The sequence below is a fragment of the Dama dama genome, chromosome 5 (assembly GCF_033118175.1).
Source record: "Dama dama isolate Ldn47 chromosome 5, ASM3311817v1, whole genome shotgun sequence".
NCBI lineage: Eukaryota > Metazoa > Chordata > Mammalia > Artiodactyla > Cervidae > Dama > Dama dama.
This window is the reverse complement of record NC_083685.1, coordinates 106,565,854-106,702,649: the sequence shown is the minus strand read 5'-3', so window position 1 is coordinate 106,702,649 and position 136,796 is coordinate 106,565,854. Positions and strand designations below refer to the sequence as shown.

The window sequence follows — 136,796 nt, the reverse complement described above, 5'->3', positions numbered from 1 at the left end:
GGTCAGGTGGTCTGGTATTCCCAACTCCTTCGGAATTTTCCACAGTTTATTTTGATCCACACAGTCGAAGGCTTTGGCGTAGTCGATAAAGCAGAAATAGATGTTTTTCTGGAACTCTCTTGCTTTTTCGATGATCCAGCGGATACTGGCAATTTGATCTCTGGTTCCTCTGCCTTTTCTAAAACCAGCTTGAACATCTGGAAGTTCTCAGTTCACATATTGCTGAAGCCTGGCTTGGAGAATTTTGAGCATTACTTTACTAGCATGTGAGATGAGTGCAATTGTGCGATAGTTTGAGCATTCTTTGGGATTGCCTTTCTTAGGGATTGGAATGAAAACTGACATTTTCCAGTCCTGTGGCCACTGCTGAGTTTTCTAAATTTGCTGGCATATTGAGTGCAGCACTTTCACAGCATCATCTTTCAGGATTTGAAATAGCTCAACTGGAATTCCATCACATCCACTAGCTTTGTCTGTAACTAACCCAGGCTAGTTACTGAGTAACAAATTATCACAAATTCAGCAACTTACAACAATGCACATTTATTACCTCATGTTTCCCACGAGTCAGAATCTGGGTCCAGCTTAACTGGATGCTTTACTTGGGTCTCCCAGGCTGTAGTCAAGGTGTCCGTCAGGCTGCATTCCTCCCTGAGTTTGGCCTCTTCTGAGTTCACGTGGTTGTTGGCAGAGTTCAGTTCCTGAGGCTACAGGACTGAAGTCCTGGTTTTTTTCCTGGCTGCCAGCCAGAGGCTACTCTCAGCTCCCAGACGCTGCCCACGCTTCCTCACCATGTGGCCCTGTCCCAGCACTCTCACGGCAGGATGGTTTCCTTCTTCAAGGTCAACAAGAGGATCTCTCTGACCTCAGTCTCCCCTTGAGGAGCTTTTATCTGATTAAGCCAGGCCCACCCAGAACCAACTCCTTTTTGATGACTCATCATCCACTGATTTGGAACCTAATAGCTGCAAAACTCCTTTACCTTTTGCAAATTCTACCAACTAGAAGCAAGTCACAGGTTCTGATCATGAGCAAGGGAGGGGATTATATGAAGGTCTGACTCACTGAGTATCCCCTTAGCCCTGCCTCTGCCACACCAGCCCCTGAGGGTCTTTGTAACGTGACTACCCTTCCTCCTTCTGCAGAGCTCTGCCGTCTCTGGACTGTGGCAGCGAAAGAGCCAATAACCTGGGCAGGGACCCATGTGGACTCTTCTTTTTTTGATTTCCAGCCAGCAAAGGGCTGAGATGTGCACAAGGCAAGGAATGGGGAGGGGCGGGGTGGGGGGTGGCAAGGCTGAGACCCATCGCTGGAACTCATATCCTCAAGGATGAGGCCAACCTTATAAAGAAGTCACTTTCAGAAGCTTCTAAGGGGAAGGATGCTCTGAGCTGACTCTGGTGGGATTTTGAAGGCAACCAAGGTTGGGCGTGGAGGGGAAAGGGCTGCTCTGGCTGAGGGACAGGCTGACGGAGGTGAATTTGGGGAACAGTGTGGCTATTGACAAGAAGGGTTTTATTTATTTATTTGGCTGCACTGAGGCAGTGTGGGACCTCAGTTCCCTGACCAGGGATCAAACCCATGCCCCCTGTATTAGAAGCAGAGAATCTTAACCAATGGACCACCAGGGAAGTCTCTACCACAGGGCTTTGGATGGAGAGATCAGGCTAGAAAGCAGATGCAGGAGAGCTGAGGATGGCAGGCTGAGGGGGCAGTGGGGAGCCATGAACCTGAACTTCCATGAGCCGGGGAAAGATATGATATCCTGCCATGACCACATCCTGGGAGGCCCATGTCCCTTTCTAAACTGAGCCCCAGCTCCGAGCCAGACACTCACAGTTTGGTGCTGTGAACACAATATTGAATCAGCAGAGCGGGGATTTCAGGGATCTGAGAGACACAGACACTAACCAAATCATCAAGTCCATCTGGAATATGAACTCAGAGGAGAGAAAAGGGTATTGTATGAGCAAAGATCTGGGCCCCGACCTAGTCTGGTGAGTCTGAGGAGGCCGCGGAGAGGTAAAGGTGGCCGGGTCATCACACGCCAGCAGAGAAAAGAGAAAACAGGAGAGTGGGCCCGGATGCAGTCTGAAAGCAGCTGCCCTGTCCCCAGTTCTCGCCCTCTCTCATGGCGAAGGCCACCAGCCCCTCCGCTGTGCCCAGCGCGGGGTCCTCCCTCTGCCTTCACACGCTGGGAAGGCAAAGCCCGGGTGCCGCGCTACTCACTGGGCACAGAGCCCACGGCGGTGTGTCCCCAGGAGGTGGGGGCCCCTGTGTGTGGCCACGGCAGGCCCAGGGCCCTTCCCCACTGCCTCGATGCTCTGCACCCCCAGCCCCAGCTGTTCTCACGCCCCATTGCCCCAGACACAGCCCCCAGAGCTGCACAGCTGGTGGCCTTTGGGACCGAGGGCCTGCCAATAGCCCTGGGAAGGAGGGTGAAGAAGGGATACCTCGGACAGACAGCGCTGGCTCCCTGAACCAAAGCATACACCGCTCGGAGGCCTGAGTGAGCAGGCTGGCCAGGGAGTGGGCTTAACCCTTTCCCTCCCAGCAGGGCTCCATGGATCCCGGGTACTCTCGTCTCTGCCTTTCCTCTGCCTCCAACCAGATGTCTCTGCCCCTCCACCATCGCAGCAGACTCCTCTGGCTGGACAAAGGGAGTCCTTCCCCTGCTCCCCGGGGGGCAGATTCATTCATTTTCACAGAAACAAGACACGGGGTCTTGTCCTCAAGGGGCCAGGGTCTGGAAGTTGTTTCTGTTGTCTGACCTTGCTCCCTGTCTCTGACTTGGTCACTGCTGTCCATCTGCTCCAGCAGCTGCTGACTGCCCTCCCCCACTGGCCCCGATCTCCAGGCAGAGAAACAGGAGACGTGTCTGGGAAGAGCAGGGGCACAAGGGACGGAGGCAGGGTCTGGAGGTGGCTCCGGAGCCTTGTTGTCCTGAGGGTGTTGCCTTGTTCTGGCCGAGGCGCAGATGAAGCCTGCACTCCCATCTCAATCCCCCACTCCCTGAGAGTGTGTCCCTAGACAAGTTGCCGAGGTCTCTGCTGACCTGTGTGTCATATGGGCCAGAGTGTTGGCGATGCCCCACCAGGGCTCACAGGACAAAAGAGGCAGTTCATGCAAAGTACCCACTTAGCCAGGGCTGCTGGCTGCTGCTCAGACAGCAGGGCCAGCACGCTCCAGGCAGAGATGGAGTCTGAGCCATCTCCAGCTCACACGCCAGGGGCCGAGGCCGACACCGAACCTGTTGGCAGTCTGCAAATGAGATCAACCCCGACTGTGACAGATGATAGGAAGGTACTCAGAGCAGGGTGAGCAAGGGTTTGGATGGATGGGTAGGAAACAGAGTGGGGAAGGCTGGGTGTTAGAGAGCGGCTGTTTGTCCGTCTCTCTGAGTCTGTGCCCTGGCAAGCAGATGCACTTAAAGTAAGCAGGTGCCAGGCCCTGCACCCAAGACAAATAGTCAGAGAGACGCAAGGCTGCAGGACCACGGAGCAGACATCCTTCATCCCCAGGCAGGCAGAGGGAGAAGAGAGGCTTGGGGCTATTGGAGGGAAGGTGTGAGACTGGGACATGAGATAAAGAAGCCCTGTGAGACCAGGCGTGAAAGGCTGTGAATGCCAGACAAGGATCTGGCTGTGGGGAGCCATGGAAGGTTTAGGCCCAGAAGTGATTGTTCAGATGTGGGTCTTGGAAGGACCGCTCTGACTGCCGTGAGAGGAAGAGATTGGAAAGGCTGGCCTGGGAGTGGCAGGGAATCCAGATGGGCCAAGCCTGTGATTTTTGGAGAAAAACCAGTAGCTCCTGGCAACTGACTGGACCTGCAGAGGGGAGAAGACCTGGGTTTCCCTGAGCTGGACTGTGACTATCCCTGCCCTGTTTAGTCCAACACATCTCAACACCTCTGCTGGGGGCGAGAGACAGCCGTGAACAAGCCAGATGTGGGCCTGATGAGGGCCTCGAAGAGATCCTAGCCAGTGGGGGAAACAACTGTTACACAAACTGCACTGGGAATGCTGGCTTCTGAATTATCAAAGGCAAGTGGGATGGGCTTGAGCTGCTTTAAACTTGAGCTCCCTGAGGGCAGGGGCTGTGTCTCTCCTTCATCCTGGAGCTGCCTCAGGTCAGGGCACTGTTTTTGCTGTGAGGCTGGAGGCTCCCTGAGAGAGGCTCTGCTTCTTGTTGGCGCTGGGGCTGTGGTCTGGCAGCCAGGCGCCTGGCCGCTCCCCACACCTCCCGGGAGGCCTGGAGCAGAGGGAGCGGGTCATGTCCTCTCGCAACGTTCTCCAGCCACCCACCGCTTGCCGGTGAGCCCACAGCTCCCAAGGCGGCAGGGCCACCCCTCTATCTGAGAAGGGCCCCTCGGGGTGTGACCAGGCCGGGGGAGGGCCAGCTCCCCACAGGGGGTCTCTGCAGAGGCTCACTCCCCTCCCCAGCTCCACCCTTACCCGCCTGTTCTCCCCCAACTGTAAGCTCACTCAGCAGCCCATGTCAAGGGAGACTGCTAAACAGGGCCAGGCGGGCACTGGGCTGAAGCCAAAGGCCTACACTCATCCTCAGGAGGGGCTTGAGGGCAGGACCAGGGTGGAAGAAGACCCACGAGAGGCTGCCAGAACAGGGAGGGTCTAGAGCCGGGAGACAGAGCCTCTGCCCTCAATTCCCATTGGCCTTGGGCAAGGCCCTTCCGCTCTATCAGCCTGTTTACCCACGAGGTGATGGGCCTTCACTTTTTTTTTTTTGAAACTTTTAAAAATTCCAACAGGAACAATACGTCTTGGAAAACTGTAAGATTAGGAGACCTCCTGTGAGAGCCCCAGGAAGCCCAGTGGGAGGAAATTCTGTAGAGCGTGGGGGAGGTTTGAGGCTGACACTGAGGAAGACTTCCTGGGAGGAAGGGGCTTGAGCCCCTGGACAAGCCCGGGGTCACTGCTGTCCGGGGCTCCAGCTGCCTGGGCAGTGGGAGGGACCTGTGACCAAAGCAGTGTCGGGAGCTACCTCTGCCCTTGTCTCTGGGATAGCAGGACTTTGTCCTGGTCAGGCTGGATGACCGTTCCTGGCCCTCATGAGATCTGACTTTTGACCTTTGGCTTAATCATAGAGCGAGGTTGTTTGTCCAGTCACCCCACACCATTAAGATTGTGCGAAGCCCAGTGCTGGCTCTGAGCAGGGCGGGCAGTCTGTCTGAGGGGGTAGACACAGCCTCTGCCCTCAGGAGCCCAGTGGAGGGGCAGTTAGCTCTCCTCCAGGAAAGAGACCTGTCACAGGGACAAATGACCTGGGAGTCAGGCAAGCCCCTCACCCCTCCTCTAGGGGCAGCTGGAGCCTGAACTGCGTGTGAGTCTGAAACTAGATCAGGGAAGCAGAGCTGGCAGCATGCCCGGCAGTGATAGCAGTGTTTTGGGGAGCTGGTGGGGGTGCAAAAACACCCGTGAGTCCCCCTGCCCCTGGCCGTCTGCAGACAAGCCCTTGGGTGGAAGGCAAGAGGGTTGGGTGGGAGACTATGTGCACATTGCGGGCAGATGTTCAGGCCTGGGAGAGGGGCGTGCTGGCCTCTCAGTCCTCCGTGCTGGTGAGCATGCTGCACACAGAGATTGCACGAAGCATCGGTGAGGGTGTGAGGTGCAGGTGTGTGCACTGCTGGTGCAACATGTGTGGGTGAGCCAGGGTGCAGCCCACAAGGGGAGCAGGGAGGCGGGGCCAGTGTCTGCCCCATGAGGTCGTGCTGGGTAATCTGTCCCCTGCTCCCTGGACCCCAAGGCCCTTGCACACAGGGAGGGGTCAGCAGACGTCTGTGCAGGCCTCCCCAGCTCCATCAGTCTGTGCTCTGGGCACCCGCACCAGGGGAAGCCCCAGGGGCCCTGCCCGCCCACTGCCAAGCCTTCTGTCTCCCCTTGATCCCTCGTCTTGGCGCCCCAACAACTGTGCCTGACCAGCAAATGCAGACTGAACCAGCTGTCACTGTGACATCCATTCTCCTCGGTGGGCCTGGGCACTCCCACCCAGCTCCCCTAGATTCTCTCACCCATCTCCCTCCCTGCTACACCCACATCTGGGAATTAGGCAGGGTGACACCTAAAAGCCTCCAGTGGCCATGGAATCTCATGGGGTTCTGAGCCTTAATCCACGAGCTGGGAGAGACCAAGGTAACAAGAAGTTCTGCTCCCAGCACCCTCAGAGCCCCACTTTCTCTGCCCCAGGGCTCTGGGAGGATTCCTAGGGCACCAGCCCAGAACAGGAAAAAGCCTTCTTATTTGCATATCACTTTCATCTGATTTGCACATGTCTCCTGGTTTGGCCATTTCTAAGCAACCCTAGAATTTGGATCTCACAGGATGCTGAACTGTTTCTAGGAGCTTGCTTCTATCCATCTCCCATGACCCAGGTGCCTCCTAAAGGACAGTCACATGAGCGTCCCTGCAAATAATCCACCTGCCAATGCAGGAGATGCAGGTTTGATCCCTAGTTCGGGAAGATCCCCTGGAGAAGGAAATGGCAGCCCACTTCAGTATTCTTGCCTAGGAAATCCCATGGACAGAAGAGCCTAGTGGGCTATAGTCCATGGGATCGCAAAGAGTCGGACACAACTTAGTGACTAAAACAACATCAAAGGACAGTCACATGCACAGAACTCTCCCTCCACTCAGTTGCACTTGTACACAGGCAGAAGAGCATACCAGCCTCCACCTACATGCAAAAAATGCGGAGTCCTGGGTCCCAGCCCTGTGCCTCCTCACCCTTGGCCCATGGACTATATACTGAATATACACTCTCAAGTGCAACTGCACACTTCTGTCTTCACATGCACTCAAAACTCACACACATTTGTCTACACACATGCTCCCACAGCTTCAGGGCACAAGCAAACACAACTCAGCTTCACATAGGAGTTGGGTGGGTTACACACAGTCTCTGTGCCCACCTGCCAGTGAGGTGCCCTAAGCAACAGATCCCACCCAGCCCCTGAGATGGCAGGACTGGCAAGGGCACTGTTGTGTGACCGGCTGGGAGGAGACAGCACAGCTCAGGTGGCTATTTTTAGTGGTTTTACCACCAGCAGGTCCCTAGGATACACAGTCAATGTAGCACTCCTTTAGTCAGAGTTTTGTCTTCCCTGAAATATGGTTTCATCCTGCATTTTCTATACCACTTCTGGTCCCCCAACCCCAGGCCTCCTGCCCTTATTGGTCCCCAAACAGCTTCCTTGGGTGGCCCTGCCTTCTGACTTTATTCACCCTACTCCCTACCAAGAACACCTCTCTGCCTTCCTCCAACATGAACACTCAACACCTTAACTCGTGCCCTCTTCCTGGGTGGGCTTCCTTCCCTGTCCTCTCAGCACACTTCTATACATCCTTCAGGTCCCACCTTGAACGTCACCTCTTGGGTGAATCCTTCTCCAGTTTTCCCAGGCAGAAGTAATCTCCCTCCTCCCTCTGTAAATCCAGAGGCAGAGCAGTGGGTAGAAAGACACAGTTGGCCCTGAATATCTGTGTAGAGGATGTTTAGGGGTTTGGAGTCTTTATTTGTAAGGAAGGGCAGGGGACTTTTCAGAAAAACATAATTACATGGTGAGTGTTTGGGTTTAAATTATATTTTTTGTTTATTTTCGGTGGAAGAGCATAGGCACCAGAATCAGACAATGCTGCTTCTACCATTTCTGCTGTGTACCTTTGGGTGAGTATTGTAGCCTCTTGGGCCTCAGTTTCCCTATCTGTAAAATAGGCTCATGGGGGGATTATGAGGACCCCATTAGAGCTCAAATATTTATGGCCTAAATTCTCATTTCATTGAACAGTACAGACTGATTTGGCTCAGAGGATTTTTGCTCACTTCTCTGTCTCCCCACTGGACTAGAAATTTCAAGGTTTATGTCTCCATCTACAAAATGGGGATAATAATAGGACAGACCTCATCTGCTTATTGATCTTGTTCAGTCACTAAGTCGTGTCCAACTCTTTGCAACCCCATGAACTGTAGCACTCCAGGCTTCCCTGTCTTTCACTGTCTCCCTGAGTTTGCTCACTCATGTCCATTGAGTCAGTGATGCCATCCAACCATCTCATTCTCTGTCACTCGCTTCTCCTCTTGCCCTCAATCTTTCCAGCATCAGGGTCTTTTCCAAAGAGTTGGCTCTTTGCATCAGGTGGCCAAAGTATTGGAACTTCAGCTTCAACATCAGTCCTTCCAATGAATATTCAGGGTTGATTTCCTTTAGGATTGACCGCTTTGATCTCCTTGCTGTCCAAGGGACTCTCAAGAGTCTTCTCCAGCACCACAGTTTGAAAGCATTAATTCTTCTGCACTCAGCCTTCTTTATGGTCCAACTCTCATATCAGTACATGACTATTGGAAAAACCATAGCTTTGACTAGATAGGCCTTTGTCAGCAAAGTGATGTCTCTGCTTTTTAATACGTTGTCCAGGTTTTTCATAGCTTTTCATCTGCTTATAGTGAGGATTAAACAAATGAATTCAAGCAATACGCTTAGAAGAGTTTCCTGGCACTACTCAATATTTACTATTATGGTTATTACTACATACCTGATTTAACTCTTACAACAATTTTGTGGTGTTGGAGATACTGGCTTTCCACTTTACAAGTGGAAAGTGGACTTAGAACATTTAGGGGCTTCCCAGGTGGCACTATTAGGGGCTTCCTTGCCAAGGTCACACAAGTATCAGAATCTAGATTTTAATCTGGATTTGGCAAAGCGTTAATCATGGGTCAGGATGTGACAGTTCTGGGCAGACAGATCAAATGTCCAGCCTAAGACTTCCTGATATAGCTTATTTGCGTAAGTCCACGCCCCTTACTGTGTGGCCCATAGGCCTGTTTTTAATCTGGACTCAGCAACTGATGATAGCGTGGGGTCCAGGCTCAGAGAACCAGATACTCGAGTTCTGTGGACACTAGTGTGACCAGGGCTGTAGAGAGGAAGATCTAATTGATAGGGAGGCAGTGATCCGCGGGGCACACCCAAAACCTCAGCTTCAGCAAACCGCTCAGGGTTCGGCGATGCCGCAGCGCCCTCTGTTGGCCAGAGGATGTGGCCGTCTAGAGCGCTGCGATGGTGAGGGGGAGAGATCGCTTGCAGGACTCTTGTCCAGTCGCTAAACCTTGTCCGACTCTTTGCGACCCCGTGGAGTGTTGCACACCAGGCTTCCCCATCCTTCACTATCTCCTTGAGTTTGCTCAAACTCATGTCCATTAAGTCAGTGATACCATCCAATCATCTCATCCTCTGTCACTCCCTACTCCTGCCCTCAATCTTTCCCAGCATCAGAGTCTTTTCCAATAGTCAGTTCTTCACATCAGGTGGCCAAAGTATTGGAGCTTCAGCTTCACATCAGTCCTTCCAATGAATATTCAGGACTGATTCCCTTTAGGATGGACTGGTTGGATCTCCTTGCAGTCCAAGGGATTCTCAAGGACTCTGGCCCAAAGCAAGTTTCCTAGGGCCCCAGGAGTCTGTACCCATTGAAGTGGTCATCTGAGCTGGGAAAACTTTAGTGACTCCTGCATCAATCCCTATTTTGTTGCTGGGAAAACTGAAGCCAAGAGAGGGGAGATGATTGACCCCCAAAAGTGGCTGGGGCCAGGGACTGGATTATGAGGCTGGCTACATCCCAGTGGTGGTGTCATGAAATGACCTAGTGACCCCCACCGCTCAGGCTCCCCACCAACCACCCCAGCTCAACCTGCATCCAGACAACTCCAGATCTCCTAGCTCTGCCTCTTCCTTCCACCCCTTCTACCCAGGCCCCTCTTATAAGAATTCTGGAACCTCCTTGTCTTGTCACTCTGCCACCATATTCTCCAGTCCTCTCCAGCAACCCGTCTCAGGAGACTACCTGTGCTCTCTCACAACCAATTTCTCATGTAAAACCTTCTGCTTTTTTCTTATTTCCCCCCCCTCACCCCCCAGGAAATGAGAACTTTAATTTCTTTCTTTTCTTTTTTTGTTAACTTTATTGGATTTTCTTTTTAATGACAAACCACCATACACATGTTCTTTTTAACAGCTAAACAAACCAGAGGTATCTAAAGAAAAACTTGATAAACTCCTCCCTCCCTTTCCAGCCCCACACCCCTGAGATCACTCACGTGGTTGAAGGAGCGTTGTCTTGCCTTATTGTTCTGAGGCTGTTCATCTAAGCAGCTAGGAAGAATTGAAACCCACTATGTGCTGAGCCCTGTGCCAAGCCTGGGCTTCGGGAAAATAAGACAGCAACCACGATGCCCGTTGCCCTCATGGCGCTTACATTCTAGTGAGGGGGGAGACAATAGACAGTGAACATTTCAGATAGTGATGCAATCTCTGGGTGGGGGTTGGGGGGGGAGGGAATGGTGGGGTGATGGGCCGGGAGTGATGGGTTCTGGGGCAGGGACCAGGCTGATTTGGTTGGAACCGCCGGGGGAAGGCTCTTCAAGGAAGGACGTTTGAGTTGATGCCCAATAGAGGGCGCTGTAGACCACTGTTTGAATGTTATTCTAAGGGCACCAGAAAGCCACTGAGCATAAGAAGGGATTGCGCAGAGACCCCTTGGAAGAATGGATTGAGACTGAGCCAGTATGGCTGTCAGGAGACAGAGGGAGAGAGAGATATTTCTTCTTTCAGATATTCCTTCTTTTTATATAAAATGGGCTTAGACTATATACATTTGCTCTTCTCTTTTTCCTTCCAGTGCTTTAGTCAGAAAAAGGAATTCCAGTTCCAAAGGGACAGCAGTTCACACTCTGAGCAGCCAGCACCCCACAGGGGCCACAGCCCTGGTTGTTAATCAGTCTTTTAATTTTTCTAATCCAAAGGGTAAAAAATACATGACAGGGATTTGAACAACAAAATTAATAAAGTAGTATTGGATTACAACCCAAAGCATAAAATAAATTTACGCGAGTCCACAGTGGTTTTAATAAATGATTGAATAAGTTAATAAATGGGGAAAGAAGAATTCCAAGTAAATAATGCTGTCAATTCATCCTAAAAGAGGGGCATATAGTCCCTCCCTCCTTAACTGTGGGCTGTACATAACGATATCCTTTTAAAGAGTAGAACATGAAAAAAAAAATAAACAAAGAGTAGAGCATGGAAGAGGCAGGCTAGGGAGTGAGAGATAACTACAGGGAAAAAGCCTGACAAACACTAGTGCAACCAGGTAATCCAGGTCAGCATCAACTGTCATAAGGTACATTGACATTATTTGTTTCTGAGTCCAAATTGGCTCAGTCTGTTCACTGTACAACAGGCCAGTAAATCAATGGGTTGTGGGGGCAAGTAACAGCAACTTTACCTGGAAAGCCAGGAGACCAAGATGGTGGACTAGTGTCCCAAAGAACTGTCTGGCCCAGGTATGGATGCTAGTTCCTTTTATCGAACAGAGAAGGGAACGTGAGGAGGTAAAAACAGGAATAAGTTGCTCCAAATAATTCCTGGTTCTAGCCAGACCCTGGAGAGGATGTGTTAATTTCTTCTTTCCTTCAGCCATTCACAGATAGACCTGGTCAGGATACTACCTGAGAACTAAACAAGGTATTTTAGCTTCATGCTCAGGCCTGGGAGGCAGGGTTCCCAGAGATGAGCCATTATGTATATTTTAAGTTATAGGCAACATCTTTTTAGGGATTAACTTGTAGAAAAAAACAATAAAATACAGAGGTATAAAGTAAAAGAAAGAGATCCAATATGGAGTCAAATCTGTTCTTCCCTATTATATATGTGGGCTTACCCAGTGGCTCAGTGGTAAAGAATCTACCTGTCAATGCAGGAGACGTGGGTTCAGTCCCTGGATTGGGAAGACTCCCTGGAGAAGGAAATGGCACTCCACTCCAGTATTCTTGCCTGGGAAATCCCATGGACAAGGGAGCCTGGCAGGTAACAGTCCATAGGGTCTCAAAAAAGTTGGACACAACTTAGCGACTAAACAATTACATACGTATCCTTGATATGATGTGATGAGAATGGCACTTCACTTCTGTGGTCAACCTCCCCAAAATGCATAGGCCCAGTCTATGAGAAAAAGATCAGACAAATTCCAGCAGAAGGGTATTCTACAAAAAAAAATCCTGACCGTACTCCTCAATCTGTCAAGTCATCAAAAATAAGAACAGTCTGAGACTAAATGCAATGAGGTATCCCGAATGGGATCCTGGCACAAAACATGGTAAAAACTAGGAAAATCTGAATACAAGTTTGGACTTTAGTTAACAATAATATGTCACTATAGGTGACTCAGACGGTAAATAATCCACCTGCAAAGTAGGAGACCTGGGTTCAATCCTTGGGTTGGGAAGATTCCCTGGAGAAGGGAATGGCTTCCCACTCCAGTATTCTTGTCTGGAGAATTCCATGGACAGAGGAGCCTGGTGGGCTACAGTCCCTGGGGGCACAAAGAGTCGGACAGGACCGAGTGAATAACATTTGTGTGTAACAATAGTATATCACTACTGGTATCTTTAGTTGCAGCATGTGGGATCTAGTTCCCTGACCAGGTATCAAACCTGGGCCTCCTGCATTGGGAGCAGAGAATCTTAGCCACTGGACCACCAGGGAAATCTTACTATTGTTTCTTTAATTGGAACAGATGTACCATGCTAATATAAGTTGTTAATATTAGGGGAAACTGTGTATGGGGTGCAAGGGATATCTATGGGAACTCTCTGTACTATTTAATTTTTTCTGTAAATCTAAAACTGTTCTCATGCAACTGACAAGGGCTTAATTTCCAAATATACAAACAGTTCATGCAACTCGCAACAGCAAAAAACATGAGCAACCCAATCAAAAAATGGGCAGAAGACCTAAAGAGATATTTCTCCAAAGAAGACATATAGATGGCCAACAGTCACATGAAAAGATACTCAGTCTTGCTAATTATTAGAGAAATGCAAATCAAAACTACAATGAGGTGCCACTTCACACTGGTCAGAATGGTCATCATTAAAAAATCTACAGATAACAAATGCTGGGGAGGATTTGGCGTAAAGAGAACCCTCCTACATTGCTGGTGTGAATGTAAACTGATGCAGCCACTATGGAAAACTGTATGGATGTTCCTCAAAAAACTATAAATAGAGCTACCATATGATCCAGCAATCCCATTCCTGGGCATGTATGCTGACTAAACTATGCTCAAGGAGAAACATACATCCCTATGTTCACAGCAGCACTATTCACAATAGGCAAGACATGGAAACAACCCAGAGAAGGAAATGGCAACCCACTCCAGTGTTCTTGCCTGGAGAATCCCGTGGACAGAGGAGCCTGGTGGGCTGCTCTCCATAGGGTAGCACAGAGTCGGACACGACTGAAGTGACTTAGCATGCGTGCATGCATTGGCGAAGGAAATGGCAACCGACTCCAGTGTTCTTGCCTGGAGAATCCAAGGGACAGAGGAGCCAGGTGGGCTGCCGTCTATGGGGCCGCACAGAGTCAGACACGACTGAAGCGACTTAGCAGCAGCAGCAGGAAAGAACCTAAATGTCTATCAACAGATGAATGGATAAAGAAGATGGAATACCACTCAGACAGAAAAAAGAATGAAATAATGCCATTTGTAGCAACATGGATGAACCTAGAGATTATCATACTAAGTCATAAAGTCAAATAACATGTGATATCACTTATATGTAAAATCTATAAAGAAAGCTTGAGTGCGAAAGAATTGATGCTTTTGAACTCTGGTGTTGGAGAAGACTCTTGAGAGTCCCTTGGACTGCAAGGAGATCCAACCAGTCAATCCTAAAGGAGATCAGTCCTGAATGTTCATTGGAAGGACTGATGCTGAAGCTGAAGCTTCAATACTTTGGCCACCTGATGCGAAAGACTGACTCATGGAAAAGACCCTGATGCTGGGAAAGATTGAAGGCAGGAGGAGAAGGGGATGACAGAGGATGAGATGGTTGGATGGCATCACCGACTTGATGGGCATGAGTTTGAGCAAGCTCCGGGAGTTGGTGATGAACAGGGAAACCTGGCGTGCTGCAGTCCGTGGGGCCGCAAAGAGTCGGACACGAACTGAGCGAATGAACTGCACTGGTATGTAAAATCTAAAATATGACACAAACTTATCTACAAAACAGAAACAAACTCACAAACATCGAGAACAGATTTGTGGTTGCCAAGAGGGTGGGGGAGAGATGAATTGGGAATTTGGGATTTGCAGATGCAAACTATTAAATATAGAATGGATAAACAACAAGGTCCTTATTGTATAGCACAGAGAACTATGGTCAATATCCTGTGATGAACCATAATGAAAAAGAATATGAAGAAGACTGTATATATATTATTTATACATGTATAGCTGAATCACTTTGCTCTACAGCAGAAATTAATACAACATTGTAAATCAACTATATTTTAATAAAATAAATTTTAAAAATATATGTCTTGTTGTTTTAAACTGTATTTCCCTGACTCTTTCTGAGGCTAAATCTCTTTTCACATATATTTTCTGTCAACTGCTTATTTCTACTTCTGCCCACTCTTCTATTTCTTGCTTTTTCTTATCAGCTTATAAATTTTTTTTCATAGTAAGGTTATTAACCCTTTGTCTGTTACACATGTGTGGCAACAGTAGTTTTTCTTTTGGCTATGCTAACAGTGTTTTTTTAAGTCTGTTGTTGGCCTTTCTGTTTATGGAAACATATGTCACCCAGAAAAATGTTCTTCTGTTAAAAAAAAAAAAAATCTTTCTCTTTTGTAAGACTTCTGGGTCTTCTGTCCATGCAAAGTTAAAAAAACTATTCTTCTAATTTTTCTCCTAATATTTTTAGCTTTTATTTTTCACTCTAAGACTTTAACCCATCAGGGATCTATTTTGCAGGTGGTGTCAGGTGAGAGGGGAGGATGTGGTTTTATTTTCTTCCAGATGGACCATCGATATGGCAGCATCATTTATTAAATATACAGACTTTCCCAATAACTTGCCATTCCTCTTTAACAGAATATAAGTTGCCATATAGAGCCTTAGATCTGTGTCTGGGAGACTGTTCTCCAAGCTGTCATCAACATCCAGCTCAAGAACCCACACCCAGCTTCTCCTTAAAAACTATAACCCCCTGCCCCACTCCTCCCAGCTGGACTCACCCTTATCCCCACTTGACCTCCCTTAGTCCCCACCTGACCTCCTATGGAAATCATTCATTCAAACCATACACTTGTATATCGCGCTCCTCCTGAGTGTTAGGCACTGGACCAAAGAAGACTGCCCCTGTCATCTAGAAATTCACAGTCTGGGAAAAGAAGGGAGAATAAAGTGAGGCCAAGTAACTCTGGGGGAATATTGATGGGAGAGGTGTCAATTCCATTTCAGAAATCTACAAGAAGGGAATAATACTGAGGTGGGTAAAGGGTCCAATGGTGAGCAGATGTTCACCAGGCAGTCATGGAGGAAGGAGCTGCCAGGTGGCATGAATAGAGTGTACAGAGGCACCGAGGCAAGGCAAAGCTTGGTATGTTTGGGGAGATGCAAATGGTTCAGAGGCCCCAGAAAGGGGGTGCTGGTAGAGAAGAGAAAGCAAGGGGCAGGCTGGCATGGTAAGTGTGAGACAGACTGGGACCTAGGACCTGGGACCCTTTGCTGCAATGCTTGCTCCTGGACAAAATACAGAGACAACAAGGGACAAAAAATAACTGTGTGCATTCATAGTTGGGACAAATTTTGGACAAGATATGAAAAGACCAAAAAACCCAATTGCCACTTTTGAAGAGCCCAGAGCAAGGACAAAAGCAGGGTACTATGCATGCCCCTTGCACACACCACCAAAGGGGTAAGCAAGCCACCTCAGCCACCCCTCAGGTCTGATCCCTGGACACACTCCTACCCTCACCGCATGTAAGGAACCAGCTTACCCTTCCTAGATGAGCAAGCAAGCAGGGGGACCCCATACTTGTTCTCATTCCCCCTTGCTGCAGCAGGGCCCCAGTAAAGCCTAGCCTGAATTTCTTGTCTGGCCTCTGGTCAATTTCTATTGATTAAGGAGGTCAAGAACCCTCATTGGTAACAAGCGGGGCCAGAGTGCTCACAAGTGTGCTGCAGCGTGTCTGCCTTTTCTCCTGAGAAGCACAGTGGGGCAGCAAGTGCGCCGACTCTCACATCCCATCTCCACATTCTACCTGGTCTGTCATATACTTACTACTTTGCTTTCAGTTGGGCTTCCCTTGTAGCTCAGCTGGTAAAGAATCTGCCTGCAAAGCAGGAGACCTCAGTTTGATTCCTGGGTTGGGAAGATCCCTTGGAGAAGGGATAGGCCACCCACTCCAATATTCTTGGGCTTCCCCGGTGGCTCAGAGAGTAAAGAATCTGCCTGCAATGCAGGACACCTGGGTTCGATCCCTGGGTTGGGAATATCTTTTGGAGAAGGGAACGGCTACCCACCCCAGTATTCTGGCCTGGAGAATTCCATGGACTGTATATCCATGGGGTCAAAAAGAGCCTTCTGAGTGACTTTCACTTTTGCTTTCAGTTAGCTAATCTTTTTCCCTAAAATAAATTCATTTTAAAGAGTCACTTTGTATCACCTCCATAAATGGGAAACCAGTATCCCTTGCTATAAATAAAATAAAATAGAAGAAAAAGCCTTAAAAGGAAACATATTTCTATGAAAACTAAAATTGTTCATCTGTACTATTAAAAAAAAAAAAAGGAATATCCAAGCCAACACAACAAATACTTCACATTAGGACACACTGCTGGGCTGAGTAAAAGAATGGGCTGCCTGGGACCAAATCGCACCTCTGAAGAGTATTAGCTATGGATATCTGGGGAGGCCACCTTCTCTCCTGCAGTCTCTGTTTTCCCATCTGTAAAATGTGGTGATAATAGAACCTACCCCACTAGGTTGTATGATTAAATGAGAGAATTTGGGTACCATTCATGAGTGTTCTCAATATGCCTTGGCTAGTTTGAGGCTGTAGGAAGTACTCCAAGGATATGAAACAGAAGATCATCCAGTTTGCATCTTTCCTTTGACTGTGGGGTAGGTAAGGAATGACTGGGAGAGACCCTTCCAGGCTGCTGTGGTCCCAGTGAGCAGGGATGGAGTCCTGAAGCCTCCAGTGGGTTGGAGGAGATGCAACTGGACATCAGGAAGAGAGACTGGGGGTAAGGCTGGCACCAAGATTCGAGTGAGGTAGATGGTGGGGCCCTTCAAGGAAGGGGGAACACAGGAGGCAAGACCATGGTCCAGGGTGTAAAGAGGATGATTCTGTATACTTGGAGTTGGCAGTCTGTGAAACCCACATCCAGAGTTGGCTGATTCAGGGCCTGACATTCAAGGGTGAGTAGGTTATGCCTTTGGGCCGAGGTCAGTCCCCACCCTCCAAGTCTGAAAGGTGACAGAGTCTCCCTAGTCAGGTGTGGGCACTCAGGAAACACCTCCACCGCGTCCTTCTGCCTCTTCAAGGCTGCACTGACCTTTCCTGGGAATTGCCCGACTAAGGTCCCTTTCAGGCTGTGGCCAGTCCCAGACTCATCTCTCCATGTACCTCCCTACATTGAAATCTGGGAAGGGCTGGGACCCTGGAAGGAAACAGTGATGACCCCAAATGGGGTGGAAGGAGAATACTACGGACGTCTTCCTCCTGAATTCTCCGGGGTCTCATTTGGCTCCCACTCCAACCCTGCCCCTTCCTGAGGGTCCCTGGACCACCTCTGCCCCACATTTAACCGGATTAGGAATTGGAAGGTTTGGATCCCATCTCCACAACAGAAACCCAGGTCAGCGCTGCTCTGGGAACCCTTCACCTCTCGGATCACCTTGATAGTGTCTGCACCCCATCTCACTGTCCCCCCCCCCTCCACACACACACACACAACACTGCCGGCCACTCTCCCGCGCCCGCACCTAGGGGTGCCCAAGAGTTTAGATAGTTCTTTGACTGGAGGGGAGGTCCCGGTAGTCCTTCCTTCCACCGCCAGGCGTCACCATCGGCCTGGAAATAGAAGGCGCAGAGAGGCCCTCTGGACGCCTGGTGGACAGCGGGCCCCGCCAGCCCTATGCGGGGTGCCAGGGACCCTGCAGGAAGGACGCCGAGACCTCCGGAGGGCTGCCATTGGGTGCTCTGGACCCAGTGTCCGTCGGGGGTCCAGAGGGGCACGCGTCCCGGAATTCTGGCCGCTGTGACCTGGAGTGGAGGCGAACTGGAGGGCCAGGGTGCGTGTGAGCGTTGGAACCTGGGGCGCTCCGCCTCTCCGCCCACCCTGCGTCCCTTCAGTGAAAAGAAAGTGGGAATTGTTCACTTACGGATGTTATGCTGACCCTTTCACAGATGAAGAACTCGAGGCTCCCTTTCTGTGCCCAGTTGGACGACCCCTCTCCCTGACTCAGCCGGGACCATTTCTACCGCAGAGCGGCCTCCCTGCAAAGCCCCTGATCCGACAGCGACGTGAACACCTAAGGTTGAATGAGTAACCTAATGCAAATATAGGACAGGTGGCACTTACTGAGCACTTTCTATGTGCCAGACGCTGCTCCCAACAAGCTTATACGTGCATACTGTTAACGCTCCCCACGAAGAGGCTGGGCACAGAGAGGTGAAGGCATTTACCCAAGACACAGTGGCAAATGCAGGATTGGGACCCAGGCAATCTGGCTCGAGAGCTCCATTGCTCAACAACGCCTCCGAGCCGGACAGGCCCTCCCTTGGCTTCAGGAGTTTCCACCAAGCGCTTGGGTGCCAGGCACCGGCGAGAGAGAGACAGAGACAGAGACAGAGAGAGCAGCGCAGCGGGCGGGCGCGGCGTCATCTTCCTGGCGGGGCAAAGCGCCCCCAGGCGGCGCCCCAAGTGACCACCAGGCGGCGCCCTGACCCCACTCGCGTCCCACTCAACACGCCCGCGCGGTCTCCGCATCCTCCCGGTGGGAGCTGGCGCTGCCCACGGCGACGGGGGTCCAGCCGACAGGTGGAGAGCAGGTGACCTGGTGCCAGGTGTGGGGTCCCTGCCAGGTGCCCTGCAGTCTAGCGGCCCAGGGCCTGTTTTCTTCCCCCTTGCTTCTCACCTCCAAACATACTGGTTTGTACCATAAAAGGAGCACAGACTCCTTATATTCAAGTGCTTCACTGTTTACAAAGCTCTTTCCACCAGCTCAGTGCAGACAAAAGACCAAGGTACTATGTGCCCACTGGGAGCCAGATGTTCTCACCCTCACAGTCCTCACCTGGAGAGAGGGGCAGTGCCAGCTCCGTAGACAGGCAGTGCCAGCCCCCCTAGAAGACAAGATGTTCTCCCAAGATCACCCACACAGCCAATCTCAGGGCCAGGCCCTAATCCAGGGATCCTGGACCCCACGTTCTTACCCTTTCCTCTCAAGAGAGCACACGTGGGAGGTGTACAGCCCTCCTGGGTGGAGAGTCCCATGAGAGGCAGGGGCACAGACAAATGACCCCTCAAAGAGGCAGGCACAGTGTGGGATGTTAGTGGGCAGCTCCCTTCAAGCCGCTGGGGCCAGGGGATTCCCGCCTGCTTCCTGGCTCCCCTGTTCCCACGCTGGGATCACTCCTCCCTACAAGACAGTCCCTGGCAGCCCATTGTGTACCCTCACTGTCTGCCCTTTGAGAGTCCCTCACACTCTCACCTCTGATAACTCTCGAGGTTTGCACACCTCCCAGTCCGAACCTTCCAGTGCGACCTCCACTCTACACCCAGCTCTTCACTGCACCTGAGCATCTGAAGCACTTAATACCACCTGTCCAGGGCAGGGCACTGCACCCTCCCACAAACCTGCCCTTCATCCTGTGTCCCTGGGCTAGAAAGCTGGAGGCATCTCTGACCCCTCAACCACTGTCCTAGAGCCTAACTCCTCTTCATCCCACTACTTAAATGTCTTTCAGGCCCATCCCCTCGTCTCCATCCACAGGGGATCTGCCCTAACTCAGGCCACCAGCACTCCTAGCTCCTGGTGTCATCCTCTCTCTTAAATCTACTGCCAGCAGAGTGATCTTTCTAGTGATCATTCTAAAGTGTAAGTCTGCTCCCTGTTTAAAACTTGTAAATTAAAAATTTGTAATACAAAACATCTTAATCATATGACAAAGCCCAAACTTTCCACCGGACCTATAAAGCCCTGGGCCCATCCAGGCCCTGCCCATCTCTCTGCCCTCTTCTCACTCCCCACTCCTTCACTGCTTCAGCTCCTCCAAAGCACCAAACTCTTCCTAGGCTCTGAGTCTTAGCATGCGCTGTTCCCTCTGCCTGGAAGGCCCCTCCCTAGCCTGATAGCTGGCGCGGTCTCCTCACCCTTCCAATTCCAGCTGAAACGTCACATCTCACAGAGGCCCCCCTGACCAATTCCAGGGAAAGCGGGACCCCTCCTTGGTTTCTCTCTCACTCAGAACTTGCAGGTCTTCTTCCTTCACACCACTTGCCAACATCTCAGAGCTTGTGTTTTCATATGCTTAGCTATTTAATCTGTCTCTCTCAGAGCCCAAATTCTCCACTTGAAGGACTGCCATCTCTCAATCACAGCTGTACCCCCACACCCAGCCCAGGACCCAACATAAAAGTAGACATCCGATAACTATTTGTGGAACAAATGAGTCTTTCATCTTGTCCTCATCAAAACCCCATTCCCAGCCTTTCTTTCATCTCTGGCCTTTGCATGAGTTGCTTCCTCTGCCTGGAAGGTTCTTTCCTTCTCCCACCTCAGCTGATCCACATAAGACTAGTTTCTCTAGGATTTGTCCTTGGCCCCCTCATTAGAATTAGGGTTTCCCTCTGTGCTCCCCTGGTTTCCTCTAATAGCATTCTATCATGACACTCAAAAATTGCAAATTTCCAGGTAAACAGGAGAGACTGTTAGCAACAATGATCTACTCCCGCCTCTCCCGTGACCTCTCCGCTCCAGCTGGCTCAAGGGCATCCATTCTCTGCCTTTCAAACCATCAGGAGCCCCATTTCCTATTCATTCAATAAGCACTGATCAGGCACCCCTGTGTTTTTTTTTTCTTTACTGCAGCACTGGAGTGGCAGAGAGGAGGGGAGGGATACAGACAGGATTCTTCCAAAGGTGAGACTGAAGCAAGTGAAAGCATCCGAAGTGCTGAGCAAATGCCCAGCCAACCCACATCCAGGGTGCAAGAAGGCACCAAGGAGGCTGGGGGCCAAGGGGCAGGACTAGCACATTGAGTTCTGCCCCCTTCATTGAGCCTCTGCTGTGTGCAGGGTGTGGTGGGTGAGAGGGTTAGGGATACAGAGAGGTGACCCTGAATGGCGGACACATCTGGGGTCACCTCCAGCACAGCTGTGCAGAGTTCACTGAATCTGTGGTCTGTCTTTCTATCCTGGGAGCAGCTGGAAGAAACAGTGTTGGGTCCAGTTCTCAGAGGACCCTCTGCCAAACCCCATAGTCTCTTTTATACCAGGATGCTCTGCTCCTATCAGCTACTGCTCATACCCTCTTTCTTGACACTCCCCACACACCAGTTTATCGAAGTCCAGAGGCCATTACCTGGGAAAGGGGCAAAAATGCATGGTCCTGAGCTCCCATCTGTTGACCCTGGGGTGGGACCTGGCCTCTGCGTGTGTTCAGTTACCTCAGCTTGGCACACTCATGTGAGAGCCCCACTGCTTCTGTGGCTTCTGGGATCAGCCCACAAAACCTCCTTGCCCCTGGCTGCCAGCTTCTGCCTGGGGTCTTTTGGGAGCTGTTCCTCCTCTGTCCACCCCTTAAATCCATCCAAGCCCCTTGTTCTACTTGCACATCCACACTCCCAGTACCCCAGGCGAGACTCTGTTCTGCCTTTGGTTGGCTAACAGCATCCAGACTTGACTTGACCAAAGCCAACCCCCATCCCCCTGGAACTGACCTGCCTCCCCACCGCTGGTAGTGCCCACCTCGGAGGGCATCCTGCCTATTGCCCAAGCCAGAGACTTGGGTATCAGACTTGACTCCCTGTCTCCCTTCCTCCCTTATTTCAGCAACAATGCAATCCTGATCTGCCTCCCCAGCATGTTTCCAGTCTCCCCCTCTCTCTCACCCCAGATTGCATTTATCCCCTAACTGGTTCCCTCCAGAGCTCTAGTCTTTCCTCTTTCCTGTGAATTCTCCAAAATGTTCTAAAATGCAAATCTGACTATAATTACCAACCCCCCTTAAAACCCTTCAAAGTGTTTTCAAGGTCCTAACCCCCTTGACCCACAAGAAAGACCTTGGGTCAGCTGGTCCTAGCTTCCTGCTCCAACTTCCTCTCCTCCCCTCTGAGCTCCAGTAACTGCAAACTGCTTCCGGTTCTAGCCTGCAGATCTTAGACCATTCATTTGTCCTTTGGCACCACCTCCTCCAGGAAGCCAACCCTCTCCACCCACACCCACACGGTCCTCAGGGTATCCGTACTGACTGCTGGAAGGATCTTTCTACTCACCACACTGAGTTATAATCATTGATTTTCATGTCTCAGTTCCACACTAGCCAGTGAGATCCTTGAGGGCAGGGATGGAGTTCCATTCATCTGTGTATCCCAACCCCTGGCCTGGTGCCTGGGACCAAGGACAGGCTTGGCCAGTGGTTGATGGATGAATGCGGAGTGGAAACTTGAAGGAAGTGAGAGGCAGGAAGGGCTAAGAGGGCAGTGAGGGCAAGCCCGCAGGAGGCTCAGCCAGAGCAAATGTGTGGGCAGTAGAAAAGAGCTTCCCTTTATTGCACGCCATGACTGCCCGCCAGCCATTGTGCCTGTGCTTTGCTTGCACATTCTGTCTCATTTAGTTCTTGCAACAACAGTTCAGGAAACTGGCTTCAGAGAACCAAAGCAACCTGCCCAAGGTCACACAGCCAGGCCTGGAATGGAATCCAGGACTGTCTGGCCTGAAAATCTGTGCTCTTTCTGCTGGGTCACACTGCTCTCCTGGGGATAGGACCTTCTGGAGATGGACAAGGAGTGGGCCCAGCTACGCCTCTGCCTAGCCGAGTGCCGGAACCAGCTGCCCACGCTCAGGCCGACAGCTTCTTCCTCCCAGCCGGACCAGAGGCTCAGAGGCCAGACAAAGACTTATCTGTTCCTTCCTCCCCTGGCTTTGGTGGGGTGGGGGGTGGTGGTCTTTGATTAGACCTGCACACACACACCCCTCGCCACCACCAGAGAAGGGCTGCTGTCTCCTGTACTGCCCAGGGTGCCTGGGGAATGCAGGGGGCCCTGTGACGCTGTCTGGGTTCTGCAGAATCTGTCTCCCTCATCGCACTTGGCCCAGGCTGATATTAAGATTCATCTGCATTCCCCATGCACCCGCCTGGCAGATGGTGGGGGAGGAGGCTGGGTGCGTGCTGGGGGCTGCAGCCAGAGACCAAGCTGGGCCTCGAGGGCCACAGCAGAGTGCCCACCCACCCTGCCCCATGGGCCAAGCCCAGGCTGGGGCCACTCCAAATGCTGGGGTACCTCCTCAGCCTCACAGCCTCTGAGAAGTGCTGGGTGCTGGGACTTGACCTTTGATTTTTCTAAGGACTAAAGGGGCCCTGCAATTCCAAGAAGACAATGTGGAGATGTGGGGTGATGGGGGATGGGCCCCACTTTGCAATCTCGAATGAGGGTCTTTTTCTTCCTTCTTGCCCTGGAGGTTTACCGAAACCAGAGACAGAGACCCTGCTAGCATAGGAGCCCCACATCCCAGCCTGTGACTCCCTGGATCACAGGAAGGGCAGAGTGAAGAATGGAGGTACAGCCTCCAGGGGCCTTGCTCACCTCACTCCTCAGCTTCTCGGGAGGCTTACCCCAGAAATCCAGCCTGGCCCCTAGCTGCCTTTTCATTCCAGGACTCCAGTCAAATTTCCTGTCACAGCGACTGGACTGAGAGGTACTGGGGGGAGGTGGGGAGGGTTATCCCAGCCCCTCTGAGTAAAGCAGAGGAGGATAGGAATTGATATTATAACCAGGAGTACAGGCTAGACACCCAGAAGAACTTCCCCCGGCACAAAAGCAAGTCTTGCAGAGAGAAGTGGACTTTGGGCCGAGGAGACAGGTTACAATAAGGAAGACCTTCTTTTCTGAATCTCTTGTAATGGGGTTTGGGAAAAATAATCTTTTCAAATTCCAGGTCTCTGGGGGTTCAGGGAGGGCAGCAGATTCTCAGGGCTCTCTACCAGGAACAGAGGCCCAGCTCAGGGTTGGAATTAGTAGGGTCCCTACCCCCGAGGTCACCACCTTCTCCCTGCCTCGCGAGTAAACTCCGCCTCCAAATCCTGCCCCCTGCGTCCTAAATCCCTGGGTTGCGGGCCGGCAGGGGAGGAGTTAACTCCGGAGGTACCGGCTGGGCTCACAGTACCTGCCGCCGCCGCCGCCGCCGCCGCCGCCGCCGCCGGTGGTGGGAGGGACGAGGAAGCCGGAGCCGCCTGGGCGCCAGGAGCGCTCCAGTCTGGCGGGAGGCAGCGCGGGGAGCGGCGGCGGGGCTTGGCGCGGCCAGGGGCGTCCGCCAGGGGGCGCGCCGCGACGGGGCGGGAGGGGCCATCTGGCCTGGGGAATTAGCTCTGGGGCGAGCGCGCGCGCGGGTCCCCAACACATCTGGGCGAGAGCGGCGCCGCTGGAACCGAGGGGGCATATCTGGAGCCGCGGAGCCACCGCGCAGCTGGGGCCCTTCGAGGCGCTCGGGGCGCACATCTGGGGCCGCGAGAGGGGGCCGCGCCGCGCGCAGCTGGACCAGGGGAGGGGGGCGGCGGCTGCACAGCTGGACCGAAGGGGGCGGGGTCGGTCCTGGGCGGCTGGCCGCGCGGAGGGCCGCCGGGGGCCGGGGGACTGGAGCATGGGACGGCGCGCCTGAAAGAGCGAGCGGGGGTGAGGAAGGGCCTGGGACCCTGAAGGGAACAGACGCGAGAAAGGGGCACGAGAGCAAAGGAGGAAGATGCAACTGACTCGCTGCTGCTTCGTGTTCCTAGTGCAGGGCAGCCTCTATCTGGTGAGTGATCCGCGGGGAGCGGCGCGGAGGGGCGGGGGCCGGGAGGACTGGGGGAGAGCGCGGGAAGCTTCCGAGCCCGAAAACTTTCTCCCTTCCCCCCAACATCCCGGGGATGGAGGAGAAGCCTCGAGGCTGGGGGAGAGGGTGGGTCCGAGGCCGGAGACTGTACTGGAAGGGTTAATAGGGGCGGGGAGAGGGTGCTGGGCTGGCCCACCTACTCGGCCGCTGGTGGCGAGAGGTGCGACGGGCACGAGGGGAAATGCCCGCAGACGTCGCCAAGGGTCACTCGACCTCTTCCCGGGCCCCGGGCCGTGCGGAAGGGTAGTGGAGGGTGGCTGTGGAGCTGATGACCTGGCAGGGTAGGGGGTATGGGTTCTTCCCTGACCTCGGGGAGGCGGAGGGGCCCGGAGGGCCCCGCGCTCTGGGGCCCCCAGCGCACTAGCTGGCCCAGGCGGGGGGGTGGCCCCGCGTCCCTCGCTCCCGCCTTCCCTCCTGCTCCCTCCCTCCTCGCCTGTTGTTTTCCTCTCCTCTCCCGGCTGCGCGCAGCCCGAGCCCCACAGGACCTGGGCAGGCGGCTCCCGCCCCGGGCGCTCGCGGCAGCTGAGCGGAGCGCCCGAAGCCCGCTCCCCGTGCGCTCGCTCGCGCCTTCCTAGCGGCCCAGGACTCGGGGAATCCACACCAGACCCCAGCTCAGGGCGCTAATCCCCTCCGACCAACCGCCACCTACCAATCCTGTCGTGGAGAAGCCTCAGACCCACATCTGGGTCTGCCCGTCTCCTCAAAACAATAATCCCCTTTGCCATTGTGTGGAAGAACCCTTCCCTTCTCACATCTCCCCCTAGGGCCCTTCTCTTCATCCTCCAGCCATTCAGCTGTGACTCCCACCCCCAGGGTTCAGTACACGCACGCGTCTTCTGCCTTGACCCCAGCCCCGCGGCGCTCCTCTCCTGCTGTCCCTCTGCCCCACCCTTGGGTCCTGGCAGGCAGGGACACCGCGCACAACCGCAGACATGGCCAGGGTCAGAACAGGGGACATGAAGACCCCGAACCCCTTTGTAGCCGTGCACATGACAGCCTCAGGCGTTCCACATCCTTATCCCAGGTCCCAGCAAGTCCAGATGCTGCCCAGCTGTGAGCTGGTACACCTGGTGCTGGTTATGAGACACAGAGGGTCTTTCTTGAAAAGCTGAGCATACCCACGCCAGGCAGCTGTCCTCAGGGAACCTGCCATTCCCTGGTGCCCTCCTGAGCTGTCCTGTGTTGAGCTTGTTGGGCTGTCCTGCTGGCCCTCCCGACAACTCCTTCAAGAAGCCTCCCCAGATGTTGCCTGTCAGTAGAGCGGATGCAGCAGAGGCCAGTTGAGCCTCCGCAGAGCTTTCCAGAGATCCCAGATGAGGGTAGGGTTTGGATAAAACCCCCATAGTAGGACCCATCTGGTCTGAGAGCCTGGGAGTATGGTGGATTAGGAGGACTGACCCTGAAGGGTTTAGTCTTGTAGTGATGTAAACTGTGAGTCTGGTGTCCCCATCTGTGAAATGGGAATAATAAGAACTCCTCCCTCCTAGTATGTCATGTCCTGGCATGTTACCATCAGTGGAATTTGGTCATCCTGGTTATGGAACTCACCCAGGTCTCCCTCAAAGCCTCCCATTAAAACCTAAACCGCATTTGTACTCGAGAGAGAACTTTACTGGGTTCTGTTTTCTTTTCATCATCTGTTGGTTCTCTTTGCCTCTGAGGGTAGAAACTCTCCCAGTGTAGGAATGGTGTCTCATTCAACAGACTAGAAAGTTCCCAAAGGCAAGGGCTGTACCTCCCCTGTCAAACGAGGGGCTCTCTCAGCAGAGAGATGGAGCACCCCTATCTGACTTGGGGCTCTTTGAAGGCAGACAGTGTACCGCCCCGTTAGCCTGGGAATATCACAGAGGCGGAAACTGTGTCTCTCCTAGACAACAACTGCTCTGTCAACAGAGGGGTGTACTGCTGTGGTCTGATGAAGGTTCTCCCAAGATCAGGAGCTGGGCCTCCCCCATCAGACTTGGAGCTCTCTTAAGAGTAGAAGCTGTGTACCTCTGCTGGTCCCTGGAGAGAATTCTCCACCATCTCTCCAGACTTCGAATAGTGGCCAGAGGCAGCACAGTGGGGAGAGGAGCTAGGGGTGACCTGAGTGTCAGAACATGACAGGGAACCATGACACAGGCCCAGAATGCACACCCAACCCCCAGTGTAAGAGAGCAATGTGCCGGGGCCCCTCGGCCCCAAGTCAGAGTGGAAGGGAGGGGCAGGGAGATGGTCCTGGTGGTAGGGAGTGGGGGACAGGAATTCCTGAGTCTTCTGAGGGCCCAGGTGCTCACTCTCCTCCCAACTGCCTCCGCAGGTCATCTGCGGCCAGGATGATGGTCCGCCAGGCTCAGAGGACCCTGAGCATGATGACTCTGAGAGCCAGGCCCGGCCGCGGATGCCTCGAAAGCGGGGCCACATGTCCCCTAAGTCCCGCCACATGGCCAACTCTACTCTGCTAGGACTGCTGGCTCCACCTGGGGAGGCATGGGGGGTCCTTGGCCAGCCCCCCAGTCGCCCAAACCACAGCACCCCGCCATCAGCCAAAGTGAAGAAAATCTTTGGCTGGGGTGATTTCTACTCCAACATCAAGACGGTAGCCCTGAACCTGCTGGTCACGGGGAAGATCGTGGACCACGGCAACGGGACCTTCAGTGTCCACTTCCGACACAATGCCACGGGCCAGGGCAATATCTCCATCAGCCTTGTGCCCCCCAGTAAAGCTGTAGAGTTTCATCAGGAGCAGCAGATCTTTATTGAAGCCAAGGCTTCCAAAATCTTCAACTGCCGGATGGAGTGGGAGAAGGTGGAACGGGGCCGCCAGATCTCGCTCTGCACCCATGACCCCGCCAAGACCTGCTCCCGAGACCACGCTCAGAGCTCGGCCACCTGGAGCTGCTCCCAGCCCTTCAAAGTCGTCTGCGTCTACATCGCCTTCTACAGCACGGACTATAGGCTAGTCCAGAAGGTGTGTCCGGATTACAACTACCACAGCGATACTCCCTACTACCCCTCTGGGTGACCCCTGGGCAGGCCACAAAGGGCAGGCCAGGGCTGGAAGGACAGGCCTGCCCACACAGGAAGCCATCTGTCTGGATACTGGGCAGGGAAGGGAAGGGGCCTCAGGCAGGGAGCTCCGGGGTGGAGAGGAGGAGAGGCCAAGTGTGGCCAGAACCGGGTCTCAGGTGGTGGGGAAGGGGTCACAGGTGCTGGCCCCAACCTGAGGCTGTGGGGCGAGCAGGACACAGGAGCACTGGCCAAGGAGTGGGTTCTCTGGGTGGCCTCACAGGGCTTTCCCACTGAGCCACAGAAAGATGCCGGGTCCAGGAGGCCCCTGGGGCAGGCAGACCAATACAGTTCCTGAGAGGAGCCTGAAATCTTGGCTCCCTCCTTGCCATCCTGAGAAAGAACAGCAACGAGGAGAGGATTATTTCATCAGTGTGGTCGCCGAGTGAGCACTGCAGGATGGTCGAGCTGGGGCTTCCTGGCAGCCAGCAGCAGGAACTCTCCAGCCCCACCCAGGAGGCAGCCCTGAGCCCTCATCCTGGACTGTGGTCTGAGCTCGGCTTGAGGCGGAAGTGGTGACCCTTGGAGTCTTTGATGTCTTGGAAGAGAGACCAGCTACCCCTAGCCAGGCCTCCCCTTTCCAAAATCGCTTCTCTAGCCATTGCTCCCCACCCCACCCTTGAGCTGAAGTACCCCTCTGTCCGTAAGCCGAGACGAGGACAACTGCGATTCTCCCAGCACCAAGGCCACAGGTGGAAGCCCCCCGTGAGTGGCGTGTTCCTCCCCCATCCTGCCCCTGCTGGCTCCTCTGGGAGTGACCTTATCCAGCAAGTGAGCCTTCCACAGCCAGCCTTGCCCATCAGCCCAGGGCTCGCCTGGATAAAGATGCTGCCTCCCTCGTGGTCTGTGGGGCCGTCAGCAGCTTGGGGTGGGCGAGGTCACACTGTGGTCCGTGTGCTGGACCTGTCTCGTAGTGTCTGTCTGTGGGGGTGGGGGTGGGGGGTGGGGTTTGTGAACTCATCTGATGGTCAACTTGTGTGTGCAGACTCTTATTCACCGAGCAGGGAATAAAGCTTTCCTGGATATTGGACTCCGAGTTGTTGGGGACAGGGGGGTGGGGGGAGGGCCCCAGGTTCCCGGTGTCCGGCCGGCGTCTCTCAGATGACAGCAGGACATTTCCTGAGGCCGGAGCTGCAGGGCTCCAACAGCTGCTGGAGCTGATGCTTCAGGGCTTCCCTCCCCGCCCCTGTCTAGCCCCGGAAGCTGGGCCGATGCTGTGTGGGCCTGGTAGCCGGTGGGCCTGGCAGCTGCCGAGCACCTGGGGAGGAAGAACTAGTAGGCGGGTGGGCCACATAGGGTGGGTGATCCTGGTCACCTTCCTGGGTCGCCGTTTGGGTGGGCCCACTAGGGTAACAATGCTCTGTCAATATTTGCTCTGTGGCCTTGGGCGAGTCCATTGTCCTGTCTGGTTCTCTTTTCATTTTTCTCTATAAAATGAGGAGCTTGCCCAGCCCAGAGTTTCTCAAATGTGAGTGGGCTTCTGAACCAAGAGGGTTGTTAAAGCACAGATTTCTGAGTTCTATCCCAGAGTTTCTAGTTCAGCAGGTCTGAAGCGCCACCCCCAGATTTGCCTAACAAGTAGCGAGTGCCCAGGTAGACACTGATGCTCCTAGCCCAGGGGCTACACTTTGAGGGCCACACACATGTCCTCTGAGTCCCTTTCTGGCTCTGGCTCCCTGAGACGAGGAGACACTGCCGAGGCTCTCTCCTAGCTGTGATTTCCAGCGGCTCCTCCTGCGGAAGTCTGGGAGGGGTCCCATCAGAGAACCAGGGGTATTGGGTTTTCAGTCTAACATTCTTGGGGAGGAACAGGCCGGGGCGTGGGGGGAGGACCATAGGGGCTTGGAAGCGGCCATCCCCGTGCTCCGGCCCACAGGAGGGCACCTCATCTGGGAGTCAGCTGGGCCCTTTGGGGCTCCATGAGGGGACAGCAGGAGCCAAGATCGTGGTGCCCTCTCTGGAGGCCACTCGAGATCTGCTCTCCTGGGAGGGCGGCACGCACGCCCCCTGCATCCCTTGCGGCCAGGTAGCCGGAATGAGGAGAGTCCCAGGTTGCTCTGGCCACTCCCAGCCTATGCACTTGCCCAGCAGCACTCAGCATGGACAAGTGCCCTCACAGCACAGAACAGAGCTTGTGGGGCCATAGAAGCCACCTTGCTGTCGCCCCAGGTTGTAGGAAATAAGTTGTAAGGAAGGGCAAGTGACTGGAGCCCACGCTCCCATCCCAGCCTCTTCCCCACCCACCCACCACACTGTGCTTCCCAGGGCATCTCGCCTCAGCAGAGATTTGAGAGCTCCTCCATGCCTCCCACTCCCTTCCCACCCTGGGGACGGGGGCCCGGCCTTGCCTTTGGGGGTCTGGGCTTGCTGGATCCTGGTGCATGTCCCCCCTGTGGACACATACTGGACACCGGCCCTGACAGCTCCCTCAGCCCTGAGGCTGTGCTGGGCTCCTCCCCCGTCCAGCCTGGCTGAACTGTCAGCAGGGCTGGGGGCACTCTGACCCAACCCCTCCGGCTCCTCTCCTCCTGCGGAGAGCCAGATGCTGCCGACAGCTGGAGGGCTGGCCTGCCTGGCACACATTCCGCCTGCGCAGGGGTAGGTTCATTTTAATAACTTCATTTCACCTGTGCGCACACTCTGCTGCTGCATGCCTCCTTTTCCACCTTCCCAGTAACTGGTGGCTCCTCTCAGTTAAGATCTTGCTAACAAATTTCCTCCTGAATCATAATTCTTTTGAAATAGTCCTTGCGCCCTACTGGTCTTGCTATCACCAGACACTTCTGCGCCCCCACCCCATCCCCACAAAGGGTAGGACATTAAGCATCTGGCTATGAAGGTGCCAACCTTTGCCCCCTTGATGAGCAATGCCTAGGGCATCTGCCAAGGAGAGGAGATGGACCCCCAGTTCACAGCAAGTGCTTGGACCATCGTGCCATTCAAAACTCACAGGAGAGCAAATTCTTCAGGAACAGACCTGTCTCCTGTCCCAGAGAGAAGCTCCAGGTGCCTATCTCTGCCTACACCCTGCCGCCGCTGCCTGCTGTCCTTGCAGCCCTGCTCTCCAATCTGTTCAGCTTGGCTGGGGAGCCGGCCAAAGGCAGAGGCCTTATCTCCTCCATTTGAGTGGAGCCTCTGGGACAAGCCCTCCAGACTGGGGGCTCTTCGGGGACATGACTTGTAAATCCCCACCAGCCTGGGGAGCCCCTGGGGCCAGGGTCTGTACCTCCCAGGTCAGAATGAAGAGCTTCTGACGCCAGGATCTGTGCCTCCCTCATCAGACTGGAGTCTCTCTGAGAGCAAGAAATGCAGTATCGATACAGCAGGAAAGCTTGTTCTTTTCTAAGTATTGGAACAGCTGGAGGTAGCCTCTGCCCTCATCCTGGTGCACATCTGGGCAAGCATCCCCTCCTGGGCCTCAGCATCCCCATCTCTAATGGGGTGAATCTTTCCAGTGGCCTGTGAAGCTAATAAGAGGGAATACATGTCAGCTGGCAGGGATGGTGAGTCTTCCTTTTGGTGACGCTTAAGGCAAAAGCAAATGGGTGCCTGGGTCCCTCCTCCCTCCTCTCTCCACCCTCCCTCCTTACCCTCTTCCCAGGGATGAGCAAGCAGGAACTGAGTCACTCTCTTCCCCATCCTTGGCAGGAATGCTGGTGACCTTGCATATGGCAGACTTCTGTGGTGAGGCCCATTGCTCAGAGATGAATGAGGTGGTAGGTGGGTAGGGAATCTGGGGAAAGGTGTGTTTGGGGGTGGAGTGACCAAGGTTCTGGATTATCAAGTGGGTATGTGTAGGGGGTTGTGGGAGACACAACGGACCAGTTGCTCTGTGCTGGGAAGTGATCCAATGTCAAGGGTGGGAATAGGAGAGAGAAATGTTACTTCCAAAGACTCTGAGTTCTCTGGTACTGCCAGGAAAACCAGGGACTGGGTGACAGGTGAGGAGAGGGACCACCAGCCCCGCTAGCTGGAGCCAAGATCAGCTGCGGGCAGCACTTGCCCATTATACCAAAGTCCTGGAGAGGCAGCTGCCACAGTTTCCAAGGCACAATGCCACAGGAGACTGGCACTCATCTGGGGGCTTGGTTCTGGTTCCACAGGAGCCTGGTTTCCTGTTGGTCTGCCAAACTCAAAGGCTGACCTGATAACAATCCAAGCCAAGGTGTCTCGTTCAGAGCCTCCCAGTTCATCTCAGAGCCACTTGGCTAGATGGTCCTAAGGGAACAAACTAGCCCTTCCTGAACCACAGAGGCTACCAATGAACTGCCAACATGACAGTTGCAGAAAGATGTATCTGGCCCCCCAGTAATTTACTAGCTGGGTGAGCTGGACAAATGATATCATCTCCCAGAGCCTCCTTAGGTGAATATCTAGGGGTCTACCTTCCTTGGAACATTGTTGGGAAGATTAAATGAGTTGCTCAACAAATGTTACTTTCTCCTGTTTGTTTCTGGATATGGGTTTGTGTTCACTTCAGCCTTACTCCTAGTGTGGAGAAGTGAAGAGGTCCCAGGCTGGAGGTAGGAGACTTGGGTACCCATAATGCATGTGGCAGAGACCACTAATATCTATTTCCCCTTTCTACATATTAATAGTAATGGAATTCATTTTTAGCTGGGCAGTTGAAGGCCTGGAAAAAGAAAAAGCAACAACTTCATTTCACTGCCTCTCTTGCACCTAGATGTGGCCATGTGACTTAGATCTAGCAAGTGACATGTAAGACAGTTATTTGGCAACTTCCAGAAATCTTAAGACTTTGCCCCTTCTTCTTTATTTCATCCTCTGTCCTGCTGCCTGGAATATATATTTGATTGTTGGAACTCTAACTGTCATCTTAGACCAAGAGGGATAAGAGCCATACCCTAGAAGTGGCAGACCCATGAGCTGGAAGAAGATGCTGATTCCTGAAAATTTTGTGGAATAGAAATATCATATCAGGGGCTTCTCTAATGGCTCAGAGCTAGAGACTCTGCCCATCAATGCAGGAGACACAGGTTTGATCCCTGGTCCAGGAAGATCCCACATGCCCCAGAGCAGAGCAACTAAGCCCATGTGCCACAAATACTGAGCCTGTGCTCTAGAGACCACATGCTGCAACTCCTGAAGCCTGCATGCCCTAGAGCCTGTGCTCCAGAACAAGCCACTGCAATGAGAATCCCACTCACTGCAACTAGAGAGGAGCCCCAGCTCACCACAACTAGAGAAAAGCCTACCCAGCAATGACAATCCAGAGCAGTCAAATAAATAAATAATTTTTAAAAGGAAATATCATACCAGTCATAGGCTCCTACCTTCAGACTTTTATGTAAGAGAAAAATCAAAATTTTATCTCACTGAGTCTCCATTTCTAGCAGTTAGGTCTAGCTCCACTTGATTCACTGGATGTGGTTGAATGCTTCACTTCTGTGGACCTCCTCTGTAGAAATGAGAAAATGCTCACATATCTTTCCACTCTTCCAAGAGGTTTTATCAACTCACGGGCAAGAAGGAACTTGGGAAAGCTCTGGTATTCTGCCCCCTCTCTGGCATTGAGGGGCACAGCCACCATTTGGCGGGTGTAACAAGTTGCTGCCACGTAGCAGGGGGCCCCAGAGAAGCCCAGAAGGATCCTGTATCCCTGTCTGAAAGGCCCCTCATCCCCAAATTTAGTCCCCACGCGTCTGAGTCCCTGTCCACATCCTGAGGTTGGTGACATACAATCGTTGTTAAGGGGCTGACTGGTCCCAGCCAGATGGGATCCTAATTTAATTAAAACCCTTTAATTACCTGCAACAACACAGCTCTGGAAGTCCAATGCAGAAGGGGGCATGTAATGGGAGAGGGATTGTTGACAGAGTAGGGGCTGCCCTTACATCACTCTGGGGACCTGGGCTTGTAGAGCGTTTCTCCCACAAGGGTGAGCATAAACTTTATGGAGCAGCCTTTGCAGCCCATGCTCCTGGCGTGGTGAGTTGACTGCCAAGCGGGGAGTGAGGCAAGCCAGGCCCTTGGGGACAGAGTACCAGGCTCCTGAACCTGAAGCTGTCAGTGTTGGTTTTCTGTTTATACTGAGACCAGCACAGGCTGGATAAGCTCAGGTTTGAGCTCCCCAAACCAGTCTGAGTAGGAGCAGCCATGGTTCTGATTTCTCCCGAATCGGCCTGGCTTAAGAAACAGGGGCACTTCTACTTCCACCCAGGAAAAGCAATGCCCCTGTGAACTCCAGAGGTGTTATCCACCTGGGGAGGGAGATGAAAGGGGGTGACTTAGGTAGGCTGCAGAGGGACCATGTGGTTTCTTGGGGTCTAGCAAGGAGCCCCCTGCCCCCAACTTGGTGCTGGCCCTCAACTGGCTTCTCCCTGTGAAGGCAGAAGGCACTGGCCCAGGCCAGGCCGAAGCCTGCCAAACCTTGGCGGGGCAGACTCAGAAACCTAGACTCCATGAGTTGGGCTATTTTTAAGCCTTGTGGATATAATACATTAATACCCTTCTGTTCTCCTTAGTATTTATTTATTCATTCAACAAATATTGTTTAATAAAGCCTCTGAAAGTTCCAGCTGGTCTCTATGGGGCCAGATCATCAGGGGAAGAGGTTTCAGTTCCCCTTGAACCAGAGCCTTAAAGGACATATTCTCCTGTGGTCAGCGTGATGTCAATGGCTAGGATTGAAGCAAGAAACCTCAAGAAGAGGAAAAAACTCAAGGAAAAAAGGAGGAGCCATGAGTCCCCACCACTCCGTACCCAAATGTTCTCCTTTCAAAGCTGAAGCCAAGAGCACTGTCATTGAACACGTTCCCCAGTACCCAGGCTCTGGCCTTCCCATCTTCCTCCTCCCGTCCAGCATCCAGCCTCAACTCTCCATTCCACCTTACTTCCTCTGTTATCCCCCGGCATCCACAGTCCTCTCAAAAGAGCCTGCTTCTACGTTTGACTCAGGTTGAGTCTGGAGTGCTAGGTAACTGCCAACTTGGGGACTGTCCCAGGAGGAAAGTAGGTGTTGCCCCAGATTAACTGGAAACTGTCGTTCCCCATCAGACGGGAGACTCGTGAGGGCGGGTGCTGTGTCCCTGTCCACCTGGCCTGGAGGCTCCCCAGAGGCAGGAAGGCCTTCCTTTGGGACATATCTGCTCAAAAGTGTCCTGCACACGTCCTCTCCCTGGGGGGGGTCACCCCTGATGGGCCTCATTGGACGGTGCGCTGAGGCGTGATCACAGCCTTCGCTCTGCCAGCTTGGGAGAGGAAGTGCCAACAGGGGGACAAGCTGCCGCACTGTTCCCACTCCAGCAGCCTAGGTCCTCCTGGCTGGGGGAGAGGGTATGCAGGAAGGGGGAGGGCAGCGTGTCAGTGCTGGCACACCCCGCCTCCCTCCTGTCCCATTAGCGTGTGTTGTCTTCTCTAGGACGGTCTTCAGAGACCTGGGTTAGCTCCGGGGACCCAGTGAGGGGCATTGGGCATCACAGGAAAAGCCAGGGTCTTTCAGCTCTTAACCCAGTACCTGCTCTTTCCTGACACCAGACTTCCTCACCCCTGATCCCCTTCGTGACTTGAGGAGTGGTCCCATCTGGGGAAGGATGGCCTGTCCAGCCCCAGGGAGACTGGGCTCCCCCACCTTGGGGTCAGAGCAAGGCCATTCCCCAGTCAGGATGTGATTGGCTTGGTTGCCATGTGACCTTGTTCCTTGGCGCTCTGGGCCTGGATGGCAGTTCTTTCCCCCACCTGCTCACAAGGTTCAAGGAGCAGCTCTGATGCTGTCGATCTGGTCCATGTAGGACTATTGCCATCTGGCTGGGCTCACAGGCATGGGGGGCTGATTTTTCGTTCTGTCCAGGGGAGGTTGTGGAGGGCAGCACCTGAGCACACCAATGCTGGAACCAAGTTGCCTGGATTCAAGTCCTTGCTCTGCCACGTCCTAATTGTAGAATTTTGGCAAGTTATTGGACTTCGTTGTGCCTCCTTTCCCCATCTGTAAAATGGGGGTGATCTTTACCTGTCAGAGGGCTGCTGTGAGCTGGAAGATGTAAAGCAGTTGAACTGTGTTTGGCATAGCTGCCCTGAGCACAGTCCTAACCTGTAGCCCTCTTTGAGCCTGGCCAAGCCTGGGTACGAGGGAGGGAGAAGAATGGCCATGGGCAGGAATGTGCAGGAAGAAAGACCCACAGGGAAGGTCAGAAGTCTGTCATGTCTACAAAAGATGATACACACAGAGGAATCTACTTTTGATTCTGGTTGAAAAGCTGAGCTCTTGGTTGCATTCCTACTGCTCCTTGGGCCCCAAATTCCACTTCCACACTCCAGAAGCCCCGGGCTATGCCCCCTGGGACTTTGATTGGTAGGCACAAGGCTTGGGGAATGCAGGTGGTCAAAGGGTCTTTATTTAGAAGCAGAGTTAAACTCCCAGAGCAGTCAGCCAAGCGTGCTCCCAGGGCAGAGGCAGCCTCCAGGGGCCTCCCTCTCCCACCTTACTTTGCCCCACCCCCATCTCATCTGTCTTTATCACCTCCACCCAGTGGATCAATTTCTCATCAACTTGGATGGTCTGTGGTCCCTTGCTGGTACTCCCGGGAACTGGGTGTGTGAAAATTGCCCATTTCGGATGGTACCCCTGAGGGTGAGTCCCTAAGGACTGGGTCTGTGTGACCCATTTCTTGCATACTTTGAGAAGGTCCAAGGGCATGGGGTAGACATGGGGCCTGGCAGTAAATCTTGTGACTCACAGCTCTGGACTCTATCATGGGAGTCTTTCACAGGAACAGAGAGAAGGAGAAGGGAAGACACAGGTCAAGAGGCAGCTGAAACCCTGCCGGGTGGCATCTGCAATAAATGAGGAGGATGCTGTTAGGGGAAATCAGGGGTAGATGGAGGATACTAGAGTGTGGAAAGGTATATAAATGCCCCATTTACCAGTCTTGGCAGCTCCCAGGCCAGGGGTAGGAGGGAGCCTGCTCTGCTCAGTCAAGCTCTGCCATCTGCCACATCTCAGCGGAGATCAGCACTGGAGGGCTTGTTGTAGGCAGAGTTTCTTTTTTTTTTAATGCGACAGGATCAGGCTCAAGATGTCACTCTAGTGAGTGGTACTGGAGACAGGGGAGAAAAATGTCTAGGAAAACAGGAGAGAAATAATAGAAGCTTCCATGCTCCAGGAGGAGGGAAGGTCAGGGAGCAGAAAAGGAAGGAAAAAAGAAAAGAAGCCAAAATGGAAAACTGTGTTTAAAAAAAAAAAAAAGCGGGATTGGATTAGCAGGTATGCATCATCCCTCACTCCCTGGGCCCTCACGAGGCAGCAGCCATTCAAGACCAGGCCCCAGGGCCCCCAGGTTACTGACATCCTCTCCCCAAGCCCTGTTTTCACACCTCCAAGCTGAAGTGCTTCTGTCTTGCCTCTTGTCTTCCTCTCTGGAATGCCCAATGTCAAGCACTCCTAGCTTTTGGCAATTATAACAATGACAGTGGTGACTGTAAATGAAGAATGGAAGAGCTGATCCAGGTGACTGAAAGACTGGTGCTGGCAGATTCTTCCTGGGATGCCCCCTGTTACAGCAGGTGAGGGCCTCAGAACTTGCAGGACGTGGGGCTGGCCAGTCCATGCAGGATGCTCTTCCCACAGGTAATTCTCCCTCAGAAGATCCCCACACTCTCAAAAGTGCCCATTTCAGGGTCTCACTGCAGACTGACATTCCATTCCAAGAAATCCTAAAAAGCAATGGACTCAAAAGGCTACATAAGGCTTAAGGTAGGACCAACAAGAGTACTCAGCAATAACAATGACATCAGCAGCAGTTTACCTTTCTGGAGCCCATGAATGGCAGTCACCATGTTAAGGACTTGATATGTATTACTCATTAATTTCCCATGGTAACTCTATGAAATATACCCATTTCACAGATTAAAAAAAAAAACAAAAAACTAAGGCTTATACTTACAGGCGCTTTGGCCAAGATCATGAGTGGTGGCAGATCAGAGCCAGGCTCCTGAACACCAACCTTGGCTGGACCCCCAGTGCTGCCTGGACTCTCACCAACTCCTTCCTAGCAACTAGTTCCAATCACACCCCGAACCCCTTCCCAGGAATTCTCCGCCACTGACCTTATCTCCTACTTAATACCAAATGACGAGGTGTAAGTCACCAGATACAACCTTGCTCAACTTCCCACTATGAGACAAACCCTCTTTCTGCAGGACTCTCCTCCCACCCAGAGAGGGTGCCCCTAGTCTTCCTCCCTGCGCCCACCAGCCTGCTTCTCCTGCCAGCTCTCTCGGGTTTCCCTGCCCAGATGATCCTTTCTCTGCTGGATCACAAAGCTTGAACTGCTTCCTCTCTACTGGATCCCTCCTGGCGACTTGAAACATGCTTCTGTCTCTCTTCCACACAATAGGAAAAATGGAACTCCTCCCTCTACTCATTTTCCTCTTCCAGTTTTGCCCCAACTTCTTCTTTCCATCACAGGCATACCTTGAAGACTTGCCTATACTCTCAACTCCTCATGACCCACTACTCACCTCGCCCAACAGGTCCCTTCACTGAAATGGACCTGGCTAAAGTCACTAATGACTTCCCTGTTGCTAGCTCCAATGGGCAATTTTATTCTTATTCTACAGCATTTGACACTTTTAAGTTTTGTATTTGTCCCCTGACATGTATTTCAATCTCTAGTTAATTCTTCTCCTCCTTTGTGGCATACCTTTTTTTTTTTTTTTTTAATCAGCCCTAAAATATAAGCGCTTCTTAGAGTTTACTCCTGGATCCCCTTCTCTCTTCACTCTATACTCCTTGATGATCCAACACACCAAGGGCTTCACAACTACACCTCTAAACCAGTATACTCCAGAAACTCCTCTCCTCTGAATCCTAGCTTTGTAAATTCAATAGCCGGCAAGATACCTCTATCTGGATTTCTCTCAAGGCATCTCATGTGAAAGTCGGGCTTCCCTGATAGCTCAGTTGGTAAAGAATCCACCTGCAAAGCATGAGACCCCAGTTTGATTCCTGGGTTGGAAAGATCTGCTGGAGAAGGTATAGGCTACATGCTCCAGTATTCTGGAGCTTCCCTTGTGGCTCAGCTGGTAAAGAATTTGCCTGTAATGCGGGAGACCTCGGTTCCCAGAAACTTCTCTCCTAAAAGATGTCCTTTTCATTATAGGGGACTGGAATGCAAAAGTAGGAAGTCAAGAAACACCTGGAGTAACAGGCAAATCTGCCTTGGAATCCTAGGCTCATAAATTCAATAGCCTGCATGACACCTCCATTTGGACTTCTCAAGGAATCTCATAATCAACAAGTAAAATGAACTTAATTATCCAGTTTCCCTGCTTATCTTCCCACTGGTCTCTATTTGGGTAACCTAATCACCTTTGTCCTTTCTCTATCCAGTCATCAAGTTCTGACAGATCTGTCCCCTAACCTCTCTTGAAATTATCTCTTCTCCAGCTCTGCCACCTCCGTGGTTCAAGTTCTATTTCTTGCCTTCCTCCATCCCCAGTCACACTGTTAACTTTTCTACACTCAAGCCAAAGATCTACTAAAATGAAAATCTTGTCATTCCCTCCTCCTTAATAAAGCGCTTCCAAGATTTCCCCACTGTTCTTGGTATAAACACCCAGACTCTGAATGTGACCTATGAAGGTCCTGCCCAGGTCTGGCTTCTAACTTGCTGTCATACTTCTCCATATTCCAGCCACTCAGTCTTCCCTGGGTTCCCAGAATGCAAGCACCATGCTCCCTCCTAACTCTGGGCTTCATGCAGGTGACTTGTTGTGTGTGCAATGTGACTCTCCAACTTTACCAAGTCGACAGCTCTTCATTCTGCAGCTCTCACTTCAAAAGTTGTCGTAGGGAAGCCTTTCTGGATCCTCCAGAAGAGATTAACTGCTTACTCCAGGCTCTCACGGTACCTATACATTTCTTTCAGAGCACTCACCATGGCTTGGTATTATGTATTTGTGAGATTATTAAGGGCATTCTCTCTCCATTAGACTGTCAGGTCCAATGAGGGCAGGGAGCAGTTAGTTTTACTTACTATTTATCCCTAGAAACTAGCATAGTTTCTGGTACATCACGTATCAAATTTTTAGCAAAGGAAACAAAAAGGGCTCTACACATTAATTTTTAAAAGGCCAAACCTGTGCAAGGTTCTTAAATTTTGGTGGGTGTAGAAGACCCTGGGGACTAGCCATTGTATGCTGACCATGCTCAAATGCCTCTTTAACTTTTGTTCAGAGGTAATGGAGACATGAAGGACACCGCGTGTAGACCACATCCCTGGAATGACTTAAGATTACACTGGATAATTTATTGGGAGGGGTATGTGTGCCTCTTTTCCATTAGTGTGTCAATAAACACTTTCAATACCTCTGAGAGATAGAAATAAAAGTATTTATTTACCCAGAGAGATTAAAATGTGTAATATGACTATTGGTTCATGTATCAATGTCAATCTATGTATAAATTTCCAAAAAGGCAGTACTTCATTTTACCATTAAACTAGTAAGTGCATTCTAGAGTGCTGCAAGATAACAGGAAATAACAAAGCACATAGAAGTTGGAGGACAAGCTTGAATCCACACCAGCAGTGTGCTGGGAGCTGGTTCACGCTGGCTCCATAGAGCCAATTGTCGGGGGCTGGTTGTTAAATGGTCAACTAAAAATCATATTGTATTAATGTACAACTAACAGCAAAAGTAGTGAATATTCAAAATTCATCTCTTATTTATCTTACACTTTACCATTGCCTATGTATTGAGGAGGAAGCACAAGTTGGAAACAAGATTGCCTGGAGAAATATCAGTAACCTCAGATATGCAGATGATACCATCCTTATGGCAGAAAGTGAAGAAGAACTAAAGAGCCTCTTGATGAAAGTGAAAGAGGAGAGTGAAAAAGTTGGCTTAAAGCTCAACATTCAGAAAACTAAGATCATGGCATCCGGTCCCATCACTTCATGACAAATAGATGGGGAAACAGTGGCTGATTTTATTTTGGGGGGCTCCAAAATCACTGCAGATGGTGACTGCAGCCATGAAATTAAAAGAAGGAAAGTTATGACCAAACTAGACAGCATATTAAAAAGCAGAGACATTACTTTGCCAACAAAGGTCCGTCTAGTCAAGGCTATGGTTTTTCCAGTGGTCGTGTATGGATGTGAGAGTCGGACTGTAAAGGAAGTGGAGCGCTGAAGAATTGATGCTTTTGAACTGTGGTGTTGGAGAAGACTCTTGAGAATCCCTTGGACTGCGCAGATCCAACCAGTCCATCCTAAAGGAGATCAGTCCTGGATGTTGATTGGAAGGACTGATGTTGAAGCTGAAACTCCAATCCTTTGGCCACCTGATGCGAAGGACTGACTCATTTGAAAAGACCCTGATGCTGGGAAAGATTGAAGGCAGGAGAAGGGGACGACAGAGGATGAGATGGTTGGATGGCATCACTGACTCAATGGACATGGGTTTGGGTAGACTTTGGAACTTGGTGATGGACAGGGAGGCCTGGCATGCTGTGGTTCATGGGGTCACAGAGTTGGACATAATTGAGTGACTGAACTGAACTGATGGATTGAGGTTATATACATCTACTGTTATCTGTATGGTGGCAGTAATTGATAACAGGGAGCTGCACTTCCCCTTCCAAGTCTGCATCCAGCAGTATCACTTTGAAGCTTGAAATGGCCACAGTGGGAGTATTTACACCATGGAAACTGGCAAGTGCTACCAACCAGGGCCTGTATTTTGGGTAAGTAAATGTTATACTTTTAGTAGCACACCACTGAACCAAATCACTACTCACAGAAACATTTTAAGGGTCTATAATAAATGTGAAGCCAACTTTTACTTGGAGGATGGACAGGATGAAGTATAGAAACATGTCTGTCTTCAGGAAATCATTCTCAAAACTGTGGATTTCCCTGATAGCTCAGTCGGTAAAGAAACCGCCTGCAATGCAGGAGACACTGGTTCGATTCCTGGATTGGGAAGATCCACTGAAGAAGGGATAGGCTTCCCACTCCAGTATTCTTGGCCTTCCTCCTGGTGGCTCAGCTGGTAAAGAATCCGCCCGCAATGCAGGAGACCTGGGTTCGATCCGTGCATTGGGAAGATGCCCTGGAGAAGGGAACGGCTACCCACACACCAGTATTCTGGTCTGGAGAATTCCATGGACTATATAGTCCATGGGGTCACAAAGAGTCAGACACTACTGAGCAACTTTCACGTTTCTCAAAACTGTGTAAGGGTTGAAGGTAACTGTTTTCACAATTTGAGGCTGTAATTATTCTACAGACATGACTTTTGTTATAAGCCATCAGCCACTAAAGCGTCTGTAATTTTATGTACACCACTACTTCTAGACAAAAGGACTGACTAAATTGAGGCGTAAGTTCCTAAGAGTGAGTGGGAGAGATTCCCTTCCTCTCTCCCTGCGAAACTTCTAGAAAGAGTAGCTTATTATACTCAAGCCACGTTTGCTTACCTTCTCATCAGTCTTGGTTTCTGCTTCCACCACTTGACAGAAACTGCTCTAAGGGAACCGCTGACCTTATTGCTAAATTCAACAGCTTTTCAGTCCCCGGTGCTTTGCCTTTCCGGCTTTGTTCTGCGGGCCACTCCCCTCTCTCCTCCGTTAGACTGGATTACTGTGAAACTCCTACTCGCCCGAAAGCCTAGCCTAGCAGTGTTTGGCACTTTCTAGATGCTTAGGCATCATTTGTTCAGTCAGTGGCCCCAGTATCTCACTTCTCTGGGTATGTTTTCTCACACATGAAAAGATGATGAATTATGTGGGGGCCCCTTTTATCCCAGCAGTTTGTCAAGAGCTCATCTTTTAGGGTCTTGAGCAGGCTAAAGCTCATCCCATTTCAACTGGGCATTATGAGCTGGTGTGTCCACTTAGGCAAATTCTTAGATTTTTCACTTTTTCTTTTGCAGGCCTATGCCCCAAAGCTATTCCTTTGCCTTCTGTTGCTTCTTGCCAAAAGCCAGGCTGAATGACCTTGAGGATGTTACATTATCACCTTGGGATGAATGGGAGCTGCACAAGACAACTCCCAAGACAAGAAGGCAAGTGCTCAGGACTCAGCTATTCCCATACTTGAGTAATGCCTATTTCATCTTAATGTTTTCCCCCCCGAGTTGATCCCCTTCAACTCCTTAGTCATTTCTGTTGCTTGTACTGAATTCCCTCAAGTCTCAGATTCTCTTTTCCTAGAGCTGCAGGAATCAGAACCAAACAATATTTCAGAGGCCACTTTCCACTCCAGCATTACAGGATTTACAGAGGGGGAGTGATTATCTTGCTAATGGCTTAGCGGCATAAAGATCCCATCAGTCAACATCATTCAAGTTTCTGCACTCATCTGGGGGTGAAAGCTGCTCATTCTCCCAAATACTGATCATCCTACATTTGCTTCCATGCTCACTGTCCCCAGGAGGTGTCCACCTATTGGGTCAAAGGGTCCAATGTGGCACAGTCACTTCTGAAATCAAAAGAGGGGAAACACATCCACTTTGTGCATAAACATTCATAAATAGCAACCTAACAACACTCACCTGAATGTTGGATTAGTCAGCAAGCCATTAGAAATGAATCTAAATGATGTAGGGCAGAGTTCAGGGAAAAGTCATGAGATAAAGGAAACACACAGGCCCAAGCTGATTAAAAAGATAATTAGTTGTTGAAAATAAGGTTGGGTTCCAGCCAAGAATTTGTCTTTGACAACGATAACCCAAAGGATCCAATATAGTTGTGTTGGGGGGATTTAGCTGCTGCTCTTTTATAGGAGTTGAACAGCCAGAACAAAGCAACAGTCAGTTTCAAAGTGCAGCTCAACTCCCCACCACCCCACCCACTGCCAGTTTGTTGTTTTGCTCATAAACATACAAGCTGTTTCCTTTCATCTGCACAGGCTCATACAATATGGAGAACCCACAATAGGTTTAAGCCAGAATTATAAATGACTGTGCAGAGTGCTGGTCAAACCAAAGATCTTTTGGCCTAAGAAAGAATCTTGATGTCCCTGGCTGGAATCTAAAAGAGAAAAGACAGAGAGAGAGGAACCTTTTAAAGACCTAAATAGGCCAGCAGACAAGTAAGTGATAAGGAAAAGCGAAACATCTCTTACCTAAATTATTAAATGCCATAAAGGTACCTGAGATGCTTAATAATCAACACAGTATTTAATCTTCACTTAAGGAATAAGAAAAATGTTTCGTGAACGGCCAGTTAGAGGGGGCTGACAACAAGGAAGGAGGGGAGTTGGGGAATGATGCCAGATAGTATTTGGACCTGAAACTGCAACTCGAAAGGTTCTGTGAAACTATGTGCTTGAAATATTGTTTTGATAAATAAGCCATATCCTAGTGGAATTGAAATCTCCAACTGTTCCACTGGCACGGACATCTCTGCAGTGACAGCACATGCCCCAGATTGTGGAGTTAACTTGAATTAAGTTTCAGATGTGGGGGAGCTAAAGGAGAGGGTGGCGGCAGTGGGAGGTTTACAAACAGTATGCTGGGGCTCTGATGTTGTCAAAACCAGATGGCTTCAACTGTATCATTTAAACAAAAACAAACATGTCCAGAAAGAATGATGATGGCAGAAGCATCGAACCGCTTTGCCTGTACCCAAAATCCTAACCACTCTGTTTCCATAGTAAAGCCCATAGTGGAAATCCCATAAATATTGGGAAATCTCAGAAAAGATCTTTATCTTGCCAGGAGCCTGGTGCCCGAATTGCTAATTGCTACTCTCCTGAAGACACAGTCCCTGAACCCACCAACCCCCAATCCATAGCTTTCTGTGAATGAAGAAAAGCAAATCTGAACCCTGGTTTGTCTTCCTGGATCCTCTGAGTAACAGGCCAGCTGAGGCACCTTTATAGAGCTTTTGCTCTTGCTATTCCCACACGGAGAAGCTTTACCTCAGATTTCAGATATGGAACTTCCTCTAGTTACTTACATAATCTTTTCAGGGTATCATTTTAGAAGAACTCTTATTCAAGTTGTGTGACCTTAGGCATGTCCCCCTCAGGGCTTCAATTTCTCTCATCTATAAAATGGGAAGATGCTATCTCTCACTTGTCCTACCAAACCCATCAAGTTGTTGGGAAGTTCAAATGAGGTTATAGGAAGGTTTGTTGAAACCTGAGCAGTGCTGAGTCAGTGCAGTTACCTGAGAGACAATGTGGGTAGAGGAGATCCTGGGTACACCTCAGCCCCCAGCTCCGTGTGCTCATCTGGAGAATGAGAACTCAGGAGGCACAAGAAGGCAGCCAGGACATGGAGAACTGGGCACTTGCTCACACAGGTGACACTTAGGAGGAAACCAAGAAGTGCAGAGGAGTGGTTTCTAATGAACAAATCCTGCCTTTGATTATACTGATAATGTGATGTGAAGTGAAGTGAAGTCGCTCAGTTGTGTCCGACTCTTTGCAACCCTGTGGACTGTAGCCTACCAGGCTTCTCCGTCCATGGGATTTTCCAAGCAAGAGTACTGGAGTGGGTTGCCATTTCCTTCTCCAGGGGATCTTCCCAACCCAGGGATCGAACCCGGGTCTCCCGCATTGTAGGTAGACGCTTTACCGTCTGAGCCACTGGGGAAATGATACACTGGTAATAGTCGTATCTATTTCATTCCAGAAGGGGCAAGGTAAAATGAAAATTAGAAAGTTTGTGAAGGCTAAAGTCACTGGAGAACAATGGAAGGTGAAATGCTTTGAGTCTCCATCTAAGGTCAAATAATACACACCTCGGCCCAATGGCTAATGATTCTCCAGTGTACCCCACTGTCCTGTCCAACACTGCCATGTGAAAGCAGAGGGGGAACTCCAGAGCATTCCTGTGAGCTCACTGGGAATTCAGATACTAAGTTTTCTGAAAACACATCCATCCAGTCAGTGACAGAACCAGTCAGAGATAAGAATTTCCCTTTATTAAATCTCCACATTCATGTCCCCTTGATGTTTTATAGTTAGTTAAGGGAGATTGGGAGTTAGGTCTTAAAACACGTAGGGTGCAGAAAAGTCCACGTCTATTACTTGCCTTGGCAGTAGGAGCCTGATCCCTCATTAGGATGTGGACTCTGAGATACTCAGGAAGGACAAGGGACTGGCAGATGCTGGAAGCTCACAAAGGAAACTTGAGATTAGGGACACACAATGAATCCCTACTGCTTAGACATCTTGAGCGTAACCTCTGCAAGTTAAAGGATCAAACTAGGCCTTCAAAATCCCTTAAGGAATTCAGACCCACAAGACAAACCAGGTGAGTGAAACAAAAGACCAGAGATACCACACAGTACAAAATAGTAATTATTTATATTTTCAAAAAGAAAAAAAAATTAACATTTGGAAGTTCTCCCCTGCAGGAAGAGGGGTGAATTGGAAGGAACAGGACTGGCTCCTATGCAGGCGGCAAGTCAGGTACAAACAGCTGAGCAATCTTGGGCTGGGAGGTTTTTCACACAGCATTAATAATAACATTTCCTTTTCTTTTCTCTTCTTTTTGCTCTGTTATTGTTGTGTGTGTATTTGTTTGTTTTTTTTAGAAAAAGGAGTGGGGGAGACGAAATAAAATCAGAGAAAAATGCCAAAAAACATTTTCCACAATATCTAAAAACAGAGAACCATAGTTCTTGTCAAGACAGTATGAATTCTGGATAAACTATTTTTTCCAGTTTTCAACACCAATAAAGATTTTTTTCCAAAAGCTACCACATCAGAACACTCATCTTCTAGATCAAATAATCTCCTTCCCCTTTCACCTCTGCTGGTTATTTTTCATCAAAGGGTAACAAGACATATTCTGTTCTTGCAAACAATAAGTGCTAACCACAAGAGAGCTCTTCTGATAACTTGCATGGTAGTGAGGAGTTTTCACAAATATCAGAGTTTTAGCACAGCTGGATGGACTAAAATCTCTCTCAACATAAATACTACTGGAATCCACAAACTGATTTTTTGAGAAATTCTGCAAAAATCCTTTCTTCTTTTCTTTTCCCTTCTCTTAAAACTAAATGTCCTTTTTAAGTTTTCTTTTTGCTCCAGGCACCTGACGATTTGCTCTGCTCAGTCAGATGCAGACAGGTTTCTCCAAAGTACCTCCGCGGGGATGTCCTCAGGGCCCGCGCCTAAGCTGAATCCCCACAGTATCAACCTTGGCCGGGCCAAAGGGGACACAGCGACGCAGCAACAGGGTTTCCATTAGGTCGAACAGCCCCGAGTCCTGGGCCCTTCCCTCCCCCCACCCCCATTTCCCCCAAGTTTGTTTAGTGCTGTATTAAAAGTCTGGGGCCGCGATGCAGTCTCTTTCCCCCACAACAGAGTAAAAGCTCCACAGATTGCGCTGTCTACCTGGTGGTCAGTGGCAGCCATGATGACTGCTGCTTCTGGAAAATAAACGGAGTCTTACAACGAGCAGGATCTTAGGACTGCTTCAGGCGCTTGCGTGGGGGTCCCAGAAACGGGCACTGTGCTGAAGCCAGAGAGCGGTATGCCTCAGCCACCAAATGGGGATGTGACACCACCATTGACTTCCACCCGGAGGTCTCCAAGACATCCGAAGCATGGCTAGGAGAAATGTGAGAGATGGGTTACCAAAGGAGTACGTGAAGGATGAACTAAACAGCCACCTAGAGAGCCCGGTTTCCCAGGGTTTGCTGTCTGGGTGTCAATGCAAGACACACTCAGACAGAACCCTTAACATGCAAGAGAATTTGGTTGTTAGACAATAGATAGACAGGTGACCAGGTTACAGCTCTTGTAAGTCTGAAAACCAGAACTTTGAGCCATTATATTCTCAATTACAAAAGATGAAATGTTCTTCAGGCTTCTCTCTAAATCATCAAGGCTCTTTATATTCCTTGGTGATGCTGATAAAGAGCAGGAGTTCTTTGGGTCAGACAGCTCTGAGTTTCCATCTGGCTTTGCCATTTACTAGTCCCATAACCACAAAGCAGATCACAGCCTGGGGCTTATTTGATTATTGAAAAAGAGAGGCCAGTTCCCACACTTCATTGAATGGTTAACATCTAAAAAGCACCAAGCAAGTGTCCAGTACAGAGTGAGCACTCAGGATAAGGAACATTTTGCCTCCATTGGTAACTCCTTCAAAATAGTCCTTCAGCCTTATAGAACATCTTTCCTTGTTTCAGGGCATTTTCTGTGTTAAATAATGTTTACTCATCTACCCTGCAACCTCTTAGACCTGTCTTACTCCAGTATGGCTACTGTGGGGGCTTCTCTTCTTGGGGTTTTTTTCCCCCAACTTTTGCCCCCCATCAGGCAAAGCAGTAGAACATGTCCCACTGAGAATTACTTCCCATTGAGAAAGTAATATGGCCAGGTCACTTGTCATTTAGGAAGAAAGAACAGATGTACTGGAATGGATACTTCCTTCTCAAAACAGTATTCCACGACCTCATCTCCTAATTATGTTTTCTCTTTTTCCCATTCTGCAGTCGACCACTGGACACTCTTACTAACTCATAAAAATCCACTTCCATTCTCCCAGAGATCTGCAAGTCTTTTTGTAACAAACTGGTGAGTGTGAAGTAAAGATGCTATTGCTTTGGGGGACAAAGGTTTTTCAGAACCAGCGAGTTGTCATTTTCATCAATTCTCATCCTGCAAGGTAGTAAAACACTTCACTCCCCAATCAGATTAGACTGATGAAAGCAAAACCATTTTTCACACTGTCAAGCTGAAGGAAAAGATAGACACTCTCTACTTACTCCTGAAAGCTTAAAAGTTACTCCGGTGTTTCACTCACCAATTCAAAGTCTTTTTCATTCGCTAGCTAACCCAACTATCCTGAAAGAACTTTGAAGATGGCAACTCACTAGTTGATGAAATCCACTGCCTGAGTTTTCAACTGATCTGCGCTGTGGAGGTCAGCCAGGATGAGAATTTCTGCGGCGTTCTCCACGGAGAGATTACTGCAGAGGGCATCCTCACACATGACCTTTAAACGCTCCAAGGCGTACTGTAAAACACAAACGTGCTGTTGTCAGAACAGGAAAGGCTCTGGGCTGATTGCTACTGAAGTAGTTTTCTTCAACCATACCATCACGTAACTGGATACCTGAATAAAACTCCACAGACCATGAAAAGGCAATTATAAAACACAATCATACGCTGAAGGCTGAAATGAAGATGGCTAAAATAACTTGCAGAGCTGCCATTCAAGTTCTAAAGTCTATTAGAAAAATAGCAATATGGGTCTATGCAACAGGCCCACATCTTCAAGTTTTCCCTTACCCTGACTACGATTAAAGTCTCTCTTAAACAATCACCACCTACCCTTACAATGAGGCACTGCTCTGCTTCAAGTCAACAGGGACATTACATTTTAAATTTTTGCAATCCTTTTATTTAGAGCCAGACTAGGGTGCAGCACAGCCCTTTCTACTTAAGTACTGTCACCAGCCCAGCAGGATATCGGGCTGTGAAAAGGAGCCCTGTGGTGACTTTTACCAGCATCTCTGCCCATAGTTGTTCCTCCTTTTCAATAGAGAAGGATAAATGGAGCCCTATTTTATTGGGGTTGCGGTTAAGATTCTGAGGGGAGAAGAACAAAGCAACAGAGAACCTGGATCTAGTTTCAGTCTTAAAAACTTTCTATTTTCCAAGTAAAGGGTATAAATAAATGTTCTAGAAATGAAGGTCTAGGTTAATATTGAGCACATCTAATCTACCTGACTTGTTTTGATGCAACTGTACTACTTGCTCTCAAATATATCATGAACTTACTAAGGAATTTCAGGGCAAAGAGGGAAGACGGGGAAAAAAGGAGGCACAAAATAAAATTGTCACTAATTAGTTCACAGGAGAATGATTTGGTCTGAGGGTATCCACAGTCTCTGTACAGGTCCCATTTTGAGGGCCTCAGAACTCAATGACACAATACTCCTCTGGGCTGAATCATGACAATCAAACCAGGACAATTTTATTTTTATGAGTTCTGGGTGAGGAGGCATATCTGCCGGCACTATGATCTCCTGCAGCAAAAAGAGAGTTTTATTGGTTTTGGTGCAGCTTTAATTTTTTACATTTGAGTAACTGGAAAACAGTTTCCATGGAAAACAGGAATGACACTAGACAAGAAAGAAATTAGGTTGCCATTTTTGTTTTAGAAGACTGGAAAAAGTTGAGTAAATATTCAGTCTTCACTCAGTGCTGCAAAGAATATTCATCTTATCCTTTTTCTCAATATATTTTTTTAAAAGGACTTTTGCTGTGAATAGCTCTGATCCCTACTGCATAATTAGACAAAAGTAGCCATTTTTGTCCCTTGGGGACGTTTTTTTCCCTTAATTATGCTTCTGAAAAACCTGCCTAATGGCAGTACTTACCCGAGAGGTTGAAATTTTGTCTCCCAGGCCTGGGCAACGTGTTTTGTTTTGTTTTTGGTCTAATTACACATGTCCCCAGGAGACTGGAAAAGCTCAGAAGAAGCTGTTTTAGTCTCTTGGGTAAATTCTAGATGTTTAGATCCTTCTGTGAAAATTTTCTTATTCTGTTTTCCTGAAGCTCACAAGGAGGTGTAAAGGTAAAAATGTTTTTAAATAAGCTTAGAGCAAAGATTATCTTATCTAATATGAAATTCTGAAAGGAACTTGAAAAACCAACTCTTCAGTTACTTCTCATTCACAAACTTAAAGCACTGCTGTGATTCAGCTGCTTTTCTTACACACTGCACTGAAAATACCACCCTTGGAATGTCAGTTCTGGCTGACCCCATGCTCTCTATACTTACAGTAGGTTCCCAGTAGGCTCTCTGGCTGAGGAGCAGGAATGAAAGCCCAGGAACACAGCTGTCTAAACCTGGCTCTGAGAATGCACAACTCTTAGTACTTCTGTCTAAAAACTGGACCTTGTTCGTCTTTACAGGAGCTGGATAATGAGAGGGGTGAATGCCTGGTATGTATAAGCACAAGCGACCATTTCAATGAAAATCAACAAGGGCAGGGAATTCCTTGGTCCAGTGGCTAGGACTCCGAGCTCTCAGGATGTGCCCAGTATTAACCTAGATGTTCATTTCCAAAACATTTATACCTTCACCTAGAACTCTTCCTGAGGTCCTGGGTTCAAAATCTGATCGGGGAACTAAAATCCCACAAACGGAGTGGTATGGCCAAAACACTATTACAGGGCAAATCAGGCATAATCATTATAAACTCAGTTTATGAAAAGCAGCCGTTTGGGCCACGTATTCTACTTCCTCAGACCTCACAGCGAATGTTTTCTGTTTCCACTGAAAGCCAAGTTTTCTCTGGTCAGAACTGAGCTAGACTGGAAGGGTACAGGATGTTTGCAAATGCCTAATCATACTTAAGAAAGTTTTGCCAGTTGATAAAACAATACAGTTATTATTCAGTTCTCTACACTGAAGGTACTGATTGGGTTTATATGCCTCATCCTCTATAAACACAGCAAAAAGATGACCAGTAAAGATAAAACCACCACTGTAAACACACTTTCCTCAGGGGTGCAAAGGGAGGGGGAAGGAGATGACTCCCCTGAGTGAATCTTGGGAAGGCTCTAGTGCCTTCAGGTCAGAGACAGCTGGGACCCTCAGGCAGCTGCTGCAGCAGCAGGGCAGGAAACATCAGGCACTTCCAGCAGAGAACCATCTCTCTCAGAGTCTACTGCTGGCTGGCCTTATGCCCTTTAACACTCTTGCCTCAACTGCTCCCCAACAGAAGAAAAGTTTCCACAGGATAAATAGCAATTGTTTCCCCCACCTAATCCTCCCATTTCCTCAGACCACGGGGCCCTGGAGGAACAGGTCACTGCTCTCTCTGGCGTATCTACACAATGAAGGTCAGTTTCCTAAACTGTGTTTTGGGGAACACTAATCCCTGGAAGTGATCCTTGAGAAAAGTGATTTTGGTTAATGAATTGGAGAAATTTGTCCACCGTATTCTTTTTTAGAAAATGCACACTAACATACTAAAGGTTCTGAGAAATCTGGTTGTAAAAGAGTAACACAAAAACCCCAGTTTGACTTAAGAGTTTCAATAACCTTTCCTCTCATCTTGGGAATCACCTGCCTGCTGTTTCAGTAACCACTGCAATTCACTAAGGCTAAGGTCTACATTATTATTTTCATACTTTAACATTTCTCAAATCAAAATGTGTCTCACAATCAAAGTGTATATTTATGGTAGAAGTATCTCTCTTACAATTTTGAATATGATGTATTTCAATAACTTCTTAGGGAAAAGCTGCAAATGACCAGAACACTATGTAAAAGATATTCTCTTCCTGACAAAGTTTAAATAAAAGTTAATGAACTCAAGAACATTTCTGTAAACTACAAAGCCAAATTATAAATCCAAATGTTAATCTGAATCTTTCAAATCACTGAGTTAAATTTGAGATGGGCAAGAGAAGAGAGGTAAACCTCACTTCTTTTCCATAGTGAGGGTGACCATATAATTTACCATTAAAAGGAAGACACTTTTGAAAATAAAAAGGGTGCTATGGATAACTGTGTTGGAACACAAGCATGAACCAGGACTGTTCTGACCAAACTAAGATATACACTCACCCTGCCCACAAAGCAACATAAAAGCCCAGTCATGAAGCTCAAGAGGTCACCAAAATCCTAGTCTTGTTATTATTTTCCTGTTCTTATCTCACCTTGTCAGCAGCTGCCAGCAAATCATCAGCCATTTTGTCGAGGTTCGGAGCCTTCCCCGTGTAAATGAAGCACATCATTTCCTTAAAAACTTCAGGCTCCACATCATTGATTTCAACCCGATTCTAGGCCAAAAAAATTAAAAATGAGAAACATTCCAACAGAACAAAATTCCTAAACAGTCTTCATGATTTTAAGTTCTGAGAAAGAGAGGAGTTCGTATCATTTTAAATCTAACATCAATAGAAACCCCTCTTTGCTCTATCTGATTGTTAATAGCCTTTCCTGCCATCTTATGTACCACCTTTGTTTTCTCAATACACAGCAAGACAACTATATCTTTGATTTTTCATGTTTCTTTTCAAAACACATGCCTAATTCCCCAACTCAAGACTATTTGAATGATCTGCTTGGAACAGTGAGTCTGCTTTACCCAGAGTGCTTCCAGAGTGCTCTCTGCTTTTAGAAATTGTTTGTTCAGGGAACTATACTCCATTTTAATCACATAATAAGAAATTAAAAAAAAAAAAAAAAACCAGCAAAGTAAATCTGCTTCCAAATTGGGAAATAATCTGATTCCAGCCACCTAGCTAAAAAAGACATATTTCTATCCTGTTACATACCTTTTTGCTTTCCTCCATTTCATGTTCAAACATGGCACTAAAAACTGGAGAACGAGCTACAAAGTGAAAGGAAAACAGACACAGATATGGTTATCACACCAAAATCTCTTGGTTCATCTGTTATGAAGAAGAGATTTTTTTTTTTTTGGCCATGCAAAGTGGCTTGCAGGATCTTAATTCCCCAACCAGAGACTGAACCCAGGCCACTGGACAGCTACAGAATTCCAGCAGAAGAGACCATTTTCTTTCCTATCCCCACTGGTACAGAAATGATCTTTTATATGAATTATGCAGAACTATAAAATTCCTTTTTTTTTATATCAACGAGTGAATAATTATACACAGGGGAAAAAATAATAATACACAGGGGAAAAAAAGAATCACTCCTTTCAAAGTAATTTATTAGCTCCAACTCCAACTATGATATTTCAAGGAGATTACTCAAATTACCTCTGTTAGATGACAATGATATCCTCTGGGTAGATCTGGGGGTTCAAATAGAAGGTCCTTCACAGTCTAAGCAGGGTGCCCGGATACTACCTTTTTGTCTAGAACAGGGATACCTACTTTCTCCACTTCCAGGGTCCACATAGCAAGGAGGTCAAGAACAGGACTAAAAGGCATCCGTTAGCTACATGAAGTACAGACTTATTTATGGCTGCTCTTTAAAGCCATGCATTATCAACAGAGATTATCACCCAAAAAGGTGAAAACCGTCTCATGTACCACAGTCATTTATGGCGCGTCAGATCTTAACCCAATAGGACAAAATCTTATTCCTTAATGTCTCTTAATGCTTTCCTCAGGGGTGGGAATCACAAAGAAAGGTTCAGAAACAGTGTTCTAAACAGTGTGCACTGATCCTTCCAGACAGCTCTGCTTTGGACACTTCCTCTTTATTAAAGGCACCAGCCCTTTAGTCTTCAGCTTCTGTATGTATTTATATAGTGCCTCACACACACACACACATATATATGTAATTCCATGCCCATTTTAGTCTAATGAACACTATGAAAAATAAGTAAATGCAATTTCAACCATGAAAGTAATAAAATGGCTGGGGAACTCAAATTTTATCATGTTGTCCAATAAATAAAGGATTTTGGTGAAAGTTGAGACTATCAATCTCTACCTAAGAGAGAAGGAACAGATGAAATACAGGAGTTTCAGCTAACAGGTACCCAGAACTTTTACCTAATTTATGTCGGAAAAGATTAATTTTAAATTTGCCATTTTCTAACCATATAATCCTAACTGTCTGAACCTTAGTATTTTAATCTAACTCCGAAAGAATATCAATTCTCACTATTCTTATCTCTGAAAGGTTATAGACTATATGGTACTCTATAAATACATCACAGAAGCTGAAGACTAAGGGCTGGTGCTTTCTGGAAGGGTCCAAAGCCAAGAGATGCCTATAGGGATCAGTGGATAGACAGAAGCTGATGTTAAATCACCTAGGGAGATTAAGTAGAGTGAAAAGAGAACTAAGGCAGACCCTTAGGGAATAACAATATTTAAAGGGTGGGTGAAGAGGAAGGTCACACATTAGAAGTAGCCAGGGAGCCAGCCAGAGAAACCAGGAGTCAAATAATACATAAACTGAAGAGTTCCTCAAATTTAGGAACTAGCAGGTCAATATAACTTTGGAAAACTGCTTTTGTGGCATGCAGGTGAACTGAGGATAAGTGGGAAGAAAGAGTCGAGAGAGGTAACATGCTAACTCAAGAAACTTAGCTCTGGAAAATAGAGAGAGAATAACTAGAAGGAGAAGCTTGAGCATGTTTTAGCCTGAGGGCAAACAGGCAATAGGAGAAAGAGATGACGAAGATATCAGATAACAAGGGTGTAAATGGCAGAGTAAGGCTTCTGAGAAGGCAGCATATGAGACAGAACAGCAGGAGAAAGTACAGTTTGCTTTGGACACGAAGAATTCCTCCTCCACTGAGAATGCAGAGAAAATGCAGGTAAGGTGAGAGCCAAGAGATATGGGCCTCAATTTTCTCCTGGAAGAAGTAGCAAGGTCATTTTTCAGGAGGTGGAGATTAAAGGAGAGTGGTAAGGTCCGAAGTGTCTATTGTTGAGAGAAAGAAAGGGAGCTGACTAATATCTGTAGAAAGAGGTCTTGGCAGTAATGAGGGTCTGGCTGAGTGTGGAGACACTAACATAAGCGTTAATGACTTCCTTTAGCAATTCTCAGTAACATTCAGTTGAGAGGGGGAGCAGTAGGATGGTTAGATTGAGCCAAACTGAGGTTTTGCCAGGTGTGCATTTTAGAATGACAAGGCTGGGGGTCGTGGTAAGAAATCTGCTGCCTGAAGGCTCATGTGATTTCTTCTCACATATTTTGGCCTGAATATAAGTTTGAAAGCTATGCTTCCCTGTGAGGTAAAGGCCATCAGTCTGCTTTATCAGTTCCCTCCTGGGAGTCAGCCTTTCTGGTCTTAAAGACCAAGGGCCTATTATTAGAACAAGACCTGATCTTCCAAATCACTGGCAGCATCCTCATTCTTCTGCTGTTTGTATGGAAGAGACGGCTAAAACCTCCAGGGCTGGGGACCTGGCTATGTGGTAGTTTAGTCCTGAGTCCAGAATCTTCTCCATTACATCCTAAGTCCCTGTCTAGGGGCTAATACTTGCTCTTAACCAGTGTTTGGACATCTTAACCTCAAGGTGCAAAGGCGTCTAATACACATTATCATCCATTCCTTGAAAATGGTGGTCTAAGTCCACTACAGAGAGAAAAGCGAGGTACCATTTTTATGGAAAGTCTTTTTGGTTTTGACAACTGTCACCACAATATAAAAATATGTTTAGCTGAAGTTTTTCTGTACTAGTTCAAAGTTTAAGCTATTCAAAAGGTGATTATGCAGTATACTGTTTTTCCCTGTTTAACCAAAACAAAACTCCATGAATAAATACCAACCTGCTAAGATAGCTTTGTGAGCCTGGAATTCCTGGCCAGCAACACACAAACAACAGTCTGTGAACCGGGAGTTCTCCCACAGTCCTCCTAACTCATCTGCCAATCGGCACTCAGGAACCTTCACCATATTCATGGTATTCTGGCCAGAAATGTTGACGGAATCTTGCACCACACTCACCTGTGAAAGACAAGAAAGCATAGTCCAAAGCTTTTGTTACCAGGAATTTTCGTCCCAGTAGGAGGAGAGATGACTTTCACCTTGCTGTTGCAGTACATTTAGGAACTACATCAAAATTTAGTCATATTCTCTTGGTTTTTAATCAAGGATTTATCCTCTTGAACAAGTAGTTCTAAACTATCACAATCATACTATTCTACAACATCTCAGGACAATAAGGAGAGAGCCCCACAAACTTCTCTCTCTTCCAAACGTCTCATAAGCTCTGCCTTCCCTGCCCTGAATGTGTATTAGTCGCTCAGTCGTATCCTACTCTTTGCAACTCCATGAACTGTAGCCTGCCAGGCTTCTCTGTTCATGGGATTCTCCAGGCGAGAATACTGGAGTGGCTTGCCATTCCCTTCTCTAGGGGATCTTCCCAACCCAGGGATTGAACCCAGGTCTCCCACATTGCAAGTGGATTCTTTACCCTCTGAGCCGACAGGGAAGTACCTGGGCAAATCACCACAGGGAAAAAACAGACAGAAACAAATGTTAAGCCTTAAATATTTACCTTATTTTCCCTAAGCAAAAGGTTAAATACAAAGAACTCCTATAGAAACTCCCATTTAAATTAAACTCTCTAGAGAAAAGAAGCTTATAAGCCTAAAAGCACTTTACTTATTTCAGTTAGGTCTAGAACATAAACATAAAATACAGCTTCTATTTTTGTTGTTGTTCAGTTGCTAAGTCGTGTCTGAGTCTTTGCGACCCCATGGACTGCAGCAAACCAGGCTCCTCTGTCCTCCACCACCTCCTCGAGTTTCCTCAAATTCATGTCTGTTGAGTCAATGATGCTATCTAACCATCTCATCCTCTGCTGCCTCCTTCTTTTGCCTTCTATCTTTCCCAGTACCAGAGTCTTTTCCAGTGAGTGGGCTCTTTGCATCAGGTGGCCAAAGTATTGGTGCTTCAGCATCAGTCCTTCCAATGAATATTCAGGGTTGATTTCCTTTAGGATTGACTAGTTTGGTCTCCATGAAGTCCACAGGATTCTCAAGAGTCTTCTCCAGTACCACAAATCAAAAGCATCAATTCTTTGGTGCTCAGCCTTCTTTATGGTCCAACTCTCACACAGGACACAGTAAATAACTGGTTTTCCTCACCAACATTAGTTTAATGAACCGGACCGAGCTTGGAAGATCTTGGGTAGTGATAACTGAGTAGGCATCCCACATCATTTACACGCCTACTCAGTCATTTGTGACAATGACATATAAGGTGATTGGCTCCAGCTAGGCATGCTCTTACAGTTTTGGAACAGAATGATGACCAGTTTACAGAGAAATCCAACTGGCCACTTGGCTTCAGCAGCAGCCAATTTAACTGTTTGGTCTAAAGAATCTAAAACCCTGGTACTTCTAGATAGGTCAATGAAACTCAGATAAATGTGTTAGAATACAAACTACAAGGACTGAGGCTTCCCTGACGGCCCAGTGGTTAAGAGTCCATCTTGCAATGCAGGGAAAGCAGGTTCAATCCCTGGTCAAGGAACTAAGATCCAACATGCCACAGAGCAACCAAGCCTGCACTCCACAACTACAGAGACCATGTGCCGCAACGAAAGATCCTGTGTGTCACAACTAAGGCTCCACAAAGTCAAATTAATTAATTAAAAAAAACACAGGAATTTATAAACCATATAAAACATTATAAAATAAGTGTAAATTACCAAGCTGAAGATGAGACCCAACAGATCTGTCTTCTGCCTGACAACCTTAACTATGCTTCCTCTCCTACATCATATTAGGTTAGAAATGTTAAAAAGAAAGTAGAATTCACAAACCTTGAGAATCAGCTCCCCACTCATGCTATTCCTATGAGTTAGATGAGAAAGACAGCTAAGGAACATCCTAAATGACTCAAATTTCTTTTAACCTTCAAGATGCAAGTCATCCTTTAAATGCAATCATAAACCCAGAGATGGTTAACGCCCCATCCAAATGACTGGTGGCCCCTTCTGCATAGGAATGAGATGTTTACTCTCAGGTCAAGAAGTTTATTCATTTGTTTCAAACTAGCTGTTATAGTCCTGAACAATGAAGCAGCTGAGTTAATCAATTATGAATGTGCTCAGCATTAGTAGCACATTTATCAGAGCCAGAATACAATATTATTTTAACAGCCCAGGACCCAACACAAACCACCCCACAGAGATTGTCCCGTGTCAGATCTCTAATTTGGTTCAGCAACTTTCTCTTATTAACATCCTTACTTCTTTGATATAATATTAACACCAAAAGTAAAAGCAGCCTATTTCCAGTTTTAGCTCCAAAATACTGCTGATTTAAAAATGAACAAACAAAACACCAAGGACACGCCCAATTAAATCCAACTTCCTCATGAGGGAAGGCAGGAATCTTATGGAATGGCCAATGAAAGGAACGGACAATACATTTGGCACTACGTTCCTAAGCTTGAATTAAACCAGTCTGACAGCAGCCCAAAGTCATCAACACTTGATGGCAATTTACTAGACTGGGTAAAATGAACTGGCAAGAGCTAAGCTGATTTTCAGACTATGGTTACCAGTGGTCTCTGTGCTGGTTACATGTGTACTTGGTAATGAGTGGGGCCCAAAGACAGTGACTCCTCTCACTGGGGTAATTCCTCTTTCTAGACACAGACAGGAACACAGCAGGAAGGAGAATGTACCTTTACTGCCTGAGCCAGACTTGTTCTGCAGATATATGGCTGCCTGGAGTCTCCAGAGCTCTGAATGTCTGGCACCTCTTACCAACATTAAATACGCTTAATTAAAAATAAATTTTAAATGGCATTCACAAATGAGTCTTCAGAGCCCAAACTTTTAACTTAGAAAGGATTGTTTTCCTCTGGAAATGATGACACTAAAATGATACCATTTTGAGAAAAACTAAAGATTTTTTTTTAATGTTTATAAAGTTGACTACGGAGACTCATTCAGAATTGCAGCTGTGAAGATGGCGTGACTGTGACATTTATGTCGTCTTAGACATAACTGCATGAAAATGTCTCAGGAAGGCTCTATAACCCTCTAAATTTCAAGTTGTAAAAGGGCCTCACTTTTAAAGTCAATTCTTTTCCTTAAAAAAGAAAATTTCATGAAAGATTATGTCATTTCTTGTGTATTTTGTCCAAACATAGAAAGTCAAGGTAAAAAACACTGGAAATGCATTTTTAACTTCCATATAATTAAAACAAATCTAGAAAAATAAACTGACTGTATATAGATTGTTTATAGCAGCAGCTGACCCTTTGCCAACAAAGGTCCATATAATCAAAGTTATGGTTTTTCCAACAGTCACATATGGATGTGAGAGTCGGACCATACAGAAGGCTAAGCACCAAAGAATTAATGCTTTCAAACTGTGGTACTGGAGAAGACTCTTGAGAGTCCCTTGGACAGCAAGGAGACCAAGCCATTCAATCCTTAAGGAAATCAACTCTGAATATTCATTGGAAGGACTGATACAATAATTGAAGCTTCAATACTTTGGCAACCTGATGCAAAGAGCCAACTCATTGGAAAAGACCCTGATGCTGGGAAAGACTGAGGTCAGGAGGAGAACGGGGTGACAGAGGATGAGATGGTTGGATGGCATCACCAACTAAATAGACATGAGTCTGAAAAAAATCCAGGAGATAGTGAAGGACAGGAAAGCCTGGTGTGCTTACAGTCCATGGGGTCACAAAGAGCTGGACACGACTCAGTGACTGAACAACAACAACATAGCAGCAGCACTACTTCTAATCAAAGACTAGCAACAATCTAAATGTCTATCAGTAAGAGAAAGAATAAACAAACCCATCAGCTGGTGAGTGAATATACAACCAAATACTGCACAGCATTAAAATCAATGAACTATAGTTATATTCATAATGCAAATAAACCTCAGAAACATAATGTGAAAACAACAGGTCCTAGATGACTACCTATATCCTGAGACCATCTTCATAAAGCTCAAAAAAAGCAAACCTAAACAATATATTGTTCAGGCATACAAATAATAAACAACAGAATGATTAATTCAAAAGAGCTATTTATTATCATTGTCTGAGTAGGAAGACAACAGGTCTAAGGGATTAGGAGGAAGCATATATAGGTCGGTTCTAAGTTACTGGCGGTAATGTTGGGTTGGGTAGTAGATTTACTACATTATCATGTTTTATAACCTATAATGATAGTACACATTAAAGCACCATTTTTGTAGGTTAAGAACAATCAATTATTATTCACATTTTCTTTCAACTAATATATACAAATAATCCATTAACAAATAGTAAAAGAAAAAATAGACCAACATATATAAATTTGGAAAAAATACATATTCTTGGGCTTTGAAGTGATATTGTTTGTTAAGGAAAGAGGCGTTTTAATAATTAACTAGTATCTAGGTATTTCATATGGTATTTAGTATTTCAACTTTAATTACAACATTACAAACAGGCACTGGAATCTTCTGTCAGAGGCATATACAATGAAGATGGAATACATGGATTTTTACTGCTAACAGCTACTTGTTTTCAGTATAAATAAAGAGGATCAACAAAAGTGAAGCATTTCAAGTAGATTTTCTGTGGTCCAAATTATTAAAGAGAAAATTAAAAGTGTAAAGCTTTCATGATTCTTTCATTACCAAAGAAAACTTGGTAGAGCCCGTTTCCCAGGGTGAATGGTGCTCAGTTCCACTTTAGTGTAGCATAGCAGACTAGAGGTGGAAAGTGGAGAGCTGCTACCAATTTGCTGCACAATGTCAGGAAAAATTACCTAACCTCCCTAGGCACTGCTTCTCCCCTCAATAACATAACATGAATCGAAAAGAACTAACCCAGCTCAAAGGACTGTGATAAAAGACAATTGAGGGAATGAGTTAACTAAGCAGTATCAACTGGGAAAAATCACTGCATTTCCTAAGAGTCAGAAAGAAAGATCAATGAGAACCGGAAGTGAACCCAGAGGCACATTACAAACAAGACTGCCCATTCAGCATTTTCAGTTTCACTACCGGTTACACAGTTATACTGAAATATAGCCCAAACACACAAATGTGTGATTCTCAGTCTTTCACCTTAGGATTCCCTCTTATGACCTCTGGGAACAGACCAAAATATGCACAAAACAACTGTACTTATTACATCAGGACAGGACAGAAGTACCTGGGCCAAAAACTGGGTAAGGAATACAACAGTGGAGTACTCATAATCTAAATTTGTATGTGGACATCAACTTCATAAAGGCCTCTAAATTATAAGAAAATATAACTAAACCAATAATAAATAAAATATAAATATGAACAAAATAGACTGGTTTATAAATATTCCATTGATAGAAGGGAGCAAAGGTCAAAGTGACAGAATTTTCACCAAAGGGTGATCTAGCTCTGAAATGCACTAAGAACTTAGATGAGCTGCAGACATTTTTAAAACCCACACATCCAACACACACCCCTACGCAACTGTCTCGCAACGCTGAACGCTACTAAGTCCACAGAGAGTCTTGGAACAGAAACGAGTCTCACTAGGCACAAGCCCAAGAACGAGAAGCAACACTCAGCACCTGTGGCCAACGGAGAAGTGTGAGAGGAACAGATGGCACACCTGGTCCGATGGTGAGAAACCGATGGCATCAGCAGAACCCAGCCAGACGTTTCCCTGTTCAACATCTCCTCATTTCCAAAGTGTCATCTCACTTCCCTTCTAAGTCAGTAAGGCATTTCTAAACTTAACCACAGAATTTCTCCTAAGAGAATTTCATATGGGGAAGCAAAGAGAGAGTGCCTCAGACTCAACCACAGGATGAGAAATTGCCAAGTGAGGGCAGGTCAACTGGTTTCCAAATCAAGAATGTCAATACAAGGGCTGAAGCAGATGGAATGGATCTGGGTGGGGTAAGGTGCGGGGGACAGCATATAAAGAAAACGCTGGATGCACTGTAGACTTAAAAATGTGGCAATAAAGGCTCTGGTATTGCCTAAGACACCAGATGCATTATTTAGAGGTGATTTCCTTCAGAGAATAGTTCAAAGATTGGCTTTCATTTCCAACAGAAATTAAGACTCCACTATTTTATTTTTTTTCTGAAATACAGGATCTCTAAGGTGGGTGAATATTCAACTGATAGTTTGTTTATATAACATTCAATCTCACACAAAACCACCCAATTGTTCTTGCTCTCATTTCTCCACATGGGCAATTGAGTATGATCTGTAACTACTTGGATTTCTGTAGAATTGAAATTCCAAGATAAAAAATAACTGCAACATTTTATATATTTTTACAGACACCTTCACTCTAGTATTTTTATTCCCTTTTTTCTCTTAGCAATTAAAAAGGAGAAAAGGTAGCTATTATGCAAACTATATTTTATGTATTCAGTGTAGTATTTTAATAAACTATACCTCACAGGTTTACTAATCATCAGCAACTCTATGAAAATATTCAATGAGCTGTGACTTGGAAAAGAAGCCAGCGACTGCTGGCCAGGCCTCTTCTACAACAGGGCAAGACTCCTAAGGGACACCTTCCCTGCTGTGCGGGTGGTGACATGCTATGCCTTTGGAGCTATCGTTAATGTTAACTCGCAACGTGGGCCTATTATTTGACAAAGTACACTGTTAGTTGGGAAACTTGCCTGTACCCTCCCCATGAAAGCACAGGAGACATTCTCTTGGTGATGCTGATCAGGAATCAGGTCCTTGACCACACAATGTACAAGCAACACCAACATCCCAGCTGACTAGAGGTTTTCTTAGTTTCTTACACTGTAAGCTTATTAGTATTTATAAACGCATTAATAACAGCATGAAACAACTAATTAGTATATACTCATTAAAGAAATCATTTTCGAACTCACTCTCATGGAATTTTATTTCTAGGCTTCTCCTATAAACCTGAAAAAGGCTCTTTAGGTCATTGGGGATCTTAGAAGGCTTCTCCTAAATGACTACAGGTAACCCTCTTCACTAACAATGACTTAGCTCTACATAACCTCCACTCTAAAAAAATGGTTCTTACCTTCCTATTTCACAACTCCCTCAGCAAGACAAACCAGAGACACTCAACAACTGATAAAAGTCATCTTGTTCAAAGAGCAGAAAAGAGAGTGCTCTATCAAACCCATGTGGACCTCATATTCAAGGAGGAGCCAGAGAGCTCAAGGAACAAATACACTTATCCAGTTGCTGGTCATTCTCCTCAGTGTAAAGAAACAGTCCTTCCAAATGCTTTCTGAAAAATTTTGCAATGAAAAGCCAGAATCATGACCCAAGATAGTACATACACAATCTTTGTTTTTAAACAAATAATAACAAGTGGAAAACTGAGCTGCCCAACAACCTTGAAAACAAGGCACAACTTTCAGTCAGTCATGTAAACAGTATCTGTGCAGCACCACTCCACTCGGGGATTTTCTCACTCTCCATCCTTGACACAATACATCTACCGATACCCATCAGGTCTGGGAACTGCTACTCTCACAGCAGGGTAAAAGGACTCACCTCACAGAAGAGGGTAAGCTTGTCATCAGGAAGAAGCCCATTGGCCTCATCCAAGAGAAAATCTCTACGGATGAATTTTTTGAATCCCCAGTCTTTCCCCTGCACAAACCTATATGCCCGTTGACTCTCTGGAGTGAAAAAAAAAAAAGTTATATTTAGGGTTACTCAAAAAAAGATCAAATCCACAACTTGTCAATGTACAAAGTTGCTGGATGTGAAAACAGAGTTGAACAAAGATAACATTTACCCATAGCTTTGGTTTCTTCACCCTTGGCATTTAGGATGGAGAATTTGAATTTTGCTCGAACTTCACTCTTTGGACAGCTGACGAGTAACAGGTAAAGTGACAGGTAATCTTTGCTTTCTTCATCTAGTCCTTTTGGGTTTACCCGCAAACACCTGCCCAAAACAGAAGGAAAAAAAAGTCAAAAGCAACCACGTTTGTAGGCTCATGAAGTGATAGGAGGCAACGAGAACGTAAGAATCAACAGGAGATGTTAAAAAACAAACCGAGGCCCCATTAGCAGGATATTCTGACTCAGTTAAATGACTACTTACAAATCACTCTTCTAGAGCAACCTGAGGCACCTTTTAAAAAGTAAACAATAAAGGGGCATCTTAGAATCCGACAACACATCCCTTGCATCTCTGCCTCTTTCCTCATAATCTCCCAAATCATTTTTTTCTCCCTAAAATACTTCAAAATTCAGCTGAATTTCTATCTGTTTTAATCCTCAATCTCAGGAAAATTCAGCCCCTTATTTTTTGGGGACTGTAGTGAAACCAGGAGAAAAAAAGTCAGTGAGCCTTTCAACACCAATTTGGGAGAGAAAAAGAACTCTAGAGAAATAAGTAATCTTTTACAGATATTTTACCAATCTGGCGATAATACTCTAAGATTAAAATAAGAGGCAATATGGAGGAAGCACAGACAAAGGTAAACTCCCATTATGCGGGGCAGAGTTCCAAGTCAGACTTCTAAGTAGAGTTAGCGATGCCAATCTGTTACCAATGGATCAAAACAAAATTCAGACAGAATTTAACAGGTTCAACTCAGTTAACTTGTAAATGTCATTAGCTGAACTACATGTGGTTCAGACACTGTTTTACCATGTATAATACATAGGCCATATGCATCCTTAGGCCTTGCCAGTATTATGACACCTTTCTCAAACAGGTGGCCCAATTCACTGCTTCTCTGGGAAGTGCATACACCACAGACATCACAACACATTGTGCTAAAGATGTGGATTTAAATACAATGCCTAAGAATTCTCTCAGCACCTAGTAATTCACTACTTAATGTACATGGCCAACAAATACTAAACAAATGGAAAGTCACTGAACTTTTCAGTGGGTTAACAGAGGTCAAAATGGTGGTTCATAGATATGTACTCTGGGCTTTGTAGGGAGAACATGGTTGTATACATAACAGCCTGCAGCTCCTCAAGAGAAGACATGGTTTGGGAGGGACTGACCCACCCTCCCAGATCCTATTTCCCTTGCCACAAGGATCAACTGAGGGAACCTATAGATCTAAACCAGTCAGTGCACTCTGACACATTCTTGGCCACACAGTTCAGAGAAAGTTTAAAGACTTGGTTGGTAGTGGAAGATGCCCATTGCTACTGCCAGTCAACTTTCAACCACAAGGGAAGCTAATCTTGAGATGTCAAACAGTGTGGAGAGCAGGGCAGAGCAGAGAGTGATGGGTCCTTAATCTAACCATTGGCCTGGCTCTGGGATCAAATTACTTTAAAAGATATCCTACACCCTGGGCATTCCAGTTACAAGTAAATAAATCTCCTTTGTTTAAAAACAGGCAATCTTGGAGAAGGAAATGGCAATCCACTCCAGTATTCTTGCCTGGAAAAATCCATGGACAGAGGAGTCTGGAGGGCTGAAGTCCATGGGATTACATGACTGAGCAGGTGTGCACGAGGGTGGAGGGAGATGGGTTGATAGCAATAAACTGGTAGAACTAAAAAAAAACAAAAACAGGCAATCTAAAAATCAAGAGCTATTACATTATAAAAGCTAGATTTTCTGTTTTTCTTGAAAAAATCAAAGAATCTGGCAATGGTCAGACCTTATTCACATGTGGCTATAGTCAGGGTGAGCTGTAGCCACCACTTCTTTTAGGACACTAACTAGTTTGCAAAGTGGTCAACATTCACACCAGGTACGGATATTATTTACAATACTGGCCCTCTTAACTCACTGACTTTACTCTACAGCCATTTGAGCTTGCTGACCCCGAAACACTCACGGAACTAATTCAACAAACATACAGTGAGCATCTGTCATGTATCAGACACTGGGGAATAAAGAACAAAACAAAGTCCCTGCCATCAAGGATCTTACGTTCCAGTCTTCCATGAAGCCAAGCAAAACAGGCAACTTTTAGAAAAATTTTTACAGCTAAATGTATTCTTCCTCACCATTTCAGTTTATCATTGGCTCCTGATGAAAAGGTTGAACTTTTAATGACTTCACCCATTTCCTCCCGGCAAAAGCTAAAGTTATTGATGGTCCACATGTAGGAGAATTTCACTACCTTGATCTGTTGATAGAAAACCAGGAAGTAATTATATAGGAAGTGAGCAACCTGAAAAACAGGCTGGAGATCAGATAATTTCCCCCTCCCTCCCTTTGCATAATCCCATAAGAAGATAGCACTGTTCAGCCAGCATACAGGCTCATCCTTTTCCATCCCTCATCTACATTTTAAGAAATCTCACAGTGATCAACTGCTTCCACTGCTTTTCTTTTCAGTTTCTGAGAAATATTGGATGGAAAGTGAGAAAAGCACAGACAATGTTGGGAAAGCATGTGATTAAGCCACACCTAAAATGAACCTCTGCTCAGAGCAGTGTTTAATGATTTAGATATTGACACCACTGCCTGGGGTTGCAAATCTCAAACCTAGTTTCCCCTTGAGTTGCTCAACAGAGTCACACATTACCATCAAGGAAGATATAGAGACTAGGTCTAGTTTCAAAGATTTCTCTCCTTCAACCTCCTGTGAAAAACAGCGGCCTAGGCCATTCAGATTCCTCGTAGAAAACCAAGGAACAGAAAGATGACATGTACTTTACCTATTTGACATGTATGACTCAGAGAAAGCAGGAAAGTCAACATAGAAAAGAAACCTGATTCCTTTTGTCCACCAAAATCCTCCCAAGAAGCACCTACCTGTGTGTAGCACCAGCTCTCAGCTACAGGGCCACTCGACATTTCTGCCGGGGGTGGAGGACTTGGAACCCTTGACATCGCCAGTTTGAAGGTTAAACAAGATTTCCGAAGTCAAGGGACAAAAACTTCTATTGTTTCTTCACCCTGGTTGATGCAAGAAGCAAGAGAATTTTATTAGCATACAATCCTACTACTTCCATTTGACCTTCCAGAGACTGGAAACTTTGTCTCCTGCCTGGAATGCACTGCCGTTATCATTCAAATGACTGCTTAGCATGCAATGTTAACCTCAGAGAAGATCACCTAACCTAAGGCAGTCTCCTCATCACAAAGATAAAATCCTGTTTTAATTTTCTGCACAAAACTAATTATTTATATAACATATAATTTATATAATTATAAGATAATTAATATTATCTTACCAATTGAGTACCCTTTACTCAAAGGGTACTTAAAGTAGGGGCTTCCTTGATGGCTCAACAGGTAAATATGCCTGCAATGCAGGAGACACAAAAGACACGGAAGGAAATGGCAACCCACTCCAGTATTTTTGCCTAGAAAATTCCATGGACAGAGGAGCCTGGTGGGCTACAGACCATGGGGTCACAAAGCGTCGGACATGACTGAGCGACTTCCTAAAGAGAAGACAGCATGGTGAACATCACATACAGGTTTGCTACTGGCTCCTTCCCTTGGGGGTACAAATACAAATACTCCTAAAGGAAAATAACTTTGTTACCTTTCCAACTACTGTCTTATCTTCTACACTTCAGTGCAAACTTATTAATAAGAATAGTCCTTGGGAGGGAGGTTCACGATGAGGGGACCTATGTATACCTATGGCTGATTTATGTTGATATATGGCAGAAACCAACACAGTATTGTCAAGCAATTATCCTCCAATTAAAAATAAATTTAAAAAGAAAAGAATAGTCCTTTATTTCTTAACCCATTGTTAGCTGCTCTCTTGAAGGGCAACATTCACCCCTCTCTTAGATGTGTTCCTTTCTATGTAGCATTAACAATCTCTCTTGTTACACTTCACCAGTGTCTGATTTTCCAGATTCTTCTCCTTGCCTTCTCTGTTTTCTGATCATTCCTCAATATCTTTTACTGGATTCTCTTACTTCACTGTTGTTCCCATGGTTTAATCTTGAATCATTTTCTCAAACTACATTCTCTTTTGTGGTCTAATTTTATCCACAACAGTGTCAAACTTCTGTTTTTATGTAAATGTTTCCCACATCTCCAACTCTGACCTCTCTCATAAGCCTCAGACCATTCCTAAATAATTGCTACACATCTCAACAGGGTGTCCCAGTAGCAAACCAAATCCAACTCAAAATTCTCCCCTCCAGGGTCTTTCTACACATAAAAGACATTAAAAACAGCAGTGAATACAATTTTTAAGTACTATGAACAAAGCAAAAAACAAAGCTTACACTACATGGCAAAGAGTTAGCTGTATAAGAAGTAATACATAAACTGTTTCTACAAAATAAATAAGAAAAAGACCAACTATCCTATAAAAATACCAGCCACAAAAAGTAAATAAAATAGCTGTTACTAAACACTGTTTACCTATCAGGTTTGGAATAGGTCCAAGAATTTCTATTTCTAACAAGTCTGGACATGGAACAACAGACTAGTTCCAAATAGGGGAAGGAGTATGTCAGGACTGTATATTGTCAGCTTGCTTATTTAACTTATATGCAGAGTACATCATGAGAAACGATGGGCTGGATGAAGCATAAGCTGGAATCAAGACTGCAGGAAGAAATATCAATAACCTCAGATATGCAGATGATACCACCCTTATGGCAGAAAGTGAAGAAGAACTAAAGAGCCTCTTGATGAAAGTGAAAGAGGAGAGTGAAAAAGTTGGCTTAAAGCTCAACATTCAGAAAACTAAGATCATGGCATCCAGTCCCATCACTTCATGGCAAATAGATGGGGAAACAGTGGAAACAGTGTCAGACTTTATTTTCTTGGGCTCCAAAATCACTGCAGATGGTGACTGCAGCCATTAAATTAAAAGATGTTTACTCCTTGGAGAAGGAAATGGCAACCCACTCCAGTATTCTTGCCTGGAAAATTCCATGGACAGTGGAATCTGGTAGGCTACAGTCCATGGGGTTGCAAAGAGTCGGACACGACTGAGCGACTTCACTTTCACTTTCACTTTACTCCTTGGAAAGATTATGACCAACCTAGATAGCATATTAAAAAGCAGAGACATTACTTTGCCAACAAAGGTCCATGTAGTCAAAGCTATGGTTTTTCCAGTAGTCACGCATGGACGTGAGAGTTGGACTATAAAGAAAGCTGAGCACCGAAGAATTGATGCTTTTGAACTGCGGTGTTGGAGAAGACTCTTGAGAGTCCCTTGGACTGCAAGGAGATCCAACTAGTCCATCTTAAAGGAGATCAGTCCTGAGTGTTCATTGGAAGGACTGATGTTGAAGCTGAAACTCCAATCCTTTGGCCACGTGATGCTCAAGATTGACTCATTTGAAAAGACCCTGATGCTGGGAAAGACTGAGGGCAGGAGGAGAAGGGGACGACAGAGGATGAGATGGTTGGATGGCATCACCGACTCAACGGACATGAGTATGGGTAAATTCCAGGAGTTGGTGATGGACAGGGAGGCCTGGCGTGCTGTGATCCATGGGGTCGCAAAGAGTAGAACACGATTGAGCGACTGAACTGAACTGAACAAGTTCCCAGGTGACCCTGATGTGCTGGTCCTGGTTCGTTTTGAGAACCACTGCCCTAGAAAAACTGCACATAGGCACAAGAAGACACGGACAAGGTCGTTCAATGTGGCAGTTATAAACAAACTAAAAATCCAGTAGGAGGGAAATAGGTAACTAAATTGGGTTATTTCCATACAATGGAAAACTATTTCAGGATTTAAAGGCAATGAACTGCACCATGGAGATGAGATCAAATACAATACTAATGAAAAAAGAGTTTTGGAATGTCTTGTGCAGTACATTATTTACACAGATTTAAGATTTATATATTATTTACAGATATTTGCATACAGTTCAGTTCAGTCGCTCAGTCGTGTCATGACTCTTTGCGACCCCATGGACTGCAGCACGCCAGGCTTCTCTGTCCTTCACCAACTCCCAGAGCTTGCTCAAACTCATATGCATTGGGTTGGTGATGTCATCCAACCATCTCCTCCTCTGTCATTCTCTTCTCCTTCTGCCTTCAATCTTTCCCACCATCACGGTATTTTCAAATGAGTCAGTTCTTTGCATCAAGTGGCCAAAGGACTGGAGTTTCAGCTTGAGCATCAATCTGTCCAATGAATATCCAGGACTGATCTCCTTTAGGATGGACTGGTTGGATCTCCCTGCAGTCCAAGGGACTGAAGAGTCTTCTCCAACACCACAGTTCAAGAGCACCAATTCTTCGGTGTTCAGCTTTCTTTATGGTCCAACTCACATCCATAAATGACTACTGGAAAAGTCATAACTTTGACTAGATGGACCTTTATCAGTAATGTCTCTGCTTTTTAATATGCAATCCCATGGATGGAGGAGCCTGGTAGGCTTCAGTCCATAGGGTCGCAAAGAGTCGGACACGACTGAGTCACTTCACTTCACTTCACTAGGCTGGTCATAACTTTCCTTCCAAGCAGCAAGCGTCTTTTAATTTCATGGCTCCAGTCACCATCTGCAGTGATTTTGGAGGCCAAGAAAATAAAGTCTGTCATTGTTTCCCCATCTATTTGCCATGAAGTGATGGGACCGGATGCCATTATCTTAGTTTTTTGAACGTTGAGTTTTAATGCATACAGTAGAAGTGAAAAAAAATCAATGACAAGCTATGTAGCAGATTCAGGATGGGGGAGCAAGAAAGAATGAAGCTGGGAAAAGAATGCAAGACATTTCAAGTTGATCTCTCATGTTTCTTTTAAAATTAGGACAACCTAAGGCAAATATGACAATACAAATGGCATTTAATTTGGGATGACAGCTACTGTTGTGTATAATATCCTCTGTACTGTTCTCCTTTATCTTTAAAATATATTAATTGTAGGAATGGCATAAAAAGGATATATTTATTTCATTATATCATACATTGTCTAGTTTACAATATACAGGGGAGAAATTACTTTCCCAAACTCCTGGTTTATTTTTTAGTTAGGAACAGACAATACGAATCTTCTAAATGACTGTGTTGTCCTCTGTGCTTGACTACTATGAAGCTCTGAGACAAATTTGTCTTGAAACTATAGGCTCACATGGCTCATTCTATATTCTATATAGCTCATATTATTACTGTACTATGGCTTTATTATTTTCTTAACACTTACTAATTTTGCTATAAGTCATTAAACTGTTTATTTTACTCTTTGATATGTTAAGTATTTCCGGAAACTGCCCCAAATCCTTCATAGAAAGAGGTATAAATGAATAACTTTCCCCTGCCCCCAAATCACTCAACTCATACGCATTCAGTAGCTACTTAAGTAATAAGCATGGAAGAGTATTAATAAGATATAGGGCACCCTCACAGAGTAATACCACTAGTATTACCAGAGTCCCTACTGGTTTTAACACTATCCTACATGTGTTTATAATTAAAATATCCCATGTAATCACAGATGAAGTTAAGATTTATACACATGATGTGCTATTTTACTTAAGCCAGCAAACTAAGCACTGCAATGGTCTTTGGGCTTCCCTGGTTTATGCAATTCAAGATTTCATGATAATATCAAGAAAAGAGACCTGTGATCAAGATAGGCTTGCATTTGATGGAAAACACATTCTCACCCCATGGGCCTGCCAGGCTTCTCGGTCCAGGGAATTCTCCAGGAAAGAATATTGGAATGGGTGGCCATTCCCTTCTTCAAAGGATCCTCCTGGATCCAGGGATGGAACTGGGGTATCTTCTGCATTGCAGGTAGATTCTTTACCATCCGAGTCACCAGGGAAGCCCATTTATTTATCTAGTAGTAAATGAACCTTAGGCAGTTTTATAAATCCAGTTACCATTACTGCCAGTAGGAACCAGAATGGAATTTCAAAATTCCCAATTAAAACTATCTTTTGGGCAGGCTGGCAATGAAGATGTGAATTTTACATGTTAGTTAAGAGCATAAAACTTGGCTCTGTGGGTGTGAGGTGCAGGCTTAGCTCTATATTGATGGATCATAAAATACTAATTTGAGTTTATTGTTAAAGTTTAAAAAATACTTCAAACTTATCTAACAATTAATAATTTAGGAATTCTCTAAGCCTAAGAAAAAACAAGTTTAAAAGCCACCTTATTTTAATGGATTAACTGTTGCTACAGAGCTATGGTCCATTATTACAACCAGAAAATAAAGTACAACTTGTCTTGGCCATTTTTTCCTATCTTGTTTGTTTCTCATTTATTCTGTACACAAGTCTTTGTGTGTTTTTTTTTGTTTGTTTGTTTTTTTAAATAATATCACCCACCCATCTTCCAATTGTTTAAAAATGTCCAACCCAGCAGTCAGCAGAACTAGAGAATCAGTTTTAGACTCTAAGGAGCTCTAACCACCCAACTGGCTGGGAGGGAAATTGACTAGGATAGCACAAGTCTAATTAATTTCACTCAGAGTAGGCACCATGTGCAAACACATGTTCATCAGCAAAGTAGCCTGGTGGTACACGAACTCTTCAGCACTACATGCCAATTTCCACAGATGCCCAGCAGAAAAACAATTTTAGAAAAGAGGAGGTCTATTTGAGGGTCATGGTTTGAGACTCTTTAAGAGAGAGACAACAAGTATCAACATATACTGTTCCTGGCTTCAAACAAGTTGAAACAAGACTTCCCAAGTTCTCTAACGAGAAATTTATTTTCCAAAGCTTAGCAAACTTCCCCGTATGCTAACAACTCAGAGGCTGAACCTATCTGTTATATGTGTGCTTAGTCACTTCAGTCTGCGATCCTATGGACTGTAGCCTACCAGGCTTCTCTGTCCATGGATTTTCCAGGCAAGAATACTGGAGTGGGTTGCCATTTCCTTCTCCCAGGGGATTTTCCCGACCCAGGGATCCAACCCAAGTCTCTTATGTCTCCTGCAGTGGCAGCCGAGTTCTTTACCAATAGAGCCAACTGGGAAGCCCTATCTGTAATATACCACCATTTATTTTCCTGTTCACTCTATTAAATCCTGACCTATGAGTCTACACCTCTTCTGAGAGTATCTTCATTCTATAAGATGAAAAAGATTGGTTATTTTCCCCTTCATTGTGAAACCATAAATCAGTAATTCGAACTGAACTCTTATGTAATCAGGATACTTCCAGGAGAGAAGATGAATTCCCTGTACAATAGAAAGAAACATCCCAATAGTTTAACCTGTGGCACACGCCAGAGCTAGGCTAGACGTGCTCTGCAAAATGCTACATAGACGGCTTGTGCAGCTTGCTTTCTGTCTGTCTTTTTAGTGGAAAAGGGATTCAACCCTTAAGGATTTTCTTAAAAAACTTTTTATTTTGTATTGGGGTTTACCTGATTAACAAACAATGCTAATAAGTGATAATTTCAGGGGAAATTATCAATGCTAATAAGTGATAATTTCAGGTGAACAGCGAAGGGAATCACCCATACATATACACATATCCATTCTCCTAACAGCTTGTGCAGTTTTTAAATCTTTTATTCCTAATAAGTATTCTTCCATCTTCAATCTGATTCCATCTTCCAGAGAATTTTTTTTAAAAACAAACAATTAATACAGGCATATCACATATATGGTATCTTTATATCCATCAGTCTTAAAATTACAGGATAAAATTATGCAGATACTAGACTGAATCATTGTTTTTGTAGGCCAAAGATAGTCAAAAATTGGCAATTTCATATGGTTTAATACATAAACATGCACAAGCTAGAAGGCTGGGAATATGGCTTCTTGCCAAAGCATAGTTTTTTAGGGACTTTTTAAAAACCTGTAACTTTTTTTTTCATGGTTTAAAGCCTGGTACAGTTTCCAAGTAAGGAAAAATCCCAATGTCGTTAACTATTTTAAACTTGAGAGACGTCTGCATTTTCCAAAACAGAAGATGCCAAAAAGACTGTTGACACACACACACAAAACTATAGAAAGACTTGGGTATATTCATTTTTAAGAAACTTTTGGGACCTCAAAGGAGTGTCTGTATTTCTTCTGTTACATATGCTCAATCATGTACAGCCCAGGAGGTAGTATCTTCTTTCTCATTACCCTATAAATTACAGGTCATACTGATTTCCTCTGCTGCAAGGTCTGAATGACTTTTGAATATTTGTTATGAGTAAACTTTTTGCAGTTCAGTCTAGTCGGTGCCGTGTTTAGTCGTTCAGTCATGTCTGACTCTTTGAGACCCTATGGACTGTAGCCAGTCAGGCTCCTCTGTCCACAGGGATTCTCCAGGCAAGAATACTGGAGTGGGTTGCCATGCCCTCCTAGAGTGAATCTTCCCAACTCAGGGATCAAGCCCAGGTCTCTTGCATTGCAGGTGGATTCTTTACCATCTGAGCCACCAGGGAAGCCCTCAATGTAGTCTAACAAAACACTAAATGCACTTTTTATTTATTTATTTTTTTAAATTAATTTATTTATTTGGTTGCACTGAGTCTTAGCTGAGGCATGTGGGATCTAGTTCCCCGACCAGGGATCGAACCTGGGCCCCGTGCATCGGGAGCCCAGAGTTTTAGCCACTGGACTACCAGGGATGTCCCCGCACTTTTTATTTTTATTTATTTATTTTAAATGCACTTTTAAAAAAAAATTTAGAGACACTTCTTAGGGGCAATCAAGAGAGATTTCAATCAGCAAAGGAAGATGGGTTTCTCATGTCTCACGTCAGGTACATGCTTCCTAAAATTTACAAGTTAAAGATGACTGCTTTTTTAACAAAACTGAGATATAACTGACATGTAACACTGTATTTTTTTTTCTCCTTCGTCTTTTTTTTTTTCATTTATTTTTATTAGTTGGAGGCTAATTTCTTTACAATATTGTAGTGGCTTTTTTTTTTTTTTTTAATTCTATAACACGGAGATTTAGAATTGAGTGACTCTAAAGAGCAAGAAGAAAAAAATCAATAGCCTAACAGAAAAATAGGCAAAGAACAGCCAATGGTTTACAGACAAGTAAATATCAATGGCTCTTAAATATGTGAAAACAATTTCAACTCTCATTTATAATGGATAAATGCAGAGTAAACCACACATTAATTCACCCAGTGACTCTGCAAAGATTAAAATGTTTGATAACACCTGCCTAGGGTAAGGAGAGCATTTCTGATTGGAGTATAGACTGTTATAAACTCCACGAAGGGAAATATATATCAAAATGAATTAGAAATACAAATACCCTTTGATCTAACAGTTCCACATATAGAAATTTATCCTACTGATAAATATAAAAGGTTTTTCAATGTGGCACTATTTGCAATCACAACAACTTAAAAAAAGGAAATAACCTGAAAGTCCATCAGCAGGGGATTGGTTAAATAAATTATGGTATAGACAATGTAATAATAATATTTATTTTAAAAAGGAATGGGGAAGCTCCTTCTATCTAAACACGCAAAAATATTTAGTGTGTGTGTATAAAATATCTCTGTAAAGCTATACAAGACTCTAGGGACACTGGCCAGTTCCAAGGAAGGAAACTGGTACTTGCATGGGAAGGAGAATTTCCATTATGTTCCCTTTTGTACATACTGAATTTTGAACCATGTGACTATATTACCTTTTCAAATAGTGAATAAAAATATCTTAAAGAGAATTAGCAGACTTTACAATTAATTCCTCTAAGGTATAAGAGGGCTTATAAATCAGACCCTTACGAGAAACAAGACGAATTATTCAGTGGCTTCCATTGTTATCCAAATAAAATCTGCCTTTTGTCATGACGGCCAAAGCTTCAGTATATCTCTTGACCTCACCTAACACCTACTCTTCTCAGTCATCAGGCTTTAGTTACTCAGGCCTTTAGTTCTATCTGGTGAACACATCAGGCTCTTTCCTCAGCCTGGAAAGCTCTTTCTTCCCTCATATTTTTTCACAGCTGGCTTCTTCTTATCATTTAGGTGTCCTGTCAAATGTAGTATCCACAGACAGGTCATCCCTGACCACGGGTTCAGAAGCAGTCCTTACTTATAACCTTTTCATCACATTACCCTGTTTACATTTCTTTTTTATTTTTTTAACTTTAAAGTTTTTATTTTGTCAATTAACAACACTGTGGTAGTACCATACATATACATGCATCCATTCTCCCCCAAATCCCCTTCCCATCCAGGCTGGCACATAACATTGAGCAGAGTTGCATGTGTTATACAATAGCTTTTGTTAGTTATCCATTTAAAGTACAGCAGTGTGTAGATGACCCTCCCAAAGTCCCTAACTATCCCTTCCCCTGGCAACCATGAGTTCAATCAGACAGAGGAGAAATATCCTATGACACCCCTTACATGTGGAATCTAAAAAGAAATGATACAAATGAACTTGTTTATAAAACAAGGAAGACTCACAAATTCAGTAAACAAACTTACATTTTTTTAGTACCACTATCTGAAATTGCCCTGTTTTTATATTTTCACTTGTCTACTGTCTCTCCCACTAAGAAGTTAAAGCACAATGAGAGAACAGCATTCCCCTATGCTTAAAATGGTATCATAATAAGTATTCAATAAATATTTGTTCAATGAAATTGCTACTGACTAACTAAACTACTGTCTTTTGGGATGATATTTTTCTTTAATGAGCTCTAGTTAATAGGAGTTGCTGAATGAATAACAGCTACAGGAATCCAAGCATACTTTTAAAACAAAATATTTTAGGGACTTCCCTGGTGGTCCAGTGGTTAAGAATCTGCCTTCCAAAGCAGGGGATGAGGGTTCACTCCCTGATGGGGAACTAAGATTCCATATGTCGCAGTGCAACTAAGCCTAGGCATATACTCTGAGAAAACCATAATTTAAAGTGACACATGTAAAAAATATATATATGTACATGTACTCCACCAAATGGCCCATGTACCCCAACGTTCACTGCAGCACTATTTACAACAGCCAGGACACGGTGACTCAGATGGTCAAGAATCCGGCTGCAATGTGGGAGACCCAGGTTCAATCTCTGGGTCGGGAAGATCCCCTAGAGAAGGAACAGCAACCTAACTCCATACCCCTGCCTGGAGAATCCCATGGACAGAGGAGACTGATGGACTACAGCCCATGGGGTCGCAAAGAGTCAGCCTCGACTAACATTTTCACTTTCAGGATATGGAAACAACCTAGATGTCCATCTACAGAAGAACGGATGAAGAAGATGAGGCACATATATACAATGGAATACTGCTCAGCCACAACTGGGTGGCTGGTAGAAATGTGGATGGACCCAGAGTCTGTCATACAAGGTGAAGTAAGTCAGAAAGAGAAAAACATCATGTATTAATGCATATATGTGGAATCCAGAAACATGGTACCGATGAACCTATTTCCAGGGCAGGACCAGAGGCACAGACATAGAGACTGGACACGTGGACACACGGAGGTAAAAGGAGGGTGAGCCGCATTGGGAGATGAAGACTGACACATACACGCTGCCATGTGTAAAACAGCTGTGGGAAACACTGAGCACAAGGCAGTCAGCTCAGTGCTCAGCGGTGGCCTAGGGGGTAAGTGGAGGGGGCGGGAGGGAGGTCCAAGAGGGAAGGGATACATGTATGCCTACAGCTGATTCATTTCCTTGTGCTACAGAAACTAACACAGCAGTGTAAAGCAGTTACATTACAAAAAACAAAATGAAACTAATGGTTCATCTTCAGTGTTAAAGAACTAATTTAATACATTCCAAAACTACATTCTTCTTTGATTAAAAAAAAAAAAAATCCAAGAAAAGTTGAGAAAAAAGAGAAATGGGCAGGGCTAAATGGGAAGTTCCTGAACCCACAACAGTTAAGATAAACAAATCTTCCAGTATAAGTGAATCCTGAAAGTATCATTATAGCAGCTGTCAGAAACTCATGCTAGACCTCTCAGTTATTCCAAGTTAAATTCTATACAATAAAATTCCCATATATGGATAAAAATGAGGTAGATTATTAGCATTTACTTAGAATTGATTTATAATTTTCATGTCTGACATAGGGTTTGATTCCCTTAAAACTGACATGTAGAGAAATGATAATTAACATTAAATATATGCATGTGCAAACATGTGTATAGAAACAAACATACAGAGAGAAACACAGAGATAGACACATCCACCTTTAAAACACGTCCAGACATATTACTAAGTTTTTTCTATACCAGGCTATGATGCAGAACCTATTTTCTACCATAGTCAATATTTATCTAACCAAGAGTTCAGATGTTTGTATATTTGTTGCATATAAGGAAAACTCAGAAACAAGTATAGTATTACATATGAATGTCAATACCATTAAGGTTTTCCCAGTTTACAGATCTCTTAGGCAAGCATGGACTCTGAAATGACTGTGAGGGTTAGGTATGCTTTTGAACATAAAAAGGCTAATTTTTTCTTCTGCTCAATGTGTTATGAGATAAGACTTTTACAGAAATAGCCTGGCTAGTAAGGCTCATCCAAAGTCAAAATGAAGATGAACAAGAAGATACATGAAAGAATTTCAAGTCATTGAAAGCAAAGGAATAAACAATAGACTGCTCCCACTGACTCCCAACCTCAGCATGTGCTGGCTGTTTACAGTCTTACTGCCCTTCCCTATAGGTTATAAATAACTACAAAGTGTCCTTGTCCCCAGGGAGACCTCAGCAGCCAGCTCAAAGGTTAAAATACGGAATAATTCTCAATCTGGATGCAACTTTTCCAGTTAGAAAAAAAAATCAAAGAGCAGAAAAATTGATTGCCAATTTACGTTAAGGGCTAGGGAATCATTCCCTCTACCCAAAAACTATCCATTATGTAAGAGAAGTTGATATAGACATATTAGCATAATCCCCTACCTGAAAAATATGTCCAGGGAGAGCATGTGCGTGGTGCATGCTAAGTTGCTTCAGTCATATCGGACTCTTCGACCCTATGGACCCATCAGGTTCCTCGATCCACAGGATTCTCCAGGTAAGAATACTGGAGTGGGCTGCCATGCCCTCCTCCAGGAGATCTTCCCCACTCAGGGATCGAACCCACATCTCTAATGTCTCCTGAATTGGTAAGTGAGTTCTTTACCACTAGCGTCACCTGGGAAGCCCCCCAGGGAGGGCATGCTCTGCTCCAAATGCAGAGGTCTGCCCTGGAAAGAGGTAGGTGACACTCAACAGTCTTGCAGGACTTCATCTCCTTAGAACTTAAAAAGACTTCTTGGGTTTTTGTTTTGCTTTTTAATTCAGGCACAAATAACTACATCTACATAACAACGTAAAAGAAAAAAAAAAATTCCTGTCTCCACTTGAATGGAGGATCCTGCAGAATAAACCATGAGTGCAACAAGCACAGGTTTCACAAAGTCTGGGTTATTTCATCAGGTGATGTGCTGGTGTTGTTAATTACTAAACCCCTGCTAGGATAAAATACAAAACAAACAAAAAAGCCGACTTCCTCCAACTGCTTTAAAAGAAAAAGGCAGACAGTGTTCATCAGATTAAGCTTCTCCACACATCACTTTCAAAATCCATTATTTGGGAGATGGCTAAAATAGAAAGACATGAATTCAAATCAGCAAACAAATCTGACTATAAAGGGGCTATATTTCACTTCAAAGCGGATCTCGGTTCCAAAGGAAAACACCTTTAGAAATGAAGTTATATAGGCAGAACCAAACAATCAGCAACTTTTCTCTTTTCACAAATAATAATAACAATGTGTTGATTCCACTGAATGGCTTGGGCAAAAATCTCTAGGGCCACAAAGAGCAAACTTAGGAAAAATGAAGATTTTAACACAACCCACATGTTATCAAAGACTTCTAGGTTGAGAAAATTTATTCTAAAACAAGAGCTGGAACAGAATTTTAAAAAAGAAGAAGGAAGAGGAAGAAGAAGAGGTATAAAACCTTATGGTTAAGAGACTATTATATAATTATATGCCCAAAGCTTTTTTGAGATTTGAGAAGTTACAGTTTTTCACCTTCTCCCCTCAACTACAACTATGAAGAATCTTATAAACTCAAACAGCAAATAGATGAGTGGCTTGGCCTTAATACAATTTAAGCATGTCCAATCCGTAATGAATTAAAAAACTTAAGAGTCATTTTATGAAACAAATAGGCAGAGGTTGCATAATCTCACAGGGTCCTCTGGCTTTTATAGAAGCCAAATTCAACAAGCAGTTCTCTTTGCCCACCAATGTTTTAGTCAAAACATTTAAAAATATTTCTTGCTAACACAATCTTGCTAGAGAAGGGGCCAAAGAATGCACACCAAAGAAGAAATTCTAAACTGCCCTTAGGGTATACAATTTGTGATAACTTCATTAATTCAGAAGCTGAAAAGACCCACCTGCTCCAGAGGATTTGGTCTACTACAAGGGCAACCAATTCTCTTCAGCATTTACTACTACATACTATCTAGCACTGCAGACAATGACCACAGTCATGAAATTAAAGGATACTTGCTCTTTGGGAGGACAGCTATGACAAACCTACACAGTGTATTAAAAAACAGAGACATCACTTTGCCAACAAACATCCACATAGCAAAGCTATTTAATCAAGTACAGATGTGAGAGTTGGACCATAAAGGAGGCTGAACACCAAAGAATTGATGCTTCGGAACTGTGGTGCCAGAGAAGACTCTTGAGAGTCCCTTGATGTCCCCCCAAGGACATCAAACCAGCCAATCCTAAAGGAAATCAACTCTCAATATTCATTGGAAGGACTGATGCTGACACTCTAATACTTTGGCCACCTGATGCAAAGAGGCAACTTCTTGGAAAAGATTCTGATGTTGAGAAAGATTTAAGGAAAAAGAAGAAGGGGATGGCAGAGAACATGATGGTTAAATAGCTATCACCAACTCAATGGACATGAATCTGAACAAACTCCAGGAGATAACAAAGGACAAGGAAGCCTGGTGTGCTACATACAGTCCATGAGTTTGCAGAGTTGGACACGACTTAGCAACTGAACAACTACTATCTAGTAGTATAGAATTCAGTATTCTCTGGAAACTTGTTATGAGAGACATCTAGACCTCTCTGTAACTACAAAAGAGATACTGAGGTATACGTATGCTTTAATTTTCTTCAAGTGTGGTATTAAGTAGAGAAATCTGATGGATCCATGTTCCCTACCTAAAACCACCTGCAAAAAATAAATTCTCCTTTCTAAAGTTCTTAAAAATAAGCCAATTTCTGTGGTAATGGTAAGGTTTTAACTAAACTAAATAGGACAAAGGATGAGCAGGAAGTTCTCGGTTTTAAGTGTTCATTCCAAAATTCATGACGCAAGGAAAAAGTAAAACCACACAGGCAGACAAAACAGGTCAAAGTTAAAATGTCTGTCTTAACACAATTTCCTGGCTCCTGATGATTTGGCAGAATCAAAAAGATTAAAGTGCAATAACACTTATTTTATCCAATAAAACTGTATAAAAACATACATAAGCATTTGAGGTAAGAATCTCATGCCACAAGCAAAATTTTCAAGATGGTCGCTAGAATGGTAGAAATATCTAAGTTACACATAGAGAGATGAGTTTTAAAGTACATACACAAAGACAATTTGCTCAAACTCAAACTTCTTATATATAGAGTAAAATGAAGCCCATGAATTGCTTTAAGGTATCTCCCTTTTATAAGCTATAATTCAAATTTCTCTGAAGATCTTTTCTAGGGAGAAAAATAATCTTACTCTAAAAATATCCAGATCATGTATTATCAACCATTAATTAAAATTTTAAATCCAAACATCTTTTCTCATCTCCATAATTAGTGTAAAACCTTATCCTATATATAGCAGTTACCAGAGAAGACCTGAATAAAATAACTCTGGTTTACTCCAAGAAAGAATATTTAAAATAAAACCTCTTTTGAAACCAGTTATGAAAAATGTTTAACACTTACTGTAATGCTCACTAAAAAAAAAAAACTTACATGCTCACCTTGTATGACTTCCACCTTTACATACTATTTGCACTGAAATGAGATAGTAGATTGCTCTCAAGATGTGTATCTTTGACAGTCATGATAAATACTTCTATGCATTTCATTCCACTTCTGTCCTCATGATCTTAAACTATGTTTAAAATAAAACTATGTAAAAACTCACCAAGTCAGTAGGAAGACTCTAATTTGTCTTGTCTAACAGGAAATCTCTGTGGGAAATAGAGATGATGAATCAGACCTACGATTCTGAATCTCATACAAGTCTTTACTTTACTTAGGCTATTCTGAAAAGAGAAAATTTTACAAAAGCAAGTGATACATTAGCTAGGATTTACTAGTCAAAAATTACCATTCTTGTATCTCATCACTAGTTCTGAGTGCTCTAGCTTCTAGTCATCTCTCAAAAAGATTATACTTAGAAATTAAAGTCAGAAAAATTCAAGTTAATTCTTCTAATGAACTGGCCTATGAATACAGCAATAATGAAATAAGTGGCTTGCCCCATGTCAACATTTATAAGAGCAATCATTTATAAAAGCAATTATAAAAGCAATCATTTTTGCCAGCAACTTCACAAACTGCTGAAAGAATTACTACCAAGTTTTTATGTAAAATACCCTTTATAAAAAGTGCTCTGTGGATCAATTACACTGAAGCAAGATGCATTTAAATAAAGCTATGGAAAAAAAAAAGAATAAAAAAAATAAAATAAAAATAAAAATAAACAAAGCTATGCATCCTATGGTTTTAATAAACAGCTGCTACTCTGAGGTTGCTATTGAAGACCGGTGAGATATCTTAGCTAACCACCACCACCACCACCCTAAATAATCTACCATATCCTACAAAGTCACTCAAAAACAGGGATAAAAATGGTTCCTAGGCTTCTGGGAACATAAGCAAGGCAGAAAATTCTGGTGCTATCTTCCTTTTTATGAGAAAAGGAAATACTGCATACATTGTGGGTGATTCCTAAAAAACAGAATCTTTTCCTGAAAATGTAAATGCTATCTTTAACTGCTACCCTGGTACAAACAAGCTCCTCTTATTTTGGTTAACCAAGTCTAGTTACTATCAGCAGTTGATTTGAGCCCTCACCAAAAACCATACTAAACTACTGAATCTAAAAGAGGACAAGTCATGACTAGAAGATTTAAAATAGCAAGAGTCAGGTCAAATTCATCTAGCAGATATTTACTGAACACCAACTGTGTTTAAGGTTTTGGTTTCTCAGTTAATTAGAATGCACACTTTTAGGCCTAGTGGACAGGCAAAATTTAAGAGTCTGACAATAGTGATAAGGACTAGAAGGAGCAGGAACACTTTCACCCTGTTCTGTGTGTAGAAAGACAAATTAGTACAACCATTTTAGAAATCAAGTTTATTCTTGCACCACCTGGGAAGCCCCTAACTAAAGATCCAACAATTCCACCCCCAAATATGGCCCAGAGAAAGTCCTGCACATGTCCATCAGCACATATAAATGAGAACATTCACAGCAGCAATGCTACTAACAACTAAAAACGTCAACACAACAGTGCACAAACTGTGATACGTTCATGACAGCAATATATATATATGGCAATTAAATTATAGTTCTACATAACAACACAGATGAACTTTACAAACATATAGTTAGGTTCTGAAAGAAGACAGAACACATGTGGTATTATTCCATTTAATTATATAAAGTTCAAAAACAGACAACACTAAGTTATATTGGTCTGCAATGAATCGTACTTGGTGAAATCACAAAGAAGAATCTACTACTACAAATGTCAGATCAGTGATACCTCTGAGCAGTGGTAGGGGCTAGGATCTAGATGGGGCTATGATCTACAACACAACAAGCTTCTTCTGGGTGCCAGCAATGGTATTTATAGGTATAAATGGTGGTTATACAAGGCATTAAAATAAAATAAGAGTACATATGGTATGCATATATCTTCTCCAATGTCTAAGGGTGAATACACGGTCTTCCACAGAATACATCCTTGACTTTTTTTGCAAGACAACTCAGGATAAGAACTCGGTAATAAAGCAGGGCCACCCAGGAATGAATATCTATAGACAGGCTTTCCTATTATACTTCCTTTCTCTGAATTTAAATGTAATACTTAAGATTTGTATTTCTGGGAAATTTTCAGTACTGGCACAAATGTTTAAATTTTTGTATGACTGCTCACCAGGAGCCATTAGTTAATACCTGAATTATAAGAAACAAACAAAAACTTTTGAACCTAAGTATTTTTTGCCATTACCTTTTTAGTTTAATCATGGATGAAACCTCCAATGACTTCCATCTCACTATGAATAAAAGCCAAAGTCCTTACAATAACTGCAAAGGCCCTGCACAATCTGGACCTCATTACCTCTCTTGCCTCATCTCCAATTATGTCCTCTGGAGCTCTGTGTGTTCCAGCCACATTGCTCGTCTCTGCTGCTGTTTCTCAGACAGAGTACGCTCGTTCCTGCCTTAGGGCTTTGTACTTGCCCTTTATCCTACCTGGATAACTCTTTCCCCAGATATTCTCTTGGCACACAACCTCACCATTGTGGGGCTTTCCCTAATAATCACCAGCTCTGTGAGGCCTTCCCTGACACCTTTAAACATGTCATCCCCTGCCCCCACAGCCACAGTCTTATTTTTCCTTCATTTTTTTCTATAGCACAGAAAGTCATCTACTATACTTTACCTGAGATGTAAGAACGCAGATATCTGTTTTGTTGCTATACCCAGACAGTGTCTGGCACATGGAAAATCAGAAATAAATACTTATTTAATAAATGATTGAATTAATCTGCTCTTCTTTTAGATTTCTATCCTTGAAAGATTAGACAGTAACATTACACATTTGAAAAAAAGGTGGTTTCCCCTCTCTATAAATCAAATTTATTAACAAAGTTTTACTAACAAGATTCAGATTTCTGCTCTTATCACTACTGACTTACAGATAAATAAAAAGTCGATATGAACGAAATTGTATCTTCCCCTAAAACAAATGTGCATGGCAAGTTTTAATGATGACAATGCTGGGAAAGCCCAGGGAGACAAGAGCTCTCCTGTACTGCTGGTGCAGAAGGAAGTCGCCGTAACCACTAAGGGAACTACTCAACCAGATGTGGCATGAAGACTGAGGGATTGCTTCCTTTAGTTATACTTTCTACTATTTTAAAGTTGTTGTTTTTTTTTTTTTTAGTGAGCATATTTTCATAAAATCAAGAAAAAAGGTGTTTTAAATAAGAATTATGCAAAAAAAATATAATTCAAGAAGAAGATTCTTTATATTTTGATGCCTACAGAAACAGTAAAGTCTTCTATTACGGATCCAGATGAACTATCCCAAGATGGTAACTACGGTTAAAAGAAAAAATTATTTTTGACTTAGGAACTAAAACTTTTTATAGCAGAGTTTCTAGAGTGGAAGGAAAAACAAAACTTCATGGTGCTGGTGTTCCACATAAGAACATATTTTTATTCTAAAGAAAGATTTAAAATAGAAGCATTTCTCTGCAGCATAAAACATGGGACTGATGTGATAAAGAGCAGGTAAGGAACTCCATTGAAACTTGGTGATTACAAAATAAGGAAGGTATAATTCACTGAACAAAACTGCCTACTGGGTGATCATACAGATACTTCTGAACATACAGATAGAGCTTATACTTTCGGTGGAACACTTCACCTACAATAAAGTCAGAATAAGCCTAGATCCAAAGGTTACTTTCCAACCACAACAACTTGTGACTTGAACTATTTCTTAAGGACATAAACAAATCTGGAAGAAAATACACAGGAACTTGATATTCTAGTTATATTTATTACTAACATTTCCATTTTAAGGTCTTATCAACTGCTTTTAAACATACTTAGCACATAAATTCTTAAAGACTATATTGTGTCTTTAGACATACATTATGTCTTAAAGACATAAAGTTGATATATTCAAGAAAGGAAGTCCTACTCAAACACTTCAGCAGGCAGTAGGGGTGGGGGGGTGTATCAGTAGAGAAGAGAACCGGTTTTCCTTTATAACACTTTAGCATTCCAAGTGCTCAAAGCTCTGAACAGGAATCCACCTTTTAAAAGGGGGGGGGGGGGACATGCAACATAAAAATTAAAAATACACCCAACCTCACAATAATGACTAAAGTATAGTGGATTAATGGAGAAGGAAATGGCAACCCACTCCAGTATTCTTGCCCGGGAAATTCCACGGACAGAGGAGTCTAGCAGGCTACAGGCCTTGTGGACACGACTGAACACGCACCCCACAGTGGATTAAAGATTCCAGAAAAAGATACAAGTGAAACACTGGTCACTGAATCATATGATCCCTAAACAAAATCTACCTGTAACAGTTCTAAGGTAAAGGCTTACACTTTTAAAATGTTTACTTTGGCTAAGAATGCTACATGAAACTCTTTTGTAAGTAACAGCTACATTTGGATCATGCTGAATTTATAAGACAATACAAGAACTGCATGAACTGGATTGGAGATCACTAACTACTACATTTAATGGGTGAGACGTATTCTACTAGTCCTACATGTAATGGGTGAGACATATTCTAGGAGTTAAAAAGTAATAAAACATATAATGGAGAAAGGGAAAAGGTGAGTAGTCAATGATGTATATGAAAATCAGCTACTGGATATGAAACAATAAAAATACAAAACATTAAATGCAAAGGTTGCCATATTTATCAGAGTCCAGAGAGAATCCATAGGAAAAGAACATTTCAGAGCCTCTGGTCTTAGTAAAAGAAAACTGGCAAAATGGGAGAATTAAAATAAGATATTTTGGACAAAAATCAAACCAAAAAAGCAGTAACAAGGAAGGAGGAGGAAAAAACCATGTTCAATGAAGTTTTGTCTGTAATGGCAAAAAGAAAAATGGAAACGATTTAAATATCCATCATGGAGGTTTGGGGATTTGGTAAACTGAAATATTCATACAGAAGGGTAAAAAGCTAAAACGAGGGACCTAGATCTATGTGGATCCATGTAGATCTTGAAAAAATAGAATAAATGAAAAAAGTGACTGTGACAGAATTTATACATTCACACACACACCCTGTATTGGATGGTCACGAAATTCATGGTCAGAGATTAGAGACTGTCTCTTGGGAGTGAGGTGGGGAAAAGAAACTGAGAAAGTCAATCAGGAGGACTTCAACTGAAGGTGTCACAATCTCTTTACTTCTCATTAGGCTTTTAAAAAAATTTTTTTTTCAAAAACAATGAATTCAGAGGGAACAGTAGGTTAAAAAAGCTTTTTTTATTTTTTAATCAACATAAAAAAAATCAACATCAGAGCAATATATTAAATACACAATAACACAGTCTGAACCAAACCAAAAAAGCCAATGAATTCAGTCCAGATCTTCTCAATAATAAAAAACTTAGCTCTTGCTTAAATACTGCCCCCAGTTAATGGGAACAGAGCACCAGGGTTACTTAAGCAGAGGGAGTGAAGGGACTGACTTCATCTTTCAGTAAGAATAACACGCACAGTAACCCAGCACATGCTCAGTCAGTTCTCACGTTTCCACAGAGCACTTTCTCCTTCCTCTTCATCACCTACCTCTAACCTCCTGAAAACCTGTCCTCCATCTTTCCCTTTCACTCACTCTTCTCTAAGACCAACCCATTCTTCAATCACCTCAAAGAATAGTACCTGAACTCAAAGACTGATTTTTAAAAAGAAAACTTGAGCCTTTTGGAAAATGATTTAAATGTTTTTTTCTTGAGCACTCCTTCAAATCTGTTTTTCCTCCCTCTTGCTTTACATTTTCCATTCCCCAACCTGTTTTTCCCCCTCAAGCTTTTGTCTTGCTGACCAACAGCTGCTTTCAACTGCCAGCAAGCTTCTGGCATGTTTACACTTCTCCTTTCCTAAGAAAAAGATACTCCAAGTAAACCAAACAAAAGCCCACTCCATAGCCCAAGGAGCAAATAAAGGGGGAAAATTTTAAGTAAAAAATGCTAATCACATTTTGCTGCCTTTCATTTTCATTATGGCAAGGAATAAAATTCTAACTACCAAATAAGAGAGCAAAACCAAACTTACATTAAATCATCCTCATCACATTAATCTGGGGTTCTCTGTTTCACAAGTCATTCTGGTTAAGAATTACAAAACCACACAGAATAGGTCTATAAATTGAGTACTACTACAGTTTAATGGAAATCATAACCTCAAGATTCACAGTGGAGATACAGCCTGAACACTCCCACCCCTACCTTCCTTGTCTTTTTTGCGGGGGAGGGGTATGCTAATCCTCTCTGGATCGCTGTATTGTTCAAATTTTAGTATTTGTGCTGCCAAAGCAAGCTCTTTTTTGTCGCCTTTAAGAGGACTTCTAAGGTCCTTTTGTGGTAAGTGCTTTAAGCTATATAACCATTCCCTTACAAGCAGCAGTCAGAGCTTCACTGTCTTCAAAGTACTTTCACATTCAGGACTTTATTTGGGATTTTTTTTAACAGAACTGTGAGGCATGCAAGGCAAGTATTTTACAAATAAGGCAACAAACAAACAAACAAAGACAATACAAATAAGGAAACAGAAGTTAAGAGGTTACAATCTATCATGGTTACATGACTATTAATAAAGTGGACTGAGTTCAGAACTCCAAGTCTTTCAGCTTCTAATCCAATACTTTAATTCCTGTGACCAGATAATTCTTAGATCAGGGATTATTCAACATGGACGAACTGGATAAACACCCGATAGAAGATACCTAACTATGTATCACAACTTTCAATTCTGATTTCATTTTCAAGTGGTAACTCTGTTGAAAATTATGCTCTTTTGTTCTAACAAATTCTGAGCACAATTATTAATGACACCTGGGCAAACCGTTGATAGGCTCAGGCCTACTTTCCAGACTAGAACCTGGGTAAAAAAAATCCTATGTCCTAACACTTTTTAAATAACTCTATATTTTAGCACCTAATCATCGTTAGTTTTTTTAAATGAAAGCTCTACTGTTCTAATATGTCAGAGTTTTCTGAGTTTACCAAAAACAAACAAACACTGTCTTTTCCAGAAGAGATCCCTCTCCTTTGCCGAAAGCTTACAGAATTAAAAAGCACAATTTCTAACATTCCTTAATTACATTCATTTGAGAAGTCTAACATGACTAAAATACTAAATGGCACCATCTTCTATCCAGTTACTCAAGCCAAAACCCATATCTTTCCATATCCCATCTATCAACAAGTCTTGTCAGCTTACTGCTTCCCTAATGTATTCCACATTAATCCATTTCAAAGTTCATCCATTTTTGTGCAGTTTTCTCTCACCAAAACCAGTGTTAGCTCATTTCTAATTGATCTTCCAGCTTTTGCTGTAGGATAATCTACTGGCCACAGAGCAGCCACAATGAACTTTTAAAAAGTAAACCAGTGTTAACAATCCACCTTGCACTGCACGGGACATAGGTTCGATCCCTGGTTGGGGAACTAAGATCTCACATGCCGTGGAGCAGCTAAGCTCATGTGCTACAACTAGAGTCCTTCCACGGCAAACAAGATCCTGAATGATGCAACGAGGATCCCATGTGCTGCACCTAAGACCTGACACAGCCAAATAAATAAATACATATATTTTTTAAAGTAAATTGAATCATGTCACGCTTCCATTTATCTACACTTAAAGTAAAATTCTGTCTCATTTACCTGACCCTGAGTTCAGTTCAGTTCAATCAGTCAGTCATGCCTGACTCTTTGCGACTCCATGGACTGCAGCACGCCAGGCCTCCCTGTCCATCACCAACTCCCGGAGTTTACTCAAGCTCATGTCCATTGAGTCAGTGATGCCATCCAACCATCTCATCCTCTGTTGTCCCCTTCTCCTCCTGCCTTTAATCTTTCCCAGCATCAGGGTCTTTTCAAATGAGTCAGCTCTTTGCATCAGGTGGCCAAAGTATTGGAGTTTCAGCTTGAGCATCAGTCCTTCCAATGAATATTCAGGACTGATTTCCTTTAGGATGGACTGGCTGGATCTCCTTGCAGTCCAAGGGACTCTCAAGAGCCTTCTTCAACATCATAGTTCAAAAGCATCAATTATTTCGTGCTCAGCTTTCTTTATAGTCCAACTCTCACATCTATACATGACTACTGGAAAAACCATAGCTTTGACTAGACGGACCTTTGTTGGCAAAGTAACATCTCTGCTTTTTAATATGCTGTCTAGGTTGGTCATAGTTTTTCTTCCAAGGAGCAAGCGTCTTTTAATCTCATGGCTGCAGTTACCATCTGCAGTGATTTTGGAGCCCTACAGGGTCCTAATAGAAACTGGCCCATTACGCCAAATTCATCACCTACCCCTTACTACAAACACACTGGCCTTCTTTCTATAAATAAGCCAAGCCTGTTTTCCATCTCAGAACCTTAGCATTATCTTCCCTCAGCTTGGAAGACACTTCTAGATATTCATATTGCTTGCTTCTTGCTATTTACATTTAGCTCAACAGTCATCTCTTTTTAAAAAGGCATTCAGTGACCACAATCAAAGTAGCAGCCCCATCCTTATTTGTCCATGGATTTGTTTTCTGTGAATTAATTTTCTACACTGTCTACAGTATATATAGCCTGATCATCTTCTGAATGCACCTGTAATACTGACATTCTGGTCCTGCAAATCTGAAACCAGAACCTAAACAGTGGGAGCTCTGGGGAGATAACACCCAGTTCAAAGTCAGAAGCACTCCCCTTGTCTTTCTCTTGTTTGTGTCCCAAAGAAACAATTAAACCTTCTTTTTCTTTTGGGTGTAAAAATGTTTAACAAAACTATCCTTGATCTTTGAAAATCATCTTATTGCATCCACTTAGGCTTCTCTTTTTAAAAATTATAATATCAAGCCTGGATTCTATCTTGACTAAAATAAGTTACTAGTTTTTCTGACCACTAAGAAGGCTTCATAGTACACAGTTTATTTTCTACCAGTTAAGGAAAACAGCTGATCATAACTGGACTGACTGGGAGCTGAGATCTGTTTTTCCTGAGATGGGAAATTGGCTTACAAGTAATAAAAAGTACACTTAAAAGCATTTTTGGAGATGTAGAAATAAATAATAACAAAAACGGTAACAAATCCCTTTTGGGTGATAGTAAAAAAACAAGAAAACTTGCTAATACTAGTTGATTCAAGGGAGCTCTTTGCTATCAGCCTAAATACTCTTTGAGGGCAAGGGACATGCACCCAGAGAATCCTGTATTGTGCCTGGCACACAGAAGGTGCTTCATAGACATCTGCTGAATAAAGGAATTAGGAAAATATTCTAGAGATAGAAAAGGATGTAATGAATATCCAGTAAAATGACTGTTTTCCAGTCATACCTAATTCAACTGTTTAAATTAAGTCAACTGTCAGGCTACCCAATTCCACAGGTCAGTCTGTGTTTACAACACAATTAAAGTGGCTACAGAAACTGGATTTCTCCCCAAGGATGTGAGGTTACAAAGATAAATTTGCAATTCTTTGTCCCTGGCCCTCTATAACCTTTCTTCCTTTCAAGTCAACCAAACCTTAACTGATTAAAACTGCACAGATATTTGACTCTGATCCTCAAGATGTAAAAAAGACGCCTTGATTTCTTGAAAGCCCTTTCCTTTCAAACAACAAGTCATCTTAGTGGCTGAATCAAATTATTATCAAATAGAGATCCCATCTGGGAGAGATCTATGGATTATTTAACTTTTGGAAGACTGTTTTTCCCACCTATACAACTAGTAAGAGTCACAGCAAAAACAGATTTTACTCGACGTCCAGCAACTACCCCTTAGCATTAATAAATGTGTTTCCTGGAGAAGGAAATGGCAACCCACTTCAGCATTTTTGCCTGGGGAATCCCATGGAGAGAAGAGCCTAGTGGGACATGACTTAGTGACAAAACACTGTTTGAACTTAGTGACAAAACAAAAAACCACTGCTTGAATGCTAAAGGCAATCAATCATAAAAAATATTCACTGACTGCAGTCTGGATGTCCAGTCCCAAGCTAAACCACCACTCTCAGCACTGTCAATTTCTTTGCTTGGTTTGAATTAAGAGAAAATGTTTCTGGCCCTGAAGAGCCAGGAAAAGACTCAACTTATAGTTAAAAGAAGAACTCATATTTTAAAGAACTGAGAATTCATCTTCAATATATAAAATTTCCTCCATTAAACAATTTCCCTATCATCTTTTTCAGTATACTTGATCTTTAAATAGCAAGCCACTGAGAAGACACAAAAACTATTTCTCCATCTATTCACTCCTGAAAATTAGGTGGAACAAAAACTCAGTAAAATCATTTAAAAAATATAGAGTCAGCTAGTACTCATATAAAAAAGAGAAGGTTTGAACTCATTTCAAATATTAAAAATTTACAGAACTCATAAATAAACTTGCTTTTAAGGATAAGTTACAAATGTAGGTAAGAGTTAACATTACCACTTTACCTTTACTGCCAGAGGTAGTTACATTAAGATCTGTCTTACAAAGGTCAACATTTTACTGTGTCTTTCAAAATCAATTCTTCACAATGAGAAATGGACATCAGTTAAATGAACTGTCAGAGTAAGAACAGAACACATCAATATATTCATAAGCTCTTGAAGTCCTTGGGATCTGAATTCTAGCATAGGCATTGCTGATACTTTCCTAAATCTAAGTTTTCCTATATTTAAATTGAGGGCAACTATCTAAGGCTCTCTAAGGTCCCTGCCAGAGTTCAAGTTCTATGACCCTTTGGAAAAACTTAAAATTACACCTGCCTCTCTTCATATGTGCTTTTTAAAAACGAAAAGCAACATGTATTCAGTATAAATAATTTGAAAGTTATAGGAAGCTAAAATTTAACAGTAAAAGTTATCTTCCAGACACCCAAATCCTCTTCCTAAGCCTAAAGACACCAATGTTTTCTTTTGAATCCTCAGAAACAAGCAAAAAACACACAAAACCAAAAAAGAAAGCATGTGCCAGCAAACACACACACACACTCTCTCTCTCTCTCTCTCCTTGGAAGCACACATGTACCTTAATCTTTCTAAAGGTTGCAAAGAATTCCACTGTACCCCGATGTGTGGTTTCTGGGTTTTTGCTACTGCAATGTAGCACACAGGTGTATCTGAACATAAACGCAAGCAACCTCAAGTCTAAGCACTGTTTCTTTTGAGAGATAATGCCAAATTGCTCAACGAAATATTGTACCAGTATATACTCCCCACATGACTGACTGCTCGATTCTCCCACATCTTTGAGTACAAGGAAGCACAAAGAGTAGGTGAGCAACTGGTACTGCAGATCTATGAATCACAAGGAGACCCAAGTTCTATCTTAGATCAAGAGGTGGATTTAATAGCATGTATGGTTAAATTCTTCCACATATAATCTAGCTACTTTCTTTTTTTTTTTCATTTATTTTTATTAGTTGGAGGCTAGTTACTTTACAATATTGTAGTGTTTTTTGCCATACATTGACATGAATCAGCCATGGATTTACATGTGTTCCCCATCCTGAACCCTCCTCCCACCTCCCTCCCCATCCCATCTCTCTGGGTCATCCCAGTGCACCAGCCCCGAGCACTTGTCTGCATGCATCCATGCATTTGGACTGGCGATCTGTTTCACACTTGATAATATACATGTTTCAATGCTATTCTCTCAGATCATCCCACTCTCGGCTTCTCCCAGAGAGTCCAAAAGTCTGTTTATACATCTGTGTCTCTTTTTCTGTCCTGCATATAGGGCTATCGTTATAATCTTTTTAAATTCCATATATATGCGTTAGTATACTGTATTGGTGTTTATCTTTCTGGCTTACTTCACTCTGTATAATGGGCTCCAGTTTCATCCATCTCATTAGAACTGATTCAAATGCATTCTTTTTAATGGCTGAATAATATTCCATTGTGTATATGTACCATAGCTTTCTTATCCATTCGTCTGCTGATGGGCATCTAGGTTGCTTCCATGTCCTGGCTATTGTAAACAGTGCTGCGATGAACACTGGGGTACACGTGTCTCCTTTTTCCTCGGTGTGTATGGCCAGGAGTGGGATTGCTGGGTCATATGGCAGTCCTATTTCCAGTTTTTTAAGGAATCTCCATACTGTTCTCCATAATCTAGCTACTTTCACCCAAAGACTGTTATCAGTACACTGAGAATCAATTTAGTTCCTTATCCTTTTGCACTGCCAAAGAATCCCTATTAATTCAGTTGTTTATCCCTAAATTAAATGGGGTAGTACATGATCTCAGAGTTGATAAAAGTGTTAACAGAGCACACAGAAGTAACTCTTAGAGTATTTTTAAACTTTTAAAAAAATTATTAAATAATTGGTACAATGTCTAGCATGGAGTAGATACTCAATAAAGTATCTGTTAATTAAGTTAATGAGTGTCATTCACTTTGAAATTACCATCTTAGTTCAATAAGAAGTATTTACAAAGGACCAGGTAAACATCCAATTTTCTGTTAATGGGCAGGGCTGCGTTCCCTCCCTATTGTTTGACCTGAGACCAAACTATGGAGGAGGTAATGAAGAAAAATAGCGACCTCCTTCAAAAGGTCCCGAGCACACACTGCTGCACTCAGTGCCCCTGACCCTGCAGCAGGCCACTGCCAACCCACACCTCCGCCAGAGACTCCTGGACACTCACAGGAAAGTTTGGGTCAGTCTTTTGTGGGGTCACTGCTCCTTTCTCCTGGGTCCTGGTGCACAAGATTTTGTTTGTGCCTTCCAAGAGTCTGTTTGCCCAGTCCTGTGTAAATTCTGTAATCAAATCCCACTGCCTCTGAAGTCAAATTCCCTGGGATTCTCAGTTCCTTTGCCAGATCCCCAAGTTGGGAAATCTGTTTTGTGATCAAGACCATCCGCAAGAAAAAGAAAGGCAAAAAGGTCATTTGAGGAGGCCTTAACAAATAGCTGAGAAAAGAAGAGACGCTAAAGGCAAAGAAGAAAAGGAAAGGTATAGCTACTTGAATGCAGAGTTCCAAAGAATAGCAAGGAGAGATAAGAAAGCCTTCCTCAGTGATCAGTGCAAAGAAATAGAGGAAAACAAAAGAATATGAAAGACTAGAAATCTCTTCAAGAAAATCAGATACCAAGGGAACATTTCATGCAAAGATGAGCATGATAAAGGACAGAAATGGTATGGACCTAACAGAAGCAGAAGATATTAAGAAGAGGTGGCAAGAATACACAGAAGAACTATACAAAAAAGATCTTCATGACCCAGATAACCACGATGGTATGATCACTCACCTAGAGCCAGACATCCTGGAGTCCAAAGTCAAGTGGGCCTTAGGAAGCATCACTATGAACAAAACTAGTGGAGGTGATAGAATTCCAGCTGAGCTATTTCAAATCCTAAAGGATGATGCTGTGCAAGTGCTGCACTCAATATGCCAGCAAATTTGGAAAACTTAGCAGTGGCCACAGGACTAGAAAACATCAGTTTCATTCCAATCCCAAAGAAAGGCAATGCCAAAGAATGTTCAAACTACAGCACAATTGCACTCTTCTCACACACTAGCAAAGTAATGCTCAAAATTCTCCAAGCCAGGCTTCAACAATACATGAACCGTGAACTTCCAGATGTTCAAGCTGGATTTAGAAAAGGCAGAGGAACCAGATATCAAATTGCCAACATGTACTGGATCACTGAAAAAGCAAGAGAGTTCCAGAAAAACATCTATTTCTGCTTTACTGACTACACCAAAGCCTTTGACTATGTGGATCACTACAAACTGGAACATTTCTTCAAGAGATGGGAATACCAGACCACCTTACCTGCCTCCTGAGAAATCTGTATGCAGGGTAAGAAGGAACAGTTAGAACCGGCCATGGAACAACAGACTGGTTCCAAATAGGGAAAGGACTATGTCAAGGCTGTATACTGTCACCTAGCTTATTTAACATATAGAGTACATCACGCGAAATGCCAGGCTGGATGAAGCACAAGCTGGAATCAAGAATGCCTGGAGAAATATCAATAACCTCAGATTTGCAGATGACGCCACCCTTATGGCAGAAAGTGAAGAAGAACTTGAGAGCCTCTTGATGAAAGTGAAAGAAGAGAGTGAAAAAGTTGGCTTAAAGCTCAACATTCAGAAAAGTAAGATCAAGGCATCCGGTCCTATCACTTCATGGTAAATAGACGGGGAAACAGTGGAAACAGTGTCAGACTTTATTTTCTTGGGCTCCAAAATCACTGCAGATGGTAACTGCAGCCATGAAATTAAAAGACACTTGTTCCTTGGAAGAAAAGCTATGACCAACCTAGACAGCATATTAAAAAGCAGAGACATTACTTTGCCAACAAAGGTCCGTCTAGTCAAGGCTATGGTTTTTCCGGTAGTCATGTATGGATGTGAGAGTTGGACTATAGAGAAGGCTGAGTGCAGAAGAATTGATCCTTTTGAACTGTGGTGTTGGAGAAGACTCTTGAGGGTCCCTTGGACTGCAAGAAGATCAAACCAGTCAATCCTAAAGGAAATCAGTCCTAAATGTTCATTGGAAGGACTGATGTTGAAGCTGGAGCTCTAATACTTTGGCTACCTGATGGGAAGAACTGACTCATTGGAAAAGACCCTGATGCTAAGAAAGACTGAAGGCAAGAGAAGGAGATGACAGAGGATGAGATGGTTTGATGGCATCACCGACTCAATGGACATGAGTTTGAGCAAGTCCTGGGAGTTGGTAATGGACAGGGAAGCCTGGTGTGCTGCAGTCCATGGGGTTGCGAAGAATCAGATACAACTGAGGAACTGAACTGATGTAAACATCAGGGAACTCCAGGAGGAACACGAGTTTCTAAAAACAAACATATATAAAAGTTTACTTTTCTATAATGTGCTATTTTAAATACATATTACATCTGCAGTTGTAGTATGCTATCCCATAGAGGGAGGAATAACTTGGGTCGTTCGCTGAAATGTGGAAAAAAATTTTTTTAAATTTTAGAACCAGGGAAATGAGGTATATCTAATGCAGTCTGTTTGTTTTCAACAGAAGCTCCCTCTAATTTTATAAGAAATGTGGGAAAACAATTTAGGAACACACACTATGAGATTACTCCCGACATATTTTTTCCTTTCCTCACCCAAGTAAATCAACCACACCCAATATTAAATCTCTTAAGAAAACTGCCACCAGTTTCTTCTTTTATCAGGGGATCTCTAAAATATAAAAAAGCATCACAGTTTTAAGCATCAACAGGAAGCACTCAAATCAAAGCCAACCTTACATACACCTACACGTAAAACTCACCAAACATAGCAAGTCCCACACTAGGGCCAGAAGCATCTTTCAAAATGAGAGAAGTCTTCTCAGCACTTGCTCTAACTATACCACAAATTATCAGTGGGGCCCAACTTCAGACTCTAGGTTCAGAGCAGATAATCTAGGTATCCAACAAAGCACCAATTGGGAAAGGAAGGAGCAGTTGAACTAAATGGGACATGAAGTCAAATATAAGGGTTACCTGGCAAGGATCCTGCCCATGATATTATCAAAAAAATCACTTGGGAAGTCCCCAAGTTCCATCACTAACAATAACAATAAAAAAAAAAAAATTTAAAAAAACCCTTACATATAGGCCCTTTAAGACTGTCTGCAGCTGAAAAAAAATTAGTCTTTAGGTGCTAGCAAAGTCTACCTATTGGAGTTCAATGTTCCATTTACGAGAATGAACTCCATGAATTAGTAGATACAAATTTTAGGTTTAACAGTTTTCAAATAAAAACTATAAACCACAGAAAAAAACAAATATTACAATCACATAATCAAAGAGGCAGGTCTCAGGTATTTCCAAGACACTTAAGAACCTGTTTCTTGGACTTGAGATTGGTATTAAGTGGCAATGGATCAAGAAGAGAAAAATGACTACTTGAAACTAAACCAAAAATCAAACCCAAAGACACTCAATTAACACTGAGCTTGCACATACTGTCAAGAACAAACTAAAGCAATCATTAGTTGGGTTGCTACATTAAAGGGCAAATTACTGTGATGTAAAAGAAAATAATGGCTCAAAACTGGCGGTAGACAATCTGACAACCAAAGTGCATATTTATTGGTTACTGTCCATACTCGCCAAAAAAATTTATCCAATGAGATAATGTAATGCAAATTACTTCCAAAAGTAAGCAGTAATTTATTTCTTTCCCCCATCATATAAGTTTTTAACAAGCATGTACTCCATACAAGGCAACATTGTCAAGGCACAGTCCAATGCAGAAAGGGAGGTGTCTGAGTTTTCTATTGCTGCACAAGTTGTTAAAAACTGAAACTACATGTGCAATGTCTTTAGGACTCCAACCTAATTTATAATCAACTCAATTACTCCTATAAATATCTCATGTTTATAAACTTTGACTTTCCCAACTGACATTACGTTAGCTAATTCAAAATATTTTTATGAGAGGGGCCTGGCAAAGAGTCGGACACAACTTAGTGACTAAACAACAACAACAACAAATCCTCATTCTTTATTCTAGAATGAAATTATAACCTTATTTGAATTCGTATCATACCTGAAAGGAGCGGAAAATATTCAAAAAGAAATTTTTAAAAATACTGTAGATATCTACAGTGAAAAATCATTCACAATTTTTTGGTGGAGAAAATGGCTAAGTACAATCTGTAGACTCTTTAGATCCTTTCTTGCCTTCTGTATTCAAGAATCAATAAACAATGTAGGAAAAGGATAGATACATTTAAATATACTCATTTTCTTATTTGTCAGCTAAGTCAAAGAATCAGTGAGAAAGATTAGAGAAATCTGTTAATATGAGATTCTGGCATTATGAAAAGTTCTCAATAGATTCCATTAAAAGGACAGAAAAGTATCCACATAACTCTGGAATAAACTCTGGATACATTTACTTATTTAGCAATTTTTAATACAATAAAATTTACCTTTTTGTGTATAAAGTTTTTGACAAAATTGACATGTAACCACCACCACAATCAAAATACAACCGTTTTTGTGTGCATTTTAACATAACCACAAAAAAGTTACTAAAGCACTTATTCAAAAGACAAGTCAAAGTTTCTATAAGTCTAAGGCAGACAAAAAAGGACCTAAAAATTTAAACAAGGATTTACTGAAAACAGAATAACAGCCCCTCCTTTTTTTTTTTGCCCCTGCGTTTTAGACAATCAAAATCACTACAATCACCCTCATTTCATTAATTTCTATGGCTTTATAGTTTCCACAGACTCTCCTGCCTAGCTCTTCTGCAATGCAAACCAACTTCCTGCCATGAGACATAACATGGCTATCTGGTTGGCATCTCAAACTAATTAAGTCCAAAATGTAGGTCCATCCTTCCTCAAAAAATCTGACTGTCTTCCAGGGATCCTACCATTCATCTAAATACTCAAGCTATAAACACTAGACTAGCTTCAACTTCCTACTCTCCCTCACTTCCCCACCTCCCCCTCAATTTAGTTAATCATCATGTCTTATCAATTTTACCTCAGAAATACATCCCAAACTTGTCTGTTTCTCTTGATCTCCAGGAACAACCACCAGTTTAATTAATTCAGAACATTAGTATACTGCAATATCACCTTAATTGCAAGATTTTATTTCATTCCTGCTGAGTAAGCTGTTTTGACCATACCATCTCTGCATTAAGGTTTCCTCTACCTAGAATGCCTTTCTTTCTTCTTTGGAGAGGTAAACAGCTACTCTAATCTTTCCAAGCAGAATTAAATGCTTCCTTCCTAGTCACTCTCAAAGTGTAGATCTCTTGCTATTATAATTATATGTCTTTCCCACTAGACTGAGTGTCCCAGGAGGGCACTTAACTGTGTTATATTCACCTTAGTAAGCCAAGTGTCTAGTCAGTGCCCGGTTAATACTAGGTGCTTAGTAAATGTTGAAAAAGGAATGAGTGAATAGATAATGATCCAGATAGAATGGCTTCAAAGATTTTTACTTCTCTTTGCTAAGATTCATGCTTACCAAGTGATCTTTTGCTTAGAACACAGTAGTTACTAGTTATATGATCTCAGGCAAGTTACTAAAAAAAAAGCCTCTCTATACCTCCTCACCTGTAAAATACAGGTAAGAATACCTCCCTCATAAGGTTATTGTGAAAATTAAATGAGCTAAATACAAGTAAAATGGGCTTCCTCAGTGGCTCAACAGTAAAGAATCCACCTGCAAAGCAGAAGACTTGGTTTTGATCCCTGGGTTGGGAAGATCCCCTGGATAAGGAAATGGCAACCCACTCCAGTATTCTTGTCTGGGAAATCCCATGGACAGGGGAACCCAGCAGGCTACAGTCCATGGGGTGGCAAAAGAATCGGACACGACTTAGCAACTAAACAACAGCAACTAAACAACAAGTAAAATGCTTAAAACAGAAGCTGACACATATTAAGCACTCAGTGAACATTAGCTATTATTACTATTTTTAAAAATACTGTGACACTAGGAGGGGAAAGGACTGAGCAGACACATGTTTTCTAGGTCATGGGAAGGACTGCCCCTCAATGTACCTGAATAAAACCTTCACCATGTACCTTAATAAAATGGCATTCTGGGGCCTTCCCAGGTGGTCCAGCAGTTAAGAATCTGCCTGTGAGTGCAGGGGACATAGGTTCAATCCCTGATTTGGGAAGATTCCACATGCTGCAGGGCAAATAAGACCATGTACCCCAACTACTGAAGCCTAGGGCCTAGAGCCCTTGATCTGCAACAAAAGTAGCCACTGCAATGAGAAACATGCACACAACTAGAAAGTAACCCTAGTTCACCACAACTAGAGAAAGCCTCTGTGTAAGGATGAAGACACAGAGCAGCCATAAATAAATACATCAGTTCAGTTCAGTCACTCAGTCTTGTTCGACTCTTTGCGACCCGATGGACTGCAGCGCACCAGGCCTCCCTGTCCATCACCAACTCCCGGAGTTTACTCAAACTCATCCATTGAGTCAGTGATGCCATCCAACCATCTCATCCTCTGTCCTCTCCTTCTCCTCCCACCTTCAATCTTTCCCAGCATCAGGGTCTTTTCAAACAAGTGAGCTCTTTGCATCAACTGGCCAAAGGATTGGAGTTTCAGCTTCAACATCAGTCCTTCCAATGAACACTCAGGACTGATCTCCTTTAAGATGGACTAGTTGGATCTCCTTGCAGTCCAAGGGACTCTCAAGAGTCTTCTCCAACACCGCAGTTCAAAAGCATCAATTCTTCGGTGCTCAGCTTTCTTTATAGTCCAACTCTCACATCCATACATGACTGCTGGAAAAACCATAACTTTGACTAGATGGACCTTTGTTGGCCAAGTAATGCCTCCGCTTTTTAACATGTTGTCTTAGTTGGTCATAGCTTTTCTTCCAAGGAGCAAGTGTCTTTTGATTTCATGGCTGCAGTCACCATCTGCAGTGATTTTGGAGCCCAAGAAAATAAAGTCTGACACTGTTTCCCCATCTATTTGCCATGAAGTGATGGGACCGGATGCCTTGATCTTAGTTTTCTGAATGTTGAGCTTTAAGCCAACTTTTTCACTCTCTTCTTTCACTTTCATCAAGAGGCTCTCTAGTTCTTCACTTTTTGCCATAAGGGTCGTGTCATCTGCGAATCTGAGGTTAGTGATATTTCTCCAGGCATTCTTGATTTCAGCTTGTGCTTCATCCACCCCAGCACTTCTCATGATGTACTCTGCATATAAGTTAAATAAGCAGGGTGACAATATACAACCTTGACGTAGTCCTTTCCCTATTTGGAACCAGTCTGTTGTTCCATGGCCGGTTCTAACTGTCGCTTCCTGACCTGCATACAGATTTCTCAAGAGGCAGGTCAGGTGGTCTAGTATTCCAATCTCTTGAAGAATTTTCCACAGTTTGTTGTGATCCACATAGTCAAAGGCTTTGGTGTAGTCAATAAAGCAGAAATATATGTTTTTCTGGAACTCGCTTGCTTTTTCGGTGATCCAGCGGATGTTGGCAATTCGATATCTGGCTCCTCTGCCTTTTCTAAATCCAGCTTGAACATCTGGAAATTCATGGTTCATGTATTCTTGAAGTCTGGCTTGGAGAACTTTGAGCATTACTTTACTAGCATGTCAAATGAGTGCAGCTGTGCGGTAGTTTGAGCATTCTTTGGCATTGCCTTTCTTTGGGACTGGAATGAAAACTGACCTTTTCCAGTCCTGTGGCTACTGCTAAGTTTTCCAAATTTGCTGACATGCTGAGTGCAGAACTTTTACAGCAGCATCTTTTAGGATTTGAAATAGCTCAACTGGAATTCTATCACCTCCACTAGCTTTGTTCGTAGTGATGCTTCCTAAGGTCCACTTTTCTTTGGACTCCAGGATGTCTGGCTCTAGGTAAGTGACCACACCATTGTGATTATCTGGGTCATGACGATCTTTTTTGTCTAGTTCTTCTGCGTATTCTCGCCACCTCTTCTTAGTATCTTCTGCTTCTGTTAGGTCCTACCATTCCTGTCCTTTATTGAGCCCATCTTTGCATGCAATGTTCCCTTGGTATCTCTAATTTTCTTGAAGAGATTTCTAGTCTTTCATATTCTTTTGTTTTCCTCTATTTCTTTGCACTGATCACTGAGGAAGGCTTTCTTATCTCTCCTTGCTATTCTTTTGAACTGTAAATACATAATTAAAAAAAAAAAAAAAGGCATTCTGGTTTATCCCTCAGCCCAACGTCAGCTTGGCTAGCCACTTTTCTGTGAGACCAATCAACTTTGGTGCACCGAAAAAACAAGTGTACTTGAAAAACTAAGGAATGGATCCTAAATCCTGAAAACCCCACCAAGTTAACAGCATCCTGATAAGGCCTGTCAAAAGAGCTAGATAGTCAAACTTACAACCTTGGTTCCATCTAAAAGGCAACACTGGTCAGAAATGATTCAGTGAAAAGAATGTGATGCTATGTAGGAGATACTTAAAGTATACCACAAATTAGTTTTAACATGATTATATACTTTAAAGAGAAAATCTTAGCTTTAAGAAGCACTAGTCAGGGGCTTTCCTGGTGGTCTAGTGGTTAAGAATCTGCCTTGCAACATTGGGACATCAGTTCAATCCCTGGTCTGGGAAGATTCCACATGCTGCAGGGCAACTAGGCCCCTATGCCACAATGACTGAGCCTGTGCTCTGGAGCCCATATGCAGCAACCACTGAAGCCCTGAGCACCCTAGTGCCTGCACTCCACAACAAAAGAAGTCACCACAATGAGAAGCCCATACGAACAGTAGCCCTGGCTCTTTGAAACGACAGAAAGTCTGCGCACAGCAACAAACACCCAGTGCAGCCAAAAAATTAAATAAAAATTTTTTATAACTACTAGTCAGTTCTCAATTATCTACACTAAAGGAGGTGAAAAGTGGTGTAAATAAGTCAAAACAGACAGTAAAAGAAGAAATCCTTAACATTTCACTTTGGAATGTATTATGTACTTTTTCCTATAGATGTATAACCAAAATTGCATATGGGCTGGACTAATAATAAAGTGTATTTACACAGCTTGGCCATATATTAAAGACCTCATGGAAGTGAATTCAGAAAGCCAGCATGAGATAAATTCCTATAGATAATTTACATGAGGATAATTTAAAACTATTATTATGTAATAGTTCTTCTCAACCTCACAGCATCCTCTTGAGGCTCAATCTTAGGTCACTGATTCTTTCAAATGAAAATCTGTCATTGTCATTTAGAAATACAAGGTGAGAAAAACTGAGTTGCCAAAAGTGAATGAACCTAGACCTGGGGAGCCATGAGATAATCATGCAACTGAGAGGTTTTGCTCCCACAGATATGTAGGTGCATTATTGTGCCTACGGAGGTGGAAGAGGGTATCAACCTAATCGCAGGCCAATTTATTTCATAAAATCAAGGTATTCTTGAAAGTTTATGTAACAATTTCAAGTGCCAGAAAGGACTTCAGCAATCACCCTGTTTAAACCCTTTGATTTTACAGAAGAAACTGAGATACACAAAAGCTGCAACATGTCAAGCTATATAATAAAGTGAATATTTAAGTATCACTTTTTTATTGAGATATAACATATAACACTGTGTAGTTTTAGCTGCACAACATAATGATTTGATACACACATATATAGTGAAATAATCACCACGATAAGTTTAGTTAATATCCATCATCACAGAGTCACACAATTGCGTGTGATAATAACTTTTAAGATCTACAGGAAGTTCATTATTTAAATAATTCACTTATATAAATAAATAACCTATATTTCTTGTAAAAAGAGACTTTTTTTTGCTTAAATTGGACCACATTATCTGCTTTATCTTAAAGTTCCCTACTGTACAACTTCAGATGTACCAAAAATAAAAGCAGTCCTCTGGAATAGAACGTTACTCCCATAAAGCCTCTCCACTACAGCACAGCAGGAACCCTCCTTTCCGATCAGTCTAACCACCTACTCTAGACTATTTGTCAGCTCATACACATGTTCCTCAAATTTGTTATTCCATTCTGAAGACTAGGAACGTTCTCCTACCTCGTAAGTGAATACCACTCTTCTGGATACCAGGTCAGACTTCACCTTGCCTTGAAGTGTTTCCTAATCACTTCAGTTCACTCAGAATTCCCATCATATTTATTGTCACTTTCTTGGCAGTTAACAAATGTTACTTAGAATCCCTTACCTGATCATTAATATCGGATGCCCAGAACTGTATGTGTTTTTCCCTACCCTCAATTATCTTTTGGTAGGTGTAGTGAGAACTTGGAACAGGCACATAAAAACTGAAACAAAAACAGTTGGCAAAAAGGTAAAATTGATTTTTTCCCCCTTTACTAAAATGTCCTTTAATGCTGTTAATTTTTTCAACCATTAAGATACTAAAAGAATAATTAGGGGAAATGGAATATTATATAACCTTCAACACAGCAATTCCACTTCCGCTCTAAGAGTCCATCCTAAGGAATCAATCTGATCAGTGTATAAAAAGATTCATCACAGCATAATTTATAAGCAAAAATTGGAGAAAAAAGAAGTTCATTAGTAGGGAATTCACCACATAAAATATGATGTACCCATATAACATTATTTTTATGTAGTTACTTTAAAAGCTTATTTTTAATGACATGAAAATTTTAAAGTTTTTTCTACTTTTCTCTCCACGATTTAATAATCAGAAAAAAGCAAATCTTCTCACTCTGAAAAAAATAGAGGATAGATTTGAAATAACATACAACTCTTTATCACTTAAGAAGTAAAACACTAGCTTAGGAAGATAAATAGTCCCTAACAATGTATCAAAGTCAAAATATAATTATTTTCATAATTAACATGTTGCTTCTTCATGCCAGAAGTTTCTGAAATAATTACCCACAACTTTCTCTGAAGGAAGTGTTCACCTATTCAGAGGACATCTCTGTAAATGGTGACAGGGCAGCAATGAGTCATCAAGTCAAGTCAACAACGACCACCACTATCATCCCATCATCAGACCAAGGAGGCAGAGGGGAAATCCATTTATTTAGCACCTCTGATCAACAGATTTGAACACTGAAGTACACAAAGACCAAGACGGTACTCGATTGTCTTTTGTTGACTGGACTTCAACTTCAAAGGCTCCCACAGCCATTCCATTTCAGGTCCTCATTTACTCTCTCATCCATTAGCAAGGACCTCCTGGAATTGTTTCTACTTTCCAGATGCTAACTACTGAATTTTTCTCTCTGAACTTCTATTCAGTTTACCAAGAGGAAGGGAAGACTCACGATGAGAAAGCAAGTACAAAAGCCCTGAAGGAGGATCTAGCTGGGCATGCTGGAGGAACAGAAGGAAAGCCTGTGCAGTTTGAACATGGTGCACAAAGGAAAACATCACAAAAAATAGACAGGGACCATATCACAGAGGGCCTAACAGGTCATAATAAAGACTTTGGATGTTGTATTTTCAAAATTTTTTACACTCCCATGGTGAACTAATTTTAAGTAAATAAAACACAGGTCTATGTTGCAAAGCTCACCTGCTCTTCCAACAGATTAAATTGCCTGCCTGCTAAGCAGTCTCTTAAATGTCAATACATGCAAAGCCAAATGCTTTATTTATATCTGCTAACAGACTGGGCTTCCCAGGTGGCTCAGTGGTAAAGAATCTGTCTGCCACGCAAGAGCCATAGGTTCGATCCCTGGGTCAGGAAGGTCCCCTGGAGAAGGAAACAGCAACCCGCTCCAGTATTCCTGCCTAGAAAATCCCATGGATAGAGGACCCTGGTGGGCTACACAACTTAGTGACTAGGCAACAACAACAGACCATTACCCAGGCTTGACATCTCAAAGCTATTTTTCATTCCTTGTCTACTGTCCATCCCCACTACCTAGGGGCTTCACAGGTTTCCGAATCTCCGACCTACTTTTTCTTTTCTAGTCCCAATGCCACCGTCCTAGTTCACACTAGAATCATTCTTGTTCAGATTACTGGAACAGGCTAACCACTTTCCAGACTTTCAGTTCCTTCCACATCAAATGTATCCTATATGATGTCATTTAGATACTTTTAAGACCATCAGCAAGCAGGTTATATACAATTTATTAACTGAAATCCTGACTTTACTTCAAGCTCCACTCACATTCCTGCCTCCTTAATATTTTATACTCAGCCTCATTCACATCTCAGATTTTTAACAGGTCTAAAATTGAAGATCCTGACTTCTGATCTTCCTTCCAAACCTTCACCTGCTCCTCCCACTCCTATCTCCTGCTTCCATCTCCGTAAGTGGTACCTCTACCCACCCATGGACTTGAGACAGAAACCTGGAAATCATCCTTGACATTTTCTTCTCCCAAACCCCCATATTCACTCTAAAATTTGATAGATTCTCTGACCTACTTCTCAAAAACGTCTCTCCATCACCTCTGCCACTGAGTTCTACCTGCAAAGATTCTTATTTAGGTGTTATAAGGTGCAGCTGGGCTTCAGGAACTTCAAAAGCTCCCCAGGTGATTCTAACATGCAGTTAAGGACTCACCCACTGCTCTACAGGTCCCAGACTCCTACTAACCTCTCCAAGCTTATTTCTACCACTTTCTCCCTTGTTTACCTAACTCCAGCCACCCTGGCCTCCTTGCTCATTTCTTGCAAATGCCAGGCACATATATTCCTCCTGGCTTTTGCCCTTGCTACTCCCTCTGCCTGGAGCTTCTGGTTTACTCTTCCACTTTCTACTTCTACAGATATTACTCAAATATTACCTTTGTAGTGATTTAATGAGACATTCCTTGGCCATTCTATCTAAACTTGCAATACCCAACTTCACCCAAACACTCAGTATCTCTTTCTCCAGCTTTATTTCTCTCCGTGGGACTTAACCACCTTCTAACATAACCATATATTTTATTTATCTTGTTTACTACCTGAATATGCACTTCATGAGAGCAGAGATTTTCATCTGTTTTGTTCCTTCACTATATCCCCAGCACCTAGAACATCATCTGGCACAAGGCAAGTACTCCATTAAAAATTTAACTCCTCAGCAAGGCCTTCCCAGATTCCTAAATTAAACTTAATTTCACCATTTGCCCCCCGCCCCCCGCCCCCGACGTAGTAATTTATTCCCTTCCTTCATAACAACATTTACAGTAATGTGTAATTATATTTTATTTGTTGAAGTTCCTTTCCTAGAGTGGAAATTCTCAAATATGGGTTTTCTGTTTGGTTCACCATTATATACAGCATTCCTCATGCTTAAGTGGCACAGAGCAACTATTTAAAATTTTTTTGATGAATGAACTAACAAATGATTGAGGCCAAATAAATTTTCTGAAAGCACACTCTGATCATATTATTTTTTTCAAAAAATGTCAAAGTCTCTCTATCACTTAACACATTAAACCCTAACTGCCTAGTCCTGGTAGAAGACCTCCCAGATTCTGAGCCAATTTCCTTTCCTTCCTTATCTCCTAGTTTCCCATGTGTCTTTTCCTTCAGCTACACTACAGTGCTCATTATTTCCAGTACACACCCTATACTAACAACGCATCTCCCCACCTCCACATTTTTGCTCTTGACATTCCTTCTGCCTGAACTGACTTTTTATTTCTGCCTATTGAAATTCCAGCCTTCAAAATACCTACCCTTCAAAGCCCAGTTCAAATGCAACCTTTACAAAGACAGTCTTTCCACCCTAACTTTCCCAATTGAATGGTGTCTTCCTTTTGGTTTTTTTTGGTTGCACCACGCAGCCTGGGGGACCATAATTTCCTGGCCATGGATCAAACCCGTGCCCCTGTAGTGGAAGCACTAAGTCTGAACTACTGGACAGCCAGGGAAGTCCCTCTTTCTCTTCTAAACACCAAAATACTGGGTTGACCAAAAAGGTCATTCAGGTTTTTCCATAACATCTTACAGAAAAACTTGAACGACTTTATACAGTACTTTATCTAACACCACAACCCAATATATAATACTGGTTTAATTCCCCACTCATTTCAGAACATACCTTTTACCAAACCTTTTGTTTACAGTCACTCAATAGGTGTCTGCTGAAGTCAGCTAACACCACCAGTCCTGTCTCTGTCATAAAATATATTTAAATTTGGGGGGAGGGGTGTTTTCTTTCACAAGATTCTTAAATGACCAAAAGATTTAAAGCTGCAATAGCAGATTCCTAGCCTTAATCTTCCCTCCTATGCCTTTTCTGAAAAGGCAAGATCGTCCCAAAAGCAATTTTTGCAGCTCAGATTTTTTTTAATTTTTATTTAAATTTATTTATTTTTCACTGGAGGGTAATTAGGCTTTACAATATCATGCTGGTTTCTGTCACATATCAACACGAATCAGCCACAGAGTATACGGATGCCCCCTCCCTCTTAAACTTCCCTCCCACCCCACCCTACCCCTCTAGGTTGTCACACAGCACCAGATTTGGCAGCTCAGATTTTTTAATGTATTCAACTGCTTGAAAAAAAGTGTTAAGCTACACATGCTACTATGTGACTAAAGTCCATAAAGTGAAAAACTGAAAGTGAAAGTCACTCAGTTGCGTCTGACTCTTTGTGACCCCAGGGACTATACAGTCCCTGGAATTCCCCAGGCCAGAATACCTGAGTGGGTAGCCTTTCCCTTCTCCAGGGGATCTTCCCAACCCAGGGATAGAACCCAGGTCTCCCTAATTGCAGGCAGATTCTTCACCAGCTGAGCCACAAGGGAAACTCTGTAAGCCATATTAAAATGGGTTACCCTACGATTATGACGTTTGAAGGACTAGCTGAAAATCTGAATGCCTTAAATTCTGCTGTTTGAAAACAATAATTACTAGGGAAGTATTTCTGTTCAATAAAAAATCTGAAACTTTTTATAATCTTTTAAGTATCCCATTACTTTGCCAACAAAGGTCCGTCTAGTCAAGGCTATGGTTTTTCCAGTGGTCATGTATGGATGTGAGAGTTGGAATGTAAAGAAAGCTGAGCACAGAAGAATTGATCTTTGAACTGTGGTGTTGGAGAAGACTCTTGAGAGTCCCCTGGACTGCAAGGAGATCCAACCAGTCCATCCTAAAGGAAATCAGTCCTGGATGTTCATTGGAAGGACTGATGCTGAAGCTGAAACTCCAATACTTTGGCCACCAGATGTGAAGAACTGACTCATTTGAAAAGACCCTGATGCTGGGAAAGATTGAAGACAGGAGAAGGGGACGACAGAGGATGAGATGGTTGGATGGCATCACCAACTCAATGAACATGAGTGTGAGCAAACTCCGGGAGTTGGTGATGGACAGGGAGGCCTGGCGTGCTGCAGTCCATGGGGTCACAAAGAGTCAGACAGGACTGAGCGACTGAACTGAACTGAAGTATCCCTTCATCTCTCCATCACATTAAACATTGTTAAGTAACAGCACTAGCAATCCAGTAAAATTCTACCATGAAACACTTGTTGTACCTCAAATAATAGATCTTTGTTACCTTACCCACTGTGGTTCCCAAAGTGTAGTTCATAAATCCTTGAAAGTCCCTTTCAGTGAGTTTGTTTAAACTATTTTCACAGTATTAAGAAATTTTTGCCTTTTTCATTGTCTTGGCATTTGCACAGGTATACAAAATCGATGCATTAGTATAAAGAAAGGTAATGGCATCAAACTGTACTAGAGTCATGCGTGTCTCTTACCATCATGGACTAGTATTCTTTTTAAAAAGTCAATTTCACTGAAATTATTCCTGAGGAAGCAGTATTAATTTTATCAAATCTGAGCCCTTGTATGGGTCTTTTAAATATTCTGCATGATGAAATGGGAAGTATGTAAATAGCACTTCTATAGGATACTCCAGTACATTGGCAGTCTCCAGAAAAACCTCTTGTACTCTTGATTTGTGAGCTAAACTAAGTGCTTTTTTCATGGAATACTACTTTTACTTGGAACAACGGGCAAACTGTGGTTATTCAAACATGAATATTTAGCAGACGTTTTCTTGAAAATGAAATGATTCTGTCACTTCAAGGAAGACAACTCACAGTATTTGTAACTAATGGCAAAATCAAAGCTTTTAATCAAAAATTAAAATCTTGGAAATATTGTAGCTGCATAGATTCCCAATACTTAAAATTTTTTTCTGATAGGAAGGAGAATGATATTAGTTAATGTGGTTTTTTTGGTATAATATTATAAAATGTGTCATTTGGAAGATGTTTAACTCAATGAACCAACATTTCCAAACAACCAATGCACGATATCATAAAACCAAGTTATCAATTAAAGATCTATTTAAAGTACAAGAAAGACCAATGAATTTTAATATACAACATGATTTCAGATTCCACACTGCAATGTAACTTATGAAGAAACTACTGATTATCAAGTTTTGGTGTAGTATCAGAGAATATGCACAGCTGTCTGAAAATGCTGCTCCCTTTCCCAACTACAAGTACTTTGAGGACACATTTTCCTCATATATTTCAATCAAAACAATCTATCACATCAGGTTGAATATAGAAGCAGATATGATAGTGTAGCTGTCTTCTATTAAGCTAGATATTTAAGAGATTTGCAAAAATCTAAAAATACCACTTCTAATTTTTTAGTCTTTTTTTCAAAAAAATATATTATTTGTGTTAATATGATATTTAAAGTAATTGATTATTTTTAAATGCTTTATGTTTTAATTTCTAATTTAGTAACTATGAATAGATATAAACTACACAAAGAAAAACTCAAAACTCAATTTTTAAGAGTGTAAAGAGTCCTGAGACCAAAAAGTTTTGAGAAACACTGCTTAAGAGAACTTGCCTCTGATTCCAGCCACCCTCAAAACTGCTTTTTGAATCCACAACCAGAGTGGAACCTGGGGCAGATATCTGTCCAGGCGAAGTCAAGCCTTAGACTGACAAAATCAAATGTTGCTCAGGAATCTGAATTAAGCTTCATGGATACTAAGGTCTGTATGTGGTGGAACACTAGAATCTATTAACTGCTAAAATATTTGAACTGTTTCAGTGCCAGCCCTTTCTGAAGCCCTGGTCAGCTTTTCCTTGGATTCTATAACAGCTATTTCCTTTTGATAAATAACTTTTATATGAGCTATTTTATTTTTTATATGAGCAATTTTAAATAGGCTTATTTTCCTTATGATCAAGAAAATCTTAATACCACAGAACCTCAATGTCATTACAAAAACAGTTTAATTTGGGTCCTTATATGAGACAACAAATTATAACAAGGTTCTCCTCCATTTGAAGACAATATTCCTATATAAAAGTAAATATCACTCCAACAAAATTAAAAACTGAATGGAAATTATTGGTTCATTCAGAATAACAGACAAACTTAATAACCAGCTGTTACATAAGAGAGGTTTGATAATTTCCTTTCTCTTGGAAAAGACCCTTATATATCATGTCAATATAATTTAGACAGCCTATGGTGTCATTAAACCACACCAATCTGACAGGGTTTTTCAGAGGTTGATGAACAGAAAAAGAACAAGGTCGTGAGACCTGCCCTACCAGGCAGAACAACTATCATAAAGCTATGACAATGAAGACAGTGTAGTATCAGCACAAAATATGCAAACAGGCCAATGGTACAGAATATAGAGAACACAAACACAAACCCTCATATATTTGGAAACACGTTAAGTGGTATCATGGCATCCAGTCCCATCACTTCGTGGCATTACTAAGATCATGGTATCAGATTCTATCACTTCATGGTAAATAGACAGGGAAACAATGGAAACAGTGACAGACTTTATTTTCTTGGGCTCCAAAATCAATGCAGATGGTGACTGCAGCCAAGAAATTAAAAGACACTTGCTCCTTGGAAGAAAAGCTATGACCAACCTAGACAGCATATTAAAAAGCAGACATCACTTTGCCGACAAATATAAGTCTAGTCAAAGCTATGGTTTTCCCAGCAGTTATGTATGGATGTGAGAGTTGGACTAGAAAGAAAGCTGAGCACCAAAGAATTGATACTTTTGAACTGTGGTGTTGGAGAAGACTCTTGAGAGTCACTTGGACTGCAAGGAGATCAAGCCAGTCAATCCTGAAGGAAATCAGTCCTGAATATTCATTGGAAGGACTGATGCTGAAGCTCCAATCCTTTGGCTACCTGATGCAAAGAACTGACTCACTGGAAAAGACCCAGATGCTGGGAAATACTGAAGGCAGGAGAAGAGGATGACAGAGGATAAGACGGTTGGATGCCACCACGGACTCAATGGACATGAGTATGAGCAAGCTCCAGGAGTGATGGTGATGGATAGGAAAGCCTGGCATGCTACAGTCCACAAAGTCGCAAAGAGTCAGACATGACTGAACTAAACTGAACTGAAATGTTATCATAAAGTTGCAGTGGGCAAACATGACTATTCAACACATGACAGTGGTTTACCAGGTGATCCTTATGGAAAGAAAATCAACCCTATTTTGGGTTATCCTAATGAAAAAAATTAGATCTCTATGTAACACCAAACATCAAAATAAATTCTAGGTGGATTAAAAACCTAAATGTGAAAAGTGTGACTTTAAAACTTGTAGAAGAAAACAGAGGATGTAACTACTACCTCACAAAAAACATACAGCATAAAAGAAAAAAAAAAATCTTTAAAGTTTAAACTTAGTTTCAAAAAAAGATAAAGCTAAAAAACACATTAAAACATACCCATTAGGATGGTTACTATTTTTAAAAAAAAAAAAAGCATAGGGATAACAAGTATTGCCAAAGACTCACATTAAACTGTGTGGAGGCTCCTCAAAAAACATAAAAATAGAATCAACATATGATTCAGCAATTCCACTTCTGGGTATAAACCCAAAAGAATTGAAACCAGAGTCTCAGATATTTGTCCACCTATGTTCAGAGCAGCATTATTCATAAGAGCAAAAGGTGGCAGCAACCCAAGTATCCATTGGTGGATGAATGGATAAACAAAATGTAATTATATACAAACAAGGGAGTATTATGCAGTCTCTGAAAGGAAGGAAATTCTGACACATGCTGCAGCATGGATGAACCTCATGGATATCATGTTAGGTGAAATAAGCCAGATATAAAAGGACAAGCACTACATGATTCCACTCATATGAAGTATCTAAAGTAGTCAAAATCATAGAAACAGCAAGTAGTGCCTGTTTTAAATACCAATAAAAGGACTATGTAAATCTCAAATCGAGGTGAATGATTACACATATATCTCTTTTTCCTTACAAATAAACAGATTGCTAGGAGGAATTAGAGGCCTTCAGAGAACTACTGCAAGCTCTTCTTCGATATAGCTGGGGACTCAATCCGAAGATTTATGCCAACAGCTTCTTAGAAAGCAACACTAAAGAATAAAGGTCTTTGAGAACTGCCCTGGTGGTCCACTGGTTAAGATTTCATGATTCCACTATAAGGGGTGCAGGTCTGATCCCTGGTTGGGAAACTAAGATCCCATATACCGCACAGCACAGTAAAAAAAAAAAATTTTTAATTGTTAAAAAAAAAAAAAAAAAAAGAATAAAGGTCTTCACAGTCAAGTAAGGGTTACTGTCCAAATATATAATTCCCATTTTGAGGTCTGCATCCAGCATTCCCAAAGCTGTATGACCAACTTTGCCACACACAGCAACTGTACAACTCCTGCCAATTCTATTAAAACATGACCATAGTTGCAAAAATGAAGGCCCGAGTGTTTCCTAAAGAGGCTAAGCTTCAAAATCTTTTTAAAACTATAACAGAAGCTTGTCAAAAACAAAAGTAAAGGAAGCTACTGGAATGATTCACCATAACTGAAAACAAACACAAGAAACAGGTGTGCTTCCCTGAATACACAACCAAAATTTAATATGGAGCCAGTACTGTTATGAAACCAGGTTGAGAATAATTTTATAAAATCTGAAAGTAAATATGACAAGATGGCAAAAAGAAAACTGAATTTCAGATAAATATCAGAATACTGTTATTGTCAGGCTTTGAGTAACCTGAAATCAGTAAGTTACTCAAAATATCACTAAATGTTTCAGAGTCTTATAAATCATTTTCTGCTAAGGCAGGAACATTTCATGCAAAGATGGGAACAATAAAGGACAGAAATGGTATGGACCTAACAGAAGCAGAAATTAAGAAGAGGTGGCAAGAATACATAGAAGAACTATACAAAGAATATCTTCACGACCCAGATAATCGTGATGGTGTGATCACCAACCTAGAGCCAGACATTCTGGAACGCAAAGTCAAGTGGGTCTTAGGAAGCATCACTACGAACAAAGCTAGTGGAGGTGATGGAATTCCAGTTGAGCTATTTCAAATCCTGAAAGATGATGCTGTAAAAGTGCTGCACTTAGTATGCCAGCAAATTTGGAAAACTCAGCGGTGGCCACAGGACTGGAAAAGGTCAGTTTCATTCCAATCCCAAGGAAAGGCAATGCCAAAGAATGCTCAAACTACCACACAACTGCACTCACTTACTGCACATGCTAGTAAAGTAATGCTCAAAATTCTCCAAGCCAGACTTCAAGAATACATGAACCATGAATTTCCAGATGTTCAAGCTGGATTTAGAAAAGGCAGAGGAACCAGATATCGAATTGCCAACATCCTCTGGATCATCGAAAAAGCAAGAGAGTTCCAGAAAAATATCTACTTCTGCTTTATTGACTATGCCAAAGTCTTTGACTGTGTGGATCACAACAAACTGTGGAAAATTCTTCAAGAGATGGGAATACCAGACCACCTGATCTGCCTCTTGAGAAATCTGTATGCAGGTCAGGAAGCAACAGTTAGAACTGGCCACAGAACAACAGACTGGTTTCAAATAGGGAAAGGACTACGTCAAGGCTGTATATTGTCACCCTGCTTATTTAACTTATATGCAGAGTACATCATGAGAAGTGCTGGGGTGGATGAAGCACAAGCTGGAATCAAGATTGCCTGCAGAAATATCAATAACCTCAGATATGCAGATGACACGACCCTTATGGCAAAAAGCAAAGAAGAACTAAAGGGCCTCTTGATGAAAGTGAAAGAAGAGAGTGAAAAACCTGGCTTAAAGCTCAACATTCAGAAAACTAAGATCAAGGCATCTGGTCCCATCGCTTCATGGCAAATAGATGGGGAAACAGGGCAAACAGTGACAGGCTTTATTTTCTTGGGCTCCAAAATCACCACAGATGGTGACTGCAGCCATGAAATTAAAAGATGCTTGCTCCCTGAAAGAAAAGTTATGACCAACCTAGACTGCGTATTAAAAATAAGAGATGTTACTTTGCCAACAAAGGTCCGTCTAGTCAAAGCTATAGCTTTTCCAGTAGTCAAGTATGGATGTGAGTTGGACTATAAAGAAAGCTGAGCAATGAAGAATTGATGCTTTTGAACTGTGGTGTTGGAGAAGACTCTTGAGAGTCCCTTGGACTGCAAAGAGATCCAACTAGTCCATCCTAAAGGAAATCAGTCCTGAATATTCATTGGAAGGACTGATGCTGAAGCTGAAACTCCAATGCTTTGGCCACCTGATGTGAAGAACCGACTCATTGGAAAAGACCTTGATGCTGGGAAAGATTGAAGGCAGGAGGAGAAGGGGATGAGAGAAGATGACATGGTTGAATGGCATCACCGACTCAATGGACGTGAGTGTGAGCAAACTCCGGGAGTTGGTGATGGACAGGGAGGCCTGGCGTGCTGCAGTCCCTGGGGTCAAAAAGAGTCGGACACAACTGAGCCACTGAACTGACTGACTGAGCAATTAGTTTAGGCCCTAAAACAGGTTTAGAATATAGCTCCATTGTATCTTTCCCTTGTATTAACTTTTATTAGTGTGATGGGTTTTCAGGAAACACTGAAGATGCATCAACATTTCTGAGTCCACAGCACACAATAGAAATCCACAGGATTTAGTCCTGTTCCAGACCCTGTGTTAAGACAGCTAGATATTAGAGCTCATGGCCTATCTGAAAATTTTCCTTAATTATGAATACTGTGTCACTTTTTCATGATGAAATCTAGTGATAATGAAAAATATATGTTATAAGAGCATAATCTTACATAACACTCCAACTGTGTTGGAGAAACACTTGTAAATAAGGAAAAGGGCGGAAAGACAAACACACTTACAAGTGTACACACAAAAGTACATAATGCTCAAAACCCCACATCTTGAAAATATTATATACAAACTATCAGTTTATAAATTTCATCTTGTATACCCTTCATCTCAGAAAAAAAGCAAGCTTACTAATGAGAAAAGAAATTCCCCAGTCTCTTCCATGCTGTGCTGTGCTTAGTCACTCAGTCATGTCTGACTCTTTGCGACCCAATGGACTGTAGCCCGCCAGGCACCTCTGTCCATGGGAATTCTCCAGGCAAGAATACTGGGAGTGGGTAGCCATGCTCTCCTCCTGGGGATCTTCCTAACCCAGGGATTGAACCTAGGTCTCCCGAATTGCAGGTGGATTCTTTTACTGTCTGAGCCACCACGGAAGTCCAGTCTCTTCTATAGCTAACCTCATATTAATGATGTGGGGTTGGGAAGCAATGCTCTCTTGAGAGATACTAGCTATTTTTCACAAAGACTATTCAAGATAAGAAATCTGTGAGGTCTAAGATTCAGAATCCAAAAATGCCAGTGACACAGAAATGAATCAAACACTAGGTGCACTGTGTTAAAAGAAAGGCACCTTTGGCTGTTAGAATTTGGGGCCAGAAGCTCCATATGGAGATGAACAACACAGTTTATTAAAACGGAAGGAAGTGTAATACAGATATATAAGCATACAGAGGTGAGGTGAGGGGACATCTGAGACAAGAAAGATACAGTGATCCAGGGACTTCCTCTACTAGAAGCTCATACACCAAGTGTAAAAGGCTCTCAAAGGTCAAATATGGGACATTTTGAGCATCAAAAAAAAAAGTCTGTAATTACTGGTAAAACACAGAGTAAATTAAAATCCATGAGTTTATAAAGATACCAAAACAGAGCAAAAAAAAAAAAAAATTCATTTGCTATCATTAGAGGTACACCAACTTCTTACTCAGAAAACTGCTAAAGGATTCTGAGTAAATTAAGAATTTACCTGAACTTTTGGGAAGAAATTATAATCTATTCCTAACTGATGAGAGATATCTTTACAGATGATGGAAGGCTAATCAATGTAAAAGGAATGCTAGAATTAGAAAATTATCATTTTGTAATAACCAAAGAAATAGTTGATTCAGGCAAAGATCGTTTAGGTTTAATAGGTGATAAAATAGGTGATAAAGGTTGCTGAAGAAGCTTAAGAGTATTGTGTCAAAGTGTTACTACTCTACAGATTACCTGCTAATTACAAAGTCTTTACAATGGAGAGATCTGGTATTTATCATCTTGAACAAACAAATCCATCACCATTAACAGTCAGACATTATGACATGATGTTTCTCTTATTGTGATGTGACATGAGGTACAGAGCATGACCTATGAAGTATCATTACCAAAAATGTTTAACTGAATCTAACCAAGACCTCACTGACAGTTTGTAAGGAAATATAGGGATAAAGGAACAAATAAATGAAACTGAAAGGAAACTCCAGTTTCTCAGAAAACTCCAGAAGTGATATATTATACAAGACAAATGGCCTGGTCTCTTCAAAAAGGCAATATTGCCTCGCTCCTAAATAAAGTGTTCTAGAGTTAAAAAGAGACTAAGGAAAACATTTTTGGAGAAAAAATACCAATAGCTAACAAGTGTTGTTAACAAGTTGGAGACAACTGGGAAAACCTGAACATGAACTAGATATTAGATGGTACTGGGAAAGTATTGTTAATTGCCTCCACTGTGACAATGTATTGTAAGATCAATGAACTAAAACAATGTCTATTTTAAAAAGATGTACTAAAGTATTTGAAGTATTAACATGTCATGACGTCTACAATGTAAAGATTTATATATTATATATAAACACATATGCACATATAAAGTGGCTTCCCCAGTGGCTCAGCAGTAAAGAATCTGCCAGCAATGCAGGAGACCTGGGTTTGTTCCCTGAGTTGGGACGATCCCCTGAAGGAGGGCACAGCAACCCACTCCATTATTCTTGCCTGGAGAATCCCATGGACAGAGAAGTCTGGTGGGCCACAGTCCACAGGGCCACAAAGAGTAGGACACAACCAAAGTGACTGAGTACACACGCGTGCACATATATAGATAAAACAAATACAGTAAAACATGAAAAACTGTTGGAATCTAGGGAGTAATTGGTATAAAGATAACAACTACTATTCTTTCAATTTTTCTGTATGTTTACAACTTTGTACCTAGACAGCTCAAAATGCACTTCCTTTCCTCCAGGAAGGCCTCCCAAATGAATTCTCCTCTATTTTCTCACAATTCATAGTGAAGCACACATTCTGCAACTATCATTAAGAGTACTAGTAGCAATATTCTGTGCAGGCACTCAGAAAAGCATCTTAAATAACTGGGCTAGTCTTTTAACTTCTCAACAGAGTAGCAGTTCACTTGTATCAAGAATCTTGAGTCACAGCTCTCAAAGGGAGATCATCAAACATCACTTATGGGCTTACAGAATTTCCCATAGAGAAACATCAGCAAGAGTGATAGGGAGAAATTAGAATACAGGTTCCACATGTCTTCCTAGCATTGCTTTTAAGAAGCCATGTTATCCAGGTGTATGACTTTATTTTCATGAGATTATTCTTCAATCCAACAATATCTTTCACCACCACCCCTGGTCTGCAAAACAGTATTATGCAAAATACTGTCTGATAAACAGTATTTATCCACAACTCCTGGGGATAATGAAGCTTAACAAGTTACATAATGAACTATAAAATCTTACACAAAAGAGCGCACAAAGTTTTATTGTTTTTGTAATTGTTTTGTTTTTTTGGCTGAATTGTGGGGCATGCAGGATCTTACTTCCCTGACCAGGGATCAAACCCATGCCCACTGTATTGGAAGCATGGATTTTCCACATTGGACTGCAGGGAAGTCTCCTGCAGGAAGATTTTAAAAATCACATAGTACAGTGTTGGTGAGGAAAGAGCCAGACTCACACTGCTGGCAGGAATATAAATTAATACAACTTTTATGAAAAGCAATTTAGCAATATTTAACAACATTAAAAATCCATATAGCTTTCCACCAGGAATTAATCCAACAGACACCGATGTACATAAAAAGTACATAGGAGGAATTAATTGTAGCACTGGAAACAACCTAACTATCCAATAAAAGCTGGCTGGATAATGGCACATCTATACCGTGGAATATCTGCCAGCTTTCAAAAAGGAAGAGGTACTCTACGTACTGTATGAAATGACAACCAAGACATACTAAGTGAAAAAAGCAAAGTGCAGAATAGTAGGTATAGAATCTTACCATTTGTATAAACAAGAAATAAAAACAAAAACACCAAAGAATATAGAGTTGTATATGCATGTAAAAGCCTTATCTATGGAAATGTAAACAAGGTACAGATAACAATTTCCTTTGAGGGAGGTATCTAGAAGGATGAAAGAAGGACAGAAGAGGAAAGGAAGACACACTATGTAGTTTCCAATTTTTATATCATATGTGTGTACATGTGTTACCAATTTAAAAATTTTTTTAAACAAGGCTCTACACCAATTTAGGGCTTCCCAGGTGGCGCTAGTGGTAAAGAATTCATCTACCAACGCAGAAGACATAACAGATGCTGGTTCAATCCCTGGGTCAGGAAGATCCCCTGGAGTAGAAAACTGCAACATGCTCCAGTATTCTTACCTGGAAAATTCCATGGACAGAGGAGCTACAGTTTATGTGGCAGCAAAGAGTTAGACAGAATTGAGTGACTGAACACACTGCACCAATCTGAATTATTTAATTAATACTTATCTTAACCTAAAAGCATTTCATGTCTTCACACTATACAACTTTTTTATGAGACTTCAGTAAATTCAACCAGATAAAAACAAAGCACCCTATATGACAGAAGTCTACTGAGAAGAAAAATGGACATTTATTACCTCCATTTTACTTCCAAATTTTACCAGACTAGGGGACTTCCCTGGTGGTCCAGCGGTTACGGCTGTGCTTCCACTGCAGGTGGCCCGGGGTTCAATCCCTGCTCAGGGAACTAAGATCCCGCATGCTGCATGCATGGCCAAAAATTTTTAAAAATTAAAGAAATGAAAAAGATTTTACCAAACTACCTGACAGAAGTCTGGACACAGGCAACATTAAACATCTCCAAGCACTAAACTAACCACCATGTAGAGCTCTAAAAGGATAAGTCCCAAAGTATCAAATGGACATCAACCACCCTCAGCCTAAGCATGAGGTGGTCACAATAACTTAAACTTCTCAGCCTTCACACAAGAAAAAAGATGAATTCCAGCTCTTTCAAAGGATGCAAGAAGATATATGCCCCCCAAATTCTTGTGCTTCCTGTGTCATTGCTTAGCTCCAGCTGTAACCATGACAACAGAAAACAGCACAAAAGACAGCTGAACCATGCAAAGGCCAGAGTAAAATGAGGAAGTAAAAAATATATATATATACTTTAAAGCCCAAGAACATAAGGCCCTAGAGTTAAGAATGACAGCCCGTTCTCCCCAAAAAAGCCTTGAGAGATGAGTATCAAAGAAAGAACACAAAGGAAAGAAAAGAGAAAGTAAGGCTTCCTAATAATATGTCCCATTCCTAAGTTATCCAGACAGGAAGCAAGGTTGGCATAGACAACTAAAAGAACACAGAAAATGTGTGCCACCACCACCCCCCCCCCCAACAATTTAACTATTCATTTCAATGCTATTCAGCAAAACTTAACCTTTTGTTTGTAAGAGTTTATCATCTCTTCACCCTGTTCTGATGGCAGCAAGTATTCAAGAGTGGCAACACAGGAGCAAATTAAGGGACCATGTATAATCTGCCAACTGAAAACACAGGTTCTAGATCACTGAGATATTACCGCACCTTAAAGTTCATTTTTAAAATTGCTCTTTGTTATTTGCAAATGTGAAAGAAACACCATTCTTCTACTTAAAACTTCCACTGGCTAAGTTATTGTTCACCAGTAGTTTCAGATTGCTTTTTTCATGTGCTATTCAAAACATCAATAATGTACAGCTAAAAACGAAAGCACTAAAGAAGATGTTTTACCAAAAAAGAGGCAAATAGGTCACACCGAGGAGGGCTAGAGATCAGAGAACACAGATGTCTTGATTTACAGTTACTACTCTAAGCCTGATACTCTTTGCTCTTTACTTTATCTGGTTCTGTGAGAATAATAAATAATTTTACTAAAAGGAATCCCCCCTTACTTTCTTTATTATGGCCCTAGTCCTCCTTAGAAAGGCCAGCAAAATCCCTTGCCACAACAATTGCCACCTACTCCTAAATTTAGAGGAGGTTTGCACTAGCGATAAAACATGACGATGGAAGAATCCGAGAAAAGAAAAGTAATACTAGAACTAGAAGTTCCAATGACAGTTTCCAAAGAAGGGTCAGCGTGGGGAATGCTGGCTCTCGGAGGCGTTTGTAGCCTGGGAGTCCCTATGACAACACAAGACGCGAACGGTGCTTTGTCATAAATTCCCTCAAATAATTTAAATGCTCCCTTTTGGAGAGAAGCAACAGGCCCACTATCTGGCACCAAGTCTAGCCCACTGCCTGGAAAGAAGGCGGGCGCGCGGTCAAGTGGCTCTTTATCCCGCAGGTCCCTGCAACACAGCGATGCGCATGCGCCCCGAGGGCAGCGACCAAGCACCCCTAGCTCGTTCACACTCGAGCATGCGCAGTCACCCATCTCGCCGCAGGCGACAGCTCACTATTTGGCAAGGGGGATGGGACTGGGAAAATTATGGGGGGGGGGGGCCGAAGGCAGGGGGCGCGTTTGTGTCTCCTGAATGCTTGGGATTAGGAGAAGGCACGACTGCTGGCATTCGCGGGCCATAATCCGGGATGTGGGAAATGGGGCAGAAAAGAGACTATGTGCGGCGCGGGGTGGTGGGGGGGAGAGTGGGGGGTCAGTCACCTCTTAAAGGAGACACCCCCCCCCCCCACTCAGACAGGACAACCCTTTCCCTCGACTCTCCTCCCCCCACTCACCTGAGAGCGGCGGCGACAGCTGCTGGTCCCCGTCCCCCTGCGCTCGCTTCATACTGTCCGCAACATCCGGGACCTGCGGGACCGCCGATACACAAATACACACACACTCGGAGCGCGCACACTCACACACACACACACACACCGAAACACACCGGCCGGGGCGTCATGGCGTCAGCACGTCGACGCAGCGAGCGCGTACCCGCCGGGCCCCACCCCGCGCGGCCTCCGCCCCCTCTACTCCGCTCCCCTCCCCTTTTTAGGTTCTCCAGCTCCTCCTCCCTCTGCCTCAAGACTCCGCCTACCTTCCCTAGTGCGCATGCGTCCCGGGTGTTGTCCCGAAGATTTGAAGGGAAGGAGGGGCTTGAGAAAAAAGAGGCGGGAACTCGCAGAGGGTCGCGTGTAGGGCGCGGCAGGCTGCGCAGAGGTGCGAGGACGAAACAGCGGCTCACCAAGATTGGGAGTTGGGGTGAGCGTAACAATAAAGGCATTTAACAACAGCACCTTATATTCGCTAGCAGCTTGTGGGTTACTAAGGACGTTTACATATATTACCTCATTTTTCTAACCAGTTCTGTGTAAGTATAATATTTTGAACTTCTTGATGATGTTAGAGACTTTTAAGTAACTTAAAAAGTTGACCTTTCGGAAACAAAAACAAAAAGGTCCTTTCTTTTGCGGTAAGGTGGGCATGTAGGTGGCTTAACTGATAGAAAGCTGATTCAGGGACAATTTATTTTCTTGGACACCTGGGTCCCCAGTTGGTCTCACATCCTGTCTCGTAAGGACTATCATTGATTTATGAGTTGTGTAAAAGAAATATATCTCAGGGATTTCCCTGGTAGCCCAACAGTTAAGAAAGATTCTCTATTTCCGCTGCAGGAGGCACTGGTTTGATCCCTGGTCAGGGAACTAAGATTCTGCCTGCATGCTACATAGTGCAGTTAAAAAAAAGTTTAAAAAAAAAAAGAGGTCTCAGAGCATCTTGGCCCTGGGAGAAAGAAGTTACCTTCACCAGTGATGGAATGTTTGATTTGTTATTGCTACAATTCTTGCCTAAGCTTTAACTTTAAAAATTTTATTCTTACTGAATCGAGCCAAATAATCTGGAACAGGCATTGTCTTTTTTCCATACTGAGATTGTATCATTATGTAGACACACACACACAAACGTGCGAGGAAGCATCTTATCCAAAAAAGCAACTAGATAAACCTGTGGGTCATGGGGTGACTAAGTATGAACCCTGCCTTGGGGATAGCTACTGGAAGCTCTGCTTCTGTGGGACTGTCTCCAGGACACGGTGCTCACTATGTCCTGCCACATGTGTCCTGGGGCCCCTTGGCTGGTGAGTCTGTTCAGCAGGGACAGCTGGAAGTACATGAGCCAAACCACATGGGAGGCTGTGACAGTGCCAGGCTGTTGTCCGCTTTCAAATACACAAGCAGACCCTACAAAATATCCTTGGAATGACAGACAAAACACTCCTAAAGCTTGCCCAACCTATATTTTAGCCAAAATGATCAAGAAATGGAGATCCTAGACTTCCCCGGTGGTGCATGGATAGGATTCCACCTGCCAATGCAGGAGATGTGGGTTCAACCCCTGGTCCAGGAAGATTCTACGTGCCTGGGATAAACTAAGGCTGTGCGCCACAACTACTGAAGCCTGTACTCCTAAAGCCTTGTGCTCCACAACAAGAGAAAGCCACCACAATGAGAAGCCTGCACACCACAACAAAAAGTAGCCCCCGCTCACTGCAGCTAGAGAAAGCCCATGCAAAGCAACAAAGACCCAGCACAGCCAAAAAAAATGTATTTTAAATGGAGACCCTAAATTCAACAATGATGTGGCTATTATCCCTGCACCACTTAAAACAAGAAGTGCTTTCGTCACCTATTAGGCTGATGCTTGAAACTTTCCAACTAGATCTCACTCATCATAATCATCAACAAACATTTCATTCCATTATCTGAAGGCATCAAGGGTTTTGGTCCTTGAATAAATGTAGAGTGCCCCACAGGCAACCCAGTAACCAGTTACAAAGAACCAATTCCTAGTGTCACTGAAACTGTTAATTTCCTGTTCTCTTGACTTCAGATTTCACAGGATGGCAGGGAAGAAAGAAAAAGTGTACCATTCCTTTGATGGAGATGTATGGAAGTGGGGAAGGGGTGCTCAGAGGGTAACAAATCTGCCTGCAATGCAGGAGACCTGGGTTCAATCCCTGGGGCAGGAAGATCCCCTGGAGAAGGAAATGGCAACCCACTCCAGTATTCTGGCCTGGAGAATCCCACGGACAGAAGAGCGTGGTGAGCTACAGTCCATGGGATTGCAAAGAGTCGGACACAACTGAGTGACTAACACTTTCACTTATTTTCACTCTCACTCCTTGGAGGGAGAAGCATGGAGGTGGGGAAGGGGTGCAGAAGGAGAGAACTGGAGGCATGGTCAACATACTTTAGCTACCTCACAATTGGGGCTAATCATTACAGTTTAGTGAGATTCTGCCTGGGACCTGGGAAGTGACTCCTCAGAGCTGGTGAGTCTGCACCAGCAGCTTGTCCCAGCTGGCCCCGAATCTCTAGAGATCTGGAAGGACGTAAGAGTCCTATGCCCATCTGTAGCCTGGTGTGATGAGGCTCCCATTCTTCTGTGTGGACCATACCGCCCACCTGAGACGTGATCCCACCAGCCTCTGTACAAAGGGCTTTGATTTGGTGTGGATCTGATTAAATGACTGTAGATGTCCTTGGAAGCACTATGTGGAAGAATTTTAAACAGCTTTTCCTTTTTAATATGCACTTCCTCTTTGGTTTTAATTATTTTGTTCCTACATTTTCCCTTTCAATTTACTAAAATCTAGAAATGTAATTAGAGCAGAGGCTGGGCTCAGAGAAAGCTGCCAGGATTTCTACAGCGTGATTAAATATACTAGGCATCCCTTTAGTGTGGGACTGAAAAATAGGATTCTCATTATTATCTTTCCTTATCCAGGAAAGAATCAGCACCACGTACAGATATGGATTTATTGAAAATGCAGCACTAATTAAAAACTCACCCAGTCTCTTGACGAGGATTGGTTGGGGCGGGGGGGGAGTGCAGTTATTTAATTATTTCCTCCATTGACTGTTTTGTTGTTGTAACCACAAGCAAGAAACACCCCCCCCCCATTCCTCTGTCCTCAAAATAAAATTCTCTTCCTCATGAGGGACTTAATGAGGCTTTTATCTATATCACAACAATCAAGCTTACAGTGGCACCAATTCAATTCACTGCTCTTTGTGATGGTAGGAAACACTCAGAACTCGTTTTCTTAATCCAAAACACAAATGACAAAGTGTTCTTTGGCCATCATGAGCCAGGTCTGGGCAAGGAATCTGTCCCAAAGACCCCTAAGATGTCTGGTATTTATTCTGCCAACGAGGATCTTCAGTTCCATTTTACAGTCCGACAAGCAAAGGCATGGTTTCTCTTGAAGGTGTAGGGGAGGTAGAGGCAGGCAAGAATGCCCAGAAGATGAGTAGAGGCATTGGAGAGGGAAATGCAGGAAGGAAGGTCATTAGTAGCGGCATGTGTGTGTGCTCAGTCTCTCAGTTGTGTCTGACTCTTTGTGACCCCATGGACCAGGCTCGTCTGTCCATGGAATTTTCCAGGCAAGAAGACTGGAGTGGGTTGCCAGCATGGTCCTGTCTAAAGAGGCAGATGACACCCCCTGAGATACGGGTGTAAGACTACCTACACTCAAGGAAGCCTACCAACAAGAACACACTGATTAGGTCGTGCTAGGGCTGTGATGGGGTTAATAGAAAATTGACAGCGACAAAATATTTATTGATTAAATTTCATAGTGGAACAGCTGTGGCTTAATGAATGAGCTCCAGGCGCCTCGCCTGGAGACTCAAGTTCAAACCCAGCACTAAAGCTTACTAAATATAAACTTGGACAAACCTCATTGAGCCTCAGTTTTTCCATATAAGCAATGGAGAAAATAATGTCCACCATATCATGTTGTTGGGAGAATTAACTGAAATCATATTTGAACATAGCACAATCCCTATACACAGACTAGGATAGACCCCGTTTATTTTTGGATGTGTGACTGAACGTGGATTTGGGATAAGTGTTCACATGCCTGCTGGTCTTCAAGCCTCACTCTAATTGGTGTGTCATCCTTGCTCGTTTCCGCTACGCCCTTCTTTAGGTTTGTTCAGGAAGCATGGAACCAAGGAAGCAGCATGGGCTTCTTGGCCAGAACACTGACACTTGCTAGGTGGGGCCCCTGACAAGCTCCCTGGAGTCTGTTTCCTCAGAGATAGTCAGGTTTCTTGCTGCAAGAACTGCCCAAATGCTGGCACATCAGCCCCAGCTGGAATTTACTGAAGACGTATCTCTGGCTCCCAGAATTGTCAGGACTAGAAGAATCAGAAATTCAGCAGAAACCAAGGGCTAATAGAGGAAGAACAAAATCTTTAGCAGGACCTTATGGCCAGGAGGTCCAACTACTGAACACTGCCACAGAGTACTGCCACCAGACACATTTGCCCCTGCTGCTGCTGTTGCAAAGGACATCTAACCTTCTTTCCATCTGTGTGCCTCAGGCTGCAAACCCAAAGCCCAGGTGGCAGCACCCTGTTGACTAACCCTAGACCACATCCCAGGCCCTGACCAGCTTGGTGGTGGTGGTGTTGGGGGTGGGGGGCGGGGAATGAAAAAGGTGGCCCTGCCACAGTGTCCGTGGTGTCACCTTCAGCACTCCTTCTCTCTGATGCTGTCCACAGCAGGGTACTCATCCCAAGCAGGAAGAGTCAGACGCTGGACCACCAACCCTGCCACCTCACCTGTGACATGGGCATTCATCATAGCACAATAAGCAGCATTGAATGACATGTTTGTTCAGAAATGCTTGGCATATAAAAGACATTCTGTTACTTTACTTCCTTCTTTTATAAAACAAAAGACTTGAAATGGTATACTTATCCGAGGATTTGATCAATCAGCTTATAGGTATTGAAGTTCTGAGTTTTTAACCTGGAGAAATGGTTGGGAAAGATGTCTGAACAGTGGAGGATCAAGCAGAGCAGACGCAGTGGGAAAGAGAGGAGAGGAAATGGCAAGTTTCAGTTCAGCCTGTCTTTGATTTTTGTCCTGGACTGGCCACACAGCTCCATCTCCATCTTGTTCATCTTTATTTACTTATTATAGGCCATGTGGCATGTTATGACCATGTGGTCATCTTATCCCTGACCAGGGTTCTAACCCATGGCCCCTTCATTAGGAGCATGGGGTCTTAATAACTGGACCACCATGAAAGGCCCTCCTTCATCTTTAAAATGGCTCTAAGATTTACCTAGTCATTGTTTCAAAATAAGTTTTGAAGCATCAATATTTGTTTTCAACAAAGAATATATTAATAAAATATAGGTTATATTCAGTGTTATGAATTATTTTCAATGGTTTCTTGGTTCTATTCTGAATGGGCTTGATCCATTACCTGATGTTATTTGCCCTAAAATAACATTTACCTAAATGTAGATAATTTGTTTAGCAAAAACAATTTTTTCTCTGTCTCCACTCAAATAGAAGTTACTTCTGATTTTGTAATTTTAGATTATCCTTGGCATGGCTCTACTTTAGCAAGGTGAATTGACTTCAATTGAAAGTTTATTCTACATTAGAATCCTATTTTAAAAGGGGAATTTAATCTAAAATTCAATTATGGAAGGTCTGTGCCCAAATGAACAGTCAACTAGCACTTACTGAGTGCTCCCTAGGTACGGAGCTCTACCAAGGTAACTACAGGAGAAGTCAAAAGAATAGAAATATTGTCCCTATTCACAAAGAGTTTTCAGTTTAGAATTTTAAAATTTCAAAACTAGAAGGGACCATACTGAGAGTCTCCAGACCAGTGGTTTCTCAACAGTGTTTGCTTCTCAAGCTCTGGGTTTCTGAAGATTTGCCTCAGGGTTTCCAGGGAAGAGGGGAGCAGCAAAGGGGGCTGGGGCAGTCCAAGCCAAGCCAGTCTGGTTCTCTTTTCACTCATTCAGACCAAAAATTGAGCATCATCCTTGAGTCCTCTTCAATACCTCTGTAATACCTCATGTAAACCATTAGGGATCACCTTTAATTCTAGTTTCAAAGTATGTCTTGAGTCTGTCCACCTCTCTCCATCTCCCCAGTCCCATTCAAGTTCTAGCCAACATCCTCTTTTGCCTTAACCACAGTGATAGGGTCCTAATTGGTCTTCTTAATTCTTTGCTTGTCCTTCGATCTATTCTTCACTCTGCAACTAGGGCAATCTAATTAAAACTTGTCAGATCATGCTGTCCCCCTGTTTAAAAACCTTGAATAACTTCCCATTGTACCCAGACTTTGTATCACTGCCTTTAAGAGTCCCATGTTCAACTATGTGTCCTGTTTGCTTTTCTCGCCTGTCTTCATTTTAGCCATACTGGCCATCTATCAGTTTCTAGAGCCCATCAAGCTCTTTCCCTCCATGAGCGTTTGTGGTTACTATTCCCCGTACCTTGAACACTTTTCCCCGAACTCTTCGCATTAGCTGGTTCTGCCTCTTATTTCAGGTCTCAGTTTAATTTTCACATCCTCAGAGAACCTTTTCTGAAGACCAGCCTCAGTGGTCAGGACCTTCTTGGTATCTTGGTACTAAGTTTACTTCCTTTACCACACTAACCATAACTTGTAGTTGTGTGTTTACTTTTTTACCATCAGCCTCCTCTAATCAGTTGTTGGTTCCAGCCTGTTTGTTTTGCTCTCTGTAATGTCCCAGAATTCAACACAGCACTGACACGTAGACAGAAGGTGCTCAGTATGTACTGAATGAGTGAACGTACAACAGAAACCCCTAGACTTGTATGGAATGTCAAAGAAGTTTGGAAATATGTAAGGAAGTTTAGTAGGCAAAGAGTGTGCAGAAGGGAAATGAGGAAGGAAAGCAGACCAACCAGATAGAGATCCTAAGGCCAGAAAAAGCATGGAGTTTTTAAGAAACTCAAGGAAAATTTGTGTGGCTGGAGTACAGAGAGCAAGTGGGAGGGCTGTGGGGAGGGGGTCAGGTGGGTAAGGAAGAGCCACCCAGCATGTCTCCCCTATGATCCAAACTGTGGATCTGAGAACAGGGTAGGAGTGAATTCCCCAAAGGAAATTCAGGGCTCTCTTGGTGGAAGGAGGAAATGAATGCTGGAGGCCAACGACAGAAGACCGTTACTCCTGGTTTTCCTTCTTTCTTGCTGGCTACTTCTTCTCAGCCTCTTTATAGGCTCTGCTTTTGGCCATCCTTTGAACATCAGCTTTCCTTGGATTGTGTTCAGTTCCTCTCCTCTTCACATTGTCCTCACTTGCCTTGAGATGGCTCCTTTTTTTCCCCTCACAGCTCCATTGCTATCCATCTGCTAAAGAATATTCCAAATCTATCTTGAGCCAGGACTTTTTTGAGCTCCAGACTTACATATCCAACTATCAGCCTGATACCTTCAGTTGAATGGACCAGAGGCACATAATATCCAGCAGATGTAAAAGCTGCTTCTCCTTCAGCGTTTTCTCATCTCACCAAGTAGCTCAAGCCTAGGAGCTGGAAAGTATCCTTGACGTCTCAAGTCCATTTCTAATTCAGCACCAAGTTCTGAGAGTTTTACCCTTTAGGTATCTCCCAGTTCTGCCTACTTCCTTCTATCTTCTCTGACACTTCCCTCATCCTTCCCAAGATCACAGCAGCCTCCTGCCTGGGCTCCCAACCTCTGGTCTTCACCCTACAGTTATTCTCTGCTCTGCAGCCAAACTGAGAGTTCTAAAAAACCAATATGATCAAGTAATTTCTTTGCATTCCACCCTTCATTGCCCTCAATATAAAAACCTTAACAGAGGTGAGAGGCTCTTTAGCAGTGACCTAAGCCTCCATCTCCAGGCTGTGTCTTATGCTTCCCACTGTACCCAGCAACTAAGTTTCCTGTCATACAAAGAACTGCTTTCATCTCTGAAGAAACCAAGTTCTCTCATTTTGCACATACTATTACTTCTTCCCAGAACAGTCTTCTCCACACCTTTCCCTGGTCTAACCCCATCTCCTCCTGGTTAATTCTCTGCTGATTCTCCAGCTTCAGTTCATCTATTTCTCCAGAAAGCTGTGCATGTTACCCAGCCCTGAGCTAGGCCTTCCCATATTTTTCTTCTCACTACAACCCCTGTGTTGCTGTTGCCTGGTTCCTTTTCTGTTCCTCACTAGATGATAAGCTCTTTGGGGGCAAGAATTTCCATTTTTTTTTCTCTATTGTGTTTCCAGTACCGGGAACATTCCTAGCACATAGTTGAGTATTCAGATAAGTGCTTGTGTGATGAATAAATGAATGAACTAGAGGAACAAACATTCCTTTCAGGAACTTGGATCCTATAGTTTCAGGCACAGAAGCCTCCATAAGCTTCCTCTTCCTGCATCCACTGTTTGGCCACAGGCTGGTCAGAAACCTGTAAAAACTCTGAACATATGCAAGAGCAGCTCCTTGACTCACACCATCCACTGGGAGTCCAGTCTTCCCTTAAAAGGCCACCTTATCAGAAAGTGCCTGGGATGGCATTTATGAGCTCTATTTTTATCTATGTTGGAAAAGTCTCAAAGTTAATTCCCAAGCCAATGACATTAAACTCAGGAACGTGGATGAGCAAGAAAGCATCTACGTGATGCCTTTGAGTCACAGCTTTGTCTTCCATGGCAAGGCTTGCAGTTGTCCCAGTCACTGGGCCCTTGTTTTTCAGGACAGCTGACTCTAAAAAGCTTTTGATCTCCCATTCATTAGAACTAGATCCTGGAGTCCTTAATGGTTGAGGAAAGGGTGTTCTCTTCCTTAAAGTTCTCCTAACTCTGCTGGGGCCCTCAACAAAGAACAAAGGATAGATTGCTAAACACATCCCAGGTTATTCAAACCAACTTTCTACCCCCATTCCCAAATGGAAATGAATCACAGGTGATAGCATTGCTAGCAGCAGGAAGGAAGGAGGCAGCATGGCCAGAGGAGAGGGCTCCTGATGAGCTTGGCCAGAGAGCTAATTGGACAGAAGCTACAGAAATGAGACGAGTAACCCAGCAGGGCTGGCAAGCAAGCCGAGGGTCTGTGCCAGGGAAAAGATTCACTGTCAGAACTGGGGGAGAGTGAGAAAGAGAGAGAAGGAAGGAGATGGGGAGAGGAAAATGACATGAAGGACTGAAGGGGGAGGTGGCAGGAGGGTGGCAGGCAGCGGCAGAGATGGGAGGAATCCTAGGCAGCTCGTAGAGAAAGTGAAGAGAACTGAGGGAGCACACGTTTCCCTTTAATCCAAATGGGGTCCTTTGGGGAAAGGGGATGTTGGAGAGTCAGACAGAGGCCCCAGAGAGATGGTCAGTCACCCCCGACCCCAGGCAGATTACAAATGAGACAAGGAATGGTCTCACTTCCAGAGTAAAGATATTAAATTTGCCATCATCCCTACCCCTGGGAATTGAGGAAAGATAGTTTTTGTCAAAGGATGCTGGAACCCAGAGGACTCAAGCCACTATTTGAGTCTCCCTCCCCTTTTCCTTAACAAAAGCTTAAGCAATTTAGGGTTCAAAGTTAGGGTTCAATTTAGGGTGCAATTTAGTCTTGCACCCCCATTCCCCCTTCTAGGCAGCATCACACAACCCAGGATCATAGCCCCCTGTGCACCTCTGCTCCTTCTGGCTACTCTGGGCCAGGGACCAGCCTGAGAACTTGGAGTCTGGGCTGAGTCAGCACTGCCTGTGGGAGAAATTGCTTCCTGGAAGGTCTTGCTTCAAAGCTTCTGGCTGGCCAAGCTCTGGTAGGGTACAAAAGGCACACTGGAGGCTGGATAGATCTTTGGCTTTCAAGATACTTCTCACCAGAGAGAGAAACATGGGGCAAAATTTCCATAATCCAGCTTAAAGAGTGACTCCAATGTACTTCAGGCTGCCCCTCCACCCTCCATGATTCAGAAAACTACAGTTTTTTAGGTCCCAGAAGAGATTTCAGGGTCAAGATGGAAGTTCTGATTCCTGATTGATCTAGTTACTTCTCCTGTAAGCCAGACAAAATATACTTTCTGAGCCTCAGATTTCTGTTTTCTGAAGATATGTCCTTATTCATTGGGGCAGCAAGAATGCTCCCTCGCGTGGGCACAAGGCAGCATCCTCTCTTGATAAAAAGGACAGCATACCATTAGCAGAATCAGCAGACTGCTCCAGGGGTCAAGCTTCCTCTCCATCTCTGGAGGCTGCGATGGGGAGTCGAGGCCATCCTCACCCTTCTCTTTAAGTTGGGAGTTTTGATCCCCCAATGTAGGATGAGAGGTCATTTTGATGATCTCACTTTGGACAAGTGAGAAGAGAAAGTGTTTTACTTTGACCCCCACAACTGCTTGCTATGCAGTGGGCACTCTAGCGGGCAGGCAGTGGGTGGCAGCAGCTGCCAGACACCTTCCCCCGAGGATGTATCAGTTTGTGCCAAAAACCTCTATAAGCTCTTTCTGATCTCCGTGCCAGTGACTACAGGTCCTGGAAGGAAGCCAGGAGTCCATCCTGAGCCCTGCATTCTTCTCCTCCCCCTCATCCGCCAAGAATGGGGAAAGATGGCTTGGGAGCTCACTGAGAAAGGAGCTGATGGTTCTTAGACATATTTTCCAGCTATCACACCTGCTAACGTGGGAACTCACACTCATGAGCACACACACACTCAGCAATAAATTGTTTCAGGTTTTCTTGTTCCATCTGTCCCATGCCTAAAGCAGTGGGACTAAGAATTTCCATCAACAAACTTATTCCTAGTTTGCCTCCTTCCTCCCTTCTTTCTCCCAGAATTTCCAATAGACATTTATTGATGTTTGACTGGCACCTACCCTGTGTCAGTTACTATGTGTTAGGGGATAAAGACACAAGGACACAGTCTTCCAGGAGAAAATTCATATAAATACTAACCAGATGTAAGACGGTGATATAGTGTTGCAATAAGGGAGGTGGCAAACTGGTGGCCATAGGCCAAATCTGACTTGTAGGCACGTTTAGTTTAGCAGGCAAAGAATTTTAAAAACTGTCAGAGTTCACATAAAAATCAATATTGCCATCTTTTTTTTTAAAATAACCAATCTGGCTACAATCCAGAGGAGGTAAAAAGCCACTGCCCCCTGAAGGTGGGATGCACTCTCAGTGCTCTCATAGGCCACATGTCCACCCACCATATCCACCCACCTCATCCGCCTCCCTGTTGAGTTAAACTTATTCTTTTCATTCATCCATGTTCATCCACACGATTGGGCAGAATTTGGGACCCTTAAAATGAAAGCCATCAGAGGACCCAAAGCAGTTATCCCTCGAGCTAAGCCTGAGTACATTGTTGATTTGGTTGTTTGTGTGTTGTTTTTCCCCTGCCCCCATCATGAGATGTTTAAGGGAAAGGCTCCAGTCAGCTGCCTCCTCCAAGTGTCTCCAGCCCACAGCAGAGTGCCTTGTACAGGACTGGTCTCAATGCACACTTGTGAAATGAGTTGAATGAATGGAGTCGCTAGAAGCATCAAGTGGAAAAACGAATTCCAAGCAGAGGGAACTGTGAGTACAAAGGCATGACAGTGAATACTGTAGCAGGAAGCTGCAAACAGTTCATGGTGAATGGGGGTGGGGTGGGGGTGGGGTGGCAGAAGTGTGAGAGTGTGGGATCAGGTAGGGTGGAGGATGCAGGAGATGAAGCAGGGAAAAGACTCCAGTGGGATCCCCAAGGGCTTTTTTACAGTGTATTAGGAAGTTAATCATGGAATCTTGGAAGTGATTTAAGGAGTGAAGTGACAGGATCAGAGTCTTGTTTCACAGATAACTCTGGCAGGGTGGTGACGTGGGGAGAAGTGGGAAGCTCCAGAGGGAAGACAGAAGCCATAGAAACTTCAACAGTCCCCTTTCTGAGTCCCTGGAAATGCCACTGGGATCTATTTTAAGAAAAGGGTGCCCCCTGCTGACTAAGTCTGGGATTGCATCCCTCCTGGCCAAAAGGGAAATTACAAAATGTTCGGCTCTGAGCAAAAGTACCTGGAAGCCCTATGCACAGAATTGCAAGTGGTGATGCATCTGAGAGTATCTTCTTTTCTAGGAAAAGAGGGGCCCATGAGAACAGGTGACAGTGACTAATGCCACAGGCTGTGTTTCCAGATAGACACAGAACACCAGCTAAATCTGAACTTCAGATAAATAAGACACAATTGTTTGGTATAAATATGTCTCAAATATTGCATGGGACTTACTTATACTAAGAAGGCATGTGCTGTTTATCTGAAATTCAAATTTAGCTGAGCATCTTGTATTTTTATTTGCTAAACCTCACAACTCTAGATAAAGTGTGTTAGAGGGGACTAGAGAAAGCTAGTGGAGAAGGAAATGGCAACCCACTCCAATAGTCTTGCCTGGAAAATTCCATGGATGGAGGAGCCTGGTGGGCTACAGTCCATTGGGTCACAAAGAGTCAGACACGACTGAGTGACTTCATTTCACTTTAGAGAAAGCTAGATGTGAAACTGGATATGTTACTCTTCTTGGGTTTCTCTGCAAACTTTATCCCAGCCCTCCATCTAAACAGAGCTAGAGATGATGCTTTCTCATATTCTGCAGTGGTGCCCAACTAGTTGGGAAATCAGTTTTCATTAAATGAGAGCATGATTACAGTGGAACCCTATGAGAATATGAGAGAGATATGGGCCCTTTTTACAGCAAAATCAACTTACTCACTTGACATATGTGTGATCACTTGTCTTACACACACATATTTACATTAAAATTTCAGAGAGTTCTCAGCCTTCCTGAAAGAGTGACACGTTCTCTCTAGGGCTACAGTATGAATGCGGCAATTTCAGGGTCCCAAATAGGAGGAAATGGTGTCTAGTCAGACCCTAAGCTGAAACATGATGCTTCTACTAGCTCTGGCCACCCACACACCATGACAAAACAGGCAAGTGGGCAGGAAGTAATATTCTGTCCCTCCTCTTGGAGAATGTCCTTATGAACTTGCTCCTCAGGTGGAAGGCACTGGATGAAACCACTCCTCATTCCAAGACTCTCTTTGCTCTTCTCACTTTCTTGCCATGGCAGGCATAGTCCTGTGGTTTCCAGTCTGAGGACTGTGCCTGTTGGAATTCAGCTCTCACCAGTAGGGGGAAAATTCTTCAAGAATCAATTCCGAGCTTCCTGAGCTGGGTGATGGAAACCATTGCCCCAACATCCTGGGAGCAGCAGACCTTGGAGCCGAGGTGCCAAGTTTGTCTCCCTCCCACAGCCCTTGTGGAAAGCCTTCTGGCATCCACGGCCTGCTCTCTTCCTGGCCCTGCCGAAGGAAGGCAGAAGTGGCTCAGGTCGGGAGGATGTTGTTTTTAGACTCTCTCAGAATGTTCTAGATGATGTAAAACCTCATTGCAGATTGCTTCCATCTTTGTCAGCATGCTTCTGTGACATTCAGTTTCAATAGCCCGCATTATAGAATACAAGCCCCAAACAGACCAGAGTGTTTCAGGCTAGCAGTCATAATGATGCACCTACAATGTATTGCCATAGGATGTTTTATGTTGAACATTTTCTGAAATTAATCAATTTTCCTTATTACCTATATAGTGGTTATGATTTCCAACTATCATTTCTGGAAGCATTCTTTATTCTGAGGTGGATACTCTTCCTAAAATTTCTGGACTTAAAAGTGTCCTTCTGTAAACCATATGACATTAAAAAATTTTTTTTAAGTCCTTACTTGAAAATATTAAAAAGCCAGTATACTTATTATCAACACCCCCTCCCAATTTATTTGAAAATACTATTGGATCAGGAAATCCAAAAAGCTGGGAACCACTGATTTAGCTCATTGACCTCTGACATGTGCTAAGTGGAGGCTCACTTGGGCCCTGTCCTCCGATGGAGTCATGTGACCCTCAGCTGATGCACTTCAGTGGATTTGGGGCTCTCTATCCTGGATATGGGGAGACTTGTTTCTGGCTTAAGCTCTCCCCAGGAGTGTTGTAAGGATAAAATGTCATGAACTGAAGAGCTTTGGGAAAGGAGGAGCTCAATAAATATGAGATTGCTGTTCCTAAAGACAGCTGGTGTGTTTTCAGTGGGAAGGGCTGAATGATCCCGCAGAGACCCAGGACAATTTCTCCGC

At 43.8% G+C, this 136,796-nt stretch overlaps 2 protein-coding genes across 4 annotated transcripts; one reads left to right on the top strand and one right to left on the bottom strand.

The window, feature by feature from the left end:
- The first annotated feature begins 24,718 nt into the window (after nt 1-24,718).
- NXPH3 (neurexophilin 3) lies at nt 24,719-28,936 on the top strand. Its single transcript, XM_061141107.1, has 2 exons — nt 24,719-24,887; nt 27,265-28,936. Exons 1-2 carry the CDS (start codon nt 24,834-24,836, stop codon nt 27,967-27,969), a joined length of 759 nt encoding a protein of 252 aa, XP_060997090.1. The 5' UTR covers nt 24,719-24,833; the 3' UTR covers nt 27,970-28,936.
- Nucleotides 28,937-46,275: 17,339 nt separating this feature from the next.
- Nucleotides 46,276-122,814, bottom strand: SPOP (speckle type BTB/POZ protein). Of its 3 annotated transcripts, XM_061143780.1 has the most exons (12): nt 122,637-122,814; nt 82,294-82,339; nt 67,481-67,551; nt 67,059-67,202; nt 66,305-66,426; nt 64,111-64,262; nt 63,864-63,991; nt 56,169-56,346; nt 53,243-53,298; nt 52,622-52,744; nt 48,817-48,959; nt 46,276-47,545 (listed from the first exon to the last, which is right to left on the bottom strand). In XM_061143780.1, the coding sequence occupies exons 4-12, from the start codon at nt 67,134-67,136 to the stop codon at nt 47,401-47,403; spliced, it is 1,125 nt and encodes a 374-aa protein (XP_060999763.1). In that variant the 5' UTR covers nt 67,137-67,202; nt 67,481-67,551; nt 82,294-82,339; nt 122,637-122,814; the 3' UTR covers nt 46,276-47,400. The 3 variants fall into 3 exon arrangements, with proteins under 3 accessions (XP_060999763.1, XP_060999760.1, XP_060999761.1); XM_061143777.1 differs by lacking the exon at nt 67,481-67,551; XM_061143778.1 differs by lacking the exons at nt 67,481-67,551; nt 82,294-82,339.
- Nucleotides 122,815-136,796: the final 13,982 nt, after the last annotated feature.

Coding starts and splice junctions, on each gene's coding strand:
- NXPH3 (XM_061141107.1), top strand. CDS start 24,834: ATGCAACTGACTCGCTGCTGCTTCGTGTTCCTAGTGCAGGGCAGCCTC. Junction 24,888..27,264: donor TGCAGGGCAGCCTCTATCTG/GTGAGTGATCCG, acceptor CTGCCTCCGCAG/GTCATCTGCGGCCAGGATGA.
- SPOP (XM_061143780.1), bottom strand. CDS start 67,136: ATGTCAAGGGTTCCAAGTCCTCCACCCCCGGCAGAAATGTCGAGTGGC. Junction 64,263..66,304: donor GCCAATGATAAACTGAAATG/GTGAGGAAGAAT, acceptor TGTTTTGGGCAG/GTGTTTGCGGGTAAACCCAA. Junction 52,745..53,242: donor AAATGGAGGAAAGCAAAAAG/GTATGTAACAGG, acceptor TTTTTGGCCTAG/AATCGGGTTGAAATCAATGA.